Below are 130,360 nucleotides of genomic sequence, written 5' to 3'. Positions count from 1 at the left end.
ATTCGATTAAGTAACTTGGCACTGAAACTAACTTTTAAAGCGTCCTGCAGCGAACTACCTTCATTAAAATACTAAAAAACGCACCTTCGGGTCAGAGTGACGGCTGCCCAGGTTAAAGACCTGAGCACCAGTAGTGATGAAAGCCCTCTGTAATCTGTATTATAATCACTGACCAATCAGTATTTAATAGGCATGTTTGGAAAAGTAATAACCTGTGATTTTTGTGTATAAAAGAAGCGCCTGAGCCTGCTGTTGGATGTGCTTGATTTGTGGAAAATCCACCGAGTGCCCGGGCCTGAGTAAAATACAGGCTCTCTCCTGAGTGTGTTAAGATTGGCTTATTGCATGCCGGGCACAAATCCACTTTTTGGATAATAGGAGTAACAAGATGGACATTGGAAACCAAAAAAAAAAAAAAAAAAAAAAATTAAAAAAAAAAAAGTCAAGATAGTGCATAGTGCACACCCGAATGAAGAGCATGCCACACTTCTTTGTTTACTCATTCCCACCACAGCCCGAGCATTGTTCTAGTTTCCTGGGGGTGCTGTTTCCCCTGTGCTGCTTCAGCCTCCCCCTGCAAACGGCTGCAGGAGGGGAAGGACCCCGCTCCACTCGGGGTGCCAGGGTGAGGATTGTGAGTGGCAAGTTCCCCCACGGTGACCCGGGTCGGAAGGGTGACCCAGACAGGCAGAGGAGTGGTGGCAGAAAGCAGTTCGCTGTTCCCAGTGAGGCACTTCACCTGCCGTGGAGCACAAGAAGCAACACGGGGGGTTTAAGTCAGTAGGTGGGAAGCAGACTCTGTGTCCGGATAAAATGTTTGCCTGCGCTGTGTTTTGTTTGGTTTTGAATGTTTCTGGGAGGACAGGAGGAAAGGAAGGAGCGGCACAGGCCTGTCGGCAGCCCTCCACCCTGGCTGGGGCTGGCTCCACCATGTTTTATAGCCTGCAATGTCTTTCCCTTGCTGTGCCAGGACAGCAGAAGGGGGATATTTAACTTGCACTCTGCTTTCCTGCTCTGACTTCCTTTGGGTGCCCAAGGTCCACTGTTAGGCTAAGTCATCCTACTGATTTAATATGCAATACTCGCTTTCCTTTTAGGACTCTTTTAGGTCTCCTTTTAGGATTCCTTTTTATGATCTGGGGGGCAGGCAGGAGGGAGGACTTCATCCTTTAATGATTTTTCCATCTCTTAGTGCCTGAGAGCAGAAAGAAGCCACACTATGCTGTGGGTGACTCTTAGGCTTAATGGGAGAAAACTGCACAGCCCAAGCTCACATCTGCACGCTGTGGCTTGTGCACATTCACTGCCCCGAGTGTTTAGTGGAGGAAGGTTAGAGCTGGGGGCAGGTGAAAGAGGAGTGCTATCAGGCATTAAGGAAATACGGAGACCAGGGAGCACGTGTCTTTGGAAAGGCAGGATGAAAGCACTCATCCTGACTCGGCTTCTGCAGGCTATTAAAGCGTGGCACGGGATAGATGTTAGTCTTCTACGCTCACACGTAAGTGAGTGATGCTGAAACCTTGCAGCTGCCTTCCACAAAAATTCCTGCCACCCTGGCGAGTGGCAAACACACAAGGAAACTGCTGTACGAGATTTCCGACCAATTTGAGTGACTGATTGCACCCGTGAAGGCTATCTCTGCCACCAGTGTGCATTAGTCTGATGTTACCTTTGAAGGGAATACTCTAAGTTTCACAACCTACTTTTATCTCCAGTTCATAGCAATTTGTTTACACAGTAGCCGACACAGTACAGAAAGCCAGTGAACAAATATGACATGAAAAATGCTCTGTTGTGGCTGGATGTCCTCTGGGTGTGGGGAGTGCTGATGCGTGGGGTGACTCTGTCAGGTATCTTGTGTGAAGGAAAAGGCTTCATGCCCCTGTCCTGGCAAAGCCAGTCACATGCAGAAAAAGCTTGTCAAGTGCAGCAGCAAAACTGAATGGGGGACATCATCCTGTAGCCAGCCCACCTGGGAGCAGGGGGGTCCCTACTGCTGGTCCTGGTGGAGGAGCAGATGACGCCCAAGCCAGACCAGAATCACCCCTTGGAGACTGTTGTTGCACAGTGTCACTCCTCATGAGGAGCTCAGGGCTCCAGAAATCCCCTGGCCCCAGAAATCACCACTCAGGCAGCAGCGCTTCAGTGACAGTGTCAGCGTTTGTCCCCGGAGCACAGCAGTGGCTGTGGGCAGCAGCACATGTTGGGATGCAATGCTGTGAAAACAACTCCTCTCTTTTAAAAAGCCACCTGGCTATGTAGCTCATGATGTCGGGACTACATGCCACAGACAGAGATCTGGACTGCCAGGCTAAGATCTCGCTAGTACCCAGGGATGCAAAGAAAAGACTGCAAATCTGACTCCTAGTTTGCTTGGTAAAAAATATTATTGGAAAATATTCAGTAAGCCAGAATCGCCTAGAGAAGAAACCTGAGGAGCTACAACCAAAACAGCAATAAGCCCAAAAGAAGATTTTCTCAGTAAACACTCCAGGGTTCATAGTTTTAAAAGCTAAGGATGTGCAAGTCTGAAAAAAAAAAAAAAAAAATCTTGAGTGTAGCGATCTGGAAACTGCCTGGTTTTGTCTGCTGCACCTAATGGTGAAGGTGTAGTGACTGCAGACATGCCAGAAATGAGAAGTCAAGGCAATGTTTGGAGAGACAGGTTACAGCTTCCCTCTGCTCTGCACACCTTGCCTGTGCCAGCAATCCCAGCCGGACTTTCTGCTGTCGTGTGTGTCCATCTGCTCACTGAGTTTGGCCTCCTCTGCTGCAATGATGCCTTTTCTGTGCAGGTGAGAGAGGCATCTGACATTTAGCTGTGGTCCAGGTGACCTGTACGTAGCCCTCGGTGCTATCTTAAGAGCTAACTAGCTTCAAATTAGTCTCACTGTCTCAGCACAGCTCTTGCTCGATTCTCACTGATGGGTGAGAAGTCTGGGCCACGGGCTCAAATTTACTCACAGGCAGCGTGCAAGTGTGTGATTCCCCCAGAGACCGAGCATGCCTTTCTGAACCTGTCTGAAATGCTGCACCAGGCTGCTTAACAGATAGGCACGGGCTTCGAGTATTGCTTCGGCGCGCCCTGCAAATGAACACACATCCTCTTGCAGCCTCCCCAGTGAGAGAGGGCTCATCCGTCATCTCAGTGAGGTGAGAAATGATGCCCGTGACACGAATCTATGAATATCTCACTGGAAAATTCCTGCCGCTGATGGGGACAGGCGTCTCTGTGCCGCAAAGACGCTTCTGTCTTGCTGGGAGGAAAGAGGTTACGGGTAACTCCCTGCCAACACACCTGTGTGTCACATAGCCAGCGCATGAACAAAGGACAAAGACCTAAATCCTGTGGGGTTTCCTCTTCCGATTGAAAACATCGTGGACTTGCAGGGATCCAGCACTGCTGCTGGAGTTAGGCACTGCCCCACAGAGAACGCAGAGTTTTATTTGCAGAGGGTAGCACAGGGGGGAGCTACTTAAACCTGCGGCCGGCCCCTGCCTGTTGTGCTGTGCTCTACGTGGCAGTGCACCGGCAGGCAGCAGTGGCTGTTGGGGGGATGACTATCCCACCAAGCAGCCTTCCTGCCAAAGAACATGAAACCTGGAGTTTACCTAGAGTAAGTTATCTAGAAAGTTACTTGGAGTAAGAAACCCAGAGTTACCTAGAGTAAGTTGTCTTACTGAGTTGAGTTGAGCTGTGATGGTACTCTCAAGCTGAGGCTGCAAAGGGCTCGAAAGGCTTTGCAATGTCTTAGACAAAGAGTTTTACCATTTTTTTTTATCACAAAGGTTTAAAGAAACATAGCAAAACCTGAGCTCTAACACTGCATAGCTCCAGAGTTTACTTGTCCTTCCTTAGTTATTTGACCTGAGGGCATTACCCCTTTTGGCCTTCAGAAAGCTGCACACAGGAGTTCGGAGGGAGGCTCTTGCCAGAATTTGAGCGGCATGGCAGGGGGTGACAGGCAGACACACCAGCTCCCCTCCACCCCCAGCAGCTCCCAGTGCAGCACTGGCCTTGGCTCCTGATGGGCAACTGCTAGGGATGCGGGTCTGGGACCCAGGAGAGAGCAGCTCTGTCAGTGATAGTGGTACAAAGCACATTAGTCTGCTGTGCTAATTAATTGCTAACTGCACCTCCTAAGGCAAGTGAATCAGCAGAGAGTATATAATTAAACCCAAGATTGGTTTTGATATCTTTTAAACATTTTTCTGGAATCCTCCGCCTGGAAGAAAGAGGGCAGTGACAATGAAAGGTAGCAAATGGTTCAGGAGAACACAGTATCATTTTAATGCTACTGCTGCCTGCTACCGTCATTTCAGCGCAAAGCTACTTAAAATGTTGACAAGAGTGGCCTTTTTTTTCTTGTGTCTTGACATGAAAATGAAGTAATGACCCCAAAGCATTGGTCAAATGAAGGCTTTAAGTGGTAAAGAAGGAAACAAAGCCTAAAACATCAGAGGGACAAGAAATATGTGCTAAATGCTTATGTATTAAAGTGCTTCTTGTGTACCTGGCAAAGAAGTTGAGCAACAGGTTCCCAAGAAGATTCCCTTGTGCTGTCCAGGCAGGCATAGACCTGCGGGTGAGGTCAGCTCTAGTTGCCATTTTAGGGTGCACCCTAATAAATCCTCTCTTAATTTGACTCTCTTCTGGCTAACTTGCAGCTCTAAAGCTCATAGGAATTTTAATCCATTTCGCCTCTTTTGCATTAAATGCATCCGTACGTCCTGCCTGGCCATTTGGTGACGTATCTGTCTGATGTGCAGGTCTGGCAGAGCAAACATGGGAAGGACCAACTCGGCACACAGCAAGTCAGGGCTGAGAGATTTCTGCTGAGTTTCTCCGTTTGAGATTGGACACACTGAAACTGTTCGAGGTATCAGTACAGTATTTCTTACACTCCTCAGTATCCTCTGACAGTGGCCTTGACTCTTGTTCAAGGCTGAGCCACTCAGCTCAGCACCAGGCACCCTACTGGGATGCTCAGCAGCCCCTGCAGGGGAGGCAGAATCAGTCGGTGGCAGATGTTTGGCCACATAAAACTTGTTTTTCCCTTTAGCTTTGAGGCGTGCCTGGCTCTATACATGCTGCCCTGTCTTTGCAATGGATGCTTAATGTGGCTCTGAACAGTGAACCCTTATGGGTGCAGAGCCACACGGGATTGCGGGGAGGGGGGGGGCAGGGGAGGGAAGTATCTGCCCTAGGGACTCCTTTTTTTTCCCCTCAGGCATAACAGTCTCCAGCCAGGCTAACAACACAGGGGGGTCTGTGCTGCTGAAGCAAAGGACCAGCATGGTGGAGAGGGTGAGGACGGAGCTGAGGGGAGCCTGCAGGACTCTGGGCAGTGATGCCGCTGCTCTTCATGCTGTCTCTCCCATGCCTCCCAAAACACGCCCCCTCCCCTCCATAGTTTTGGGGGGAAAATCCAGAGCAGCACCCATTCCCTCCCAATAGCCCCATCAGCCAAGCATATGCTCCCTTCTGGGCAGAGAAAGCAGTTAAAAAAGGTAAACTCACATTCCCAATCTGTATGTCAGGGAACTATGTTATCCAAAAGGCACAACACAGAACAAATCGGACACAAACGTTGCACAGGCTAGAAATGCTGCAGTGATTAAAAGAGAATCTCTGACGTTCGTGTCTAATGCTGACCTTGGACTTCCGCCAGCAAAACCAAAGTAAATCCATTGCGGAGCTTTACAGGAAGAAAAAGGTTTTCGCTCAAGTACTTAGGGGTTCTGCCCGTAGCCTCTGCAGTACTGCCCCTGTTACGTCCCGCCTCGGCAGCAGGACTGCATTAATGCTGCCCTTTCCCACAAACTCGCCTACCGGTGCTTTTGCCTAGACGGCAATAGCTGCAGTAGCAAGAGCCCTCGCGTGTCAGCTGCCGTCGGACAACACCCACACTGCCACAGATTACAGTTTAGAATTTCCCTTCTATCCCTTTTTCTTATAATTCTGCAACCTCGGGGGGCCGCAAAAAGCAGTAGCTTCATTGGCGTTAATGCTGTGCTATAAATCCCTTCTCACTCAGTGAGATCAAAATTAGGCTATTTGGAGCCAAATTCTTTTACCAGGGCTTCTTTTGGCAGGGCTTAATTGCTTTCTGTAAACGAAGATGACCATTTGCATTTGTAAGATCAGATGGGTGGCTAATGGCTTGGCATTCCTTGAAGCTATGGACAGCAGCGTAACTGATTAACTATGATTACTCATCTCAGCTGCTCTCAGGAGAGAAGTAGCGGATTTTCACATCCACTCCTGTCATGTGCTTGGGTAGTGCAGCCTTCCAATCCTGAGCTCCTGAGGATGGCCAAGGCGGAGGACAGCTTTCCTTTCGGCAAGGAGAGCAAGATTACTCCCTTGTGACATACGGTGTCCAGGCTGGTGGTGCAACATCACAGTACCCAAAGGTACCATCACCTCAGAAACCCCCCGTGTTCCTCCCTGATGTGGTGGTCTCATCAGAGAGACGACCACTTCAGTTTCCACACCAAGCTTACTCATGGCCAGCTCATACCACATTTGTTCTCATGCTAACACTGCTTTGTAGTTCCAATGAACCCGATTCCCTTGTGCTCTTTACTAGGTGAACAAGCAAAGTTTATGTAGTCTTTTCCAGTGAAAGGAACTCTTCAGTCCCGGACATCTGTACGCCCCGCCGAGTCCCTTCTCACCCAGCATTCTCTTTTACATGGATGGAAGTCTCACAAAGGTTTGTGCAATGCTCATTAAACATTCCTTGGCTTTTACAAAGCCGCATCATACTGAGGAGCTCTTCCCAGCTAATCCTCTTGGGTCCTGCTGCTCCTCTTACTCCCAATTCACAAGCTTCCAATTTACAGCAATGCTTTTGCCTGCAAACCTGCACACTGCACCTACCAGAGCGCATCCCACTTCTGCCACCGCCGCCAGGCCACCCAAGTGTTACTGCAGGAAGCAGCCAGCTTCACAAACTGCAGACCAGCTGCACGCCCCTCACGGATGCTGCTTGCCACCACTCCTGCTTCTTGTCCAGTATTCCAAAAAACACCCAGAGAGAGCATATACCAGACCAGCTTCTGAATTCCCCTTCCAGCCTTCCCGCAGCACCTCCCATGTGCCAGTTTGCTCCTGAAGTACTGACATTCTCTTTTACATTCTTGTACCACAGAAACATCAGGCCAGCCCCACACACCCACTTCTCACCCTCCTGAGGTTTTTTTTTTTATTCCCATTTACCTCTGAATGTGTTCTTTCTTCTAAAATTCTTTCCCACCTTGAATCAAGACACAAGGGGCTGTGTTTCTCCGGGCAGGCCATGCCCAGTTTGCTCTGAGGGAGGCATTGTTGAGAAACTCAACAATGGTTAGCTTTGAATTTAACAAGGCCAATGAGTAATTAATGTGTACAGAGAAGATATCCTAACCTTGAGAATAGAAACATCCTACCAGGGTAGCTCAAACAAGGCTGATAAGGAAGAACAGCTTGGCTGGACAACAGAGTTGGGAAACATCCAAGAAAAAATTGTCCTCAGGAGACTCGTAACTATAAAAGGGAAAAAGGAGTGGGGGGCTGACTCCCCAGACAACCAGCCGGGACCCCCCCACATGCATAGTGTAATTTTGTAACACCAGCATTGTGTGAATGGAGTAGCTAGGCAGAGAAGTGGAGACTTTTTCAAAAATGTATGAATATAAACACCTTTAAGGTGTAGAAAGAATGGCCTTTTGTTTTAGGGCATGCACGTTGGGTGGAGCCATCCCCCGTGCAGCCAGCGCTGTAACGAAGAGAACGCCTGCTTCCTCCTGCTGTGCTGGCGCTAAGAGCTTTGGTCCCAATTTCGGTGACAGCATCGACACTGAAGTTCAGTGCAGCATTTCTTTCCACACGTGCAGAGATGCTGGGCTTCTAAGCTGTCCAAATTCTGCTTTCGCTGCAGCTGGCAACATTTCTGCCTCTGTGCAGCCCCTTTACTCCTGCCTTCCCCATTATCGGGGCCCCAGCATTTCATTCCAAACTTGCAGGCAGCAGTCCCAGGGGAGGAAAGGTTGAACACATGGAGCTGTTACCACTCTCATCTGCATGGGGAGGTGCTGCAAAATATTTACTGAGTAACAGGGTCCCAACAATCAGGAGTGGGGCTGGGGACGTGAACGTTTTTCCCACCAAAGCCGATATTGCTATTTCCTTATCAACAGTTTCTGGCAGTATTAACATACTTCACATTTTTAATGTGATTCTGCCAATACCAAAGCCTGCTGGGCAAGGAGTTTTTATTAAGGGCACTGATAAATAAAGAAGGATAGCTGCAAACTTTCTGAATGACAGGAGCAGAATACAATCTACTTACTACACTGCTTAGAAGCCTATAACCTAAATCAAGGGGAATAAAAATCACTCCACTTGTTTTTTAAACTCCTGAAACAAAGCAATTCCAAATTGATGCTTTATGGTCACCAATTATAAAAGCTTACGAGGTCAGAAAATGCTGGAAAGGAAATAAAATTAAGGCTCGTGGAAACATTTTACCTGACAAATCTGTAACTCGGTCACATAAATCAGCAATGATTTGCATTGTTAGTCTTGCAGTATGTATTGCCAAATCTACATTGCACAGGCAGCCTTTTTTTTTTTTTTCCTTTAAACCTGGACATGTATTCCAACTGCTGTTCTTCCTAGACATACTTGCTATTAATGGCACACTATTTCAAATTTTTAAAACTTAAAGCCAACTCCAACTGTGCCACAGGAAAAGACAGCAGGCTGTGAAACTCACCCAACCCAACTTGCTAATGGCCAGGAGAAGCATGCTTGCAGTTCCAGAGACAGCAATCTCCAGGTTCAGGAGACTTCAAGAAACAATTTGCACCTTGTTTACACACTAAATATCTGAGTCTCTATATGGGCAGCTTAAAGCACTCTGCCTTATTTCTGCTCTTAGCTTTTAAAACCACACACAGAGGTGTTCAGAATCCTTGCTAAACCTTTCCTTGAAATGTAAATCAGTAGAAATGTTAAACAGCTTTCAGTGATGAGCATGGAGAAAAAAATATCCTCACACCTAGGACACAACAGAAAGCCACCCCACTGTACCCTGCTAAGTTGCACTTCATAAAGACACGTTTTAATAAATTAACATTTATTTTTTTTGAAAAAAATCATATTAGCCTTTATTTTCCTCATTTGCCCCAGTGCAAAATTAAGCTATTTAACATGTAAATTGTAATAACAGAACTGCAAGCAGCTTCATAAAATGAACAGACCAAATACACTTATATGATCAGACTCTTTAATCTGGTGAATAAGGAATAGTGGGGTGGAAGGGAATAATCTGTTTTAGGGTCTGATATATAACCTATCTTGTTTTAACACATATATCTGTTATTAAAAGCCACTGTTTAGCAGTATAACATGCATCTAAAAATTGACAATATGGGGCATCATCCATTAAATAGACTATTTGTAGAGAAGAATAATTAGGGATGGGAAAAGGATTAAAATAAAAAGGTAAGCACCAGGGCTCCACGGCCCTCCTAGAACGAATTATTCGCAGGGAGAGTGTAATGCCATTTGTCAGTGCTCTACCGCGTGACATGCCGTCAGGACGAGCAGTCGGTCCGTTTCCCGCACGCTTGCTGTAGAAATGCACTTCTTTGGAAAAGCAACCGTCAAGGCGTTGCAAATGCAGGGTTACTTCAGACTCCCAGCTTATTGGCCTGGGTGAGGACAACTTTCAAAACAGGCATGAAAGCAGAGGTCTCGCTGAAGTTGCTGGTGCTGACTATGTGCGTGTGGATGTTCAGTCCTTCCTGGTAGTTGCGGGTTTCGATGCTCTTCACAATGTTGTGCAAACCGCTAACGATGGTTGGAGAGAGCTGCAAGGAAGCCAGACAAGGCAGGTCAGCAGAAAGAAAAAACAGCACATACACTGGTGCTAGAAAAACAGAAATCCTGAGCGTAACCTCTGACCCTCGAGAAGGTGCAGCAATTAGTTCCTTCCTTTACAGAAAGCCATCCTTGGAGCTGCACCGTGCTGGGAGCAGTCACCAGGAAGTCTGAACAGCAGACTTCAAACCAGAACGTACCTTCTCTGCAAACTACTGCAAAGCCTTGCAAGCCTTCCCTGCCAGCCCCCGGATGCACCTCCCTGAGGTGGGAGACGTGCTGTGACACGGTGGCACGTGAAAAACCTACTGAGCTTTCATGCCTTTGCGGTGAAGTTAATTGCTCAGCACATATGGCCTGACAATGACAGGTTTAGACCCTCTCATCCTGAGGTGCTATGAGAGCTAAGTCCAGTCCTTTATTCTGCCACAGATCTCCTGGAAGGCGTTGCAAAAATTAACAGATCTTCAAAAAGACTTGCACATTTGCCTTCCAGTGAAGTCAGCAAGCCTCCAGCATCTAAGTCTTCTGAGGTTTTTTTGACCCTAGGCTGTGTGTGTCTTGCTTCCTGCTGGGAGGAGGGAAGCTTGCTGTGTTGGCTCAGTGCAGTCCCTGAACAGCACCGTAATATTCATGACATGACCCCAAAACACTGTAAAGTCTGCACAGGCACTTGGGGCCAAGCACTCTCCTTATCCGCTTCTGGGAAATGCACAGAAACATACAATAAATGGATTTGAAGCACGCTTCCAAAGAACAAGCACCTGCTGTATATTGCAGAGGGGTCCACACTGCCGATGTTCTTGGCTGTATCTGCAATATTTGATGGGGGGGAAAGGGGAGGTAAAACAGAACTTACTGTCTGTTCCCTAAGTTTGTCATACAGAAACTCCAGGCGTTTATTTGCATCATCTAGTTTCCTCTTGGTTTGCTGCAAGACAAATGAACACATTAAAAGACAGTTATTTAAGAACACCGTACTGATCTCATATCATTGGAGAGGAGATCCACGCAGCACATGAAATTCCTTTCCTAATAACATTTTCCTAACACATCATTCGAATTCTTTGCTCTGTACTTTTCTCCCTGATTTTGCTAGGAAATACCACGTGATACGACTGTAGTTCTCCACATGTAGCCGCCCTAGTTAGCTACAGAGAATAGTAAACTGTAGAGCTGCACCCCAAAAGCCACTGGTCATCTGCAAAACCCACTGGTATAACTGATATGAAAAGTGACAGAATTCTGAGTTGCTGTACAGTTTTTTTTTTTTTTCTATGGGTCACTGGCAAAGCATACTAATAGCGGGATAAAGTTATTACTGGAATCAAATGTCCAGCAACATCAATGAGAGCTTAAGGGCACATGCAGTCACTGAAGTCCAAGTATGTACAACTCTGTCATCATTTATGGCAAACCCTAATGATAATTTTTCATGATGTCATTAGTAAAACCAGGAATTTGTAAGTTTTGACTATCAACAGAAAAACTAATAGCCTAACCCAAACTAGCCCTACAGATCCTTTGTGCTTCCATGATTTTATATAGAGTAAGCCACCTATTGCTGTGTCTGGAATTATTTTGCCACTGAAGGTTCTTAACCCCAGCATAATCCATCTGGAGTGTCCACAGCAGCTGCTGGAAAAATGCATTTTTATAATTTTTTTTTTTTTTAAGCAAACAGCTACAGAAATTGAAGATTTTAATCCAGAATAATAAACCAGTAATAAAGTATCAAGGTTACAATTATAGAAGCACAAACAAGGTGATGGTCAACAGCAGTAGAAATGGCATCAGTGCACAAGAGTGATGGAACTTCCTCCTAAATCAGTACGCACATCAATCCGTCTTCACTCAGGATAGTGCCATTTCCTCTGGCAGCTGGAAACGTTCCCCTGGATTAAATAATTGCCCAGAGAGAAAATAACAATGGGAGTGCTCTAGTTTAGGGGTAAAGACAGACTGGTGGCTGCCTGCTGTGCTAGAGATTAGGGAAAGCTGTTTGGATGACAAAGGGCATAAAGAAGAACACGGTCTGTGGATCTCAGGCCCCGTGTGGAAAACTCCTCAGCAGTAGTTATGTTGTCAAGGAACTGAGACAAGTGAGGAAAAAGTAGCCCAGGAGGGGCAGATAAAAATTGACTAATTCTTTTGAACTGGCTAACGCTTTCAGATATGTGACTTCAGAACATTTGTTTCAAAGCCTGTGAAAAGGTGTACACGCTGTTTTCATTTCACAGATGGCCAACTAGGGCAAAGAGGAATAAATTGTGTTTGGTAAACAGCAGGACATTGTCTCTTCAGCCAAAGGACATTAGGTGGAAGAAGTGCAGACTGGTACTCCTCACTCTTTGCTTCCTGTTCCCATTTTCCCCTTCAGAATTCAGTAACTGAGTGGTGTCTGCATTTGTTCTGACAATAACTGATGTATACAGCCAGGGTAGCGTCTCAGCACCGTGTGCTGGAAATACTTGCTCCACCTAAGAAAACCAGAGAGACTTAACAAGTAGTAAGCAAAATGTGTTGGCAGAGCAGAAGGCAATCCCTGGGTGCAGATGGGAGCTGAATGCTTTTGCTGTCTTTGTGTGTCTGGGAGGAGGGGCACTCAGAGGAAGAAAAGGTCAAAGGGTCTGTGCAGTATATGACTTCTATCCCTGCCCTCTACAGCATAACCTTTAAAGAAAGGATTTTGAGTAAACTGAACCTAATGAGGTCTGTTCAAAGAAAGGTCTATGGCCTCGAAAAGCTTCTGTAGAAGAGTGCACGGGTCAGTCCATCCTGAAACTGCCGGGCTGAGACCCACAGGGGGAAGGAATACGTACCCACAAGTGTCAAGTCTAAACTAGAGAGCCAGCTGAAACTGTACAGTGGACGCAGGACAGAAGTGGCACCGAATGCCCAGTATACTCCACAGCCACAGAGCCCTCAGGCAGCTCAGCTGTCACAAATCTGCGCTGCTGACCAAGCATGGCAAGAGCACCAAGCCCTCTGTACACCACCAGCCTGTCTTTCATCATCCACCTTTCAGGATGTGGCAGGCACGAGCTGAACAGTCAGCATCTGGGCTTTGGGGCAGCGTGTTATTTACTGACCACTGGAACGAAATGAGACGCTTTGAGGCAGATGGCTCACTTACAAACTACGGACTGCCTGTCGGGGTTGGAGCCCGGCCAGCAGGCAACCACCCCGCAGGCGCTCGCTCACCCTCCCCTGCCTGGGAACGGGGGAGGGAATTGGAGGGGCAAAGGGAGATTCGCAGGTTAAGACGAAAACAGTTTAATAATGGTAGTAAAATAAAACAGGAACAATAATAGAAAGTATAAACGGGCAATGTACAATGCAATTGCTGACCACCCGCTGACTGATACCCAGCCCGTTCCCGGCCAGCGATCCCGAAATACCAAGATCCCACAATCACAATCCTGGAAACAAGAGAGAACCCCCTTGTCCCGGCCACCCCTCCTTTGTATACTGAGCACGACGTTACATGAGAAGGAATATTTAATTGGCCAGTTTGGATCCAGCGATCTGCTCTGGCCGTGCTTCCTCCCTGCTTCTTGTGCGCCTGTGCACAGGCAGGACACGGGGAGTTGGAGAGACCTTGAAATCTCTGCAACAACTCTAACCATCAGTGTGCTACCAGCATTCTTCTCATACCAATATTCATCCCATACTGAATCCAAACATAGCGCTATCCTAGCTCCTATGAAGAAACATTAACTCTATTCCATCCCAAACCAGGACACTGCCACAGGAAATGTTTTTCCTGTCCAGCTCCGGTGGTCACATTAAAGCTCACAACCTTCCATTTCTCTGCTACTTGTTGTTTCCTTTTGACCTGAGTTCATAATCAGAAATCACAAATCAAAATCTGAGGCACCTACTCACGTATGTGAGCCCTGGCTCAGACCTGGCATAACACCAGCTGCTTCCTGCTCTGAATTATAAGCAGCAGTTCAGCAAGTGTACAGGGCATGCCTCCACAGTGGTCACCTGACAAAAGGACAGCCAGCCCTTTCTGAAGTTTTTGTTAAAAAAAATAAAATATTCCAATCAACATCAAAGCCTCAACTGTTACCAATTCCAACCCTCTTCCTTAGAGGAGAGCAGCAGAGGGCTGCAATGGGTTAATTCCCCGCCCACAAACACCACCATCACGCTGTGCCCACGCTGAGAGCTGCAAGGAGAAAAGTCAAAGTGCTGGGGCAGCTGGGCTGCGCTCCAGCCCCGGACTGCCACAGCCTGTGTGCATGTGGCTTTTCTACACATTGCTGCTCGCAGCAGCTTTTAGAAGGAAAAAAGCTACTTTGGGAGAGGGCGTGATGGCTAGCTGTGCTGCAGGTACCAGCGCATCCACCCCAACACAGCGGTACTCTGGAAGCACTGCAGAGACCTACCGGATCAGAGGCAGACAGCAGGCACCTTTGGATAAGAGCTTCAAATGTAGTCTTCAGAATAAGGTGCTCCTCAGGGATGGGTTTCTTGGTAATCTTCTCCGTTGGTAGTGCCTGCACATGCTGAAAAAGAGAGAGCAGGTGAGGCTTTTCCAGGTCACCGTGACCACGCTGCTTTCAACTAATCCAAGTAGCATTATTAGCCAGCTTGGCACAACTCCTATTTCTTTCCTGTGGGTGTGTGGAGGTGATGTTATCAGCATCTGCTGTCGCTCCCTCTGGAGAGCTGTGAAGTTGCAGAAGGAAGCAGCTTGTTGGTCCATACTGCCTAGAGTGTTAAGTTAGTGTTAAGTGTTATGCAAAGAGGTAGTGTCTGGGTAGGGACTACAGTAGCAAAATGCCAACATGATGCAAAGCTAGTGACTAAAAACTCTGCAGTACGCTCTGAAAGTACAAGGAATGTCTGGCCCACAGGATCCCATCCTGCAAGGCTCTGCCGATGGGCAAACCAAAACCGCACAACGCCAGGGCTGCGTTACCTGGATGGTATTGCAGATTGGGGCCCCAGGGGCCCCCTCTGTGCTGGGTTTGGAGACAGCGGGTGGCACGACGCAAGGCCCCAGGGGCTGGGGAGCAGGTGGGTAGCCAGCCTGCAGCACCGGCTGTCCCGCAGGGAGATGCGAAGGCTGGAAGCTGGGCCCGCCCGCGGGTGCTGCCGGAGCCAGCGGCGGCTGCAGCTGAGACTGCGGGTCTGCCAGCGGGTTCATGATGGGGGAGGTGATGGGAACCGGGGGCAGGAAGTTATCAGGGACCTGGGGAAAACCAAACAAAACAAAACAAAAAAAAACCAAACAATGCATTTATGCTGCAGTCGGTGCCGCAAGCAGAGCACAACACCCAGCTCCTACAGACGTCCCAAGCTGCAGCAATTGAGAGCTCTGCCAAGCGGAGCGCTGAGCCCCCAGGATATAGAAATAACAGGGGCAGGCAATATAGGATTTTACTCCAGCTAAACAAACCCATTCCTCTGGCTGCAGCTACACAGAGAAAAGTGCCCGGGAGCAGTAATATCCTCCAGCGTTTCCGGCCCTGCGCACTCTGCCCGTCCTCCTGCCTGCACAGGGCAGGAGCGGTCTGCCCTGCCTGCCCCTGCGCACGAGAGCTGAGCACAGCCACCTCAAACCAGAGCCACTCTCCCTCTGCTAAGAGCACAACACAGAGGTTTGTCAGACCAGCACTAACAGAAGAGTCACACTAATGAAAACTAAGCCACACCTGCATCTGTTCTTGCTATACTTATATTTAGATTTCTGTGTCTCACTTTCAAGTGCACATTTTCTTCCAATCAATACATAGGCCACAGATAGCAACATGCACCAATAAAGCTTCTGAAAGCCTTTCAAGCTTCTGTCAAACATGCTTGTACTACAACAGATTACGAGTGCATCTGAGATCCATCCCTAAGCATCTGCACAGGGGCGTTTCGGAAATATTTGGTAGAGAGAAGAAACAACAAAATGAGCTCCTGGCCTCTGCTACGCAACATACAGGAATCCAAACAAAAGAAAGAGCTCCCTTGGGAACGTGCACATTTCTTTGGGTGTGGATGATAAAAATAAAAAGACTGCAGAACCCTGAATGCTACCCTGCACGAATGATGCCAGAATTAAGCTAGTGGCTTGGGACAGCAAGAAAATACATTCCCAATCCAGTACCAAAGTCAGTTATAAAAGCAATGAATCACTGTGGTGCGTAAGGTCTTCGGTGGAAAACAGTTGCAAATTATGCTGTGGCTTGAAATGCCAGATGGTTCTTCTATTTTATAATAGCCCACGTGGTGAGTTATTTTATACCCTAAACCACCCCCTCATACAGCGGACATAAGGAAAACAAACATAGAAACATTTCTGACAGAGGTTTGTTAAATACCCAACAGGGAATGCAACAAACAGCTCCTCATTTAGAAGGGAGCCAACCCTCAAGGCCCTGGCTACAGCAGAAATCCTGGCTGTGACACACACACACACACACACAGAGCAGTAGCAAAAGCCCCGTCGGCAGAAGGCTGCTTCCTGAGCTCTCAGGTCCAGCGGTTTCTCTCACTGACAACTTTCCTCCTCCTACATAAGAGCCTGAAGCCCCAAAAGGCAGCATGCCAGCTGCTGTGTGACAAACATTGTGGCACTGGGGCAGTCAGGAACACACAACACATTCCCTATCCACCCTCCAAAAGCTTCTTAATCTTCAACTGCAGAGACCAAGCCCCAAAAGGTAAAGGGAGACTTCTGCCTTCACCTTCACCCAGATCTTCTCTTGCCTGCTCAAACTTTTTTTTTTTTTCCTCTTTTCTCCCCACACTTCACACACCCCAGACTGACTCTTGCCTCCCAAATGCACCAGGCTCAGAGAGCAGCAGATAACACTGACTGCTGTGGAGGTACACGAGGCTGCAACAAGGGTTGAAAAGGCTCGTTCTGCTCTGTGCCAAGGGTCCCCAGTTACTCTGTCCTGCTGCAATCTAAATCCATTTTTACAAAACTACATTGTCTCCATCATGAAAATTGTCTTCCTCTCGAGCAGATGTCTCAGGGTCAGACCCTTAATCAGGATAAATTGCTTTCAGCTCCAGCAAAGTCAGTAATCTACAACAACTTGCACAGCCTCATCATTTGTCTAAGTATCATCTCCTGTTTTACTGCAGATGAAAATGGTCCAAAGTATTTTCTTCTCTCAAACCAGGATCAACATTGTTATTAACAACCACAACTTTAGCAAGAAGTCACCATCTCTTTAGAGGCTTAAACATTTTGAGAGCGATAATGCATACTGGAGAGGCATAAGGGCCATTTCTGCTCACGAGGTGCAGCTTTTGTTTGCTGCTGGCCCTTCTTTTTCCATCTCCTGTCAACATGTTTCCCAGGAGCAGCTTAAGTTACTGCTTTTCAAGTGGTCAGCGCTCAATTGTGTCGAGACAGCATTTCCTCGAGTACCTTCTTCTTCTTGGCAGCTCTGTTCAGGGCAGGAGGGTCGTTCCAGCCATTCTGAGGCCCTGGGACAGAAAGAAAACAGACACTGTAAGTACCTCAGAGGAGGGCAGCGATGCCTTCTTGAGCTCAGCCGGGCCAGCTCCCCGCCACGGCTCTGCCGGCAGGAGTTGGCAGAGCCTGCCCTCACCCGCCTGCTCCTCTGCCCTTCCCTGGGGCCACAACAGCTCCTGTGCCAACCAGAGCCTCCCAGCACCCCAGCCATCAGGCCTTTTGGGCTCTGGGCCCACTGTCCAGGTTTGGAATCTTGACCAACTGTTCTTAAGTCTGACAAAAATTGATTTTTTTTTTTTTTTAAAAACAATTAACTTTTTCTGCTTGCACAGGAAAAAAAAAAACTTTGAGCAGACATGTCCTTTGAAAAGGCAGGCAGTTGCCTCCCATGCCCAAAACACAGCTTTGCTATACAGACTGTGTATGTGAAGACAGCTTCAGTTAACAGTGAGTTTCTCCCATCTGTATCATATAAGAAAAGAGAATTGGTTTTCAACTTTTTTTTTTCCCCCCACAATCACTGTAACATTATTATAAACAATCAGCAGCAGAGATGTGAGAAATCATGGGTAAATAAGAACACCATTAAGCTGCATCCATTTCCCAAGAGCTGCTGCTGCTGCTGCGATTGCATACTGTGATGGATTGATATGTGACAGTTAAGACACGTTCCCCAGCAACACAACACAGAAAGAAGAGGTGTAAGAGGCAACAGGAGCCTTAAACATTTCAGGCCAGATTCACCCAGCCACCCCGGAGACACAAGAGCCATAAAACCAAGTTTCCACTGCCAGCTAGGGCATGTTTTATGGATGCTTTGTCCCAAAAGCAGAGCAGAGCTGCTGAGGGAAGGTGGCAAAATCTAGCTTTCTGCACCAAAGGCGATTTGTTTGAAACTGGAAGCAGCACAGAAGACGTCTGAGCAGATTCACTGAGACCGGGGGTGGTGTTCTGCACCAAACCTTCTGCTCTTCCAAGAAAGCACGTTCCGTGCAGCTGCAAGATTTGTATACCAAAGCTCATGTTAGTGCATTAGAAATAATGCCCCATCTCATCATGAAGCACATGTAATCAGGACCACATCATTATATTTCAGCATTACTGCAGCCTCGCTGAGCAATCAGGATTTATTGCACAAAGCCACAGAAAGCCAGAAAAACCAAATCCCTGCTCAATGGACTTTTTCACCACAGTGTTTTTTTCACCACAGTGTTTTTTTCATTCAGCCGATGACAAATTCACCTTAGCCAGCAGAGCTTAACATTACTGCAGAATTTTCTTAGTTTATTTGAAGTTTCATTTGCTCCTGAGCTTTTGTGAAACAAATTCAACATCAAGAGCATGTTAAAGGGGTGAACAAAAAAATATTTAAAACCCCTTTCACATCTGCTTTCTCTTTAACCAAAGACAGTGCCGTTTCCCAACAGCCATCTGCCCCAGGGGCTCCTCTGTTCCTCCCCATCCAGAAAATCCCAGAGTATTTCTTATCTAGGCCATCTAACTTCTGCAGTGTTGATAGCGTTAACACATTAAGAAAATCTCCCAGACTGTTACTGCTGTTAATTTCCTGGAATAATTTGCTTTTAAAAAAGGAAAACTGGCATTTGTTACTGTGGTTAAAAACTCCAGATATTTAAGTCTAATTGGCAAACAGCACCACACTTAGTGCTCTCTGAAGAACATATGCATTATTGATGTCTGCTGAATTAATTTCATGTAGTGGCTGTAATTATTTTCAGGTTAGGTGGTATCTAGTTCACCTGTGAAGGGAAGGGCCTGGTCTTGACTTGGTAGGCTTTCTGCAGATAAAATGCAAAGAGAACTAAAAAAAAAATTTTCTTCAAAAATAATAAAACATTTGGTCTGTAATTTTTGATTAGCAATTTAGTTTCAATAAGCACAAGAAATTAGGAGGAAAAAACTGCCTAACCTAATTACAATGCCATCTTAGAGACCAGTCAGCTGTCCAAACCACCCTGTGGAATTGCTTTTGTCTATCTTCCCTGAAACCAAGCCTGTTGCTCTTTCTGTGCAGCAAACCAGTGTTTCTAGATGTTTTTAACAAATGTTGCAGAGTTCCGGCCCACTTTCTTATCTCTTCCAGTGTTCTAATTTTCTATTCCTACCAGCCAATGCAGTCAACAGACCATTACTCTTACCAACAATCTTCTCACCATCGTTTTACCATTCCAGAAAGCTTTTCAGGAGATGCTTAAAGTACTTGACTTCAAGGTGGACATCAAGTATTTTCCCAAATCAAGGTATGCTCTCAACTGCACCCAGCCCAAAAAAAAAAAAGTATGTTCACACAGCAGCTTTACACCTGTGTGAAAAGACATGTTGCTGCTCAGACTGAGCAACAAACCCAAATGGCAAAAGCCGGCCAATAAAGCCTGTGCCATTTCAAAAAGAGGAACATCAGGGATAACGCCTGTCCCTGGGGTTGGTCTGATGCAGTTGTAGTTCTGGTGCAAAGCCTTCCCTTAGCTCAAAATTGCTCTATCACAATTTCAAACAAGATGCAAGACTCTGAAAATTAAAACTCCCTCGAAAGCAGGTTCAAAGATCTATCACAAAACGAAGTGAGATAGGCTGAAAATTAAATGAAATGCGAGCTTTTCTTGCTTACTGGAGCTCCAAGCACAGCTTCACATACTGATGTTCCAGCATTTGAAAAAACAGAAGATATGCATAGAACTGTTTCTGTTTTAAGTGAATCTTTAAATCCAAGCCCGTTCAAAGGTCAGGTGCTTTTCAAGACTCCAAATTTGAGATCTTTTTTCCTTCTTCCCTTACTCCTGCCTTTAAATGAATCACATTTACGAAGTGAAACATGATGTTCCCGGATTAGATCATCACTGCACACAAAAGCACACCACTTCAAAGCCAGGATCAACATCACTATATGCTCTGCACTGGAACATTTGGAGTTACAGGTGAGATCTACTTCTGGCTACAGAAGAGATCTATGGGATGTCATGTCAAAGTGCTCTTCACTAAGCAAAGCAGCTACTCTGGAAAATATGTTAGTGATTAAGCATATTAAGCATGCCCACTGTCAATCATTCCTGCCTTTACAAAGCAAGTTTTATTTTTTTTTTTTCCTTATTATGTTTTCTGAATGGTATAATCTAAAAACTGGAAGAGGACAGAGTGTGCTCTCCAGATACCCCTCATCCTTTTTCCATAGTTCTCCAGCTGCAGGCAGCATTTGTGTGCCAGCAGCCCACGTGCATGAGCCACCCGGCCTCAGCACCTCGCTGTGCCCTGGATTCTACCTCTGCACTTCAGCCCAAGGCTGGCGCCTGTCAGCGATCGGAGGTGGTGCCCAAATACGGGTTCCTGAAGGTCTGACACTTTGTACTGGCTGCCTTCTCACCACAGCTGCTGGGAAAAACACAAGCTGCACCCATAGTTCTCGAAGTTTTATAAAAAGCCTAGTATTGACAACTTTTAATTCTGAAAAGAAACGTGGCAAAGCAATGCAGGTAACTTCTTCAATGCCCCTTACATTAAAATGACGTTAGACATGTTAAGACTACTGTCCATGTGGATTACACAATTTTACAAATTGACCAGTATTGTCATTAATGTCCTTAATTTCTATTGTCTGGAGTATCGAGCTTCACCCGCTCTGAGCCCACCACATGGACTATGACATTTCATCGTTAATGCAAGAAACTTAGCAAGTGACAGATCTGAAGTGCCTACCAGCGACACAAGTAGACTAGCAAATGAATGAGGAAGAACAATTCTCTTGTTCCTTGCACTTATTTGGAGGTGTAGAAGCTATCCTGCCTGTGGTATAATGTGCTGCTTCACATCTCAGGCCTAGAACCCTATCCAACACCTCTTCCTCTGTCCAATTTAATAATTCCTCAGGCTTGGAAACACAAGTTTGACACGCCCTGCAACAACACATCAGGAGAGGTCACGGTACAGCACCTCCAAGAACACAGAGGACACTGAACCTGGCTGCAGGATGGAGGGAAAAGGCCTCTTCTCCCCTTGCAGCCCTGGCGGCTGCCTTACATCAGTCCTCTCTCTTTTTTGACAGAGCAAAAGACCATTTCTTCCCAAAACACAAGTGTGTGTGTGTGAAGGCAATGCCACGAGAGGAGTGAGCTCCCAGCCTCACAGACATCAGGAGCACCTACTCATAGGACTGCTCCTGCCAAAACAAAGGCAATATTGTCTTCTCTGCGCTGCATCATCCTTAGCAGACTTAAAATAAGAGAGGGAGTCCCAGTGGGGTCCTTATGGCCTGTCAGCAGAGTCAGCATTCCTGGAACATCCCTCAACTCCTGTCTAATATTCCCTTCGCTCCCTACTTCCCAGATCTGGTCCTTGACTCTCCAGCTGGACCACCTGGATGTGATGTATGTTTATGGCCAGGTTTAGAAAAGGACTGCTCCTACTTCCTGCACAGTCTGATGTGTGCAAAGCTGCTAAGTGAAGAGACAGGTTTGTTATCACAAGAGAGGTCACTGTCCCACAGCAAACAGTTATGTCCATGCAGTCACAAGGAGACATTGAGCCCCACCTCAGTGCATGCTCTCTCACTCACCACCTGTGCTCAAACATGCTCCTATGTGTCAGCCACACACACATGCTTTTAGTTAACATTCAGGAAAGAGACATGTAAAAGCATTTCTAAATCACTTCCAATTATCTTTTAAGGTACTCACAGCAGTGAATACAGTAAATCCCATCACACTAAGTGCTTAGGAGAAAAATAATGGAAGCGAGCCAATGCCACAGGAAATGCTGTTTGAATTAAATATGCTGCCAATCCTGGGCTTGAAATGCCACTCAGAACCCAGGGACACAGGGACAAATTACATTTGTGAATTTGTTCTCTGAGGAGAATTGGGATCATCTTCTCTGCCGTGATTACGAAAACGAGCAGGTTTGCCTACTCTGCTCTCCAGCCACACAGCAGGTTTTGATGCCAGCCCCACGAGGTCAGAACTGTGCCGCCATCCATCCCCGGCACACGACAGCCTCACAAGCCAGTGCGGTAGCCCTGTCTTGGCCAAGCCAAAAGCTCTGTTTGTGGCAAGGGCTGCCTGGCAAGAGAAAGACGACTGCTCACGCTGCTCAGCAAGAGCTCGCTGCAGCAACGTATCACTGCCAGAGGCACAGGGAAGATGTGTTTTAGAAATGCTTTGAATTGACCTCTAAGCAACAGCAAACTTTGCGCGGAGCATTCACAAGGGAAAGGTGCATGCTTAACCAAGTAATAAAGCAGAACCCACCCCCTCCCCGCCTGCCCCCCCTCCAATCCAAGCGCAGACCTGTTCTCTGGGATGCAGGGAGGTCACTGGTTGCAGGCAGAGTACCTGTTGGTCCAGTAGATAACGCATAAGCCACAGAAGTTGCTGGAGGTCCTGGCCTGCCATGCTGAAAGGACGTGCCAGGAGGCAGAGGGAAGGAACAGACGGGATTCAGGCTTGTTGGGGAGGGTTGAGGCTGCCCGGGGTACAGCGGGGAGGGCAGGGAGTGGGGAGGGGCAGAGGGCAGGTAGGCAGGGTTGGTGTTAGGGGCAGGGTTTGGGTAGGAGCCTGAAGCAGGGACAGCGATAGGCTGCTGAAGCTGATGGAGAGCTGGTCCCCCTGTTCCACAAGAGTACTGCTGTGCGGCCTGATAAGCTACAAATGGGGAGAAAACACATTCAAGTCAGTGAGTTCACAACAGAGGAGCAGGGTTGATCTGCTTTCCTTCTTCATCTGACTCTCCTCTCTTCCTGCCCCCTCCCAGCCCAAATCCTGGCTCCCTCAACTCTGCCTGCACTTGCAGGACTGCTCAAAACCTCAGCCTGCCACTGCGAGTAGGTAGCCAGAGAAAGGACTCCCATTCTCCCCCCCAGACTCACCGTGCCACTTGGGGTGGAGCTGGGACACACAGATGCTGCTGCTCTGGCTGTTTTCTAGACCCCTGCAATCCTCACAGTGCCCCTCAGGGAAGGGAAAACCCTGCCCCATGTTTGCACAAAGGGAAAGCCTAACGCCAAGGAAAAGAACAGCAGTCTCTGGATGTGAATGCGAGCTCACAGCCTTTCACTGTGGGCCCAGCAGTTTAACTGCATTGCCTCTTCTCTGCTCATTTTTTCCCCTCTGTGGCGAAGTACAGGCACTGTACTTGGAGTCCCCTATTTCGAGTGTCAGTGCTCTGCCCCCTTCCTCACTCACCTCTACTACTGCCCTTGTCTCCTCATCCCCTTTCCCATCTTCATGGAGTCCCAATGAGAACTGGATGGTCCAGCTGCACACAGGTGAATCGGGTCCCTCTTTGCCCTCTTTGTGATGCTTCTCCAGGACTCACACCGGGGGGGTTTCTGACCCCAGCGTGCCCTTGGGAAGGGCCAGCTCAGGAGTGAGTCCAAGAGCTGTGGGCAGACACCTTCTCAGCAGAGGAGACAGTGTCTGACAGGGGGTGCCTCATGTCTGGACCCCACCAAGAAACGACAGCCCTCAGATGTCATCTCAGAAACGTGGGATTGGCTTGATCTGAACCCTCCCAACCCCAAGGAAGGGACTGGCTATCCCCAAGAAAACGTGGCCTCATCACCTGGCTGGCAGGGAGAGGGGAGCTGCTGCTACTCACTCTGTGGGTACGTTGGCCGGGTCCCTGCCTGTGAGTACATGCTGTAGTTGGATGGTGTGGCTTGCTGTGGTGGCATGTTGGGGTTAATGGCACCTGGCACGATAAACCCTGGAGGAGGTGGGTTGTCTCCCTGTAAAAAAACATCGCAGGAAAAAGGGTAGGGGGAGGTAGAATTTAGTCACCATCAGTAATGCAGTGCCGAAGCAGAACTGTAACAAAATGATCAAGTCACATTTCAAGGCCTGAAACTACATTCCCTGGAAGAGCCACCAGCACAGGGGCAAATGCCTCCAACCATCCCAGTGCCTTAAGATGCCCAGTATAACACTGAAAGCACAGACTGTATATGCAGTGACTTCAGCAGCAGCAGAGCAGGACATACCTTCCTGCACGAGGAAGAGGTACTTGCCAGCACTGCCTGATACTCAGGCAATCTGAGAGCACCCTACCATCCACAGCTTTCAACTAAACAAATGTTAACTCTGAAGCTTCTAATTTCCATGGGAAAGAGGGAAAAGGAAAAACATCATCACACTTCAAATATTCCAGTGGGGGGGCAAGGACTGGGGGGAGCTCGGGTCACGCTGAGCTCCTACTCAAGGCTTTCCAGAGCCACTCCGAGTGTTGGTGAAAAAAAAAAAAAACAAAAAACAAAAACCAAAAATGTAGCATGAGATATGGAGGAGCAAAACCAGAGCACATGTGGAAGGTGCTCCTTCTGTCTATCTGTACCAGACTGTGTCAAGCTCACAGACTACATCAGGGGACATACTGGGGTGGAGCAGGGGCTCAGAGAGGAATAATGAAGGTTATACCTGTGTGTCAGAGGGACAGCCTGCAGGAGGATGGCTGGGAAGGGCAGTAGGAGTTTTGTTACTCCAGGTAGTGACAGTAGGGGCAATTCTAACCTGAATCGAACAAAGAAATACCAATCATGGAAAACAAAACAATAAAAAAGTCTAAAGGGTTTCACAAAACGAGATGCAAAGAAGTGAACACAAAAGGGTTTGCATGCTGGCACTTGTAACACAGCCATAAAATCTCAGAGGAAGAAGGAAAAGTGCATTCCAGACAGATGAAATCACTGTGCACAGTAGCCAAAGTGAATTGCAGCAGAGTGAAGACGAAGCAGAGTGGAGGTGCAGCTACAACAGGCTGTGGAGCGAGTGCAGTGTTGTTACATGTGCCAGTGAGCCAGGTCTGCCCTTTCATCACATTTTCCCATTGCAGAACCTCCCCCAAGCTACTCCATGACACCGAGCATCACTAACCACAGCTGGAAGTCCCACGTTCCATGTTAAATTCAAACATACCACCTCACACAAAAGCAATCTGTTTAAATCAAGCTTAAGACGAATTAAAAAAGGTTAAAATCTGATATTCAGCTCTTGCACATGCACAAACATACACCTGCATGCTAACTGCTTCCTAGCCAGTTAGCATTCCACAGCTCCTTTCCTTTATTTTCCTCCTTTGCCGCTCCAAAGCCATTCAGTTCCATACAACCACTACTGCCTCTCTGACGGGACAGAAACCAAGAACCTCCTACGCCTACAATGTCCCTGAGGAAGAAGGTGCGGGCAGTGGGGTGCACAGGGGGTTCAGGAGCCTGACACCCCACCTGAGCCCAGACAGAGGGAAAGCTGTGGCCCTGAGGTCCTGGCCGGCTCAGCTGGCTTCACTCTATCCGTCTCTAACGCTGCGCTGTGCCAGGCTAACAGTGCAGTCAGCCGTACAACAACTACTGTTAGTGTCTGCACAGCCAATCACTGGAGTAATCTAAAAGACTCCTCCCCCCCCTTTCATGCCTGGTTTTTTTTTCATATGAAAAAGAAGGTTCAAAAATCTATGCTGAAAGAAAACCAAGCTTTAAAGTACATGTTTCTGTTTGGGACAGCAATTACACAGAGGCTGCCTCAAGCTTGAACAAGTCTGAAAAGGAAGTCAAACACAACAAGTATCCTAAGACCCAACTACGCAATTGCTTTCCCTTCTGGTTCAGCAGCATACTGCATGGCACCTTTCTGACAGGGCACCTGTCCCCTTCAAGCCCTTCCTGCCGAGCACGAGCTCCCTGGAAAGCCAAAACTACTGAGGGTAACTCGCTCTCAGTGTGCTTGTGGGGTTGTGATACGCCCAGGCTTTTATGAATGAGTGCAGCTTGCTTAAATATAGCTTGAGGTATTCCTGAAACTGTAGGAGAAGGAGGGAACTCAGGTTTAAAAAGCATTGCTAAGATCTCGCCATCTAGAGGACAGCTGCTATTTTCCACAGCCAGACAGGAAATACCCAGCACTGCTTCTCAAGGCAATTCATTGGTCACAAGGAAGAAGGTCAACGAGACAGGAAAGAATAGTAGAGTTAATTATTAACAATGATGCATTTAAAATGATATGTAATGGTGTTAGCAAGGTAATCTTGTATGAACAGGGTGAAGGCTTTGTCCCTTTTGAAATCTACTTTGTTAACACCCTGGAGAGGAGGCGAAGGCCCTCATGATTGTTGACATCAAGAAGGAGAGAACAAAGCCCAACTCCCCACCACTTCTCAGCCCTTCTTCCTTCCTGCCTCCGTTTTTCTGGCAGGCAGTGCTTGAAGGGCAGCACTGACAGAGACATGCCTCTGCTTGTGCTAATCTCCTCTGTGTATGGAGAGCACCCGCAGCACTAACACAGCTCCACTCTCAGAAAAGCCCAGCCCAGAGCCCCTGTGTAGAGCAGGGCCAGATGAGCTCCAGCCCCGTGCTGAGAGGGATTAGGGACTTGGTGATATTTTTTCACACAGCCAGGGCTGCCTACCACACTGCGCTCCAGTAACGGCCACTGTGGTCTGGTGCAGCATCATCCTCAGGCTAGAGGTAAAACCACCACATCTGCCTCCCCCTTTTCTTCTCTTCCTCCTTGCACACTCCCCAGATCCCTTATTAGTCCCATACTCACTGGGTCTGTCTTTCTTCTGGCACGGCTCACTCTCAGCCCAGGCCTGCCTCCCTGCTCCCATCCCACCCCCAACCACGCTGCCTGTGCCCCCTTCCGCCCTGCTGGGAAGGTGTTTTCATGTGTAGGCTGTACCCCCAACTGCCAAAACATGCCCTCAGTTTGCTATTGCCACTGCTCAGCAGCTTCTGCAGCCAACATTAGAGCTGGAGGGTGGAAACAACCAGCCCCAGAAGAGGCTAGTGACCAGCGTGAGCAAGCCCCATGGCCTGCAGGGATGGGACCACATCAGGGACTATGAGAGCAAGCACAGAAGAATCCTGCAGTGCTCTCCCACACAGTCATTCTTGGCGCTGAAGCACATTTTCAAAGGGGGAAAACACCTAATCTTCAGAAGCAGACTACTTGACAAGGTGTTTCACAGATGTTTCCAGATGAGGAGTAAAGGAGGCATCTATACGGACTGAAAAGCAGCACCAATGACTTTCACCACAAGGCTCTTGGGAGAGGTGTGTTACAGTCCCAGCTCAGATGAACAAAAAGGAAAAAACATTCCTCTATCCATTACTCTCCAGAACTTGAGCACCACGTCCCTCCCTGACTGACAAAACCCACTTACCTGTTGGTAATACTGCTGGGCTGGAGCCTGGGGCCCTTGCATCTGTCCAGCCACAGGACCAGCTCGTCCTTTGGGCATGGGCTGTCTCTCGTACGGTGCCTTGAGGGCCTCCTGTCCCACCGGGAGCTCCCCTTGGGCTCTGCAAAGCCTGTCCCGTAACAGCATGATGTTTGGCTGTAATCAGAAAAGGACAGCAAAGGAAGGTTAACTGCACTGCCAGTCACCCAGCTCATCACACCGAGAGGCAGACTGGCCACACATTGAAGAGCTCGCTCTCAGAAGCCTGCTCTGCTTTAACTGATTGGAGTAAGTCTTTTCTGCATGAGACATGGAGCTGTTGGAACTGCCTCGTGTGCCTGCCTCCCATCTTGGGCTGCAGCATTCCCAAGCCAGCCCGTCTACAAATACTAGCTGATGGAAGACGAGAAATCAAAAGAAAACAACCAAGTGTCAAGGTACACGTTTCACTGTGTCTGGCTTGCAGGAGGGACAGCCGGTGGCTGCAAGGGCAAGGGTGTCAAATGAAGAGGGAGAAGAACAAAGCCATGAACTCCCACCAGCTCAGTGAGGCCAAGGCAGGGAGAAAGGAAACAGCCTGTCACACCCCGAGGTGCATTTCAAGTGGCAGTCCTGCTGGCGAGCTGCACCATGCAAAGACCTCTGCTCGAAGTAGCCCTGTTCATACAGAGAGGGGGAGCAAAAAACCTGAAGGCCCTGTACCTGGTTGGTGTTCGCAGGGAGGAAGGTCAAAGCTGCAGCAATGCTGCCCTGGGCAGCCAGGAGGTTGGCGTACTGGCTCATCTTCTCGGCCAAAAGGGCCCCCACAGCATTAGGGTCCACAGCCTGGGTGAGCTGCACGGCTTTGCGCAGGATTACGACTTTCTCTATCAAATCCTGGAAGATCAGGAAAAAAAAAAAAAAAAAAGAAAACAAAAAAAGCCCACAAATGAGGGCAAGGGGTGAAGGAGACCCCAGTTTACGACTGTCACAGAGGGCTGTTCCTCAGGGCAGCCCTGCAGAACCCCTCTCACCCGATGGAAAGCCCAAGCCAAGTGCAGGTTTCCCAGCCAGCTAGAGCTGCACCAAAGGCACAACTTTACCAGCACACGAGAAGATAGAACAGCAACTGTGCACCAAGTGGCTTCTAACAGCAAAGCCAGCAGTGCATCAGGTGGAGTTCAAAGCCTAAAGAACTACTTTTATTAAACATGATTTCAGGGCCCCATCAGCACTGAGCATGTCCACCAAGAGTATGCTTTCATAAAAATATCTGGGGAGAACCACGAGAGCAAATGGAAAACATCATGCCCATCACCACTATTAGTGCTGGGGTGCCACACATTCATTTGCAGCATTTTAGTGTATCAGTTCTTAACCATCTTAATCAAAAGGGTCTAACTGCTTTGGGAAAGTTGTTCATGTTTTTTTGGCTGTTACTGCAAAGATGACATCACCAGGAATGTTCCGTATCTTGCCTTCCTTGCACATCCCCAAATACCAGAGCTGGTCTTGGTTGGGTTTCCTCCTAGTGCTAAGTTACAGGAAACATTTTCTGGACAGTTTTCTCATGTTTTTCTTACTCTCACTGTGTTATACTGGAAGACACTTCAAATATTCATTTGCCAATATTAACATGCAATCCCTCTTTAAAATCTTATATTTAATGAGGGTACCACGTACAGGATTTCAACCATACATCACTAATAAGGACTGTTTACTGACTGTTCAATAATACATTTTTGTTTTTCCCAAAAAATCAGAACTTTGAAAGAGGCCAACAGCTTCTACAAGTTTCATCAATTTCACATCATAGTAAACAAGCAGCCTAATTATGACTTCAACAATATTTTTCAACTTTAGTGTCTGAGAGCAAAGCCATGCAATCAAAATGCAAATTTAAACTGAAGGTAAATTTGTAAATGAAGCCCTCACAATCAAGAAACTGGAAAGTAATTTTAATAATTCAAAACTGGACAGAGCTAATAACGCAAAGTAAACCTCATATAATACTCCAGTTCCTTCAGTTAACTACACAGAGATTCACAGCACTGCCAGGTAACATTACTTTCAGTACTTTCTAAACCTGGTCGTGCAAAGGCCCTGAACAGATGGAAGAAACTAAGATTATACTATAAACCAAATTATTCCGTAATTGCTTCATCTCACTATCATCAATCCTATCACCCCCAAATGTTTGCTATATGCAATTTATTTCACTGCTGGAAACCGAACCCTGTGTGTGCAACCACCTAGACAAAACTCTCATGAGAACCTTCCCAGTTTTCTCTCCATATTTAACTCTAATTTATTAGATTTATTCCCCTGAACATCCAAGCCATCTCCTCCAAAAGCAAAACGTTCAAGTGTTCCCCTGCTGCAAAAGATAAAAGCAGTCAAGGCCCCTTCTTTACCAAAACACTCTAAGCCCTACAACTACCTTTTTACACAAGAAGCATATTAGCAGGACTACCCAAAGAACAGAGGAGACACGTGGGCCATCATACTTCACAACACACTTTCCAGTATCGTATTTCTGTGTTATTCCTATGGAAGCTGCCCCTTCCAGAAGGAAAAGGTTTGCATCCTGAGATACGCACAGCTGTCAGACAGCATCAAAGCTCTACACTAAATCATTTAAGTGCCAAATGATTGCAGTGTGTTACTTCTAAAATCTTTCTTAACAGAATTACCAACCTGAAGGGACAAGGGGCTGTTTCCATCCTGAGCTTTGGTCCAACAAGCAACGAGTTTTTCCACATTGCCGGCACAAATGTAACAGAGACAAGCCTGTGCCTGCAGAATGCTGTCCCCCTCGCTCTCCAGCCTGTTACCCAGGAGGTCTAAGGAAAAAGAGGAACAAAGAAGATGCTGATGAATCACTCTGGTGATCCCTCCATCACTGCTGGGGCTGGGGAAGCCCGAAACGCCTGTTGTGTGCCTGCTCAGCACAGTGAGAAGGGATATTGCCTCTGGGCTCCTTTGGTAAGGACATACTCTGGTGTCCAGCACAGATTATCTCACAGGAGCCCGAGGTGCTTCAGAGACTGTTAATCTCATGGCAGCCAGGACTTGTCAAATGCCTGCAAACCTGAGACACGTCAGAGGGGACGGCCCATCTGCCAACATGACGAAGGACAAGAAGCCAGGGTTCAATCCTCCCCTCCAACACCCACGTTTTGCAGTCCCTCATTTCAGGAGCACAACCCGAGTGTGCAACCAGCCAGGGAACTGCGAGCAACAAAGCTGTGATACTGCTCTGGGCTGACGTTTGCTGAAGTAAGTTGTATAGCTCCCCATGGCTGGCATCTGAGGGGCACAGGGGTGTCAGGCACACAGCTGTTGGCAATATAACTTCCCTATGGGGTAAACCCATCCAGTTCTCTGCCATGCAGCACACATGAGGGCAGGCAAGCTCACTGCCTGTGAAAGATATCAAAATTGCTCTTGGGAAAGACGAGTGAAGCACTTCCCTGAAATATTTCCACTCATGTCCCACACACAAACACTCCAAGACACTGGTCCCTTAGCTGAGACACCTGTCACATCAACATCACCATTACCCATCTAGAAACGGGTAAAAGACCAGCACTATACAGGCAATGCCAGGACACAGCTGCTCGCAGGGGTCTCAGTTTTGTGCTCAGAAAATCAAGGAACAAACCGGGAACACAGCACCCCAGAGGTTCCTCTCCTCATCTGCAACAGGACTGAAGAACTATATTAACCATCAAAGCAGCAAGTGAAGCATGACGATAGTTTAATGGAAGTAAAACAACTATGGCAAAGTGCAGTTTTGCTCTAAGTGGAATAAATGACATCCAGTCTGTAAAGTGTCCTTACCACAAAGGCCTGCAAACTCATCTGGCCCAGCGTACGTGAGCACAGCAGCCAAAGCCTCTCGCCAATTCTGCAGGTCGCATGACTGCACAATCTCTTTCCAGTTCTTTGTTACCACTGCAGTGATGAGCTAGACCAGAAGGAGAGAGACCACAGTTGAGATCTTGGTAGGATTTCCTTTGTTTTTTAGGACACAGCGTAATTTGTCTATTCTATACATGTATTCAAATGTACGCACCCCCACTGTATCCAGGGTCACAGCAGATACTGCACTGAAATTCAACAGCTGCACACGAGTACATTTTACTTCAAAAAGAGTTCAGTGAAAAAAAAAAAAAAATCACAAAACAAGCTCAGATAACACAGACAGCTCAATTATTTTTGCTACAAAATGTGCAAGAAAAGAAGGCACAAATCTCCACAAGCTGGGATTGCTGCAGATGGTTTTCAGCACTGCTTTTGCAGACAAAGATAACATACCAAGTATTTAGCTATAAAAATCTTCTGTAAAATGCCCAGCAAGGGCTATGAATTTTGTTTTGTCAAACTGTTTAATTTGGCTTTAAGCTCTCGGCCTCAGGGTGACTGGGGAGGGGCAGGTGAAAAGGCTGCTTGAAGGAAGAAGCAAATTGGCAGCAATATCAACCTGAGCTGGCCTGCAGTATCCCTACCCTGCACCCAGGCTGCCTGTCCACAAGCCCTCCAGTTTCTTCCATCTCAAACTCTGCCTCCAGTTATTTTCTTTAAGACAAAAGACAGACTTGGCAGCTTTGCTGATATTTAGGGAACAAAGCCCTTGTCACGCCAAGAGTTCAAGCTCAGAAACAGCTGAACAAGCAGTAAGTGTGCAGTTTGGGACCAGAAAAAAAAAAAAACAAAACCAAACCCACACCCAGACAACAAATGCAAGGCCCTAACAAGGTCAACACTCACTTGTTAGCACAGGTACAGATAACTGGTCAGCTCTCCATAAATATACTTTTTTCCCAAAGGATCAACTACAGTGAGGAAATTTTCCATGCACTACAAAATTCTCTCTTGTCTGATCAGGCCACAGGCAGGAGAGAAACTGGGGAAGAAATCCTGCTGAGTCTTAATACTTGACATTTTCCTCTTTTCACTTATCTACTACTAGAAAAGCAAGTTGTTTTTATCTCAAACTGGATCACTGGTGATGACCAGCAAAATCCCACTTACAGATCCCTAGCCTGTGGTGCTTGTGTGCCCTCATTCCCCGAGTGACTGTGCTCTGCAGCCTTCAGCCCTGCTCCAGGAAAGCACTTCAGCACATGCCCATTTAATAGGCTGCCTCCTGCTACTGTATAAAGCTCCCTTCTTTGAGCTAAAAAGTGACCATAAGCAACTTGCACCCCTTCCCTGAAAGCGGCCATCCTTGTCAAACCAATTGCCCTATGCTCTTTTAAGGCCGCTTCTCCTGTTTCATTCCCCTGTGCCTACTTTCTCTTGTCAGTAGTAAAGAAGAAAGATTTAAACGAGCAGCACCAACAATCCTTAGCATTGCAAAAAGCTGAAAAGAGTAATAACCAGCTGGCCATAACATGCTGTCTCCTAGACAAAGGGTGATTGATCTACCCTGGGTGTACTTAGCTCTCTTCTGTGCATGCAGTGAAACAAAGCATCAGCAAAATCTGTTAAGACTGATCACAGGTAGAAATCAACATAATGCTGCTGGCACTGAGCTCCAATCACGTGCACCTCTTGAAAAAAGTGACAAGGTAACAGACTGAAATGTGTGCTGCTTAGGATATTTATCAGTGACAATCTACTAGTACGTATGCAACTCAGAGACACTGGAGCCAAAGTAGAAAATACTCTTCTCATGTACTGATAGCCAGGTAGCGTGCTGCTTCTCTCCTTATCAATGCATTAAAAAGAATAACAGAAATCCTTCTGCTCTGAGACCTTCCGGATGACTTGAATATTTATTAGCTTCTCACAGAAATAAACCTATGAAATGGCAAGAAAACTTTTACAGTGAAAAAGCGAGTCGCCAAAGGCCTACATGCATGCTGTTGCTTAACTGAAAAAACATACCCTGGTAATTTTGCTCTGCATCTTAGCAAAGTACTTCTCCTGTGTCCTAGAAAGCAGCTCTTGTCCGCCTGAGATGGCCAAGATAATGGCATCAGCCATACGGTTATCGTGCAAGCAGAGATCTACCGCGCTCTCAAAGTTACCCGTCAGCAAAGCCTGGGTAATCAAACCATCCACATCTGCAACAAGAGAGAAGTGCATTTTCAAATGATGGCACAAAAGTCACTTAAATACGCAACAGCGGGTGATTCTGCCCAACTGTACAACACTGGGCAAAGCTCTCTGCAAAACAGCCTGCTCCAGGCAGGTACTTACAGGGGTGCTCAAGTTCACCTCCAGTCTCAAGCACACTGCCGTCACAGCTGCACCAGGTGGGGCACTATCAAGCATCACTTCCCTTGCTGCAGGGCAAGATGCTAGAGGTCTAAATGACCTCTGAAGCAACTACCCTGCACACAGTGCCAGAAACAAAATCAAACCCAGACAGGGGTCAGTGCCTTCTGTGTTATTTAAGATCCCCTGGGAATTTCTGTAGAAACAGTGACATGAGGACTTCATGCCTGATCAGGTGTGTTCTTGTATATCAGAAATCACTCAGAGCAGCTGCATTTCAGCAACGGGGTATACAAATGCTTCCCCCTAAAGCAGTTGTATTTTCAAGTGCCTCAAGACTGCTGTAAAATGAATGGAGAGGTCACAATAATCCTTCACAATCTGTGCAGAAATTGCCTTCTCATGGGGACAGCAGTACCAACATCAGTATTTATACATATCAGCACATACAGTGAAATCAGTATCAAGGTTACCTCCATTAACAGAGATGTTAAATGTCATCTTAGCAGATCCTAAATCTTCAGTTTCTTGCTTATGGTCCTTTACCCTCTAAGAGCAAGGAAAAACATAATTTTTGAGATTATGTAAACACTTGGAATATACACACACATTTAAAGAAAACATGACTCTTGCATTACAAGTTAAAGACAGACCTTCAGACTACCAGTCACCAAGCATAGGTCTGAGCACAGGGAGCATAGGTAGTTTTGAGCTAACTGCTCAAACTCTAACCCAAAAGAGAGACTGAGAAAATGGGAGAGAACGAAGCTGGCCTGTTCACACAGTGATACTAGCATTTTCAGTGCTATTAACCTCACATGGCAGAGGTTCTTAGTTTCTAATTATAGAACTGTCCCTGTATTTAAAACACAGGGCTGAAAACAGTGCTGCTCAAATGAATGGAAATGAAGAAAAATCCCAAAGGCAGATGTGGTGGAGCACAAACTGCCCGTGATAAATCTGGCTGAACTGTTGCAACAGACATTTGTAAGGCAGCTAGCTACCAAAGCCTTGACACTCGCTGTTTAGGTGCAAAGGAGATGGATGGCACTGTGGTGTTGGTGGGAGCAATGTAGAGAACAAACGTTCCCCCTCTCCCCCAGTACCACAGCTGCATCTCTGCAAAGGGTTACACCTTGACACAGGGTAGCAATAAGCTAACACCTTGGCGATAATCAACCAGAGAGAAGGAAGAAAGGAATGAGGAAAGGGATGAAGGGGAAGGGACGAAAAAAAAAAAAAGGAATGCATTAGAGTTGTGGCAGCAGATCATTTAGTACATGTTAGGGAAACAGAGTGAAAATTATGGCCAAATAACATCCCCAAGTCTGGTGCCAACTGGACTGTTACAAAACAAGCTTATTCTTCATTGCCACCAGAATCTAGCCATATGTCTGAGGCTGATGAGACAGTCTCAAGCAACTTAACCAGAGCCCACATTTTACTCATTCTAAGTAACTTCTATTTCCATACAACCTCAGCACTAGGAAAAGGCAACAGAATGAAAAGCTCTTAATAGTAACAAAGTAAATATGCAGTAGGTCAACAGGGTTAGTCTAGAGGGCAACAGATACCTCTCTCAAGATCTGCTCCTCTGTAGCCTGGCCTTCATCCTCCTCGTTTGGCACAGATTCATCAGATTCTGCAAGAGTCTTCAGCAGAGAGAAGATGCCGTAAAAAAACAAAGCCATCAAAAGAGGAAGAAATACTATGCAATGCAGAGCCCCCTCTCCACCTCTCCACCAATAGCCTGAATCAGACTGCAAATCACAGAAATGCATTGGCAACATACGCTCGAGTACAACAAACACGGCAGAGGCCCTCTGTTTCCTTGTTCTTTGTTTGCATCTCAGCTGCCTCAAAACATGCAGCAAAACTTCACTTCCCCATTAGGCAACTACTGGTGACATCCAAAATGACTATGGCAGAAAAAGAAATGCAGTCCCCCTCATTGTAGACTCAGGCCATCGCAATTACAAGGGGCAATGCCTGAACTGTATCACCCTTGCAGGGAAGTGTTGTGGAACCACAATCAGACCTGCTTTTTTTTTTTTAAAGCCTGGGGAAGGTGCTGCTCTTGAAACCAGCTGCCAGGCAGCAAGGCTCTGCCCTACCTCAAAGCGTCACAGCGGGGCAAGACACAGGCAGCAAAAAGGAAAGGTGGAGGGACATCACTGAGAACCTGAACTAAAAACCTGTGACTGAGAGCCCTCCCCTGGGAAAGAGGGAGATATGTGAGTGGAAAAAAGTAGCTGCTTTTTTTAAAAAGTGCCTTCATCCTACTGAATGTAGGAACTTGTCATATGCTGGGTTATTTGTGACTTACTGTGGGACAGCTACCAAGTGGAAAGAAAAATTATTCCTACTTTGCACATTACCATGGCATTATAAAACTAGACAGAGTTGTACACATGTGTTTGCTTACCCCTCCTGAGTCACCGTCTGGACGACCCTCTTTATTCAGAGCAAACGCAATCTAGAAAGCAACCGAGATTTAAGTGCGTGCCTTTTTATTCTGGAGAGGCAGACCTCTCACTGATCTCTCAGACTGCAGAACTAGCACACGTAGCTAATATGTTGCTTGCAGAACAGTTAACATGAAACTAAAGCCATTTCCATTCCCAGCCTGGCAATGGATTTACTGCTAAGCCCCCTGCACCCCAAGCTCTGATGGAAACAATAGCTCCTCTATGCCTTTAAACCTTTAACTGTTGACTCAAGAGCCTCAAACCTCACTAGCACTGCTGGAAACCACAGTAATAAAAAATATTATCAGAGCATGCAGGATAAAACCCTCTGTCTGCTCCGGTTAGAGAAAATGAAGCAGTGACAATCCTTGTGAAGCAGCGAGCCTGTCATGAAGCTGTGGTTTCAAGCACAGCAGGCATATGGCTGTAGGCTCGGATTTTCCAGGGTATGGAAGAGTTAAAATACCTAGCTTTTACTGCTTTACAATGTGAATCTGGAGTCATGATTTAATTAGAACCTCCAAACCTACCAATTTAATGTACAGAGTTTAGAATGCATGTAGAGAATATATTAGTTGGGCATCGAGGAGCCTGGGTTTCCCAATGCTGCTAAAGTTATCTATTGCTTTTAGTATTGCAAGCTTTATTTTATCCTTGCAGGCAGGTTTTCACAAAAAGCTGAGCTCAAATTGCTGGAGATCGTTTTCTCTTTCTTTTTTAACCATTAGTTTACAATAGAAAGGAGAAATCCAGGATTTGACTTGCACATGAGAATCACAGGTTTTAAGAAGACAAAAATAAATCACCATGTTCTTAACAGCTTATCCCAAGAAGCTAAAAGCTGTGACCATTTTTTTACGTTCCTTACCCTACCAGTAACACAAAAAACACGTTGTGATTTAGTGAGTTTATCATCTGGGTATCACGACTTGCCAGACGAGCTGTCCTCTATTGTTTCCTGACTCTAAAAAGCATGGATTCAACTTCAACATGGAATGCTTTGTTGAAAAACAGCTACATAAAAACATGACCTTGCAGCTCCCCTCATCCGTTCCTCAAATGCTGAAATAATGGGGTAGGTCCAGCATTTCAGGCCACTCAGGACACTCAATTCAGCTAGGCCCACTTCCCCAGCTTCTCCCCATCTACAGGGCATATCAAACCCAGAGCAACAGTGGAAGTGGGCTCCAGTCTGCATGAGGCTGCTCTGCAGGATCACTACTAAATTTTAACTGGATTTTTCTAATTGCTATCTGCTTTTCAAAAACAGGATTTCCCTTGCTGTGTTTGCCTTTGACTCATGTAACAAAAATTTAGAAGCTGAGGACAGACTTAGCAAAAACATTACTTTTTCTGTAATCGTAACAGGCTTGCCCTGGAGACCATTTAAATTGTAATGATAATGGTATTTTTCTGGAGCCAATCTTTGAAAATAAAACATTAATTTGATACAATGAAAATGAGTCAAACATTCAAATCTACTGAATCAGAACTAAAGAAATACTAGAGAGTTCCTGGGTACAGCACTGACAGCAACAGAGAGCCAACATGCACAGCAGATATCACCCTGTAACACCAAGATAAGAATCTTCTTCCAACTTGGAAGAACGCTCTATAACACATCTTAAGAGATGTGCAAGTTGCTTCCTCAGAATCCAAATTTTGCCTTTCCAAATGTAAACAAGTTTGATCTTCGCTTTTTTTTTTGTGTAAAAATGAATGATGTTCCACACAAAAATCAAGGACTAGTCTAGCTTTTCCAAGGTAGTCAATGAAACCCTGAAAATAGCTTTTATGTTCCTCAACCAGAAAGCATAAAAACATATCAGATTCCACGATGCTACAGTAGTAGGATGTCACATGAAGTTACACGAACAGCTCGAACCAACGAGTATCAAAGCTTCTCGAGGGGTAAGAATTTCAGATCAACACTGAACAGTCAGATGCAGGCACGCCTCTGAAGTCTGTTTTGAAATTTTAATTGAACATCCATATTTCAAGATGATGATGTAGCTAATAAAAAATCGTGACAAAGCAAACTGCTTGCTCTACGAATAATGAAGTTACTCACGAGTTGTTTATCTAGACAAAATTTAAAGAGCAGAGGGAGATTTCTAGTGTCCTTTGGAACAAAGGAATTCCTTAAATAACACAGCTATTCAAGTCAGTCATGCTCCAACAGCGGCCCCAGCACCATGGGTAACAGTTGTATTATGGATATTAAGAGAGCTGCAGCACTAACAAATACTATCTGCTGGGAAACGCACCAAAAACAATGTTGTATAAAAATGTTTATTGTATCGAATAGCCTGGGGATACTGGCAATTGTTATTCCAGTCCCACAGGTAAATGAGTACTTCAACCATTGTAAGGAACTAATGCCTCAAACATTCACCAACACAGAAAACTTTGACAAGCTGTGGCCTTTGTGATTAGTCTAAGGAATGCCACCCAAGGAAGTGCAGAGTGTATCGAAGGATGCACGGCTTCACTCCCTTGAGGCTCTATTGCCAAACTCCTTAGATAAGCCTCAGAGGAGGGAAACGTGGATGGAGTGAAACCATATGTTCATGTTAAAGGACTGGTAAGAGATAAATAACCAGCACCAGATGGACCTCAGCAAAAACTGAGGAAAAAATAAGGGGGAGGGCAAGCACGACCACTGACTCAGTTGAACAAGGGTGTTGGTGCACCCCATTCCCCCTCAATGCATGTGCAGAACCCATGCTCCACCTTTTCCTCGTCTCTCATGGAAATGGGTTCAAGGGATGCCTGCCTCTCTTGGTCTAGTATGCTAACCAGCTGATAAAGATGAACTTAAAAGGCAACAGAAAACTTTTCAGGGTGTGTACGCACCACCCATGATTTCCAGACCTGAGACAACGCTGGAACCTGAGGTGGTGACCAAACTCTTTTCTCCTTTCCTTTCATTTTCTTTCTTATAGATTTATCAGTAAGCAACCACACTGCCTACTATCCTTTTCCAAGTTTAAGTTGTTTCTACTGCAAGTAAAACATTTTAACCAGTCATTTGGTGTCGTTTCACCTTAATTTAACCCGAGGGGATCACAGAACCTTTACAACTCCCTGGGCTCCCAGTCCTTATTGTAACAACCATACATGCCATCGTCAACATTTTAGGGTGTACTCTGTGGATACATCCATCAGGAAAGCATTTAACACATGCACAGCTTCCAGGCACATTTACCTTCTTCCTCAGATCATCCTTCCTGTATCCCAAGAGCTCTAGGTATTTAACACGTGAATCTTCTTCAAAGTTCACCTTTAAAAAACGAAAGTTAAAAAAATACATTGCAATTCACAATTTTTCATTTTCTCCCTTACTGGCTTTTTACTTGACTGGCACAAATTTCCCCGTGACAGCTGGTGACTGTGGAGATCGAGTGTAATATAAAAGAGAACTGAAAAAGCTTTCAGTGACTTGGGCACCCAAGCAGGTAGGCAAGGCTTCAATCTGGTTATTATAGGTGACCAACCTGCTCATCTGCTTTACTTGGAAAGCTCTAAATGATCATAGCACGCAGCAAAAAGCACATCTAGAGCTATCTCAAAGCTTTATCCCTTCTCACCAGTTCCCTATGCAAAGATATACTGATGGGGGATGTTACAAAAAAAACACAGGATACCTTCCTACAAGCCTTGGCTTCTGCTGATTCTCACAAACCCCAAACACCCCTGGCCCCTAAGACCCTCTCTCTTCTGGTGGGCCACCTCCAACACCGGCTTACGGGCACTATTCCCACAGCCTACACTTTTGGTTCCCAGCATCTCTTCTGCTGAAGCACCATAATGCGCAGAGGAAACCATTTCTGTACTGGCTTTCTGAGTCAGTGGGGAATTCCTGAACTGCCGTTATCCTGTTACCTTTAAGAAGGCCCACACGTTTTTCTCAAAGTCAGCCTGGGCCACGTCGATCTTCTTCTGGCAGTAGCTGACAAAGCCTTCAGACTGCACAGCCTCCTGCAGCTGGTTCGAGCGGGCCAGGAGCTCCTTCTCTGTAACAACCTGGCTCACGTAGACCTGGTGATGCTGCTGCTGCTCAGACTTGGCATTCTCAAACGTAACCAGCTTGCCTCCAAACTGGAATTGAGGCACACATGCAGCATGTAAAAATAGAAGTATACAATGGAAAACCATGCACTTGATTTTATACAGTGTATAGACGCTTACTGTCCAAAGGACAAACATTCTTGACATCAACTCACTGATTTTTTTTTTTTTTTTTTTTTTTCCACACCCCATATTTCTAAGCGTGTAAGGAGCTTGCTGGATAAGTGGGTGCACTTTTAATACGATTAATGAGCACAGTTACTCCTGCGCCTGTTTTTTCTCAGGTAGAAGACTGACTAGAAACTGAGAATTCTGAGAATTAGAGCTGTTGGTCTGTACAGCATCCAGCACAAACAGAGTCTCTCATGATATTGCAATGTAATTACCAAAGAAATCTATGCATCATTAAATAAATGGTCAAGCATGATGTTTGCCCTGCTCTTGGCAGGGTGTTTACCAGTTAAAAGCCTACCAAGAGATGGGCAGTAAGCTGTGTCATCATTTGGAGAGAAGTGAAATCAAGAGAAAAAAACAATTAGAAGGGGCTTATAATATTTCATTCTATAGCTCAAAGTTAATTTACACAGGCCAGTCTGATAAATGACAATGTCTACATTACAAAAAGCAAAAAGCCTAGCCAATAAAAGGACTGATAGCTTGCTCCTGGAAAGCCAGGACAAATATGGGAATAAGCACCATTATAAAATGAAACACCAGCCAGTGGCTAGGCAACTTCTCTTTGATGGAAGAAAACTGCATTTAATTTGTGTATCGCATCATGAATAAGCAGACAATAAGATGCTGAAAACTGAGCAGTATTTTGGCAATGAAATTCATTTCAAGTGGACAGGCTAAGATCTTCAGGAGATGCTTAAGAAATGGCCTGTGGATCTAGAAAATAAGCCAAAGGAGCCAAAAAGCAGACGACTTTGCTCTGACATAAAGCAGGGCCTTGACATCCTCTCACCCGACTCCTCTGCAAATCAACCAGCCATGGAGAAGCCTAGTCCTGGGCTGCTACAGCAACTCATGCTACCTTGACCAGAGCTAACCTGAGTATTCTCCACCTCACTGACTCACCTAATAGCTTCAAACTGCACTCAAGTCTCAGATACCTGCCCAGTTTGGTCCCATTCCCCGCTTCCCAATGTATATTTGTTTATTCCAAAGCAAGTATTGAACAGAAATAAAAGCAAATCTCTAATCCCAAATCAGAAAGAAACAAGTGCCTGTTTCTTCAGAAACTTTCAACAGAAGAAAGTACCTGTTGGCAACACAACACCTCCTTGTTTCTTTTTCCCCAATCATTTCTGTCACGCTTTTGCTGTCTTGCTGTCCCCAAGCGCCCAGTCTGGAAGCTGCTGCAAGCATCTCCCACCACGACAACAAACAGGGGAAGTTCTCCCAATGTGGAGCGCAACACTGAACTCTCCTCTTCCTAAAGTGTTTTTCAGGTGCCACACCATCTCCCCCCAAGCCTGGCCATCCATGCCCAGTCTTATCTCCTGCTTACCGAGAATGATGCTCCCACCGGTCGTCGGATCCATTTGGGTGGTTTCTTTAAGGGCAAAATGACACTCTGTGGGGTGGTCTGCTGGGGAAGCTGCAAGGGTGGGAGGGGCTGTCCTGTACCAAACGGATCAAGGTTCCCAAAAGACGATGAAAGCTTTGATAACAAAAGGGGGAAAATAACAACAGAAGTGACATATCTCCAACAAACTAAACACCAGCATTTATTTGCATCAGATTGGTACTCATGTAAGCAGGGCTGCACACAGCCACTGAAAACTTCCTGTGAGCCCATGTTTTTTTCCCCCCCCTCTTTCTGTCCGTATTCTTTGCTGAACATTTTTCAATACCTGATCAACTTGCTTCTGCCTCAAGCCATCTGTGCTTCCTCCCATGATGGAGTAAACACTGATCCGCCCGTCGAATGAAGCCGCAGACAAGACAGCAGGGTTTCTGGGACACCACTGGATATCAAAGCACCACTGTGTATTTGTGGGCAACTCATATAGCACCTGGGCAGCAAAAACAAGTCCAACAAATCAGAGCTTTTACAGAGCACCATATCCAACAGCAACAATTCTCCTGCCTGCCCTGAGACTGGTATGCTCTTTTTGCTCCCCAGCAGCCTCCATTACTGTACACACTAACAGTGGGCAAACCCTGACATTCACCAAACGGGAGATTATCACACACAGCTGCTTAATTTCCTTCTCCTCCCTTTCTATCTTCTGTTTAATCCACACAGGACAAACTACGCAGGCAGAGCATGTCTGTGCTGTCCCACTGCAAGCTATGAGCTGCTGCTGATATTCATGTTAGCTCATCCAGAGCTAATCTGAGTATCTCTACACACTACATGGAGACATATCCAGGCTCCAAAGTAAGTCTGTTTTCACAGGAAAATTGGAAAAGTTCAAATCTGCACTCTGGGCAGACAGTCTCTCCTGCCCTGGAACAGACAAGACCACCACTGCAGCAGACATTTAACCATAAGCTAGGAAAAACTCAAAGAGCAAAATGATAACTGCCTTGCTGTCTTCCAGGAAACTGTTTTTTATTTTTAATAAAAACATGTATGATTCATCCACATGTAAGGTCTTCTTAACAGCACAGGATCCAGCTCAGATAACTCATTTACCACCCCACAGCTTTTGCACTTTTGGGCCAACATCTGAATTCTAGAAACACTTCTCACTCTGTCCTCCAAGATTATTGCCCACTGTAGGCAAGGAGCCCTCCCTATGGTCCAGGGGCAAACACTCAAGTTGTCTGAAAAAAGGATCTGCATCCTCTCCGAAAGGTATCCCCAGGCCCAAAAGTGCAGGGTGGGAACAGATTCAAGTGGCTCTTACTGATCTGCCCCTATTGTAGCAACCTACAAAATCTCTCTGGTCTAGATAAAAGTTCTTACACTTACAGAAGCAGAAAGGCAATTGCAACAGTAATTCAGCTACACTGAGCCCAGACCAAGACAGTAGGAAGCAAATACTTAAGTACACCTGCTTTGCATGTGACACTGCGCCACCTCTGAACAGAGATTTTAAGTGGTGTGCATATAATACCTCGCCCGTGTTAGGGTTGGAGCAGAGAATTTTAGCATCCTTCCCACAGCTTAGCAGCAGCTCTGAATCCGCCATACTCCAAGCAATGGCCAATATACCCCTGGGTGAAAAGACACAACCAAAAAAAGTTTAATGTAAACACAAACTGGTGATAAATACAGCATATTTATAGGTTGAGTTTCTACATTAGCTGAGCATTCCACCTCAAAATGCCCTCTCCACTTCTTTCTCTTACAAGAGGAGAAATTTTTCAATGTTATCAGCACTTTATTTGTTGACATAGATGCTATTTTCTGCATGAAAAGCATAAAGGTGAAGTCATCATTGTATCTGAAAATTAAATGCAAGAGCCATGTGGGAGAACCTGAACACTGCTGTAAAGAAATGGTTTGTTTGCCTGCAGCATCACTAACATACAGTGTGCAAACCTGTAGGTAGGGTTGGTGACTATGAAGTTTGTCAGCTTCCTTTTATTAGTAGGAGATTCACGTCAGCAGAACCACTAGCAACAGTTTTGGTAGAAGCCACAAGACAGACTTATTGCTCTTCTGTCCTCCCTTAAACCAAGTGCTGGTTTGGGACAATAAGGAGAGTTTCACTAACAACTGAGGAGGAGCAAAGATTTAACAAACTCCTTCCTTGCACCCAAATTTAAGGCATTTAGGCAATAGAGGGGCAGAGAGACTGTGCATGTCCACATGTGAGGATGTGCCCAGGTGCACCTTCAGTCCATTATTCACACCAAATTAACTACCACTAACTCTTTGCAGCTCAGCTCTCTCTTCCCAAAAAGTACATAAACAATTTAGCAACTTCAGTGTTTCAGCAGGATGGTGTGGTTTTTTTTTTTTTTTTTTTTTTTTTTTTTTTTTTTTTTATTTTGGGGCCTGTTCCCCTCAAACCAGACCCTAAAAAAGAAAAGCCTTTCAGGACACAGGGTTGGCCAATCAGCAAGCCAGCATATAACAGTGCCTGCCGCTGGAATCCAGCGTCCTCCAACTAAGTGAGCCTTCACAGGGAACTAAGCAAGGAGTGAGATGTACAAACTGGCAGGCAGTCACCAACAGTGCAAACACCGTGGAGCAGCAGGCTATGCAAGACTCATACCTTGTATGGCTTTCTAGAACGCGAAGTGGCGAGGAGGCAAATCTTAGGTCCCACATCTGAATCACAGGCAACCTGTCATCCTCCGAGGCCAGAACCATCTGGGTAGCAACATCAGGGTGCCATGCCAGGCCTGAGCAGTGCATCTGAGGGACAGCAACATTGTGCCACAACACAAAATAACTTAGCAGCACAAAAGGACAAAAACCAACTAGCTTAAATATGTCTACATGCATGATAAAACGCAGCTGTGAGGGAATTTGCAGCTGTGTTTCTGGTCATTATTTCTAACTGCATTCAGATTGGAATGCTCTCTTCATTTTTGTGAGTGAAGAGAGTTTCTCAAGGTCCTCTCAAAGAGATGACTTCGTACTATCTTGCTCACAGTCCTATGTTTTAATGTAAGAAAACTGTAAAGGCCTCTGTACAAACCTCTTTAGTATTTTTATTGATATTTTAATAAAAGCCATCATTAGGCAGAGGTCATTGTCATGTGAACACTGCATAACTAGACTACAATCACATAATGAAGACAGCCTACAGTGCTGCTGTTATGTTAGGCAACAAATACCTGAAACACTGAGTTATACAGTTTATCAGAGTAAGAGTGCAGTGACCAAGCAGCTACTTCAGGAGCACCCATCTGTAAATTTCTTTTTGAACTCCTGCTACATCTTCGAAGTTCATTATAGCAATACTCCATTTAAAATATACAGAATTATACAAATATGTCACTCTCCACAAGTTCAACAGGCTCTTTTTTACATTTACATTGCCTGAGGAGCAGGTGTGGTTGTTGGAATTATACAAGGCAGCGCCTCCTGTAATCCACTCAACAGCAACACTCTGCAGCCCTCACCACCAGAGCCTGCCCTCCCCAAGCTCAGCTCCAGCCTGCTCCCATACCCACCTCCAGACCAGCAGAAGCACCTGCCCCAGCTCCATCAGTCACCAGTGTCCTGCCAGGGATCAGCCCTTGTGCTCATCCCACCTGTGGTGCCAAGGAGGAAGCCCTCTCTGCCTGAGCACTAAGTTACCAAGTCACCTGCTCTGAGAAACTAAATGTGCTCACCTGGAGCACATCAGCATCAACCTCATCCCTCCAGCACACAAAACGTAATTTCTGACTAGCTGAACAAAAATCTTCCTGTGGCAGCCCCAAACAGATCAATAACAGCTTTCTCCAAGCTAACTTATCACTCCAATAGGAAACCTGAGTGCCTTGCCTTGCTTCAATCCACATCTGCCTATTTTAGTTTAAAATGCTGACAATCCATCTGCATATACACAGACTTTTAAGAGAAAGCATTAGATATTTAGCACGTTGTAGAAAACTGGGCCAGGCACCCATATCTTTATGCCACGGAAGAAGGGGTGCTATGACCTGTCCCCACACCTCTCCACAAGTGCTCGTGCAGCCACGCAAGGGCTAACTCACCCGGTTGTTGTGGTCACTGACTTTGATGATGGGCTCGTTCTTCCTGAGATCCCACACAGTAGCTCGGCCGCTGGGGCTGGCGGACGCCAAGATGTGCTGGACTTGCCTGTTCCATGCAATGCAGCTGATGTCCTCGAGAGGCTGTCATGCACACAGAACAGCCTGTCACAACCTTTCCAAATAGAAGACTCAAAACCTGTCATTTTCAGGGCTTGCTAAATGACAAATCTGCAAGGAGACACATCCCAGGTACTGTGTGTCTTCCGGTTCCCTATGTACAGGGGTAGCCTGAAAACCCCAACTTATAAGCTGCTAGTATTTCTCTGTAAAATTTGCATTTTCTGCTTTACAATACGATACATTCATCGCTTAAAGACTAAGCACATCTGTCTTCAGGAACAGACAATTACTCCATGAAAGTACATCCGGGTATATGAACAGCCCTTTTGCCATAGATTATTAGGTTTTGACTTAAAAAAAGTCTGCTTGAAGGAATTCCGTGGGGTTTTTTTTATTCCCCCCAACTGCTTATTTTTAGCCTGAGACTTAAAAGCAATGTTAACCCAGTCCCTGTTGCATTATTATTTCCAGCTGTCATTAACCATATGGACTAAAACATTTCCTAGCCAAAAAAATTACTGTTAGACATAAAAAAATCCTCTACAGGGATCTTTAAGGTGAGTTAGTTAAAGCCCACATGGTAATAGCTGACTCAGACTAAGCAAAGTATCTAAACCCACAGAGTTTAAACTAAAAATCTTGAAACTGAAGATTACTTCTCACCCTATTTCCTCACTTTGTTGTCTCCAAATTATCGTGCAGCAAAAAAGCCCTCTTCCAGTAACCACACACTTCTTGTACAATTTTAACAGCTACAGAAACCTTCATCCTATTCTTCTATCTCCTTCACAAGGTACAAAAGGCTATTGCTCTTCCCCATAGATCTTCTTTACAAGACACAGGCTAAACGCTAGCCCTTAAGTACAGTAATTAAACACTCCCTGAAACCCATGAAGGTAACTGCCAAACCTACTGCTTCATCTTGTGAGTCCTCAGTAGCTGCTTTTTATCTTCCTCCTATTTTCCTCAATCTGTACCTTCACGATCTTCAGATTCATGCATGCAGCAGAAGACTAGAAGATGTCAATGGTTACGGATATTTAAAAGAGGTGTAATTTGAGAGACTTGGCTTATTATTACTTGTTGCTTGATAAAATGTAGCCTTTCTCAAAGACTAAGGGGACACTTCAGCTTTCCCTGGACAAACACAATTTTTTAAAAACTAAAATCCCACCATATGAGAACATGAATCAACTGCTTGTGCACCCAGCCACAACCGCAGGTCTGTTGTGGATAAACAGGACTGCACATCCAGGGTTGCTGCATGGGCAGCAGAGCAAACCGCCTAGCCCATGGACCTGTGCATGCTTGCACTTAAAGGCACAGCCAGGAAACCACACTCCAGGGGCTAGAAAAGCAGCATCATCCAATCACCCTTGGATGGAGCTGGGAAAAAAAAGTAAAAAAAGAAATCACAGCTAGACACAAAGTCTGGCAAAATAATGCTGTCACGACTGACTTCCTTCCAAAAGCATTCATTGAAAGCTACCTACACTGTCGGTCAGACAGTACTGTCCTTAAGGACATGGGCTCCTGCCATATGCTTTCAGTCACAGGCATGGCACAAAGAGGAAAATCTCAAACCCTAATGGGGTAACATGTTACAAAAATTAAGTACCAATAGAAAACCTATTTTTGTTGGCCTTCAAGAAAGCCATTGGAGAACAACACGCAGAAAGATATTTTTATTTATTTTGATATGGAGAGATCCGTTGTACCACCCCTTAAGGACTGTATCTAACATTGCCAGAAGCGTACCTCATGGTTAACTACGATTAACTGCTACCCAAGTTAGACTTCAAAAGGCTTTTTTTCCTGCCCTCCCCTTGAGACAGCTTTAAATCTATAGGTTTCAATGAGCTCTCAACTTAGGTGGCATGTATATTTTTTGTTAGTCTGCTCTGCAGTATTTAAAATACAAATCTGGTACCTGTGTCTTCACTCCTGGTGTCATTGGTGTGGCAAAATTGTTCAAGTCCCAGATATAGATTTCAGACTCATTAGCACCAGAGGCCACCAGATTAGTCTGTAAGACACGTTAATAAACGTTAAGAGTATTTTCAGCATCAGCTTTCAGTCTTAGTTGTTGGGAGGCATCACATCCGCAGAACTGTGCCAATTTCTCCTATCACCTCAGAATATAGACTTTGGCTCACACAGAGCAGCTTAGAGAAAAAAAGTTGTGTTTTTTTTTTTTTTATTTGAGATTGAAACTAAGTTAATTAAAAATATCCATACAGTGCACCAGACTGGCATGTCAAGACCATAATTCCTGTTTTGTGGAGTGCTCCTCCACTGCACGGCAAATACCCATGAGGAGGCTGCCGGTGAGTGGAAAGCAGCAACACCTCCAGGAGGAAGAAGTGGTGCTGCAGCTACTGCCAGCAGAGAGAGCACTGCAGGGCAGACCACGACCCATGGGGCTGGCTGGAAGGAGTGTGGCATTTGTGCCTCCTGCAGCACAGAGAGCACCCTGCACAGAAGGAGTGCCATCATCCAGAGCAATCCTGCTTCTGGGATGCAAAAGGCCAGGCAGGGCAACATGAGCTGAGCGCAGAGCACCCTTTGATCACATCCCACAGCTGGTGACAAGCAAGTCCCCACTTCATGTTGGGCAGAAAGGGAAAGGAAGCGATTCAGAGAGGACACAATGAACACAGGGTGGCCTTGCTGAAAGCAAGTGTGCAGGGACAGAAGAGCTATTTAGGAAACAAGTTCAACTGAATTCTCACACAGCTGGTGGGGACAAGGAAAAACCAACCCACTGTATCTATAAGGAAGTAAATGCTCATTAGTGACAGAGGAAAGCTTGTCAGTTTTGAGTGCTCTTCTGCTAAAGAGGCCACGAAGTAATTTTTCCTATTCTGTCTCCCCTTTGCAAGTAACAACACTTACAGGTCTCAAACATGGATCCTACCCAATCTCCAAAGGACACACCCAATACTCCCTGTGTGATGAGAATTATATTGGCACAGTACACAGGAGCTAGAAAAGGAGATTGGGAAAAAAAAAAAAAAAAAAATCACAGAAGACCACTTCTACTTTGCACGTAAACTGCACAAAAAAGACCCACTAAATTGACAACGAAAACTGATAAGGGGAAGGAATGAACCAGACACCTTAAACTCTTTTATTTCTCATCTGGAAATGCCAGTAACAGGACAGGTTTTTTTCTACTAAATATGAACAGACATTCAAATACCAAATGTAGTTCATGATTTTCAGGGGAGAGGAAAAGGACAGAAACATTTAAGGTTACAAGTTACGACAAGCCACTCATCTGTGGCAGCGTGTGATAAAGAACAGCAGGAAACCAACCTGGAACATGTTGACATCGAGTGCTCGTACTGGTCCCGTGTGCTTGTCTTTCTGGGCAATTATTACTTCAGCATCTCCAGCTATGATCTTAGCTGGGTCGTACAGAATGACATTTCCATTTTCACCCCCAGCAATCAGGACTCCAGAGACTCTCTCACCTGAGGTCATGCTGTGCGGCCCCCAGATCAGCTTGTGGTACCTGTAAAGACACAGAGGTCCCAACCAGTCTACAACCATCTGCTACCAGTTCCATGTACACCGATGCATCCCATTTTGCTCACCACATATAAAGCCTCCAGCCTTCTGCTAACAAAGCAGGCACCTCAGAGAAAAGCACGGCCTGCATTTCTCCTTAAGAATGAGTCTCTGCATCTACAACACCTTCTGTCAAACAGTGTGTCCCAATTCTGCTCATTATTGAGATGCTGGGTCACCACATGCATAACCAATAACTTGGTAACTGATAACATCTCTCATCTCCTGACTGCAAAATCAGGTAACTGCTCCCAGCTGCACCTGATTTTGAGCTAACCTTTGCAAAACAATAGGAGTAATCAAAGTGAGGACTGTAAGCCCACCCAACCACAGCCTGGAAGTAAACCTCTGCTATTTGTGAGCAACTCTTCATACGAGAGGACAAAAAGGAGGAACTAGAAACATTCCAAATCCTTTCCCATATCTGTGCTTCTGGATGTGCAACCATTTCATCTGGTGTACTGGAGGCTCAGCAAGTAGTTTATTCACATCAGACACGTGTCTCTTGTACCACAATCTATTTTCCAAGCTAAATCAAGAGGAATTAAACATACTTCCAGAAATGAAGTATTTTCACACCACTGTGTTCATGTGTAAATATACCAATTTCCTTCAACTCAATGAACTTGCTGCATAAGCAAAACAGCATTCCTGTGTATTCAGCCAAGCAAAGAATTCATTTCTTCTACATAAAACGACATGTTGTCATGTGTCAGCTCTTACGCAAGCAGAAAGCAAACCCACATTGACTGGAAGGTGGCAAGGAGTTACTTAAGCATTCACTGTGTTATCTTTCTGTTATCTCTGGACAACCTTCGAGTAACTTCTTTAAATCACAGCAACTTCAGCATGATAAAATACCTATTGCAGAAAGCTAGACGAAGAGCACACACGGGGTGAGAAATACTGTAAAAGCCAAGCGCTCTGTCTCCTAGAGCAGTGTTTGGATTACAGTGGGGGATCACCGAAGAACAATGCTACAAACAGAAAGTGGTCTGCGACATCAGACAGACCCTTTCCCTGGGTATGATGTTTATTTATACTTCTACACCTAACTATGCAAGGTTATGAGAAATGGAGTGACTGACAAGGCTGTCCAGACACCCGCATTACAACTCCAGCAAGATTCAACAGGATGTAAGATAATCCAAAATGAAGGCACAAAATGGTCAGGAACAAAAACCAGAGCTAGCTGTGCAATAACTTTCCTCTTGCCCTTTTCTTCTTCCAAGAAAAAAATACGGCTTTGTAAATTCACTGCAAACCTTACCCTGGAGGACAATTAACAAGGCTTGTTGCAGGATTTATCTTTTCTGGGCTTAATCACCCAGACATTTTTACTTGTCACAAATCAAAATAAAGCCTGACCTATATACATTGCTAGTTGTGGCACTTCTTGTTAGCTTTAATAAAAAACAAACAAACTCACTCAACCTCCTTTGTAATGCATTTTCTGGGTCAAATTCTTGTGTTGCTCACGAAGGAAGTACTTTCAAAGGAGCACTGCATCCTGGCTCTAACTAGTGTTTTTTGAAATTCAGTAAGCAAATGTCACTTGGCAAGCCTTGAAAAACCTTGCAGTCAGAACAAGGTAAAACAAGAAAATTGTAAAAGATCCAGCACCTCATCCTGCTCTCAGCAGGTCAGGAGAACGTGTTAACATCACCTTTGCCCACAGGTCAGGGCACTGAACAGGCCGTGGCTGTTTCTTACAAGCCTCACGTACTGGAACGCAGACAACCGCAGGGTGCAGATCGCGAGCTGCCTGCCAGCACAACTACTCTGCCAGCCCTACAAATCATTACAACAAAACTGACATGGCACAGAGCCAGCAGCTTAACACCTTGGACTTCTTCCTGCTGAAGCTACCACAACAATTACTTACCTAAATCAGAAAAGAAACTCTAAGCAGGGTCACAATCCTATTGTGCTCAAACGCACACAATTTCAACCCCTGGGAATTCATTTATAAGCAACACTTAACCTCTAGGAATCCAGCAAACTGCATTTGGTAAAGAACTTTAAGAAACAGTTAGAGGTTCTTAGGTCTTAAGTTACAGCTGTAGAACAGATAACGAAGACTCAAGTCCAAATGATTTCTACTCCTGTCAGAAATAGTGGTGATGGCAATTAGTTCTCTAGAAGTATCAGATTCTCACTGGAACATACTGGCAAACCACTGTAATTGCCTGCACCTCCAATCATGTCATTAGCAGGTCACCAGGGGAAAGAGTGGTTATGCTGACACTGTAGCTGTTATGAAAAAGCCCTGAATCCAATCCAATGGCAGTGAAAGTTTTCACCACCTCCTCCACCCACAGAAACATCCTTCACTTCCATTCACGTTGTTTCAGCTCACCCATGATGAGTGGCAGCCACTGGACTAAACACCAGAGAGCTGCTACAAGTGCTGCTGAGATGGAAACTGGCTGCTCTGATGTTAACGATATTTCTTTGGACAAGTGCATGGTCAGGAATTAAGAGCTAAGTGGAGTGGTTGGGAACTTGGCTTCCCAGCTGCGGGGTGAGGTGTGATACTACACACATAACATGGCCCAGCTTTGCTATGTTACAGGAGTCTCCCTGAAATACCTAAATGCAAACAGGGTAGGGCAATGTGAAAAGTTGCAACTGCATTTTCATAATTACCCATTTCCTCCTGTTCTCTGGAGAATTCCAGATGCTCCCCAAGATAAACGGCCTGTATACATATACAAACTTACCAGCCAATGACAGATTTTTTAGGTTTGTATCAGAACATGAGCTGCTTGCAACTCCTCGGAGTCCAAGCTCACTGCCTTCACAATGACACTTCACTGTCCCACAACACCAACACCACCTCCGCCTTCATCCTTCTGCGCTGAACTCCTGCTCCTCTCCTTAACAACTGCACATAAACCTCATGAAGTCGCCTTTCCACACACACGCCACATGTAACAGTTCCACAACCATTACTTTTCCCTCACAACCTCACTGCTTACCTGTGAGACGAGGCGAAGGTGGCACAAGACTTCATATCCAGCGAAGGGTCTGATAAATCCAACTTAAATATTTCTAGAGAAGCACTTGTACTGAAGGTTGCATCCAGCTGCTGAGCTGATGTACCTACAAAGAAGCATGCTTGGCAGTGAGAAAGCCATGATGTACAAAGAACAACTGCAAAAGCCGCACAAAGAGGGCATAAAACCATCACCCTTGCAAAAAGGACCCTAAGATGGGGTCAAGTTTCTGTTATTTAGATGTAGTTCGATATAACTCTCCTCCCCATGGTTCCTCCTTTGGGGCTTTCTTAACCAATATGAACAGGAAAAGCCCTGGGCAAGCACCCCTCTCCCTGACAATACACAGAAAACAATCCAAGTTACAAATGAGCTGAAAGGGAAAGTGAATTAGCAGTTAGGATTGCTGTCACCCTACCCTGGCAGAAAGAAGAGGATGCTTGCTGTCACTTGCAGAACCCAAAGCACGTTTTCATGCACGGCACAAGTGGCAAACTCCACTAAAGGCACTGCACCACATACCCTGCTGCAGCCTTCAGGACATGAAGTAACTCCAACAACTTTCAATTATGACCACTTCGTGGCAGCCACCACATGTAGCCCGAGGCCTGATAGCACACACTTCCCAGAAACTCACCTGTGGCCAGGTAAATGGGGTGCTGCTGGGCAGGGCTCCATGCCTGCATGGCAGTACGACTAATTTCCTTCAGCTTCATCTCACTAAAAAATAAACCCAAAAAACGTAACGATTAAACGGGGCATGGGGATGTTGCACTGCCACGGATTCAGCAGCTGCATTCGGACTTGGTAAAAGCAGCGAGGGTGATTGTTTCCCTAAAGAAATCCCACAGACCGACACCTAAGCTATCCCTTCCAGAGCAGAGCCAGGGGGAAGGGGAGGAATAACTCTCTGCTGGCAGAACATCGGCGCTTGAGGAAACAGACGGCTGCTGAACAGACTGTAACACAGGAAAACGTGAGCAAAGCTTCACCTGTTCTGAAAAAAACACCTTCTAGCAGCATCAAAGCACACATCGGGCACCCCACGGCAGCTTTCAGCCTCAACCCACCCTCGAAAAAACCCTCACTTAGACCCTCGTCGCCAAACACCTTCAGCAGCCAGCCGGATCAGAGAGTGAAAAACGGTTTTAAAAGCCCCCACTGCCTCATTTTTGGTTATTTCTTCCCATACCTTGAGGTTCTCCCCCGGCTCGGAACCACCGTGCGCGGTCAGGGCGCGACGGAGCCCACGAACCGCCTCGCCGAGCGGGCGGCCGCTACGCCCCGCTTCCCGCGGGGGCTAAAGGGGGGAAAAAAAAAAAAAAAAAGGTGGAAAACTGAAAGTTTCCCTCCCCTCTTCCTCCCTTACCTCCGCATCCCCGGCGCTCCCCCGTCCCGTTCCAACGTGGCAGCCGCGGCACCGCCTCCGGTTTCCGGGCGCGCCCCGCGCCTTCCGGGCGGCGGAAAACGGGGCTCCACCTTTCCCTGCGTGGGACACGAGTGGGTGGTCGGTGGTGGGGGGTGCAGCCTCCTCCTTCGTCAGGGTCTCCCCACTGGGTTCCTCGGGGCAGGAGCAGCGATCGGCTCTAAGGAAGAGGAAGAGGGGCGTTAGGGGCGGCGGACCCTCCCCTCCGCGGCTGGGGTGCGTGTGGGAGGAACGGCGAGGGGGGGGAAAAAGCGCTCGGTTGTCGCCTGTCCTCAGCTCAACGGCTGAAATCACGGCGCTGTCATGATGTGAACAGCAGTGAGGCTCATCATCGGACAGGGCCCACGAAGGGCGGGGGGGGGGTGGGGGAAGAGTTGGAAATAGTACCGACACGCGTTGAGTGAACGACCCAGCGGCTTCCACTCGCGGGCTCGGGTCGCTTCCAGCCCCCGACCCACCTTATAGGGACAGCCGGGACTCAGCCCCGCTCCCGCCGCTCGGCGGGGCGGGCGCCGTGCCCGGGACGAAGCGCTGCCTCAGCGCCATGGCGGGGCTGCGGCTCCCGCCTCAGAACCGCCGGGAGGCGGCCCGGCCGCCGGGCATCCCTCAGCCCGGGCCCCCGCCGCGCGCTCCCCTCACGCAGGGGACGGGCAGACAGACGGCGGGAAAGGTGGCGCGGCACCCCGCTATATATTGGCGGATGGAAGCGCTGCTCCCATTGGCTGCGAGCGTCGCCCTTTGTCATTGGCTGCTGCTTCCCTCCTCCCCGGTTGGCTGGGTTCGCTTTCCGGTTCCCATCATCCGTTTCCCGGCTGACGTCAGCCGAGGCGGAAGCGCCGCGCTGCCGCGAGGAGGCTGGTAACGGCGCGCCGTGACCAATGGAGGGGCGGCAGCTCCCGCCCCCCCCGCCCGAGGGGAGCCAATGGGCAGGGGAAACCGGTGGAGGGCGGGCGGGTGGCAGCCAATGGGCGGGGCGCGGCGGTGGCGGGGCGGCCATGACGCGGAGCTGCTCGGCCCTGGGCTGCACCGCCCGCGACAACGGGCGGAGCCGCGAGCGCGGCATATCCTTCCACCAGTGAGTGATGCGAATCGCAACCCCCCCCCCCCCTCCCCGGTGTATCCTTCTGCCGGCGAATACGGCCGACCCCCCCGGTCCCCTGCTCGCCCTCCCGCGTCTTTCTCTCCACCCCTCCCTCCCCCCCCCCGCAGATTCCCGGTGGACGCCGCGCAGCGCCGCGAGTGGATCCGCGCCGTGAACCGCGTGGACCCGCGGAGCCGCCAAGCGTGGCGGCCCGGCCCCGGCGCCATCCTCTGCTCGCGGCATTTCGCCGAGGCCGACTTCGAGCGCTACGGGCTGCGGCGGAAGCTCAGGCGGGGGGCCGTGCCCTCTCGCTTCCCCACCCCGGTTCGTGTCTGCGGGGTGGGTGTGTGTGTGGGGGGGAACCCCGCGCTGGCAGGCGGTGACCTCCCCTCTCCCCCCCGCCAGGAGCCGCCGGGCCCCGCTCTGAGGGGGCCCCTCCCCAGCCCCCCCGCCGGCGACCACAACTACAGCCTGCAGGGCCAGCGGGCAGCCGGGGGGGGGGCACAGCCGCAGCCCCCCGCCCCCCCGAGGCCCTCCCCGCCACGGCGGCTCGCAACGGTGGCAAACATCCTGCGGGAGCTGGTGGAGAAGCGGCACCTGCCCGAGGAAACCGTGGGTTTGCTGCGAGCCCAGTTTCCAGGTAGTGCTGGGGGCTGGCGGGGGGGGGGGAATGCTGGGGAAGGGAGAGCGCTTAGGGGGTGTGCGCGCTCCCTCACCCCCTTTTATGTTGTTGACTTCATGGCTTTGGTAATCCCTGAGCGTTAGACGGCGAGGTCCGGCGGTGCTGTTTGTAGGTCTGTAATGCCACGGCCGATCGTGGGAAGAATTAAAGTTTCCCTGAAAAATGCAATGACTTGAGCCCGGCGACAGTGCTCAGGTCAGACCTGTAACCAAGGCTGTTAAATCAAACCGTGCCACCCTTCAGCTGACAGGTGACCCAAGAATAGAGCTTATTTAACTAGGCAAACCTCACCTTTTGTGCTGTCCAGAAGTAAGCTTTGTTAATAATACAACTCGAAGAAGCCATTTCAAATTGTAGACTCAACCGTTAGTGGCGTCTCTCTGGTTACAACAATTTTTAAGTAGCACCCACATGTAAGACACAGCCTTTCTTCAGAAGTGTAGAATGACATTAGATAGAAAAAAAAATGGGTTTGTATTATGCATCTGTTAAGTCACCAGCTATTTATTGCTTTGCTAAAGCTGACCTATTTTTTTGTTTTAAGCAGATTTGCCTTGTGAGTTGCACAGCTGGAGGCAGATGACAGACTACTCACCAGAAATGAGGCAATTTGCTTGTATTCTCCACCTCTACCATATTAAGGCCTATGATTATCTACGGAAGATTTTTCCCCTCCCTCATCCTTACAGCCTGACAAAGCAAGTTTTATATTCATTCATTAAAAATGTATTCCCAGGTACTCATGTAGGTGTAACATGTTCTGAAAACATTCAGCGGTAGTAGTTTTGCCCTGCTTTGTTTTAGTAACAGAAGCAGAGAGGGAAGCAAATGTCAAGAAATACTGATACCGCTCACCTCAGAGAGCTTCTGTGTGTTCATGCATGTGGGTCACGGCCTGAGAACAATACACTCCTCACAGTGATAATTTTAGAGTATGTGTGGAGTTTGCCAGGTATTGCTGGCTGGGTATGGGTGTGAAAAAAGCTGCATTTTGGGGCCTCAGCTGCTGTAGGTTTTATATGTTTTACTGGCGCGGCAGGAAGAATAATAAAAAAAAAAAGCAGAAGTGCTTTAATCCATTGGCACATGTTCTTGCCCTGTGATGTGCAGTGCAGATGTGCGAGAGGAGAGGGAGGAGTCAAATAGTGGAAGGAAAGGCAAATACGAGTAAGGGCATCTAAAAAGAAGCAGGAGGAGGCAGTGTTAAAGGAGCACTTGCAGTACTCCACCAGCAGCCAAAACCAAAGGAGAGATGGACATGCACAAGAGTCAGTAGAGGAAATCAAAACCAATAGCATATTCTGGAAAAGGGAGAATTCAAGAACAGAACATGAAAGTGAAAGACAGCTTTGTTTTTTCTCACCTTGCCCTACAGGGAATCTTGGCAGGTATCTGTTTCAAAGTTATAGAAGGGAGATACTTTTGTATCACCTAACTCAGTTGCGTAACCCAGTGCAAGTAGGTAGGCTCAGAATTTACCTGAAGTGCTGTCAGACCCATTAACAAGGAGTGATGATGTAATAGCACACAAAAATTGAAGAAACTGTCCCTCTACAGGTTTCGAGTCTTGAACTCCCGTAGTGTAGGTGTAGGATGCCCAACAGAGACAAGCATTGTCCACACCAGGCTGTGGGAGTTTCACACAGCTTCTTCCAAAGAACCTGCTTGAGGGAGTGCTGGGAGGTTGTGGATGGAGAGTTTATTGAGGAGAGTAGCGTTCCCCAGGGGCTGCCAAGGCTTTCACATCATCTAAACTGGACTACAAAGTACAGTGCAGAGAAAGCCAGTTGGGAAGGAGAGCAATCTGGTGTTGCTGACCCTCTGCACAGCCTGATTTGCACTTGTGTGTTTAGTTTAACTTTTTTTTTTTTTTTCCCCCCTGTTGTCCTGATCTGTACGTGGGAGAGGCAGGAAGCTGCTTTGTTACTTCTCACCACGGTCGGTACTTTTGCTTGTCTTCCCATCACTAGGGTGTGAGAAAAGAGACTCAGACTATGCATTATGGAAGTCAGGGCTGGTTGCTTTATGCTCTGCAGCTCCAGCCATGGCTGACCACATGCTAAAAGTAGTAAAAGGTGCTGACTGCTGCTTCAGTTTTCGCAGAATCAAGTCTCCTAACTGCATCCTCCCTTTTTTTCCCCAGTTGGCTGTCTAATAACGATGCCGCTGCAGGCTTCAGCAACGACATTTTTCTCCGCCTTCAGGAAAAGGTGGAGAGAGGGGAAGAGGCCTACCGCTACTGCGCCCTGATGGTACAAGACGTGTCCCTGCAGAAGGGGCAGGAGTGGGACCCGCAGACCCAGCGCCTCACAGGCTTTGTTGACTTGGGAGCAGGTGTTCTTGATGCAGACGAAACTCCGCTGGCCTCCGAAGCGATAATCCTCATGGCAGTTGGCATCTCAAGTCCCTGGACAGCTCCACTGGGCTACTTCTTCGTGAACAGCACAACCGGCCACTTACTTGCTCAGCTGCTTCGTCATACCATCAGCAAGCTGAACAACAGCGGCATCCTGGTGCTGGCTGTGACATCAGGCGCCACTGCGCGCGGTGCTGAGACTGCCAGAGCTCTGGGGATCAGGATGGATCCTGAAAGGATTCAGTGCACTTTCCAGCATCCGCCCGGCTCTGCTCACAGCATCCCATACTTCTTTGACGTTTGGCATGCACTCCAGCTGATAAGGAACGCTTTGCAGTGCTTCCAGAAGATAGAGTGGCTCAGTGACACTGTGGAGTGGCAGCACGTGGTGGAGCTGGTGGCTTTGCAGGAGTGGAGGGTGTTAGAGCCACGCAGCCCCAAGTCAGGCGGACCTGGGAATAAGGAGAGTTACCACCTGAAGGTCAACCTTGCTACCCTGTTGTTCAGCGAGGGTGTTGCTGATGCACTGGAACACCTCCAGAAGCTGGGCCTGGCCTCATTCCAGAACTGCAATGGTACTGTCAAGTTTGTGCGTTTGATGAGCCGCCTGTGTGACGTATTCCATGGCAGAGGTTCCTATAGAAGGGGACTGAAGGAGCTTTTGCTAGCTGGAAATTACAGCAACATCAGCCACCTCTTTGATGAAGCCAAGAGCTTCTTTGTCACCCTAACGGACTCTATGGGGAGATACATTATCAAGAGCAAACGCAAACTAGGATTTCTGAGTTTCTTACTCAATGCTGAAAGCCTCAAGTGTCTTTACACCAACATGTGTCCGGACGGCGCTCCTTCCCACCACCTCCTGGCCTGCATCTTCAGCCTCGACCCGCTGGAGCTGTTTCTCAGGGCCCTCTGGCAAGCCTGCGGCAGCAGCGGGAGCCCTACCTGCTCTGGGTTCCAGGCTGCTTATCGCAAACTGCTGGCCAGCTGCAGTCTGGCACCGGGCTCTCCACCCAGTGGTGCCTCAGGCAGTGCAAGCTCCTTGGACATAGCTCTGTCTCGGAGGAGAGATCTGACCCTCGGCAGCATTCGTGCTCAGTATAAGCCAGCTCGCGGCGGGACGCTGGCAGAGTACCCCGGTTGTGCAGGGCTTTTTTTGCACAGCTCGGCCCTGAGTAATGCGCTGACCGACCTGTCGCTGCATGCACAGAGCATCACCTGCACTGCAGGCTTCGTTGCTGAGCAGTTAGCCTCTGACTTGCAATGCGAGGCTTGTCTGGCTTCCCTTTTTGAGTCAGATGAGAGCAGGCTAAGATACAGGTCAGTGCTCTACATAAAAAAGTTAGGTGGAGTGAGTCTGCCCTCAGCCAGTGTGTACCACGTAGCAAGCGTTTTGGAACGAATCCTAAACCGATATGACAAGGTAGGAGATACCAACCAAAACCCCAAGCGATGGCATTTGTCTCTAGAACAGAAAGTCTTCCAGGAGCTTCTGGGAGCAAGTCCCCTCTTCCCCACCCTCACAAACCATTTATTTGAGGGGGAGCTGTGTATCAACAATCACTACACAATCTTAGTAAAGGAAATAACACGGTGTTACCTAAATATCAGAACAAACCATGCCACACACCTGAACTTGACATACCATTGTGGAAGGCACAGATTGAAGAGACTGAAGGGAAAACATTTGTTTCCATCACCGCTGGGTAGCTGTCAAGTCAAACCCCCATGGGGTCAGGAGTACTCGCTGCTATTCCAAGGATGACTGGCCCCTAGTGGGGTTCACTGATGGCCAGATCTAGGTAACGCACGCGAGGAAATGATGTGGTGTCTTCCCAGGATTTGGCCAGCAACACTGGTGTTGATAAGCGATGATGTGTTGGGCCATTGCAAACAATCTGATCAGAGTTTGAGCAAAGCAGGGAGGTTGATCTGATCCCGTGTTCCATCTAGCAGTCCTGCAGAGCAGCCACATATTTCGTGAGACTCACATGTAAGGTCAGAAGGAGTAAAGGTTGCTCAGGATGTCTGGGGAAGTGGTAGGGGACACTGCAGAGTATCTGCTGGAGGTGCTGGTTGGCTCAGTGCTGTGAGTGCTCCTGCCAGGAGAAAACGAATGCATCGCCCACATCATTGGGAGGCATGCATGTGTGCTGGCAATTTGTTTTCACCAAAGCAGATACGCTTTAAAAAAGCTGGAGGTAAGAAAGCTCGCCAAACTTTTACTTAAAAAAGGAAAATAAAGACATGAAAAGCAAATGGCACTCAAGTTGTATACAAGCTCTAATCTCCACTCCTACACGTTTCATCAAGCAGCTAAACCTGTTTCAGTCTAGATCCCTTGGAGGGGGGAGTATAGTATCAAACCGCACCCCTGAAGGCCCATGTTTTACAAGTGAGCTGGTGGCTATGAAGCAGAGAGGCTGTTGTCTGTGAAGGTGAGTGCAGTGCTGAGGCTGGGCCCAGGCTGTTGTGCCCAGCAGCACCCAGGGGCGCCGACACCCTCCTCTCGGGGCAGGGGCCCCAGTGCTGCAGCCCAGGGAGCCTTTCAGGTCCCATTGTATGGGGTCACCCATTCAGCTGTGCCACACGGTGCCATCCTCCCAGAGCTGGCGTGTCCCCTGCAGCCCAGGGCGCGAGGCAGTCTCCTCTTCAGATGTTTCCACTGATTACTGGAATCACACATTTGATGCCGCTTCTTCAGTCCGTTCACTTCCATGGCAAGGAAGCTGCCCTGGTATGCAGTGCTTTACCTGGAAAACCAAAGTTTGGCGTAATTGCTGCTCCATGGCTTCCTTCTGCCATGCAGAACAGCAGTTGTGTCTATCGAGTGGGAAGGCAAAGTATCTCTCACAAAACTCTGGCTGCTCAGTTACTTTCAAGCTGTATGTTGGAGATGGGATGAGAAATGGTGATTGACCATACCCCAGGGCAGGGATAATACCCAAAGTACCAGTGCCTTTACAAAATCAATCCCGGTCAGTTTGGGTTCTTTCTCTTCCCCTTAGTTCTTACTCATGGTGGGAGCAGAGCTGCTGCACTCAATTCCTCAAGCTCTGCTTTGAACGCAGCAGCACCACAGAACTTGTGTTCTTTGCTGAGAGTAGCAAACCAAAAACCTCTAGACTTTTTTTTTTTTTTTTTTCAGTCCAATTACCTATGTAGAAAGGCATGTTGATTGAAGCTGTCACTGCAATGGAGCCATTCCATCTACAAGAGACTCTGCAGGAAACTGTTTCCCTCCTATATACATGCAATTTTGAGGACAACTGGCAAAACGTTGCTGAAATCCCAGGGGTAGATTGGTTGCACTCCCATAACGTTATAACGTTTGTGTTCCCTGAACCTCCAGCCCCAATATGAGCTGAGCCATCGGGAACAGGCACTTCTTCCCTCTGCATTTTTATCAGCTGCTCATAAGCCTGCTGCAACTTCTTGTTGACGTCTGAGGGATCTTGTCTGGCTCGATTCATACCAAGCTTCCTACCGAGCAGGAAGCTATTGCATGAGGATGCACATGAGCTCCTGGCTGCTGGGGTGAAGTTAGGCACAGGGCAGGCGTGCTGTGCACAGGGCTCCCCCATCTGAACTTCTCATGGGTTTTGTGCGCTTGCTGCTGCTGAGTGAATTGAGCTGGAGACAGCTGTGCAGCCAGGCTGATGTCAGGCTCTGGGCGTTGCCATGGCTGACCTGCCTGTACCCGTGACCACCACATACCCTTCTGTAATTCACAGAAATACTGATGACAGAGGTTTTCAAGAGATGCTGAGGAAATTTTACAGGCCTTGGCAGGATGATGTCTGAGCAAAAAATGTGGCAATTACGTGATTAACAAAGCCATCCAATACTATAAGAAAGCTTGATGGTTACAGGAACCCTGTACCAATTGTCATTATTTTCCAAAAATACAGACCTGCTGTTGCCCACCACAAATACTGCTGGCTGTACTGGCACTGCAGGAACAGTCAGGTATCCGTGGAACTTGTTGGCATTCATAACTCCACAATTACAACCAAGTTCTTCTCTGCACCACTCATTTTCCCACTATGTCTTCTGGACACTGCTTTCTCTTCCCAGCAACTCCTCGCTCAGACATTGACCATTTCTCCAAAACACACTCACTCTTGCCCTCCATGAGGTTCATACAAAACCACCCCTAAGTCACTCTGAGCACCTCACTCCCTCTCTCAGTCCTCTACTGCAGTCTAAGGTAACCAACAGCCTTCTCTCCCAGCAGATGTTGTACTGGGGGAAAAAGCTCAGTCCAGTAACATCTTTTGTTCGCTCAACATCCTACCAATGCTCGCAAGACTCCCTGAGCATTGATCGTACACTACCTTTACCAAGCTGCTAAAAAAAGCTGAACATAGAAATTGGATGCACAAAAACAAAACCAGGTTTTACTTCGTAGAAACAAACGACAAACTCTCTTAACTGACTTGTATTCCTTAATGCAACTGAGTAATACAGGTGTGCAAGGGCTGCTCACAAACCTCCTCCCCAGGAGACAAATAAAAAGACACAAGTGCCACAAGAAAACAGTGCATTGCATCCTGCTAACAAGCAGCCTACAGCTCTCAGCAAAGCTCTGCCTCAAGGTTTAGCCCAGGGTCCTCATTCAGCTGTGTAGCACCCTGCTGTCTGTCTTCAGGCATGCTGCAGAATGGCCTTGTGTGTCCTGCTTGGCCTAACGCTTGACTAGCCAGTGCACATGAAAAAAAAATAGGCTTTCTCGTTAAAGAATTTAAAAGAAATTAAGAAAGTATCGTGTGGGCTCAACTACCTGGTGGTGGCTCGGTTGACACATTTTGGCCCTTCAGGAACCGTGCCACAATAGGCCATGAGCTGCTATGCGTGACAGCATGCCAGTAACCAAGGTTTATCTCTGGTAGGAGTCAATCTCATAATGGAAATCCAAGCCAGTACTTGCATCAGAAGTAAGCCTAGTTTTAAGAGATTTATTCTGGTATTTCAGTCAAAATCTGTGTCTATTTTTCACTGCTGAAGGAAAGGAGTGCAAAAAAAAAAAAAATCATATTTACAGAATAGTATAAATGTTTATTTGTCTTTGTGATTTATCTGACTGTTTTATTTGTACAATATAGAAAAGTGTATTCTTTGAATAGGTCTAGTAAATATAAATTTAATTTTCCTACTTTCTGATGTAGACAGAACTAGAAAATGAACCCTTGCCCCATTCCCAATTATTTTTATGTAACTGGATGAACTTGACTGTAAATCTTGTGCAGCAGTTTGATGCAAATGGCTAAGGAAGTACAAAAAACAAATTCACACATTCTGCACCAGGGAGAAGGGAGAGAGGAACTCAAGCTTAATATTTGAGAAAGCTTGTTCGAAACAAAATAGAAGAACTAAGAGCATTTGATTGCACCTTCAAAGTCTTTACAAGCAAAATATTCTCAAGCAATGCCATCATACATAATTACAACTGTAATCTAAATTTCACAAGTGTTTTTGCACACTGTATATAAATACACATCACAAAAGGTGCAATTTAGAGTAAGACACAGATTATATACAAAATTAACAGATTGGAGTCTAAACAAAAGAAGGCATATTGCAATCTGTTTGAAAAATAACGTAAGTAGGTATTACTTTATTCACTTACGCTAATTTACATTTATACAAATCTTACTGGACGTACTATGGTCACTAGAAGTAAACTGAATATCTGCACTATCTACATGTAAAGTTACCGCACTGATTTTTTTTTAGTAAATCCAAGTCTTAATTATGAAAAAAATGGCATTTACTTACACAAGAGGTGGATTCCCTTTTCAGAGATTTGCAAAGATACACTTGCTATTTATGCTCAAGGAGATGTTACTAGCAGACAGGGCCCTTCAGACGGTGACTGGCAAGTCAAACCTTGTCTGCGATGGCCACTCGCCAGGCCTGCCACTGCAGCTGGCCGCCCCCCCGGGACCTTCGGGCCCCCGAGGCATTTCAAGGAGGCACCAGAGAAGGGGCAGGGAGAACGGGCATCCTGCTCAGTGCACAGGACCATGGGGTGAAGACGAGTGGAAGCGTCCTCCCATCCTGTCGCCATCACACACGTAGGCACTTAGCTCTGCTGCTGGTTTGCCTAGCCCCTACCTTTCCCCAGCCTGGCTCAGCTAGAAAAGCTGGAGGAAGAGCTCTGCTGCATTACTCCGTATTTACAGCTTTACACGAGGAATATAAAATCCGTTTTGGAAAAAACCTAGCTAGTTCAGGCTGCAGTGAGACAGGTAATAAAAACGCCTGTGATTAAACACGGGTATTGATGTTCACGGTAGTAAGTAACCTACCAGGTTAATTTTGCAAACGTGTTACACTATCAAAAATGTGATCTGAGATTGCCTGTAACAAATACTGAGAAAATCCCCTGCCCTAGTCTATACACAGCTATAGTTAATTCCCCCGCCTCCTGGCTTTGCATAAAAGGATCCATGCATCTGTTTTGGTAGCAATCCTGATTCTGTGCTAGCATCATCTCAGATCACAGCTCTCACAGTCATTCTATAAAAATACTAAAAAACCTTACGCCAAGTAAATTGCCAATATACAGAGAAGCAGCATCCTGAAGACCCACAGCCAGGCTGAACATGATCCCTACCTGTGTTTGCAAGTCGATTTGGATGCAGATTGTCTCAAGTCCTCATTAAGACAACTGTGGTTCCACCATCTCCCATGACCTCAGCTTCACAGACTTTTCCAGGGTGATAGCTCAATCCTAGAAAACACAATGGACTGCACAGCCCTAGCTCTAGTGAGGGGTGAGGCTGCTGCAGACCTCTGAAAAAGCAAACTTCACCTAAGCAATGCAACAGCATCCGTCTGCTGCACGCTTCGGTAATGCTGTATGCTGGGCAGACTTCGGCATTGTGGCATGGCTGCTCTTCCTCACTCCTGAAAACACCACTGTTTTAGCCTTCGAGTTCCAGCTTAAGAGACATCTGAGCTCTCAGCCACATTCCTACAAGAAAATTCCCACTACCTCCATTCACCTCTAAACTCCTTGGGCCCCGTTCCAGCGAGATTCTCCACCGCTTGCCCAATACTAAATCTGCAAGCAACCCCTCTGTATTATTGCCTGTGTATGTCACAGTGCTCTGTGCACCAAAGGAACATGCTGTGTGTGGTCCTAAATACAAGTCCTACCTTCCATTTAGATGCTCATTTTTACACAATTCCTTTCAGAACTATCTTAGATACACCGATACTTCCTTATTACAGGCCTGTGACCAAAAGCATCACCTGGCTGTTGACACCACCTGTGTTTTTCTGCATGCACAACGTGATGCAACTCCATACACTGTAAATAATATATATTATAATAATTTATATATGCCCTTCAGGCAATTATTCTGGGGGAAAGGGGAGAACACATCTAGTTTTTAAGAAACCCAACGTAAAAGCTGTACATCGGGAAGATTTGACCTTTAGGCATTGTCTTAAGTAGAAGAGGATTTCGTTAAGATTTAAAAAGCTCTACATCTTGTTATAAAAGATTTTTTTGTTTCAATCTTATGCAGGTCCATTTACAACAAGCACCAAATTAACAGGTATTATTAAATCCTCTATGCCAAACCAAAGTGTCCCTGTGCCTTAAGTGTTCTGTTCAGTCCGCTTCGTTGTGGCTCATGTGCACGAGTCAGCAGTTCATGGCACAAGGGTCACTTTTGGATTTCCCTGCAGAGCTAATAACTCTCATCAAACAGCGTCCAAACTCCTCCAGGATCATGCGCTCTGCTGCAGCTTTTGACTTGCCCATCTTCTCTGCTTGCTCTGCCTGTGCAAGAAGGCATTCACAGGTTGCATCAGCTACCTCCTTGGTTACAAACGTGAAGGGCAGCCTGAAACAAAGATAGATCCACTTATTTTCAGCAAAAACACACAACACACCTAACTCCAGGACTGGGCAGCTTTTTAGTACAAGGACTGATGAGATTTCATCTGTCCTATTGCTTCCAAGAGCCTTTAGACAATCAACAGGGAGTGAATAAGCCACAGGTGCAGTCACATGAACTGGTGAGCCGCTGTGCTTTGAAGCCTGCCTCCACTGATGTACATTTTTAAATAGCCTTTGAAATGCCCATGTACATAAAACAATTCTCCAGTTTTCATTATAAGGGCAGCTTGAGGATTCCATCCTCTTAGTAAATGGGACAGTTGTACTTCATGCTTTCTGTGAGCACACGGGCAGCCATGAGAAGACAACGCTTATGTTGAACACAGCTAAGCTTGGCATACATACCCTAGGTTCCACAGAAAGCACAGGTGCATGAACAAAAAACTCCATTCACCTGAGTGCTCCTGCTTCTACAGCTTACACAGGTCATGTTCAAAGATGACAGGGACATACCTGTCACATACATCAGAAAAAACATGTTAGAAGCAATTGGAATAGGGTACTGCATTAACTTACTTCCCACCACCACTGCTGAGTGCTGGTGTTGGCCTTGTCAGCAGATCTGAGATCTGGGAAGATAACTTGGTCTTTGCAGCAGTCTGCTGCTGGACCCTAACTTCTGCAGCATCTGCTAAATGCATCAATGTCTTGCGCTCTGGGCTTTCTTCAAAATTTTTACAGCCAATGCATTTGCATATGGAAGAACACATGATTTTTGCCTGAAAGAAACAAACAAAACATGAGAAATCTGTTGCAACCCTTACTCCCTTTACGACAAGCAACAATGAAAGGGAGATCTTGTTTTAATCCCTTATCAATTAGCCACTAGAAGAAACCCCCAAGTCATAGTTTTCTCTGTATAATCTCACCTCAAACTGAGAGGCCTTCCCAGAATGTATACTGGAATCAAATGCAAATCAGTGGTTTCCCACGCATCCCTTTCTTCACCAACCTACTATTTCTGGTGGAATTTAGATGGTTCAGCTATAAGAGAGGCCAGTCCACCCCTGTCTTTACATCCAGACTGATCAGCTAGCTGACGCAACAACAACTTTTGCTTTTGTCTTTCACTGACATGTTCTATCCCAGAGCATCCGTGGGATGCTGCTTCAACTCCTCCCGGGGACTTGGTGTAGTAAATTTCTTTAGGAAATACTGCTCTTCAGTAAAGGACAAATCGAAGTCTGAGTTCAAAGTTGCTACATGGTTTAAAATTAAACTTATACAACAGAAACGATCAATTTTGCCATACACACGGCTTTCTACATGCAAACTGCTGGAAGGAGAGATAACATTATAGCAGTAGAAAAGAAGAGAAAACATTATAGTAATACAGAGAAAAGACAAAGCGCATCAGAGAAGTTGCAGCACTAAAAGGGAGAGAGCCAGTATCTTTAAGATGAGATAATGCTTCGTACCTCGTAACATTCGCAGTAGTTTTTGAGACATCCCGAGCGTTTACAGTTACACCCTTTGCTGTGTCTCCGATCCGACTCTCCTTCCTTTCCTTTCCCTATTTTGGGCTTGAAGGCTTCAGGGTTTCTGTCAAGGCAGGCCTGTCAATGCAGACCCAAAGGGTCAGTCACTGCATGCAGGGACCAGAATTTAGAGGTGCAGTAAAAGAACTTAAGCCTTGTACATATTGGAGGAGATCAGGGCAACATACACCCACTCTGCCCCACACCGTAGCTTCAGAAGACAAGCCAAATGGCTTTCATCCCAGGGGCAGGGGAAGAGGCCCCTCACCTTTATTGCTTTTTGCCTATCATTTTCATGGTCCAGGTTGTTATAACAATTTGTACAGTTGCAGTTATTGCAGAATTCACCATTTGCAAAACAATCACAATACCTGAAACAGAAGATGCAGAAGGCATTTGTAAACATGACCATTACATTGGTGTTAGTACTGATGGTAGTAGCAGAGGTTCCTAGTCTGGTGATAGGCACATGCACCAATAAATGTAAGGGTTACCCTATGCTCACCTCCACGTATACAAGTGGTATCAGCCTCACTCATGGCCTAAATCCTCTAGCGCAGGTCTAGTTGCTGTCTGAAGACACAGGTATAGCTCAAGGGTGTCCGTCTGAGCTGATGTTCACATAGTATAGGTCTCAATAGCAGCAAGAGAAGCTAATGAGATTTGTTTCTAGGGTGACTCCGGGGTGGCTGACCCACATAGAGGGCCATCCTGCTACAGCCACCTCATAGCCAGTTCCTGACCTCGTCACTTCAAGTCAGCCTTCAGGACCTCTCATACAGCTGAAACAAAAGGCAAGCGATTGGAGTGCCAATCAACAGGCAAACTAACACAGCAAGGAGCCTTTTTTTGTTAGTTTTGTCCATAAGCTGTTTACAACTCTGAGCTGAGGCAGAGTTTGCCACAGCAGGGATGAAAGAACAGAAATGGAATAACAAGTGGTACACCTCATAAGCTTTGAAGCACAGGTAACTAGGGAAAGAATCCAAATGAGGATAAAGCTGTAGTTATCAGAGACTTTTTAAAGGGACAAGTATGTGAATGAAAAGCAGCAAAACATTGACAGGAAAAGCTAATCACATTACCATGCCTCTTACGTACCTCTGCTACCCTCCCACTGAAACCAAGATCTAACCATCCCACAGATCCGATCCATGGAATCTCCATGTTCATCACCAGCTTAAATGTGGCTTTTGGCCACAACAAACTCTGGCGTGTTTCAATATTTCCAGTACCACCTCCAGCTATAACTGATGGAAATAGCTGATACTCTTCAGTTGCTTTTCAAATCCTGCTGGGAGCATATTTTCACCTTTAGGAATCTAAACCCCTTGCAAAACTGGCTTCCTGTGGCTTGCTCAGGGTTACACTATAAGAACCAGATTAGGGTTGGCCTGGAGTCTGCTACAGCCTTTCAGCTGGTTGAACTGTAATTTGGTGATTTTTAGCATCCTGAATCATCCCAGGGACAAACTACATGAAAAGCTTTTACAATCTGTAATAGCCCTCTTTTCTGTCCTGTATAAATTCTGTAGTGGAATGGTCCTGGTTTCCAAAACAGCGCCAGCATCAACCCAGAGCATCAGTGAGCAAATAACTTCTCCAAGTTTTCGTCTTTTAGAATAGGCTACGTGCCTACCTTCAACATTCATTTGGGAAAAAGCAACTCCCCTTTCAGATGGGAAAAAGTTTTATGAGGGAGAAAGCATCTTTGCCAGAGTGTATTAGCCATTTGCTCTGCACCAATGCCTAGCCACTTAAAGATATAACAACAGTAATTTACAACAGCATTCTGAAGGTGCAAAGCATCAGCAGAGATACCACTGTTCTCCTAGAATTTCTAAAGCATTCAGGTGCCAAACACTAACATAAGTGGAAAACCCCAAGCAGCTAACGTACATTTGGCACTAGGAAGTCAGTCATGTATGTTGTAAAATATCTGAAAAAACAGCTACACATCCTCCTGTTTACCATGTCTTCTGTGCAACCATTTTGAGGATAGGAAGCACAGGACACAGCTCCCCACAGAGAGGTGGGGTGTATTATCAAAAAGAAACCCAAGCTGAAAAGTTTAAACACACTTCTTAACTTGGGTTCAGATACTGTTGCATCACCTTCCCTTCTGAGTAGCACACCACCTCTTCATTGTCCAGGATTCAGGGAAGCACAGATTAATTCCAGTATCCTCCTGTTATTGTCCCAAAACTGCCAAACTGACTTTGCCTCAAGTTAAAAAAACTTAGCACCTTCACAGCTTTAAATGCTTTTACACACAGTCTAATTTTTCTGAAGTACTTGATACAGCAGGGTATCACCAAAGTATAGTAGGTGACCACTGATGATATCATGACATGTCATTTCACTCATAGCAGCAACACAACTACAGCTGCTGAGTGGGATCGGCTCCACCGCTCAACAGAGCTGAGAAGTTAGAAATTTATACAATGTTAGGGTCCATGTAGCTCACAGGTATTGTACAACTACACAGGCACTGCAACATCTCCACCAATATCGACAGCAACCTTAAATTAGCACCTGGACATAACATTTCAGACATACTTAAAAACATTATACTCTGATGGCTTTACTTACAATTTCAGACATAGAGACTTAGTACAATTGCAGGGCTTCCTGGGGCGGTTTGCTGATTCGGAAGGAATTATTCTGGGGAGGAGGGAAAAAGTGCATTTATGTAAACACACACTGTTTTATCAGTTTCTTCCTATTTTAAATTCAAGTAAATCACTCATCATAAAAATCTCAGAAAAAAATTTTTATATTCCCCTTACATTAGGTTTTTGGTTGACAGCGTTTAAATAACTTTTATCTATAATGCCTTTATACAGTGCCTTTCCAACCCAGAAAGAGCTGGGTTATTTGCTGCAAATCCGGCTGCATGCCTAAAGTAGAAAAGAGGCTTAAAGCTAGAGGAAGCGTTGTAACTGAAAACTGGAATCAGGGGAAACCTCCTCAGAAACCTTTTACATGCAGCAGGACTAGATCCAACCAAGGTTCACGCAACATGACACTGCCTTTCCTTACCTTCTAGTTGAAATTTAAAAAAACAACAAAAACACCCCAACAAAAACAAACAAAGTAACAAAAAAGCAGTAGTTGTGGAATAAGAGAAAAGCAAGCCGAAACTTAGTATTCAATTTATAGATACTTTTTTTTTTTTATCAGACACAGTCTTTAACTGCTCTTAAAACTCAGATTTTGTGTCACTAATTGCTTTTGATGAGATTCATTCCATCCCTATCCAGCACTTTCTGCATGTAATACCAAGGAGATTAAATCAAACCCATTCATTTGAACAGCTGCATCTAGGTTTTGGATTAGTTTGTATCAGCTGAGGTTGCAGCAAAAAAAAGCACCTTGGCTTTCTGGCAAACAATAACACAAAAGGACTGTGCAGAACAGCTAAGCCTGCTGGGTTGGCAAAGGGAAGATGATACACTTTAGAGGTTATTTTTATCCTTAAAGGAAAAATACAAGACTGAAAAAACCCCAAACCTTCTATCAGGATTCATTTTGGGCTCTAGTTCCATTTTGCTGTTTGGATAGATTTCTGCATCTAGCTCCTATATTGTCCAGCATCTCTTTCCAGCAATGTCAAGAAATAATTGAGGCCTGTAGCTCCCAGGTGCCGATGCAAAATGAAGAATGAGCAACAGGAAGCTTTCAGGTCAACTTCCTGCTACCGAACTTTAAAAAACAAAGGAAAACACAGCTTTGATGAAGAGACCAGCGCAATTGTCAGATCCGTTTTCTTTAGCCAGAGGTACCAACCACACCACAGTATACGAGATTTTCTTGGAAAATCCCCCAAACCAAACTAACACCTCAGCTTTCACCCCTCCTTATAGTGGGACTGAAAGATGATGCACATTCAGCAGCCCATACTGCTGTGTTTTTTTTTTTGTTGTTTTTGTTTTGTTTGTTTTTTTCTTGCAAAACACTCACCCATTGAATGGAAGTCGTGCTTGGGACTGGATACTAGATGTCCCTGTAAAGCCAGTGTTGCTTGCTATAGATACATATGATGATTGTTGTAGCTAAGAAAACAAAAAGGTTAATGTGTAACATAAAAGAGATTAAAGTATACACAAGAGGATGTGTAGCTAGGTTCTTAATTAGCGTCCAGATATTGTTATAAAAATAATATGCTTGCACAGTTTTAGACATTTATAGAACTTACACCAGGCAGCAACCTCCTGCCTCCATAGTTAGCATAAAAACATTATTCTAGATATTTTTGTTCTCTATTACAGTGCCTAGAACTATTCAGATAAGACAGAGACTACACACATAAACGTTCAGAACACAAACAGTTCCAACTCCTAAAAACATGCTCATTTTCCCCTCTTCTTTTCCTAAGCAACCCTGCCCCTAATAGAGCAGGATCACTTCCTGCAGAAATTACTTTAGTAGCTTAATATATAAGCCACTTAATATGGAATTAAATAAAAGCAACTGAAATGATTTGCATTCCAACTTCTCTGCATACCTGGACCCACATTTTGTTTTTCACATTAAAAAACCAAAACCTCATAAGAACCTGCCAACTGACACTGTTGTGGGCTGCCTTCTTTTGTATAACCTACACACAGCCATTTTCTTCTGCTGGGACAGGTTCTGAAGACAGACTGGTACATAACAAGATATGGACCTACTGGGGCCAGGCCAAAGCAGGCAGATTTTGTCTGGAACAAAACCTCTGAGGAGAGGTCCAACAAATGGTATTATTTAGGTTAAGGTAAGATTTGTGGAAGTGGACTACAAGGACACACTAAGAGCCTTTAGGGTCAAAGGGCTGCTGTGACAAAGCCAGAAGGGAACCAGAAATGAGGCTGGTACAAGTAATGCCATGAGCTGACAGTCTTTGTACAGATTGGCTGGTCAGCCTTCAGCAAAATATTTCATTTATTCTCCTTTTCATTCTGAATGTTGGTCAGATTTTTGCAAAGAACAAAAAACCTAATCCCTAGACCTGTGCTGATGTGACCTGTACCCTCTCCTCCTGACCCCTAGATTTAAGATCTAAGTGATGAGAAGTTGTAAGTTAAGTTGTATTAGAAATTTTGTACTGTGCTACTTATAAAATTGTACTGCACTGATTCTGCTTATAGAAACCCTGTGCTATTCTGATTATAAATTCTATTCTATGCTAATCAAAAATTCCTGTTAAGAAAATAAAGCTTTGATTGTAACTACAACTTAGTGCAGTCATCATTCTGCCGAGTATCCCTAAAAGAAACTGTCTGTCCCCCCCATGTCAGGTGATATCTGGGGAGCAAGAACCTTTAAAAGGCAGGCAGTACTTTCCACAACAGCTCTACTTCCTTATTTTTCTCTCACACATACCTGTGTGACGTACTGAGCTGGAAGGACTGCATACCCAACGTTTCCTGTACCAGGTGCTGGTGCCAGTACAGTGCCCGGTGGGAGGCTGGTGAGGTTGGGCTGTATCTGTGGCAGTGGAGTGGCTGGCATAATAAGTCTTTGTTGGGGCTGACTAGTAGTAACTATCTGGGATGTTGAGTTGATCGGTTTGGGCACCACCTGGAGAGAAGAGAGGCTTTTATGAAATCATTGTGTTTTTTGATTCAGAATGCAGTTTTATTAATCGAACATTTAATTACACTGATGAAACCAGACTCTTCTTTCCACCCAGCCAAAATAAGCCAGGAATATGCATTTTACATTTAGCTCACCTGTTTCACAGTCTGTGCTGGCACTATGGGAACAGACATCCGCACTGGGGTCGCGTTCACCACCACCGGCTTCGCTAATATCAAGAAACAACATTGCAACAACACACATTATTCACTCAAAGCCCACAGTTCAGTCCTCCAGACTTTCACATGCACATAATGCAAAGGTACTTAATACTGTATGCGCTGAGATTAACTGACTGAACTCATGGCACATAACACATGTCTGAAGAACACCGTTGTAAAGAGGTAACTGGCACAAGAGTGTGTGCACAAGTTTCACAGAAAAGGCTTAAAAAACATCTCTGGTACAGAGCTCCTCTGGATGCTGGATTTCCCTTGACAAGAATACAGAAACCACAGCTTGGTTTGAAATCTTTTATTCCATCACGGCTTTGGAAAGCATGGACAGAAACCAGCAGAAACATCTGGTGCTCCCAAAGCATTTTACACAGAAGGATCTTGATGTTGCAGGAGTTTCTGCAATATGTTTGGGGGCTGTCCTGGCTTCACACTTTTCATACAGAGGATCTGGGACTTGCCATAAGTCACCCACAAAGCTAGTAAACTACGGAAAAACAACCTCAAATGTTCCAAGGATTCAGACCCAACTACAGAGCAATTTGACACAGAGGAGTGTTTCCACATACAAACCAGAAGTAACAATAGAATATGAAATTTGTAGTCATCTACCACAAAACCAAGTACATCTGGCAGTCTTGATAGATCTCTATTATGTACCCATTTTAAGCCTTACAAATCAAAACCGTGAAAAAAAAACAAGAACTTATTTCAGACAAGACAATAGCACTAGCACTTACCCTGCTGAAGAGGCTGTGTATTCGTACTGGGATTTTGACTGGCCGATTGGGTTGAACTATTGGCTGTTGTGGCAGTAACGAGTCTGACATAATGGAACTTGCTTCCAGGTACCTGAATCTGCTGAACATTGGGTGCAGTTGCCAAGGGAATAATTGTCTTAAATTGAGATGTACCCACTCCTCCTACAGTAATGGTCTGCACTGCTGATTTCACAGCCTGTTAAGCCAACATAGACAGCACAAAGTTACTTGTACAAAGACAGAAAGAACATCAGTGTGTTTATTCCTCAATTGGTTTGTGAACAACTCTTTAATCCATTTGTATCCTTGAGAAGCAAATAAGTTATCCCCAGTTTTGCTTTCAAAAGTAAAACAGATGTGAAGAGATTAAATGCCTCTCAACAGCTCAGAGCAAAATCAGTTGTTTTTAATGCTCTATACCAAACACTAGAGTTAACTAATATTTACATGAGTAGGGTGACTCAGTTCACTTTCCCAGAAACAATGTCTGCCAAAACCACTTCAGGTGACTACAGAGAGCATTGCTCAATTTGTATTCAAAAATTAAGCAACAAACAACCCTAGAAATATTCCTACTAATAAAACACACGGTAAGAACTTGCAGAACCATTTGTGCTGGACTACGGCATGATTTATCTCTGGGTGTACAGATACGTCCTGTTAAGACAGTTTGCAATTAATACACAGAAATCACTGTGCAGCCCTTGATAAGGAAACGGAACAGAGTCCATAAACTGATAGCTGAAGACATAAGAAAGAGGGCACAAGCTGAGAAACAAAAGAAGCAAAACCAATGAAGAATAGCAAAACAAATTTATCAGGAAAAAAATGCAAAAAGGGGAAAGAAAGGGAGCTAGGCAAATCTCACAGCTGGAATAACGGTACGTCTGGAATTTGCAAGGCTTCATCTTTCCAATTTATCTCAAACTACAAACTGATAACAAGCAAGCATTTATACACATTCATAAATCTACCAGTTTGATGGCGACCTCTTTTTTCCAGCCTTGATGACAACCTCAAACCTTGATTTATTCCTCCTTTTTCTCCTTCTATCTAACTTCTTCTTTTGGAGCTCAGCTTTCTATTCTCAGTATTTGTAATATCAGTACGAAATGTATCACTGTCCTTTGCATTACGTTTTAGTATTAAATTTGGTTGATAGTATGATGTGGCTTCTTAAAAGATCTTCCCACCTCCCTAGCTTTCAGCAACTACACAAATGAAATCTCAATTTGCACGACATATTTCACTGGAAATAAGTCCAGTCTTTTAAAATAACGTGTTTTCTTGAGTTGTTTGTTGGTTTTTTTTTTTTTTTTTTAAACAAACTGAGACCTCAGCAACCCAGACCAATTCCAAATAAGCGCTATCTGCAAGCACAGCCATAGTCTAAGTGTTATCACAGCGAGACCAGCATGGGCAAACTTCCCTCTAGCACACAAATTAGTGGCTGCCATCCAAGGACAACTGGGAAAACTGTAAAATTCAGATGACAGTTCTTCTAAGGGCATGTTGTTGAGCCCAGTGAAGACAGGTGAAACCTTTGCGTTGTGTCAGATTGCCTTGGATCAGAACTCAGCCATCTCTGTTTTGTCACTTAGGGTGATTGGCATTAGAGTGACTTGACCTTTAAACAGCTACTTAAAAAAGACAATTTTGCCAGTTTTACTCTGAAAAAAAAAAATTCAAATCATGCTCGTGTCCACATCCCCATATCAGCACTTCAGTTATCACCTGTATGAGTAAGATGAGACTGGCAAAATCTGTCCGAGTCTCTGGTCTCCTGCTGTACATGAAACTGTGTCCACTCCCTGCTTTACCCTCTCTGGTTATTTACACTCATACACATCCATTCATGTTTACCAAAACAGACATTGAGATAGAAAATGATTCACTCAAGATCACAATAGAAAAAAAAAAGAACTGTAGTTTATTAAGAACAGTCAGTTTTGTCTTGCTATTCATTAATGCAAATTTATCAAAGTTATTATGGAACCCCCTGATTTTTTCTAGAGATGAGACAGAGGAAAGCAATAGTTTCTAATTCTGTAGGCCTCAGACTGTGGTGCTTTGCTTTATGCAGACCTCTACCACAAGAACATGACCTCCACTACTGTAAACCTCTGATTGAAAGCAGCCCTAGTCAGTGGCATAGCAACACTGGTAGAAGACACAGAACAACCCAAAGAACTCTTCCTTGTGTCATAGGGAGCCTTTCAGATGATTTGGGAGATTCTGTATACAGAGGCAAGAATTTGCACCAAGTGAGACTTTCCAGGTTGGAAAGCTTCTTTCTGACAGCATGCCCTTGTACAGGCTTGCAATGGTTTGCACCCTTCGTCTGAAGAAGCTCATGCTCCCCAGGGCAATGCTTTTGTCAATCCTTAAGCCAACACTATTACAAGAACACCCTGGAACTGACCACTGCCGATTTGCAGTTCAACACTCCAGTTTCCCTCAAGCTATGAGACAGAGACATGCTATAAGACAAAGGAAAGTCAGTCTGTACCTGGGCAGTTGTGTGGTTGACTATAGCCTTCCCAGGGGAGGAGGGTGCTGACTGCTGCACTGTGAGGATCTGCTGTCCTAACGCTACATTCAGTGGGACACTCACCGTCTTCTGGGGTGAGTTGGGAGGCTGGGAGGCCACTGACACCACTGTTAGCTGCTTGGCGAAACAAAGAAGCAGTTTAAATCTCTGTGCAGGCTAGAAGACCCTGTACATATACATTCTCCTCCTCATGAAAGAACAGTCCTCTGCCAGTACAAAGAGTTCTTTCTGTGAACAGGGTGCTGTATTTAATCACAACTCGCATGGGTCTGACTGTGCAACAGCAGCACATACACACATTAGAAACTTCTCGCACTTTCCGTGTCTTTTTTTTTTTTTTTTAAATGGAAACTAGCCCACTGAAGCCTAAGCATTGTCAGGATTGATTTGCTGAGTAACAGCTTTGTAAATCGGTACCATGACTATTTCATCATAAATGGAAATTTTAAAGGTCAGCTGTGGAAAGCCAGAAAAAAGTAAATCTCACCTTTTACTACAGATTCAGCCAAATTATAAGAACATCCGTGTTTTCAAATCTACTTTCCAGATTCCTGTAGAGATCCAGTCTTCTGACCATATTTCTGCAAAGTGTGGTGTTTCAATACTCTATTCTATACCGCCAAATCCTTTCCAAGGTTGGTTTTCTACTTTTCCTTCTAAACTTCCTTCTCTATGTTTTGAGAAAAATCCCAATTTTTGAAACCAGTTGCTTTTAAGAGACTTGGAATTACTTATTTACAGTAAATTCAAGATGTCTAAGGAATCTCTACTTCCACTCATTGTTAGCTTTGATGCTAGATTAATCTTTCTTTTACTTTTTCCTCATGTTGCTTCCCTCACTAATAATTCTCAAACACAAATCCTTCACTCCATTTGTATAACATTACATAGCTAAAGCACAGCCAAACTAGGAAAATTCTTTATTCTTATGCTAGTTTTTATAAATGATACTTAGTTTGTATGCACTATACATCTTGCCCCTTCTCCGATTCTTCCTTTCTCCAGCAATATTCCTCTTCTCAAGAAAATGTTACTAAGTCTAAAATACAAGTGTCAACATGACACTTGTCTGTAACACAGCTTATGCTGGGTGAGTTACCTCTTCTATCTATTGCCCAACGGTGCCAATCTCCAGCTCTGTACTTGTCAAGGGCCATTGCAAATCTCATTTACTTCAGACACAATTAGGGAAGACTAAATTATCTATGAAGTATCAGACAATGGTTAATAAGTGCTGACCTATTAATATTATTGAGGTCTTCTCTTAAACAACCCGTTAACATTTTATGAAGGTATTAAAAAAAAAAAAAGATACTGTTGGAGCACTTGGCTAAGAGAGAACAGTTGCTCTTGGAATGGATGATTAGGGAATGGCAAGAAATGGCAGGAATGGGAAACTAATGCAGTAATGCATATTTACTTAAAACCACAGTAAGAGAGCAAATGACACAAAAGTCTAGCTTAAGCCATTACAGCAGAGCATCTGGATGCGCAATGGAGACTCTGGAGTGGCAGGATGATAAACAGCTTGCAGCAAAGACACTGAGAGCACCATTTAAACCAGTGTGTATGAGGGATAGAAGACTGCAGCTAGAATCAGGTCCTTACCTTATTAGGGGATTTAAGTGGTGAGATAGCTATTTTATTTGGTGTCTGTTGTGTTGTTGTACTCAAAGATGATCCAATGACTCCACTCTCGGAGATCGTTATTGTCTTTGGTGGTGTTCCTGGAGCAGACTGTGAAAGAACTCTACCTATAAACAATGAAAATACCATCAGCTGAAGTCATCCCTGTTTATATTAACTTTTAAAGCAACATTTTCTCTGCATATCCTGCAACTGACCCCTATTTCTGAGCATGCATTACTTGGTAGGAAGGACATCAGTATTCTTTAAATTAGATTTAGCAACAAAGAAGAAAATAAATGGCGTTATTGCAAATAAAAAGACAGTTCACTTGGGCTTAATAAAGCCAAAACGCACATTGAGCTTTCTGTGACATTCAGCTGAAAATTCTTTTAAGCTAGGACAGCATCCTGAGGCATACAGTCCTCCAGTACACCTGCACTGAGCACAAACACACAGCTGGCAGCTTCCTAGAACTCCCTGGGCTGCTGCCAATGTACAGAGAAACTGAGCATCTGTGGGGGCTACTTCCTTTTAAAACCTCAGCCATCAGAAAAAGGTGTTTGCTCTGTCTATGCTCATAAGTTGTGGGTTTGTTTTTTTTTTTTTTTTTTTTGTTCCCCCCCCCTCCCCCCCCCCTGTGTTGGTGGTTGTTTTTTTCACTGCCTAACAATATATAACACCCCTGTGAAAACATGGATGGTGTAGCTCTACTAACTATCTGCTTTTACAATAGCAAAAGAAGTCAAACATCAAAACCAGCAGCTCCAAATCATGAAACCCTTATTCTTACGAATATTGCAAAACTCCTGGAGTAGAAAACAGATTTTTTTTTTTTCCATACGTCTATGTTTCTTTCCAAAGTGTGCTTGACCATTGAGCTTTCCTCTGATGCACTTTGGCTCAGACTCATTTCTCTCAGTTTGTCACCCATTCTCTTGTACTACATTTATCAAAATAAGAAACACACACACACCAGCATAACTTTTCCATTCAAAACCAACCAGTAGTGTGAGGAGTTAACTGAAACAAGAAAAAGCATCATCCTCATTAAAACGTGCCTTCCTTACATGCTCTAGAATAACCTTCACTTTTGTAAAGCCTAAGTAACAGCCAGTAGCTGCTAAAGCCACATGCCACCTGAAAAATGTCAGTCTCTGAGAATTTTACCATCTACAGTATTCAGTGCTATGAGTTTGCTTTTTTTCCTGGTCACAGCTTTCCCTTTCTCACTACAACTCCTCTGCGCCCCTTGGCATCAGCTTCCTAAACAGAACCTGGCTGCTTATATTGACAAGTCTTTCAACGTTATAACTTCCACCTCAGTTTGAAGAAATTTCCAAGCAATTAAAAATACTTATCAGATTCATAAAAACAGGCATACAAGGATCAAAAGAAAACACACAAATGTTACACCTTCCGCAAAGAGATGCCAGCCTCTCCAAGCCGGCAAGAAGAAAAAGGCAGATGTTTAAAGAGTTCCCTCCCTATTACAGAAGCATCTTCACCTCTCAGTGATGCTTCTCTCACGGACTTAGGGACAGGTACTCTTGTTTTTTCAACAGAATAATTTAAAAGCTGGAAGTTTATTTTGTAATATATCTGCTTATCAATATTATGTAGGTATGTTTTGATTCAGATACTTCCCTTCATTCTGGAGGCAGCAAACTTAACAACATGCTCTATTATTTTTCTGGGACTCCTTACTGTTCATTAGTTTTCATGTATTGCCAGATGAAAATGTTACACAGCTTCAAGTGGCTCATACTGGGGTTTTCTGGGGTTTTTAACGTTTCTGTGTTTGTTTTTTTTTTTGTGTGTGTGTAAGTGTGTTTTTTTTTTAATACACAAAGAGCTTAATTCAAATATTTATAAACAAAACATAGTGAAGCAATCTTCTTATTCACAGGTCTGTACATTTGGTAGGGAAATGTTTGAGAAGCGAAAAAACTGGGGAGTGCAACAGGGAATCCCTCTTTCTCCTGAAACACAAGTCAGGCTTCAGGGTGCAGGCAGCCTGACAACTCAAGGAAAATACTATGTTTCAGTGATGTGCCATTCACTTGTATCAATCAAAGTTTTGAATACAGGAGACAATTGCATCCTTTTTAAAACTAGCTCAAGTCCCAGTTCTATATAGGCTTAACAAATTCGTATAAATATGTGGAATATGAATATGTGGCCTACTCGGATTAGTCAATCTGGAAGCAGTTGAAGACATCCTTCAAAGCTCTGAAGATGACTCTGGCTTCCTACATTTGTCCTTTTGAGATAGTTTACATGTCTCAGATGTTACTTGCATACATGCAATAATATATTTAGCAAGGGACACATCAGTCCCACTTCCGTAATAAACAAATGATTACACTGTGGGTTTCTCCTTTAATTTGGGTTGTTTTATTTCTTTAAAGGACACAAACATAGATTTGTTTTCCAAAGAGACGAATCATTTCTTATTTATCCTAATTACTTTCTTAGACTCTTGTGTGATGTTTATTTTTGAAGTAGGTGAGCAACTTAACAGAAACAACACAGCTTTATTTGCTTTTTTTTTTTTTCCAACTCAAACATTTTTCCTGTTATTTATATGTATTACATTTAATTCTAACTATCATCAGATTGAAGGAATACAAGAACATGTGCCGCATTTTCACCCTGTGTACTTAATGTATCTGCAGATACTTTCTGTTTATTGAGTAGCCTTTCCTCTGGCTGTGATGTATTTTTCTTCTTCTCCCCAAAATCCAGACAGCGAAAGCATCTTATAGCAAAAGAAAAATGACCAAACTCTACAAGCCTGAAGAAAATGCTAAATGAGCAAAGTGTAAAGGTACCAACAACTGCATTTATCTGCTTCTACCCACAAAATTATCTGACTTTTTTTTTTCAGTTGCTTGAGGTACTTCAAAAGAAACTACAGTAAAATCGAGAGAGAAAAATTTTTTACCATCACCATCTCTTTGAACAACCTTTAAGAAATGGTAAAGCAGAACAAGTCAAAGTAGTACAACCTGCAATGACTGGTGACACTTGAGTGGTCTGCCCTGTAACAGCTTTGCTATTGATTGGTTTTGCAAAGATCAGCTTGGTGATCACTGGGCCTGAAGTTGGTGTTCGGGTCTTCTTCGCAATCTGAAAGATGAAAGAAAAAAGATCTAATGTAACTTGAGCATTTGAGATCTGAATTATTGTATTAAGTGCTGTAGAAATTAAAAAGGGTGATACTCACACACATAATTAGAAGAATAATTGCTTATCTTGCATTTCATCTCCATTTCTCACTATGGAGAAAACTAGGATATCACCCGTGCCACTTTAGAAAACCAGTCAGCAAAGCATGATACCCAAATCCTTTATAGCTTTTTCATAAGATATTGCTCTGTGCAAACATACTTCAAGTTGCTAAAATTATTTCTTACATGCCATTGGTCTATATAAAAAAGTTAAAATTAAAGGCACAACTCTCAACACTTGAAGCTTTAAAAAAGTTACTAGTTTTTCAGCCAACCATGACAAAACTGATTCCTCAAATGATTTAAATATGACAACTACTGCTCTGAAACATCTCTTGACCTATTCTGACATAATAGCACACTTTTATCCTGCAAATGGGAAAACAGACTTCTGCAACAGTTCTCAAAAAGTACGTGGATCATCAGTCCCTGAAAGTTTTGAGTACTCACTAGCCACGAACCAGTTAGCTACATCCAGGTACAACGGGGTCTTTTTTCCTCCCGTAATCCAGTCTCCTGAAACACAACTGGACCACGAACATGTACATGCAATTCAAGGAGACAGATCACTTGAACTTGAAATCTTTATAAGCAGGGTTTTATAGTCTTAAAAGTCTTAAGACTTTTTCCCCTTTCCCGCACTGACAGAAGTTAACTACCTGATGCATTTATCCTAACAGTTTCTATAGCTAGCATTCTGCTGGTGAATAGTTCAATTAAGAGGTTGACTTCTTTCAAAAAATGTTTTAACCTGTTGACTGCAGAGGCTGCCTGAAGATGTGGACTATCGCTAGGATCTTCTCCAAGTCCAGGTAAGCACACTGGAAGGCACTACTCAAGCCCTTACACTTACCCACCCAACAGCCAGATGGTGGGCACCAGCCACCAACTCCATCAATATCAGAGAGGCATGACATGGGCATCCATTCGGGGAGCCACCTCTCAAAGGCACAGACCGCCTTCGTTACTCAAGTAGCTAACTGGAGAAATCTCACTGACATGCAAAGATACAGAGATGACAGCTACTTTTAACAGTCTGGCAAAGCTGTGAGTGCTTAAAAGAAGCAATTGAGTAGGCTGGATGTTATGGTTTCCTACACAAAACTCTATTTATAGAATTTGCTGACTGAAAACATCTCCTTTACAGTAGAATAATGCCAAAATATTCTAAGTGTTCAGCAGCACATGATAAATTCCGCAGCTGCCCCACAAAGATCACGCGTGAGGCTGTTGCAGTTCCCAACAGCACACTCGTGGCACGGCCGGGGAAGCTGGAGCTTCCCCTTGCTATGGCACTGGAGCTCTCTAGCCTCCCGTGGAGAGAAAATGCCATCTCTGTGTGTCAGAGCTGTGCCCAGCCAAGGGAAGCCAGCAATGAGCAGCTCTGACACCAGGCAGTGCCAGAGAACAGACCTCATTTAAAGGAAGCCACATGCTGCTCCACAGCTACAGTACAAGTGGTTCCTCAGAGACCTCCACCTCAGACCGTTGGCAAGTGAAGGCAATATGCCCAAATACGCTGCACCCTGATCACATTAGCTGCTTTATAGGTGGCATACAATAGTCAAGGCTTAAAATGAAACTGAGAAGAAAAAAAAAAACACTCTTTTTGCAGATATATTAACTAAAACCTTGAAACGTAAGTTGTTTGCAGAAGGAAGCTTCATTCAAAGCCCCATTTATAAATTTAACTGAAAGCCACTTTAACATTTCAAGGATTCAGTTCTCTTAGCACACACATGGCCAATAGATGAGCATGCCTTTTATCAGTATTTTTTTTTGTAAATTTGCACACATTTTGATTTCTGATAAATTCCCCACATTTCATCTGTTTGATTTGAGTATTTTGCGGAAATTAATTTTAGCCTGCCATAAGGTATTATTGTAACTCAGGTGCTATTGCTTTTACTCTCTGAAGTGAGGGCAAAGTCTGGATCAACATGATCAACATCCAGTATGAACAGACAGCTCTGGACAATAGCAGTTGTTTCCCAGTAACAGCCTAAATGTGCTTGAATGACTTACATGAATGTATGTAAAATACTAGCTGCCTGTTAACATGAAGTATGTCAGAAAAAAACTAAAAATCCTGAAACAAGAGCTGGTCAACACAAGTAGCCCTGCTTCCCTCCGGTTCAATTTGCAGTATCCTCCTCATATAAATTCCATTCTCCCTCCACCCCAGATTTTGGGTGAACTGTCTACAAAGAAGGAGGTCTAACAAACAAATGCATCCCCTCAAGGCTTAAGAAACATGGCAAAACTCAAGGAGCCCTTGGCCCCTAAGTGCAGGCAGTCTATTCCTGCCCTTACTTGCTGCAAAGCAAGCCTTTCTGAAGTTTTTGACATTGGAGCTGATAACCCCAGCCATCTGTGAGAGCCTTCTAGTCAACAGTGGGAAACTTGCTACTTATTTCGGTAGTGACTGGAAAAGCCGGAGGAAACAATCAAGATGACAAACTGCCCCTTTGATGCTTCAGAAGGAGGAAGTCCTCTGGAGCCCTCTGCCATTGCCTGTACTAATCACAAGAAGCTTAACATTATTCCTCTGCCTATGTAAGCTAAGCATGCTCTCTGCAAGTTAATTTGAATTAGACTACAAAAATACTTCCTGGGACAATAAGCTCTTCCACCTAAGCACTCTCCACTAAACAAGATGAACTAGCAAGTTTCTACGGCCTGACTTCATTTTTCTATTCATACAGAAAAAGGCACATGCTTACTTCACATTTACTGCCGGATTGAATACCCAGAGTCAGATACCACAAAGGAGCTAGCATACTATAAATCCACTCCCTAGATGACCTCATGGGAGCTTGTCCATGTAGCCACACCTTATATAATTTATACTTGGCATAATATGAAAAATCAGGGACTCCAGAAATAGAAGAGAACAGTGTACTCCAGAGAAGACAAAGAAACTGAACTAGGAATGGGAGTTTGCTCTGAGGTTAGAGAGTGCACAAGGTCACTTTTCCACTACGAGAGGAAGACACAGTGATGGCTTAGCAGTTGTGTTGCCATGTTAGCAAGGATGCTATGGACAGGTAGATTTAACTGCTGAAATGCAGAACCAGTTACCACATCAAGACAAGTTCAAGATAGACTAGCTTAGCGACTGCAACGGTGATGGTTCTGGACATTTGGATGTCATCTGCAAGGCCAAACTCTGGCTTAATGCACTTGGACTAAAGCAGTACACCAGCTGGCACATCATCGTTTTTTAGCCTGTTCAGCCTGTGGCTCCTGCTTGCATAAGCATATGCACTTGTCCAGTAGCTTTGTCCACACATCCAGGACAATAGTTTCAACTAAATCAGGACAAGCTACCAACAGACAGTAAGAAACCTCTGGATATAGACGAAGCCCAAGGTCCCGTCACATTTTACAACTCACAGCCTCATTCCTCTAAAACCATAATCAGAGAAGGAGACAGATTCCAAGGAACATTTTGTTCAACTCTATCAATTATGCCTTTTCTCAAGTGCTGAGATTTCAAATGCCACAATTGGATTACAGCAAGGCTCAGTTTCTCTAATGACCTGCAAAGCACCTATTACAGTGAGAATTAAGGAGAACTGAAGAGAGCTCTTTGTCATCTAATCTTTAACCAATTCGCTTTTCAGCATCCAGTCAAACTGCTGCGACACCTTGCATCTGAAATATCTCTTGTGACTTTGAATCAGGTAAATTACACAAGACTGCTGGGAAGCAGGTAGGCATTCACAGCTTCCTCTTCCACTCACTGAAAGGTTAAGAGGTTTGATCAGAATGATGGGGTAATAACTTCATTTTCTAAGCCAGGGACTCGAGGCATGTGTTCCCTCCCCTGCCATTCACGATAGGGTATACCACGAATGTCTCACCTGGCCTAATGTATCCCTCTGACACTTTAATAACTTCCTACAGGGAAAAAACTATGTCTGGAAAGTGCTAATGTAATCATCTTCCCTGCAGTATCAGGTGCTTATAACCACTGAACTTTGCCTTCTTGCTTTTCGTTTCTACTTCCTCCTCTCCTTATAGGAAGAAAGGAATGCCAAGTGTTAACAAATCCATCTGTTTTGTAAATTAAAACAAAGGTTTAATAAAAAGAGAGCACAACAAAACAGATTTGCTCAAACTGCAACTAACTAGATTTACAAATGTATGCAAGTCCACTTGTGACACCTTCTATTAAGGAACCTCTATAATTCCTAATGGCAAACAGCAGAGATCAATCACCAAATCACTGTATTTCAGGCACCAAAGGCACTCATACAAGCCAGAGCACATCACAGCTAAGTAATTATCCTCAGTTTCCTGTATCTGTCACTTGGCAGTGATTGACTGAAGCCAATTAATTGGAACTGATCCACTGTTAAACATTCCTATGCCTAGTCAAGAGCAGAGACTTTTTTGAAAGATGTAATGACAACCATATCATTAATAATCAAGGTACAAAAATAAAAGTCACTTAAGAAAACTGGTATGTTTCAAACAGGTGTGACTAAACATGTTTTTCAAAGGTATGATGTAGCAACAAAAAAAGAAAAAACCAAAGTCGGTGCAGGGATCACCTGCATCTTTAAAACAAATCAGCTTGAGAGTTGGTTACATTTGCTTGCCATGAAATACTAGTCAGGGAACTTATAAATCAGCTAAGTTTGTAATTTTTAATGTGCAGCAAATCAGCTTTTATTACCATACTTAGTTTAATTTCTAATTTTGTTTAGACTGCAAAGTCAGTATTTTTTTTCCCCCTCATACCTTGTTATCAAGTTCTACTTTTCCTTCACTTTCATGAGGTCTTATTTCTGCCTCACTGCCAACCAGAACAAAGTCAATCACATTGAGTTCTGCTGCATACCAGATGAAAATCAGACCCTTTGGGTCATAACCCAAGTCTTTTTAACACATTTTCAGATCCCAGCAGATTCTCTGTGGTTTCAAATATCTTTAAGATCCACGCCAGTGATTGGGAACAAGACCTTCAAGTGTCCAGTTTACGATAGTGCCTGGTCTATCAGTATCTATTAACAAGCCTAATTAGATTTGAAACACACAAGATAGATCTTTCTGGTTTTTTTTGAAATGCTGGAAGGTTTTTTTTAGAGAATTTATTTAAACAAACTAAATGTAATAGGCAGAAGCTAGTATTTCATAAAGGATTAAAGCAGCATACCTTCTGAATAAAGAATAAGCATACAGAGTTCAATTCAGTCTTCCTGAAATCACGCATAATTAATTTTTATAAAATGAAAATGGGAAAATTCCCTTCAACTTACTGAATTTTAATAGCTAACTTTCTCTGAGGCAAATCCTAAATTTGAAGACAGTAGCTAGAGGTAAAGGGCATAAAATGGTAAATGCATCCACAGATGAAAGCATGGGCTAAGAGCAGCACTGCATTTTTTAATACAAGGAATAAACGCAAAGGCTGAAAGCAACTGTGCGTCAACCAGTGAAGGAAATGGACAACAGCTGCAACTACAAAATTGTTTTTAAGATGTTTAATCAGCATAATTCAGTTTACCTGTACTGTTTTTAATTGCTGGGTCTGCAAAACAGAAGGCTGGGCTGCAGTGTTTATCAGCTGACTTCCTTGCGTCAAAGCTGAGACACCAACAACAGGTTTCACTTCTGACCGACCTCCAATAACAACTTTGATCTGCTGGCCTTGTACCTTGGAGTCTCCACCTTGGGCTTGGGATGTGGCCTTCTGCACCTGCGGGAGTTGGCTGTGGGGTAATGCTAAAACAATGGGCTGGCCAGACTTGCCCAAAGTTGTTACAATTAGCTTTTGCCCATCTGGTTTAATACTCTGATTGCCTATTTTAATATCAGCAGTCTTGTTCAGAATAATCTGATTGGCTGATATAGTGACAGGAGTCTGAGCAACAAGTTTATGGAGGCCACTCTGAAAGGTAGGCTTTACTACTGCATTCACATCAGTTTTTGGGGTTGTGGTGTTCACTGTTGTGTCTCCTGAGTGGTTGCTGGGTGCAGTTACCAATTCTGTGGTGACTGTGGCTGTAGTTGTAGCTGAGGAGTCGCTGGTGGAGCTTATGTTCACTATTTCTTCCAGTTCTGTTTCCATGGGAATAGAATCTCCAATCGGCGACGACACGATAACTGCCTCGATGCTGTCGTCTTCCACCAGAGTTATACCAGTGTCCATTATTTCCTCAGGGAGCAAGCTGTTGACTTCTGCTGAAACCACCTCCATTTTAGCAGTTGTGGCAGTGATGACCGGGGCAGATACTGCAACAATATTTTAAAAAGTTATTGGCTTCAAAAAAACATACATTTTCAAAACTTTATGAATAATATTACCAAATAATAAAACAGCAGCAGAAAAATTTTCAGACTGAAGGTATTGCACATGCACAGGAGGGATATAATGAAAAAAAAAAAATTAGCAAAACCTACCACATTAATGTAAATTTATTCTCAGTAAGAACTTATGCCAAACCTCTTCAACGTCATCTGTTGAAGTCAAATCAAGGCACTGACTTGCTGTGGATTACCAGTCCACTCATAACAACACAGTACACAAAGTAGTAATGCTCCCTCTCCAAGCTACAGGCACCTTGCTCATACACATTTTAGCTTACTGAAATATAAAGCAAGGAGTTAAACAGCTTTAAAAATTCAACAGATGATAATGGCTTTTCTCATACATGTCAACATTGATTAGCAGGTTATCTTGCCTCAAGAGACTTGTTATCCATACCAGATGGGAACAGGAGTTCATTTTTGCCAAATCCTCAGTTTAAGAATCTTAGAGAAACAAATAGCTGTTTAGTAACAGGCAGCTCATAGTTAACCCCACAAACTCAATCAGCAGCCATGGACCAAGTCAAAGCCCTGCCCTTCCAAGATGAACAGATAATTCCTCTATGCAGGCCATGAAAAGGACAGTTCAATATTTTTTCCCCTCAATAATCACCAAAAAATATGCCTAAATTCATGATTAATTTGAAACCTGTTCTAAACACAAAACAAAGAACATGTCATTTGAAAGAAAACAAAAAATTTTAAGCTGATTAGTAAGAGTGACCAATTTATACACACACACACATATATATACATATATATATATGAAAAAAATCTACAGTGAGATTCAAAAGCCAGTCACTTGCCACTTGAGAAACCCTAAAGACACTGCTGGAAATGGTCACATACACCATTCCTACTAAAACCGTGTCACTGTCAGAGGCTGAAACCAGATTAGCTTAATAAGGCTTTGTTCCCACTTCCTGACCGCATCAGCATGCTTGGGCACTGGATGGGCAGCACACTGCATGGGTATGTGTACACACTCTCAAGTACTCATAAGCTCAAGCAGACAGGATCCTCAGAAATTCAGTTTACTACTTTCTAGGAAAAGCAGAGTGGAGTTATTTGTACTACGTGACATTCATAATGAAGGGATTGTGCCACTAAGAACACTGACTAAATGCCAATGTGACATTGATTCCTTTGGAGTCATTGTGGTTCCATTTTGCACAGCAGCTAACTACAGAAAAGCTGCATTTCACCCATAAGGTAGAAGGATGGGATAAAAACGCTCTGCTGTAATCTACCTAGATTTCATGCCAAACTCAGGAGACTGTGCTGGAGCAGTCGTGGCCTTCCCGATCATGAAGGGTGCCATCCTGATTCCCCTCACCTTCAGGGTACAAGCCATCTCAAACTGCCATGATACTCAAGAAGTTTGAGCTGTGAAAGTACTTGTTGAGATGACCAATGGTCAAACTCACACACAGCTCACTTATGGTCAGGCATTTAAAGAGACAAAGTTATCTGGTGTCACTGCCAGAAATACCTCCTCTGGAAAGCATTTCTTCCTTAGTAATGCCAGTACAGTTTGCAGTGATGCCAGCCCTGGTAACTAGTGCTAGACAAAACAGTTTACTCCTAGGGACACGTTAGTAATAGTACCACATTGCTGTTTTAAAGTCAAATTGGTTAACTGCATATGAAACTACACAAAAATAGGATTAGTAAAAGCAGACTGATTCAGCATATGTTAAAGCCACTAACTGTCCCCTCCTGAGCTATGTCACTTCATCATCTCCTCAACCACCTGCATGGGCTTGTGTTTTAGATTTTACAACTTTGAACTGTTTTGGACAAGAAACCCCAAACATCATCCTGTTCTATACTGACAAGTACAAGGGGCTTGGATCCAAAAGCTAAGCTCCTAGGGTCAAACTGCAATCCAAATAATGACTGCCTCCATGTTTGAAAAGGAGGTAGTCATCCAAGTCAGACAGTGGAAGAATCACCAGATCCAGTAATGACAAATACTTCACTTGCTTTCGGTTTGCAATTGTACGTGTTATTCCCTAAAAGAAAGTTAGTTCTTAGTATCTTTTACCAGTATTTACATATATTTTAGTAGTTTTACAGTTCAATGTTATTTATATTCTTCATTCACACCATTTGGTTATGCTACAAAGTAGTAAATGGTTATTAAATACCTATACCTAGTTGAAAGGATATTTGTATTAAAATGCAGAGAGTCAGTGTTTCAAACAGCATTCCGACTTCAAACAAACCACTTCCAAATCAGAATGCGTAAGTTACAGAAATAATTACATCAAGTCTGGAATCAGCAATCAGCAAGTTACATTACATGGTTACTGGATTAACAGTTTCTGGCCATCACAGTGGAAGATTTTACAATTAGGTCTCATCATTTTACAGTATTCAGGCAAGCATCATCAACAGCAAGAACCACAACACAACACACTTACTCTGTTTCTTCACTGCTTATCAAATATGACTGAAGTAGATACTGAAATGCAACAATCAAAGTCTCATCCTAGCTGCTGTCGTCAAAGGCAGGTTCAAAACCCCAGCAGATTTTACTTCTGGGTATTTAGCCAGGATTTCTCAACTGTTCAGCTGTTCATTTTTTTCTAATGCTTTTACACCAAACATACACTGTTTCTATTTTTCCAGCTACTCTACTAAAGTGATTTCCAACAATAAAAGCATGCCAACATCTTTTAAAATTTTAACAGCTTTGAGATCTTCAAGACAGGGTAGTAAATTATTTTAACTATTTAAAAATAGGTGAAAATTTCCTTTGCTTCAGCAATTACGCTTTGAGTCACTCGATAATGCAAGAGCTGTACCTACAATCTCCAAAAAAGATGCATCAGTAAGCGTTTACACTTATTTAGCTCAAAACCTCAAGAAAAAGATTATCTAAACCAAGAAAGTAGATAAGCACACTATCAGACCGGGGAACTCCACAAAAATTCTAGGATCAGATTACTAAATAGGTAATTTTAGCCTACAAAGTAATGACCAGACAACTAAATTAAAAGCTCAAGAAGAAATTAACGTAAAGAAGATTTCTTTAGAAAAAGATTGTCCCAGCATAGCTCAGGACACCCAGCCAGCCAAACTGATATAAAACACTTCGGGGACTAAAGTGTATTGTCAGCAAAGCCTTGGAGCAACAACTTCGAAAGAACCTGAGTACTGTTAGGAGGACAGGGACAAAAGCTCAGCTTGAGTGAACCACCTCTCATCATCTTACCCATAACACAGATCTTAATACTTGATATTCACAAAGAAGAATATAAATGTCATAAAGCGTAAAGAGGATTTATTTAGAAGAGGATAAAGAACACCTTTATCGGCAAAAATAATTGTCGGCAAAAATATAGAATAGTGTCTGACAGACACCTGTTAACTTTGATCTATTTTTTCATTTTCTGTCATAAGTATGTCAGTGCAGAATCTTGAAGAAACTAATACCATTGAAGTGTTGAGATTGATTCTATCAACACCTTTGTTGACAAAATATGCAAAGGATCCACACTAAACAGGAAAATCTAAAGAAGCAAAAAAAGTATGTTGAGCTGCAAACAAGTAAACAAAATGCAAGATATAACAAAGCCTGTATTTTACAGTAACTAACTGCATCTTACCACATCTCCAGAAATGCCCCCATTTCACTAAGATAAGAATAACTAACCTTCCAGTCTGGAACCATGAGCAGTTTGGGTGGGGCACTTACGTGAGGATATGTTACAGAACCATCAGTGAGGCTGTCCTGCAAGGAAAACTGCTCAGAAATTCAGATGACTCAGAAATAAGGCTGCTGAGACCAACTTTACAGGATGTTTTGGGATAGTACTGCATGTTAGCAAGGCCATTACAATGAAGCTGCAGACCAAAGGACTCATCACCATTTGTGGCCCCATTAGCGGTCCCCTTCCCATTCTCTTCTCAGTACAGCACAGGCCTGGCGGTGCTCAGCCATGGGAGGACCGTCACATAACTTGACAGGTTTAAGAACATTGGCCAGACCTGCCTTAAGTTATTAGCAATGTTCATTTTAAACTAAATTCTGAAGCGTCGCTTTCAACAGAAAATAGGGAAATCAAATCAGTAATAGCTTTTCTATAAGCACCTATCTTGAAGTACAGAAAAACCCACCCCAAAATCAAAAGCTTTGTAAATGCACTAAGTCCAATGTAGCCTCTAAAATAGCAGGGATTCTCTTGGGATGAGTAAAACTGTTGCTGCATGCTAAACAAATGCTACCCGAAACCAAGTATCTTTGCCAGACACAGCAACTAGTAGTTCTTTAAAGCTAGGATAGATGCACACATTTAAGTGTAGCATTATTAAGAGCCAGAAAGGGCAAATACTTTCAACTTCCTGAGCTAGGAACTGCAAAATCTCTTAAGAAGAAGTATGAAGAGAAGTGCTGAAACACCACAAAACCCCCGTACTTGATGGAGGTCACCAGTGGGGTGACTGTCCAGGAGACAAATCACATGGACATGTCTAGGATACATGAAACTAGTTACTACATCACTAAGCACGAGAAGATGGAAATGTGACCATATATTCATTATTACAATTTCCTTCCTGAGGGATATAATGCAGGATAGTTTTGCAGCTTCCAAAACCCAGAAAATCAGAATCTGTGCATCAAGGGATTTATGAGTGTCTCCACACACCCGTGGTGCTGCAAAAGGCCAAGTCTTTTCTGAAGATCAGTAAAGTTAAGATGACATTACTAGCTTTTAAGACAGTCAAGGCATATGCCTAATAATCTGTGAAGTGTAAGGGAGAACACCAATAGTTGCAGCATATTTCAAGGGATTTATTAAGCCAGGTGGGGGGGGGGAATATGGTTGGAAATTAGGGTCAGATGAACGGCAGAGAAGTAACAGTGGACAACCTAACAAGTAATTGTTCACTGCAAGTACAATGGACTCTAAATACAAAGGTGGGGGGAAAACCCAAAAGAACACACTATCACCAGTTAGACAGTACAAAAGGGGTAACATTTGGCATTTTCTTTGCAGAAACAAAAATGTGACACCACCATCACTTCTCTTTCAAATAAACGTGGAGCTGGGGACTGCTGGCAGGCCATGACTCAGATTTGAAGATTTTAACTCAAAAATTACACAATATTTGCATGACGTTATATTCATAAAGTTGTAGTATTTCTCTTGACTATTAAAGGTTTGGAACCAATTTATTTCATTCCTAAATCGATTCATTAGAACAAAAGCAAGAGCAGGAAGAAGTATGGGAAATACAGAATGGATCCTTGATGATTTATCTGAGAAGCATGAGATACTGTGAGCCAGATGCAATCCAAGTTTAGGTGCTTACATGTTTTTGAAGTTTTTTAGCTTCTTCTTATCTGCCCTCTCCAACAGTGGCGATATGTAAACTCCATAAGGCTGCTGAGTTGAAAAAAAAAAATCTGTTTTTTTTTTTTTTGTATCTTAATACTTAGAGATTAAAATTATCAGGCTTCAAGCAGTTGGAAGCTGTGACAAAAGAGAGATGCTGGTATGATCCAGTGGGAACACTGCAGTAGCAATTCATTCACCTGTTCCCATCCTAATCTTTCAGCTCTTGGGATAGAGGGAAAAAAGCACAAACATCTTGCAATTATTCAACCACAGTACAGTTACTAAGCTCTCCATGCTGCTGTCATTGAGATGTAACACTACAAAATATCGACAAGACCAGTTAAAACACTGAGCCAAAAAAAAATCAGAGGAACAAATCGAAGATGCTTTGTAGATATACTGTAAAAATATTTAAGTTTTCAGAAATTTGTGTCCCATTGTCTTCAAAACAGAAATGTTTCACCAACATATTGATATGACATATACTGTCTTCACCACAAAAATCTTTAGCTGATCATACCCAAGGCTTTAGAAGTCATGCACACAACATGACCATATCTTTTTCCTTGACCACAACTACTGTTACAAATATACTTTAAGACTCAGCTATCCTGTGACGTGTAACTGTTTTTTTTTCACATTAAAATTAATGATCGCATACAAGGAATCACAGCATGCTACCACCGAAATTAGATTACACACATCGTGTACAAAAGCAATTCTTACAAGCAAACTAACAAAGACGTTAGATATGGTACATAATCAAAAAATCTCCATGAGTCACAGAGAGCCTTTGAGGCAAAACAGAAGCTAGAGAGAAAGAGAAAAAAATGCCACAACTAAGTTTTTGATGACAGCAGCATGTCATACAAATCATAAATGGTTGAATTATATTACACATACATGTGAGTGCATTGCTTGCTAGAAAACCAGCATTTTAGGCCACTCGGATATCTAACTCCAGGCTGGACAAGCCCCTTTTCAGTACAAGAAGAAAATATTACATTGCCCAAATGTACCATGAAGTACAAAACAAAATTAGTAAGAAAGACCATTCTAGTTATTGTGAGGTATTGAGTAGTGTTAATGAAAAAAACCACAAAAAGAAACTCCAAGCACTTACCTAGAATCATTAGTATCTAGAAAACTAAACCACTTAAAGATCAAATTGCTTTCCCATTCATGGCTCACAGCTCTTACCTAGCTCACATGCTAGTTCAATGTCCATTAAGAAGAGGGCAAAACCTACAATTTTACTAATATTATTCTGTATTTCAAGCCAAGTGTACATTTTAAATTTGCATAGACATCTATCTATCTATCTCATAATCATCAGTCCACACTTCAGCATTTGCTATTTGTGCCTCTCAGCAAGCTGAAAACTTAGACTTCCATGTTGTTCTGAAGATGGACCAGGATTAGCAAGCTGATGATAAATTTGCCTCTTGAGAACTATTTAGTGCCCTTTAAGGGTTTAATCCTCACCAATGCTAATTAAATTCCAGAGTGCACTGAAGAGCAAAGGCATTAATATTATGTGAACACTGCCCACCGGTCTAACAGTGCAATGTTCTGTAGAAGTAGAAGAACATCAAGTATATTTTTCAAATGGCTGGCATGTCCAGGTTAAGAAGACAGAAATAGAGAAGTAATTAGGATAGCCATTTATGCTTTGATTAACAACAAATGCATACTGTTGACCCCAGAAAGAGATTTCATACACACCTGTACATCCTTCTTTTCTCTTAAAAAGCAGTGCTGTAGGTCACTTTATCATGATAAGGATAAAAATCTTAAACACTGCTTATTTAGCACACATCTTACTTACAGCAACTTTCCAGGAAATAACTGGTAATAACACTCATTGCAGCAAGATACTACAAAGAAGTTCAGTTTGCTTTCTGTAACTGGAAACAATGTTCTACTTTCAAGCAAAGTTTCATACAAACTAAAAATAAAATAGAAATCAAAAATCAGAACATTTCCCTTGACCATTCCCTTGGTTTACATGCCAGTTTCAGTCATTTTCACAACATACAGTAGCACAACAGCTGAAAATCAAACTGCACAGGTGTTATGATCATTAAACACATTCTGAATGTGTTCACTGCCATGAACAATCCAATATTTGGGTTTGTAGATTCCAGGGCCTTTACATTAAATGAAGCATTTCGAACCTTATGCTCTATGCAAACTTTGTGTTAACACCAAAAGAAATACCCCCCGAAATAACTTGAAATTATTTTATTCTCTGCAGTGTTCAGGAAGAAAAAATTAAAGCATTAAGAGCTCAAAGTTAAAATGAATAAAGATGTATTTAACTTAGGTTGACTGAAAAAAACACCTTAACAAATGTGAAGAGTATTTATTGCTAAGCCCAAGAAACACAGGTTTCAATCTTCTAAATATAGCTTGAAATAAAGGTCTTGCTTTCTAAATTCTGGATGCCTCTTGAATGTGGGGCTGCAGAAGAATTCAGAACACATGGTGATATCACACCAAGAATACTCTTAAAAACAAGCATGAAAACTGCCATCATAGGCTTGATACCAAGTTCCCCACAGACTTTCAAAAGGTGTTATCATATTGGGCACCTTTTAAGAATAGGCATGCTGCCAGCAATTTCAGCAAGTGCACATTTTAGCACTGTATTTATGATCTAGGGTTCATAACAACAAAATTGTAACCTACCAATTTTATTGCAACTTTGCAAATCAGGAAGCACGATGATTATGTGGTGCATTACACGTATAGTTCAGCAGCGCTGCCCAATCAGAAGGTACAATACATGAATGTAATTCTAACTGAAACGAAAACATACGCATCACTGACTTCAGTGGGGTATTTAATTTCCAAAAATATGTTAACATGGTACAGAAAAGCATTTTGTCCTAAAAACTTTATTCCTTATGTGTCTTATGGAATCATATGATTCTTTTCAAAGTTCAAAGAACACAGAGATGAAAACCATATAAGAATCTACGACCATAAACTGCAATGTTTTCAGGGTAGTTCTGTCAAGATTTGGATAGCAGCAAAAGCTGTTATTGCTTTTTAAGCTTATCCTAGAAATTTAAGTTGACATCCTTCATTTTTTAGTCCACTGGAGAATTGAAAGAAAAGCAAAAATAGCTCAACAGTTATATTGCAGTGATTCACCGGAAAACATGCTTCTAGCTGCAGATCTCACCAGCTTTACTAGCCTTAAACACGACAACACTGAACAAGTACAGAATATATGTAATTGCAGAAAGACTGGACTTTTACTAACTGTCAATTTACAATTTTGGGGATTGGAGATTTAGTGTTAGTTTATGAGGGGACATCGAAGCTGACCTGTAGCCTTGGCAGGTTATCTGCTGTGACTCGGCTGCGGAAGTCGATCACTACACTGTGTTAAAGCACCGCATACCCACAAGGAGCAAGACGCACCTGATTCAGAAGGTGTCTCAGCACCTCAGTAAATTTCCCAAGAATCCAGCTCAGGACATGCACCCAAACAGCTCTGTCAAGCTGTACCGTCTATCAAAACCAACTGAGCGGCAGCAATATAATTTATAAGTGATGATGGGATGAGTTTGTACAAAATTATATAGCATCTGCATTGTTGAGGGCAGTCTAGGTTCTTACCATCTGAACAACTAAGAGATAACTCTCTTCCAAGGACAAAGTGTATTTTGCAGCTGTAGACAAACACTAGAAGCAGAAGCAAATATAACAACTTACGATAACAATGTCATCAAGAATTTTTGTTAAGAATCCAGCTTATAACCAGCTTAACAAAGCTTTTTATTCAACCTATGTCTTTTTGCCGATGTAACACCAAAACTCACCTTCCCATTCAACAGAGACAACGAGCCCTTATTCTCCCCAGTCATTCAAGTAGTAATGATAAAATTTCACTGGTAACCTCCCTCCATGTTTTCTGCTTCTCTCCTGGGAGAATCCATTGTTCATATGCAATTGTTAATTTTTTCTTCACACGAAACAGAAGTGACAACCTTTAATACCATTGTAGGGGCTAAATTGACAACAGACATGTTGATCCCTCTGCTGCAACCCGTTCTCAGAGCTGGCACCACAACTATTCTTTGCAAGCAGAAAAAACCCCACTCTTCATTTAACATTCCGGACATTAACACAGCAAACAGAAGAAACTTATTTCAAGAAAAGATTGAATACACTACATAAACACACAAGGCTTGTAGTTCCCACAGATTCATGACTGCTTTCTTGTGCAAGTGATGTAGAACACCTACCTATTCAAAGCAGAAACAAGCTACAGTTGAGAAAGTGAAGGTCACTTCTTTGTCCAAGTCAATTTCAAATGAAAATAAATCTTAGAGAAACAAGTAATTTTACTGGATCATTTAATATCCAAAACAAAATAAAGAACATGCTCGTTCACTTCCTTGTTTGCAGCATTCTCCCATCCATTTTTGCCAAATACATACAAGCATGCATCAACTACTCCAGGCAACCGAAATTCACAAATATCAATGGCACAAAAAGATAGGAAACACCATTTTTAAGAAGCTTGACACTGGACATGTTTTCTCTCATTTGGTAGAAAAACCTTCACAGAAGCATATGTATACCCAAGATTCGTCCCATACTGCTGGCATACTATCAAATGACAGACCATGACTACACGTAGGTGATCTTACTGTACTACAATTCTAATAAATTGCCATTATTCAATATTGCTACCATTTCAATAATGGGTAAAATAGTGTCATTAATTTTATGCATTCCTCCTTGTCATACTCTTTGTGATGCTCTACGTTCTGTCTCTAAAATGGAAAGGTTTGTTTTGTCGTAAAGTATTACAGAATCACTCAGCACTGCATTTTTTCAGCAGGCTTTTATTTAAGCTTGCAGAGCTAGAGATTGCCTTAAGAAATACATGTCATGAAACCAAAAAAAAAGATTAATCTGTAAGAAAGCTACGAACAACACAAGTAAGTGAAAAAATTAATTATCTAAGACTGCAAACTTACCATGTTTGCATATGTAACAGCAGAGTGAAAGCAAATAGGTTTAACACAGTAACAAAATATGCATGTGGAACACAGACAAAATAATTTCCATTCTCTTTTCCATTCTCTACAGAAGACAAGATATGGAGGCACTTTGTCTGCATGCTTCCCAGAGGATCGTGGTTCTAGTTTTATCAAATATAATACCGATGGCAAACTATAGCAAGGAAAACACCCCAACCTTACTCCTCATCAAATGCTGAATATGAAACTAGTGTAAGTACCCAGTCTTTTTTCATCAGTTACAAGGAATACTGAGAAAATATCAGGTGTTCTTCACCACAAATTTAACCATCTATAGTTTCAAAATTCAAAATAATAGTTCCCAAGGCAACCATAATTCACACAACCAAAACACAGTTTCCTTGCTATTACTCTACATTCTGTTAAGTGAACGCTCCCTCTACGACACACCATACATACAACTGTGTGCAGCATATCAGAGGAACAGGCAAAGTACACAAATTAGCTACTCCTATGTGTTTAAAGCAACAGTTATCAAGTGATACGGACATTATATTACACAGTTAAGGTTTTTTTGTTTTGGCTTGGGTTTTTGTTTGTTTGTTTTGTTTTCAGGTTTGTTTGGTATTTTTTTTTCATGAGAAGAAAGATTAAGCTCATGTCACCACTGCCATGTTTATAATAGAGGTGTTAGTTGCTTCCTTTTTAAGAATGGCTGGAGGAAAAAAAAAACTCAAACAAACCAACCACTTGCCCACATACCAGTTATAAGGAGATCCTTCTTCCCTTGGCAAGTTCTGGGTAATTTAAGCTTCCATTATAATTTAAAAAAGAAAAACAACAGCTAAAAAATCTTATCTGTCAACAAATTGGTAATTACGTAGTAATAAAACAAGCACCTACTACAATGTTTTAGGATTTACTGTGAAAAACATCCTAACAATATCCTTATTGCACTAGTATTTCCAAGAGCATTCTTTGCTACTTTGACCACTGCACGGACATGATCAGCAGCATTACTTTCCTTGTACTCCAATTCCCTGGACATATTAAGCCTGCACTACTGCTAAAGCTCTTCTGTCCTCCTTTGGCATCTGCCAATTCATTTCCATACAAATAACAAACCTTTTCTATCCTCCTTGTGCTAGCAAACAGTTATGTAGCTGCAAGAGCAGCCCAAATCAAGGAACCAAGTTCAGTTCAAGTTAGACATCCAAAAGTGTGGGCTGTCCCAGTCCCCTTTTGTACACTCTGCTGACACTGATGTTCAACTCAGGAAGAAAAATACTCCACCAAGTAGTGAACAAATTCTGGTGGGTCTGTGTGCTGAGATAGCTCAGTTAAAAGTCTGTGAGAACCAGAACAGAACCAAGGAATTGCACTACAACCAACAATCCAGCCGGGTCAGGAAGCTGGGGAAACCCAGGAACCTCCCTCCCCTCCCAGCTTGGCATTTATACTCCCTGCACAGAGGGAAGGGAAAAAGTATAACCAACTCATTCAGTGATGGCAGAACACTAGACTACATCAGGCTGTGTAGCTGCTTAGGTGCTTACAAAGCACAAGAGAAGGGGAAAGCATGGAAGAGGAAGAAGCTGACACGGAAGAGCAGAGCCATCTTCCTCGCCAGCAAAGCAACAACGAGCACTCATACGATTATAGCAGTGCACAGCCACATCTCCTCCCAAAGAAATGGTAGAGTAACACTTAGAAAAACAACACTGAAAGCAAGTACAAAACTGTAAAAGCTGTCAGGAAAGCTGTGCCCAGACGCTGCAATATTAATAATTAACTAGATATTTAAAGCAGAAAGCTTGAATTTGTTTGCAGATTGCATCTCCCTGTTTCATTCAAATATTTGGGGGGAAGAGTAGATTGAACAGTGTAAGCAGACCTGAGGCCACTGGAAACTTTTTGATAAAAATAATATAAAAAAAAGCAACATACCCCCAAAAAACTTTTCACGGGAACAGCAGGTTCATCTAAAGAGCATTCTTCAGATAGGCTTCATAGCAGAAACTGCTGTTACCCCAAAGAAATAAAAAAACCCAACACAAGAGCCAGACCATGGAGATGGGGATTGGATATGTACCTGGGAGCCGTATGACAGATCAGAGGAGAGACCAAAACTAAGGACAACCCCCATGTGGGTAGCAGCATGTTTGATTGCAGAAGTATGGCTTGTGAAGTGGAACAACACATAAATTGGAAGAGTTAAGGAGCCACTAATCTACCTCCGGATCTGGAGCATGAGAAACCTGAATCTCTCGCATCATGTAGCTATGTGCCCCCATCACTGCTCAAGGGATTATTCCAGCAGTCTTATTCTCATGCACAAAAAACTTTTATGTTTTCTAATGTTGTCAAGTGAGCAAGCCTAGTCACAGGCTGTACTGAAAGCCACATGCTGCTTACCGTTTTTCTAAGCAACTGAGAGAGCCAAGCTACTCAAATGTATGGCCTGACAAAACACAAACCCTTGAATCAAGAGCTCAAGAAACATTTTCCACTTCTTACCGGGAGCTCCTGCAGGTAAGAACAAAAATAACCCAAACCAACCATGACTTTGTCTCCTAGGTACTTGTCATCAATCCCACCACTGTAGTATACAAATTCTGTAGGACACTGAGAAGTGCTTCTGACAGCATGTGAAGTAAGAAAGCAGTACCTCTATAGCACAGGAAGGGAACACAAGCACAAGCAGACCGAGTGACAGATAAAGAAGCAGAGTCTGTTGCTGAAGCAGAAGTCAAACACTCCCCCGCCTCAATCTACCTTACTTTCCCCCTCCCCGAAATATTTTTCAAACACGTGTAAGGGAAAAGAATCTAAGGGGCTTTGACTGCTTTTCAAAACCTAAAATAAAAGATATCTCAACATATAACAGTGTCCCTAAGGCAAAAATCTGACAGCACTCTTCGTTGACACACTTCAAATTTACTTGTGGTTAGCAGATACTCAATCTGAAACCACTCGAGCTTTTTGAGAATTCTAGATGAACAAACTTTTGAAACTTACAGCATTACAAGAAGCATTAAATACCTTTTTAATCCATCAGAGAAGCTGGGCTGTATTTTCTAACATACTCTACAAGCTAGCCTTTAAGAGTGCTTGGCCCAAAGAGCAACACAGCTGTACATCTCCCTGTAGGTTGATACACGTCTGTACAAGGCATGTACCCAAGTTACCACTTGTGGACACATATGTAAACTGGACATCTCGAGGAATAAAAAAATAGAAGTCTAATGCATTTTATTTTACAAAAGGATACCCCTGACAGAAGAAATATTGTCACCTGATAACTGCTAATCTTCTTGCATCCAATAAGCTACTGTGAATAAGCTAACCACACACACAAGGTATCACCTGTTATCGCCAGCTTTATGTAAACATTGCAAAGAATATTCCAAGTATTTTTCTATATTCAGTATTTTCTACAATAACTAATGTATTTCAAGCAACTGTTCAGAAGGATGAACCTAATGAAAGATCATTGAAACATCTGTTCTTTCTTCACTTGAAATCTTAAGTCTGAGAGCTTTCCTTCTGTTCACACTATGTTCCAGTAGACAGTTTCACATGCTCCCAACGCCGCAGTGCTTTCCAGAACTCAAAATCTCCATACCAAACGTTACGTAATTAGTACACGATGTGCTTCAAAGTCAAGGCCACAAATAATTAATAACACAGTCCGACTGCCAATATCCCTCGGGACGAGCAAGAGCGATGATGAGAGAAGCTGGGGCTAGACCAGAAGCCGGTCCAGCTAAATTCACGTCCAACTCGGGAGGCCGGCCGCGGCCCCGCAGCAGCACGCTGAAGGCACAGGTACACCCTCGCACTTCGGGGAGCGAAATAAGCGTGGAAAACACCCCCCGCTGTTCCCACCGCAGCCCGCTCCGCGGGGCAGAGCATCCCCGCAGACAAAAGCGGGACGTCCTCAAGCCAAACCAAGCCGCGGTAGCTCCTCAGGGAGCAGCCCAGTCCCCTCCGGTAGCGCCCACGCCAATAAGTTCGCCCAGAAAAGCGTCTCCGGGCCTAAACCACCCGCCACCAACACCACCAGGCGCCCGGGAATCGCCCGGCCCCGGGGACTCCCCCCTCCCCGCCGCCCGGAGGAGCCGGGCCCCGCCGGCGGCTGCAGGCCCACCCGGGGAGCCGAGCCCGAGCGGCCGCGACCGTCGGGCACCGCGAAACGCCGGCAACGACGGCGTCCCGCGTCCCCCCCTCCCCATCGCCATCCCGGGGCCTCACCTTATAGGCGGGCGGCGCGGGGGCGGCCAGGCTCCGTCAGCAGCCGCCACCGTATTTCGAAAGATCCGCCATTTTCACCCCGTCACCCTCCTCCCTCCTCCCGCGGCCCGCCCCCGCCGCACCTGCCCCCCCCCCCCCCCCCCCCCCCCCCCCCAAACCCCAACCGCTTCCGGACCGGCGGGGAAGGGGGCGGCGGCGGGTCCCGCACAGACCGAGGAGGAAGCCTCCGCCGCCGGCCCTCCCGACTCCGCTTTAACCCTGCCGCCGCAGCTGATCGCAGCGACAGACCGCGACAAGCCCCGCCGGGAAGACAGGAGGACATCCCCCCACCATGAACGGCGGCGGAGAGGCGGCGGGGGCGGCTGTCCCCGCCAGCCCCGGGAAGGGAGGCTTGGGGGGAGGTCGGCGGGGAGCCCGTCCGGCGGGGCCGGGCCTATGCCACCCCGGCAGGAGGCGGCTGTCAGCGTCCCGCCGCTCCCTCCCCGCCAGCGGGGCCGTGCCCGCGCCTCCCCCTTCACCCTCCCGGCGCCGCTTTCCCGCCCCTCGCACTTACCGGGCGGGCGGGCACTCTCACTCTCACTCTTCTTCCTCCTCCTCCTCCTCCTCCGCCGCCGTCACCGCGCAGCCCTCCGCGCCCCGCGCCGCCGCCGGCCCCCCACCTCCCGCCCCTCCGCTGCCGCGCGCGGCGGCGTTGGCGGCGGCGGCGCTCGCGACGAAGCCGCCGTGTTTGTTCAAAATCACGCGCCCCGCGCCATTCCCCCGCCGCATCCCATAATACTGCGCCGCGCCGCCCTGGCAACCGCCGCCGCGGCCTGCCTCTTCGCGCGCGCGCGCGCCGCCCCGCCCCGCCCCGCGCTTCCGGGGCCCGCCCTACCGCCCACCGGCGCTTCCGGAGGGTGGGGGGCCGTTCGGGGAGGACCCAGCCCTTTGCGTTGAGGCCGTCCGACACGTGCGCACGCTCCACGTGTGGTTCTATACGTATATATTTCTATACGTCCCGCCCCGGGAGGGGAGGGTGGGGTAGGGGTGGAGATGAGGCGTGCGCGGGGCCCGCCTGAGCTTTCTTCCCGCGCGGGCGCTCGCCGCCACGTGACCCCGCCGCCCGGCCGCCCCTCTAGCCCGCCGGGCGGCTCGGCTCTATGGTAGGAGGGCCGCCGCGCTCGCGGGGTGGCGGTGGGGGGGAGGAACGGCGAAGATGGCGGCGGCGGTGAGGCAGGACCTGGCGCAGCTGATGAACTCCAGCGGCTCTCACAAGGACCTGGCGGGCAAGTGAGTGTGGGCGCCGGCCTCCCACCCCTCCCACCCACCCCCCCAAGGCGGGCTGAGGCGGGCGAGAGGCCGTTGGGGCGGAGAGAACGGGGGGGGCTGCCGGCTCTAGGCAGGGGAGGCGCCTCTTCTTCAGCGGCCATGCTTCTTTAGATTAAAAAGAAGAAAGAGTTCATCTCATGATTCTGCTCCCCTCCTCTTTTTTTTTTTTTTTTTTTTTTTTTTTTTTTTTTTCCGTTTCTACCGACGGCTTGCTCTGTGACGGTGCTCTTCGCGTAGCCCGCCCCGTGTCTGTCTGCCTGTCAGCTGAGCGAAATTTATAGGTCGGGAAATTAATTTTCCTCGACTGCTATAGACATGTCACTAACTCCATTATGATTGTTTTCCTTCGGTGGGTATTTTGGATGCCAAATCTTCGGGTTTGAGCTACTCCAAACGCAACGTGTTACGTAGATTTTTCTCCCCGAGGGTTCAGGCAGATGTCGATCAGTTAAAGGAAATGTTTTGAGACCCAGTAGAGTTGCTTATTTTCTAGGGGGATTGCTTCACTGTTAGGAGTTTCGTGTAAAACTTGGAAATGTTCCCCTTCAAATGTGGCTTCAACGTGAATGTGGTACTTCATCAGTATTACACACACTGAGGTTATGGCCCAGGCAAATTTTAATTACCTTTAGGAAATATAAAACCCAGAGTTTCTGTTTTTGCAGGAGCAGACGCTTAAAAACCCATAGTCAGTGCCGGTGCCCATGTCAAGTGGCCTTAACATACTATTTACCTCCTACTCCCAACACTGTTTTTTTATTCTCACTGAATATGGCATTTTGAACATTTGATTAAATTTATTCCTCTTAATCCATGAGTGATAGTTTTCATTACTTTTTCTGTGATTTTTTTTTTTTTTTTTTGTTGACCTTCACAATTGCACATATATTCACAGATAACAAAATAGTGAGCTATATTATATCAGAGATTCTAGTCCTGGGCTTTAAAAAGTCAGATACTAATTCCAGGTGAGTGTTCCTGACATTTGAGCACACTTTGGAAAATTGTCACCTCAAAGGTATAGAAAATATAAGCAAACCTATGTCTCTGGCATCAAAAATAAGCAGAGAAACAGAACATGCTAGTGAAAAAATGTGCCCTATGAGTGATCTGTAATCTAATTTATTTTTTTGATCTGTGAACAGATATCGTCAAATACTGGAAAAAGCAATTCAGCTGACGGGTGTAGAACAACTTGAAGCTTTGAAAGCTTTTGTAGAAGCAAGTAAGTGCATCTGGTATAATCGGTTGCACACTGAGTGAAGGCCAGAGGTCTGTGGGATTGCATATTAGTTAGGTCTGTGTGAGGCTATGTAAATACATGATGTTATGGTCCTACTGGAACTCAAACACAGCTAGCAGAGGAACCATCATCACCACATTGAGAAGTAAAGGGATAATGGATCTGTAACCTTTGTAAGTTGTAACTTTACAGCCTTTCAGTGTGACAGTGTGGGAAGGTGAAAAGATAAAGTAGTCTCTGTTGAATGCTAAAATTGATGCTGGATGCCAAGTGGTATTCAGACTAACAACCCCCTTCTTCCCTTGTCTCAACTTAGTCTGAAAAACTATCAAGAATAAATGGTTAGGGTTTTTTTTTTGTGTTGTATTGGATGTTTGGCATATTGAATACCTCTGTAAATTCCACCTGTTGTAATTTTTTTAAGTTGAGAATAAACTTAGGAAAATTTAGCCTAAAGGTTTACTTTGTCCAAAATATTGCAGCAACTGAGATCAGTGATTCATAATGAAACATCTCTCTAAACTATAAATCCAAGTGAGAAATTCATCGTCTGTCAAGGGTTAGAACTCTTATGACCTCTCATGTTAAACTGATTCTGAGAGAAAAAAATCACCTTTTAGAAACAAAAAAAAACAACCTTCAGTCAGATACAGCTTTAAAAACTTGAAATACTCAAATGTAATATAAAAGCAAATTATCACTTGCAGTGAAGGCACTTCATGGCATTGCATCCATCTTGTGTTTTTCTTCCATGTGTCTCTGAACCAGTGGTGAATGAGAATGTCAGTCTAGTGATCTCACGTCAGCTACTGACAGATTTCTGTACCCACCTTCCAAGTCTTCCTGACAGCACGGCCAAAGAAATATACCACTTCACATTGGAAAAGATACAGCCTAGAGTTATTTCATTTGAAGAGCAGGTGAGTGAGCAATGATGAAGGGGTTCTGGTTTGCAGGCTTGATTTTGGTTTTTTTTTTTTTTTTTTTTCCACTTATCTGCTGAGTATTTTAAGTCTTTTAAAAAGCTGTTCAAAACAGATATTCCTACTTAGAGTCCAGTTTTGCATTCCTGTATGTGCAAAACCTGAGCTAAATGCAGAGGGTTTTTAGGACCATGCAAAGAATACAGACTCTGTCTCTTCATCAGGATGCTGGGCATGTAATTCCTCCACTACCAGAAAATGGCTTCTTACAATGAAACAATACTTGAGCTACTGGAGGTACTGTTGAGAGACAGACTGGTACTCATTGTATTCCATTTTACCCAATTACTGAAACAGGCAGGTGATGTGAAGAGAGAAGCATCTTGACAAATAGCTTTTGTTTCAGAATGAATGTCTGTCTGTGTGTGTATTTTAGCCACAATTATTTTACCAGAAAAAAAAAAAAAAAGTTTTCTTGAAATCCCAATTCTAGTTCATTACTGAATATGCTGCAGTTCTTTTTCAATCCAGTTCTTGGTTTGGTTTTGTTGTATGAATATTCACCATTATCTAAGAGTTCTTGCAGAAGATGTTTATATAAAAAGCCTTTAGGATCTAGTATCTGAGAAGAAAAGCAAGGCAGTTTCTATTGTGATTTGTATTTGCTTCTCTTTACCTTGTTGTCTTTTTAAGCAGCTTTTACTCTTTTTTCAACTGAGCATGCTTGCCTGTGTATTGTTATAATTATGCATAAATTAAATCCAAGACATCACATAATTATTTTTTTTTTTTACCCATACTTTTGCTTATGAAACCCAGATTGTAAGCAGGAATGTTTTACCTGCTGACAGCCGCTCTACAAAGCAATTTCTGCATTAGGCTGTAATCATAGTTCACTTATGTCTTGCAGGCATGATATGAGGTATAACTGCAAGAAATGGCTTAGTGAATCTTGGTGCTCCAGTTCTTGAAAGCCTCATTTCATTTTTTTAAAAGCTTTATAAAAGGTTACTGCTTACCGCTCCCAAGATAAACTCCTTTTATCTTGTCACAAGCTTAAGTGGAAATGCTTCAAGTCAGCACTCATATTTAAAAGGCTTGGAATTAAAACTTGATCTAGGAGTCCCACACAGGACTCCTTGCACAGGAAGAGCTGCATGCACGCAGGTCGCTGTGTCTGTGAAGCTGAGGTATTGGTTGAGGGGATTCGTGAACAAGTACTGTGAAAGTTAATGCAGAACTGCTCCACTTCTGTAGCGTTTGCTGCTGATTGTATTATTGTTTAGGTCGCTTCGATAAGGCAACATCTTGCCTCAATCTATGAGAAAGAAGAAGACTGGAGAAATGCAGCGCAAGTATTGGTGGGGATCCCTTTGGAAACAGGGCAAAAGTAAGTACTGTGCTAGATACAGTTCTCTGTTGTTAAATATACTCGTTCCCTTTGTATTTAACTAGATCAGTGAGTGAGAATTTTGGGGTTGCATATGTTCCCAGAGGTTCAGTAGTTCAGGCCAGAACTACAGCCAGATGACAGAAGTGTAGTTTGATGACTGTAGTAAACAGTTTGGTGGGTCAAAATGCCGCACCAGAGGTTTTGCACTATTTATTAGTCTTGGTGATAAAACAGCCTTTTGGGTAGTGTTTTACAGAAGTGCTCCTAAGATTATTGGAAGGTTCTTGAAGGGTGGCAGTTCTTCTACACGTTCACCTTTACAGTTCAAAACGAAGATGTGGTTTGAAATTGGATATTGACAAATACAGTTGAGGTTTTTTGTGTGTTTTGTTTGTGATTTTGTGTTTTATTTTTCTTTTAAGTCTAGAACCCATGCCATTACTTCTCTCTGGCTGTCCTTTCTGTCCTCTTTGGTAGAAGGAATTGCTGTAGGTTTTGCCTATTTAGCATCTGTTTTTTCTACTGCAGGTTTGCTTCTTAACTCAGGTGGCTCACCACTTATGGCAAACTTCCAGTCCACTAAAACCAGATTATTAGAGTGTACATTTGTGTCTTGGTGGACAGCATTATTTCTACTGGTGTTTGTAGGAGCCAGTTCTATATTAGCATTCATCTCAAATTTCCTTGCCTTGAACAGAGACTAATTTTGGTGTAGGGAAAAAAAAAAAGCAGGGTAAAGCAAACATTGCCAAGTGCTTGAAAATCATAATATGTGTTTGGAACTGCTAAGAGCAAGGGTAGTTGTGGAGCAACTCAGCACTTGCTTTTCTGTTTCTTTACAGACAATACAATGTAGATTATAAACTGGAGACCTACCTGAAAATTGCCAGGCTATATCTGGAGGATGATGACCCAGTTCAAGCAGAAGCTTATATTAATCGAGCTTCCCTGCTTCAGAATGAATCAACTAATGAACAGCTGCAAATCCATTACAAGGTTGTCTAACTTGCCTTATTGCTTTCTCTTTCTAAAGGGAGATGATTCCACACTGAGATGTTTTTATGCTATGCTACTAAAACTTTCAGAATGAGAAAAGAGATAAAGGGAAAAGCTTTAAATGGTTTGGGGAGCTTGAGAGCCACATCTTAGCAATAATTAAACAGCTCATTCCTTATGATTTGGAAATAAGTCTGTAAGTGCCAGTTTTTCTGAATGAAAATAAAATGTGAGCTTCAAAACAGCTGAAATATTGAAAATGTTGCTTCCACCTTTGTCTGTAAATTGAACAGGGGGAAAAAAATCACGTCCAGTATTAGGCACAATGGAAGATCTCCCCACCAACAGTAATTAAATAGTAAGTCCCATCCATAAAAGTAGCTTTAAGTCTCAAGTAGTAAAGTAACTACCGACCTTTCTGCTTATTTGTGGGTTTATTGTGTACGTAGTTCATACACTAATTACTCAAACCATTGTAATAATTGGGATGAGCAATGATATCTACAGTGTGACAGTACCAATCAAGTGTGGTGGTGTTTAAAATTCTACGACACAAAGCAGATGTGCCATGAACTGTAACTCAGGGTGTGGTGGTTTTGGTTTGCTGTTTTTCCCTCCTCTTTTTCTCTCCGCCTCATGCGATGTTTTAAAATGTGCACTCAGTTGGAAGTGCAAATATTTTCTGCAAGCATTAGAAAAGCACAAAGAAAGGGAGAGAAGAAATATCAGATGGTTGCAACGCTGAAAGGGAAAAGCAAACACTTGAAATTTAGAAATTGCTACCTAAGTGCTAGCTGTCAGTGTCAGTAGTGAAGGGGAAGCTGATGTACAGTATCAGCTGTACAATATGTCATTTACTTAGTTTCTGACCATTAGACATTTGTAATGCTTAACATGTGAATAGTGCTGCGAAATGCCCTTTCAGTTGCTTTCCACTATACTTTAGCAAGGGCTTTACAAGTGAAGGTAATCCTTCGAAGACATGGATTTCTGTAGGATGCAGTAGAGCAATATTTGTGGGAGCTGTCACTCGATAACGTGGCAATTTATATACACCTTTATTATACAGCCACCCTAGTTAGTTTTCTTTTTCTGAGACACACTTTCTTTCTAGGTTTGCTACGCTCGAGTTCTTGATTACAGAAGAAAGTTCATTGAGGCTGCCCAAAGATACAACGAGCTCTCCTATAAGAGCATAGTCCATGAAACTGAGCGACTGGAGGCATTGAAGCATGCTTTGCATTGTACTATTTTAGCATCAGCAGGTAAAATACATGTTACGTTTTTCTGTAAAAGACCCAACATAGGTATTTTATATCCCCGAAATCAAGTCAGCTTGTGCATTACTTGCGGGGAGGGATGCAAAATTGTGAACAGTGTCAAAATTACCTGTTGGCATACTGTTAACTCAGAGTTGGATTGCTTCTGTGTCTTTGCCAGTGATAAGCTGACATCTTGGCCAAAGATGCAAATGATAGTTTGTGGCAAACAGTGCTTTGGAACTGAACACAACCACAATCCTTTAGTAGAGCTTTGTTGGTTAATTGCATTTATTGAGAAAGAGATAACTTTCTGTTGTTTACCTCTAAATACTCAATGTTTTGATGATCATTTATGAGGATTCTTGACTCTCCTAGGACAACAGCGTTCTCGCATGCTTGCTACACTCTTCAAGGATGAGAGATGCCAGCAGCTTGCAGCCTATGGGATCTTGGAGAAAATGTATCTCGACAGAATTATCCGTGGAAATCAACTGCAGGAGTTTGCAGCTATGCTAATGCCTCACCAGAAAGCAACTACAGCCGATGGTACGTATTTCTCTAAACCTTTGTAATGCTAGGTGTTCATCCACAGCAGTTAGACTTGCCCAGTGCAGTCAAGAAGTGTGATGGAAGAGAATTTAGTATTTCTTATATGATTATTTTAAAATTATTTCCTAGCATGCTACCCTCATGAGTATAGTTTAATAGTAAAGCTTCTTAGCCATAGTTCATCTTTCTGATTGGCTATTAAAGTTTTAAAATATTCTTCTAAAAGATCACTTGTAAAAATCTTGTTTCTCTGTCTGTGCACAGTCCTTTTGCACTGACAACCTCCCAGCATTTCTAATCTTGTCTCGTATTTTGAGTCTCTGTCCTTTTGAACTTCTCCAGTTCTAAGGCACTGTTATAAATAGGATGCCTGGAAATACATAGTGACATGCATGTAGGCTGTAAATGGTCTGTGTGGATGATAAATTTATTTGAACTGCTTCTTGACTTGACAGGAAGATGACAGATAGTGAGGGGATGACTTGGACCTCACACTGTCTCCAAATTGTTTTCTGATCCATCTCACTGGCATCTTATTAACTCGGTTCTTCCTGGAACCTCTGAACAGTGAGAAATAATGTGAAGTAATGACTTCACTGGAGTCCTAAATACACTGGTCTCAGTTTTCTAGATTAGAAGAATATTGAAGTGGAAAAATATATAAGCATGAAATGCCTCTTAATCAGAAAAACCTTCCTTCCTAGTGAACAGTACTCGTTGAATACGGACAAATAAAAAACTGTGTAATTGCAGAAGTGAAAACTGGTTAAAGGTACTTGCTAACAATAAGCTGCGGTCCTTTCTTTGGGCCAATTTGTTGTTTATTTATAACCTGTACTATTTGTCTGTGTAGGTTAAAGAATGCAGGTTAGTTGGTATTTAATAATGTGCTTATCTTCATCTAGAGGTTAAGGGGCAAATGAGTTAAATTGTTAAATCAAAAAGAGAGAAATTAGATCAGGGTTTATTACTCTACAGGCACAGTAGGAAAGAGGTTAATTGTATCCCTAAACGCTGTAATGAATAATAAAAAAAAAAAAAAAAAGCAGTGGTCTTTCCATTTGGCAAGCTAGTAACTGATTGCAGGAGGTCAGACTCCCTCAGTTCATATGTTGAGTCTTGTAGCCAAATGAAAGGCTCCACTTGATTATTCTAGAAATTAAATAAAAGGGCTTAAGCTACCTGTCTTAAAATCAACCACATGCCATGAATTTCTTTCTGTTCACTTTCTTCTGTGTAGCGTAACACTGAAGCATGGCAGTTGCATCTGGACTTTGCACACGTAACCATGGGAAAAAAAGCATTTTCTATCTGCTCTACAATATAAACCAAGTATTCCAATCTTACAGTAACGGATTCTTTTTTTTTTTCTTATCTAACCCCTAAGGTTCCAGTATCCTGGACAGAGCTGTTATTGAACACAACTTACTATCTGCGAGCAAACTTTACAACAACATTACTTTTGAAGAGCTTGGAGCATTACTAGAGATCCCTGCAGCTAAGGTATCAGTTTACATCTTTTGTAAAAACAAGGAGCATCAGAGACATGAGGAAAATAGCTGTGGTAAATATTAGGAAAAATAAGTCAATATTAGGAAATAATTAAATATTCCATATTATGGGGAAGGTTAAATATCTAGCATATCTTACGAGAAGGAAAGATACACAGTGTGGAATGAACAATAGTGGAATTAGATGCTACTGATAGTATGTCTAATCATTTGATAATTCGTGTTCTCTGTAGGTTACCCCCCGCAACGGGTGGAAATACTGAAAAACCCATAAGGAGTATAAAGTCTCCTTTCAGAACGGAAGAAGTTTTTAACATCTTTGTCTCTTCATTATTCCAGGCAGAAAAGATAGCTTCTCAGATGATAACCGAGGGTCGCATGAATGGATTCATTGATCAGATTGATGGAATTGTTCATTTTGAAAGTAAGTTTGACCACAGTAACTTCTTTTTTTTACCACCATTCAAAGTGAGATTTTTGTTTTGCTGCCTTACAGGATAAGGAAATGAAGTTTCTTCTTATCTTGTCTGAAGTGAGCTTGCTGCTTCTTTCCGTGTCCAGGAGGTGGCACAGTTTGCTTTAATGGAGGACCACATTTCACCAACCCTCCCTGATACTGACAGAATTTATTCCGTCAGTCTCCTTGTTAGGAACAGGTTTACCAGGAAGTTTTCTGTTCAATTCTGCTTTGCAATGGAGGTGTTAGGCTTGTAACAGACTGCCAAAATCCCTGTAGCTTTTGAATACAGAAATGACCATGATGTAGCTGCAAGGAAGGCTTCCTCTGTGAGGCTGGTGAGGGCAGTGGCAGAAGAAAAGCTTACAGTTGAAAAGGCAAGAGAATTGCTAAGACTTGCTTTGTGTTATGTGTTTGTAGTGGTTTTTTTTTTTTTTTTTTTTTTTTTTTTTTTCTGCAGCTCGTGAAGCTTTGCCAACTTGGGACAAGCAGATTCAGTCACTGTGTTTCCAGGTTAACAACCTGCTGGAGAAGATAAGTCAGACAGCCCCAGAATGGACAGCACAGGCAATGGAGGCCCAGATGGCTCAGTAACTGTGCAGCCGTTGTCTGAATGGAGACAATCAACTGCCTGCTGTGCTGGAAGAAAGGAACTGAGTAGAACTGTGAGCCAAATGAATAACCCACCTTCATTTCCCCAACTTCTGTTTCCCCTGTCTTAGGATACAATTAGGTGAATCACTTTGGTGTGACAGCCCCCCCGTTGTCTGAGAATAGAATGATGCTGTTGCTGCCTTTGCGTTGCACTCTGTTGTCCTGAAAGTTGTGGTTTCTATGTAGAAGAAGGTGTAATGTCTGCAGCAAGCTTTGCTTTGCTTATTTATTTTTTTTCCACTGTACTGCTATAGCTTTGTAGCCCGTTACTTCCTATGATGCTTGCCTTGCTGTGAAGAAATAAGTGCCATGTTTCTTTTAGTTGTAATTATTCTAATAAAGGCTGGAATGAGCCACTTGGTTTAAGTGTTGCAGAGACCTGTTTGGTTTTTTTCTTGGGCAGTAACTTGGAATAATTTGAATTTTTGGAATTGTCATTTTCAGCCCCTGAAAATGTTAAATGAAAAGCACTTTTTTTTTTTTCCTCGGTTTGTAAAACACAAATCACAAATCTTAACTGAAGGAAATACCGCCCCTTCTCCTGCATTGGTACAAGGTGCACACTTATCTGTGCTGAGAGACAGTGGTAAAGACCAGTGTTCCCAAGAGAGCTTGTTGCAGTGGTATGCTAAGTGATGAGAACAGTGCATGCCAAGTAAGTTAAGTCAAATGTGGTCTTTTATTTTCTAGGTCAGCATGAATTGGTAATTTTTCAAAAGTATCCATAGTGTTTTTTTGGAACTGGAGATGTAACAAGACACTCTGACAGGTAGGGATTCTGTACTACAAAAGTTTAAATATCTTCTGAAAAGAGTGGCTGGAGAATACTGTGCAAATTACTTATATAATAAGATACAATGACTAGGTAAAGGTGTCATGTGGTAAGCAGGACTAACTTGAAATGCTTATGCACAGCAATGAAGTATCAAAGCGGCCCTTCTGATGTATATCTGTCTGGAGTTGTGCACTCTTTACCTGTACTTATGGTCTGCCAGATATAGAAGTTTTTTGCGATTTGCTGGAGAGGTCTTCACAGAGGGGTCTTTTGGTAATGGAGAGCAAAGGCAGAGTTTAATCAATAGCTGTTTCTGTCCAGAGATTATGTTTTAGTTAGAGATGATCTAGTTCAGGTTGTAGTTCTAGCTTTGATGTGAATTACCTTAGCTCCTTTTTCATTTCAGTCAAGTAATAATACTATAAATGAGTTTTCAGTCTATGTTCATCCTAGTCTTTTTGTCTCAAAAAATCTGGAGGATGCTAATGTCAAAGGTTTTGACTCAATCTACATCTCTAAAGCCTTGAAATTTTGTGGTGTGGTGGTTTTTTTTTTTTTTTTTTTTTTTTTTAAATACATCTTTATGCATTTAGATTTGTAGTGCTGTAAGAATTTTAGAAAAGCCAGGAGCCTAGTGAAGGGTGGCTCATCTATAAATACAATGGACTTCTGTCAACCTGGCAGATGAAGTTTCTTAGTCACAAAACAACTAGCCAAGTTAGTTATGATGGCTCCCAGCTGGTAGCATCCTTTAGTTTCCCTGGGAGGGGGAGTGGTGACAGAGCAGCTGTGGAAACAGGAAGGAGCTGCCCACCACTTGACAAGTTTACTCTAAAAGAGCAATAGTGGAAGATTTTGCAGATCCTTGTAACAGAGGTTGTCCTTCAGTGTGGGCTGCCGTAGTCGAGTATAAGGGTCTCTGTCGACCAAGGTTGGTGTCTGCCACACTGGACACTCACCTCAATTATCCACAAGGGTCATCTGTCTTACTAAATAGCCCCCTGCTATTACTCTCGTTGTAATTTACATTACACAGCAGATGTAAATAATTTATTAGCTACAGGAGAGATGCTGGTATTTCACTAGATGTCAGTAAAAGCCAAGCTGACCATGAGCAAATCCTGAGTGCGCTGTATATATCCTTGCTGTACTGCTTTTCCAAGTCAACAGTGTCAGAGCTGGATTTGGCTATTCATCGGATAGCTGCTTTTATTTCCAGATGACCTTTTTTTTTCCTCAACTCTCCCAATTACTTTCAAGGCAACCAAAAAATCTGTGTAGACAGTGTAAGACACGTACACAGTATCAAGAAAGTAATTACTTGAGCAGTACTTTAGTTTCAGCAGAAAAAAAAACATTCAAAAATCTGTGATAAGGCTTCTGATCAGTTCATTGAAGTGCAGGGATTTAATTCATAATTATTATAGAAACTTCAAGCCATGGGTTAAATGTACTCCCTTAACTAGTCATACCATTACAGCTTGAGATTTGCAGTGTAGCCTTGGTTAGCAGCTATTCTACAGAGGATCAGATATCTTGTCTCATTTCTTTAGCACAGGTTCACTGTTTGCCTGGATTAGCCAGAAATTATCACTCATGTTTTGACTTCATTTATATTCTCTCTTGCCGTGGAAAACTTCAGTGACCCATGAAACTTATGTTACTTAGGGATTTGGGGTTAAGTTGGGTGCACAAGCTCTTATCTGTTGAGTCCTACAAGGAGTTGAATTCGTGGTTCTGCAATAACAAAACTTTAGCCCTATTGCAAGAAAATATTAATTACGAAGATTTTGCTTATTTCACTGTTGCAATCTGGGAGAAAAATCAATTTCAGAACCATCAAAATACGAAACCAACAGTTGTAGAGGAAGCCACCATTTTCCAGACAAAACAACAAGGGTTTGCCTAGTACTGGATCTGACATAAGCAAGATAGCAACATGAAAACTTTTTATTTGCTACTAGTAAATATGTAACTTTGTTTAAAAAAAAAAAAAAATAAAATTAACATTTGGTAGTATTGGCCTTCACAAAATTTTAATAGAATAGCTACTCTTTTTCCATTTCTGCTGTTAATGTTTAAAAAGATGACAAACATAAGTCCTCAAAGGCTTTTACTCTGTTATCTCCGTTCTATTGGAAACTCCATTCATTCAATTGCATATCTAGCTGCATACCTAGGATCCCAGCAACTCCATAGTTTTCAATTCTGTAACTGCTTACAGAAGCAAAGAGTTGGATGACAAGGTAAACATCCCCCAAAGCAATTCACAAGGCTTCAGGTTGTCAAGATCTGGGTGACAGCACATCACTGCTCTGTCAAATAATCTTACAGCAGCAAGTACTTGCTATCAAATCAAATTATTTAATAGAGGAAAGAACATAGAGAGCATGCACACTTGCTATACTTACTACACTTTTCTAGGTTCATAAAGAGGTGTCTTGTTTCAAGGCACCTTGCCACTACTTGTAAGAGACTGTCAAGTGAGTTTAGGCCCAGTTATAATGTTATTCTTCACTATGCAAGTATTCATGCACATCTTAGTCCAACAGCATCAGAAAAAGAAGAGCAAATTGATGACATAAATAGTGCTCCTTTTCAAGGCTGAGGAATATTTTGACCACGTTTTCAAGTTAAATTACTTTTAACTCGTTCAAAGTGGCTGAGGCTTTTCTTTCCCTTCAAGAGAAATGCAGACAGTCGCTAATAGGCTGGAGCCTGTTGGTTTTCTTCTCTTCCAGATTTTTTTAATATTGAAAAGCAAGACGCTGCACACAGCTTTTTTTTGGGAGCATGCCCTCTGCAGCTGGGGGTGTGCTATGTATGCCATTCGTATACATCCCAATTGAGGGCATTTGCTGCTTCACACGGCTATATGAGGGAGAAGACGGTTCTAAAAAGCTGTAACGAGGTGTGTTCACAGCTGCTCTGTGGAATATCTTTTCTCCCTGTGGGCTGGAAAGCAATAAATGGATCTACTGAACCATTTCTGAGAGGAGAAACCCAAGTGGCCAACTGTTGCATCAAAACCGAGGTGATCTTTGGTGATCAGCTAACAGAACACGTGAACCGGGCAGTGCTAACCCTTCTGTGCCCACGCCTGTGCTGGGTTTGTGTGGTGGGGTTTTTGGTAGCAGGGGAGAGGGTACAGCGGTGGCCCCTGTGAGAAGCTTCTTCAGGCTCCCCAAGCTCCAAGTCAGACATGCTTCTGGTCAAGGCCGAGCCTGTTACCAACAGTGGCTTCACCTCTGCGATGACATATTTAAGAAGGGGAACCCGAGAGGAGGAGTGGGAGTTGAGAGAAGCTGGGAGAAGGATACCTATGCCAACGCTGAGGTCAGTGGAAGAAAAGAAGAGGAAGTGGGGGAGGTGTGCCAGAGCAGGAACGCCCTGTATCCTGTGGTGGGACGGCAGGGCCACCCCACTGCAACCCATGAAGATCCACAGTGGAGCAGAGATCTGTCTGCAGCCCATGGAGGACCCCACACTGGAGCAGGTGGCTGCGCCTGAAGAAGGCCAGGACTCAGAGGTTAGAAGCGGCCCCCTCTGTAGTTCAGTGCTGGGAGAACTGCATCATGCCAGGGTGAGTCACGGCCATAGCAGCTTGGGAAGAGCTGTAGCTCGTGGGAGTGGTCGTGACTGATGTCAGAGAAAGTTTGTGGAGGACTGTCTCCTGTGAGAGGGGAACCACGCTTCATCAGAGGAAGAATGTGAGAAGATTCACCCTTGAGGAGGAAGAACTGGCAGGACTGACTGCACCCCCCCATTCCCTGCCCCCTGTGCTGCTGGCAGGGAGGATGTGGAGAGATCAGGAACAAAACTGAGTAGGGGAAGAAGGGAGGGTGTTTTTAAGATGTGGTAACGCTTTTCTCCATCTTTTGCCCAGGACCATAAAGGGTGAGTCACTCGTCCCTGTCCTTATCACAATTCCAGAGCCTTTATTTTCTCCTTCCCAGTGCTGGGAGGGAAGGCCTGTGTTAACAGCTGCGTGGCACTCAGCTGTGCTTTTACTTTATTTTCTCCTTCCCATTCCCGAGGGGCAAGGGGTGAGTGAAGGGTATCGTGGTGCTCAGTTGCCTTCTGGGCTCAAGCTGCGACAATGCCCCACTGCTGGCCTGGGTGTCCTGCAGCCGGTGCCTGTCCTCATGTGGGAGCCAAAACCAGAAGTTCCCACTAGATGGAGAGCTAAGCACGCGTAACAAATCTAGAGGTATCAGCTCTTGTGGAAGATTCCCAGCACACTCCCAGTTTTATTTTGTGATTAAGCTATGTTCATCTGTAGCAAGCGCAGAAGAACAAATTAATCAGCCTCTGAGATTTTTAGATTTCTGAGCCTTTACCTGTACTCAAAGCATGTTACAAAGCTTGCTTACCCCATGCATGGCTTAGGCTGTACTTCTACTAACAGGTTGCTTAGTAGCAGAAAGTTTTCCCTCCACAAGAAGAAAAAAATGACAATAGGACTTAACTCAGAATAAGGGAGTAAACACTACCTGTAGTCCGATTCAAAACAATATATAATATGTTCTCAAGTATAGTGTGGGACTAAACTTGGGATTTATGCGGTCTTGCTTGGTGCTTTTACAATTTTTCTCAATAAGAAGTTAATACCCTGATTTGCATTTATCTACTGAAGAGGACTTCTGTGAAGAAACCTCAAAACAATGTAAGTCATCATTAGGGAGACAACACCCATGCGAAACCGCCTCCATTTCTTTCTTAAAGCTTAGAGACTGCTTTGCACATGTTAAATGACTTCTCTATGAAATAATGTTTTTATTTTTTGCAGTGGTTACTGCTCAAAATTTGTTATTCATTGCAAAACGTAATCCAAAAGCAAAGTAAAAAAAATGTATCCAACTAAGAATATTAAACTAAAAAACAGGTCGTCAGCCTTGATTGATTCTCAGTAAGTATACAGCATTCATTTTATTACAACAGTATAAACCTGAAATTATGAATGTTTATTTAAGAAAAACCAGGACCAAAACACTTCCATAAACCAGCTTTTTTTTAACACGTTAAAACCCAAACTGGACAGCTAATGTAAGAGTAAGGCTCTCTGTGCTGTTTTGCTAATAAGTTTTTATTGCCTGAATAACTAAGTGTATTCCCGTCACACGTTAAAAAAATTTACTCAATAGAAGAATAAAAAGATACGTTCAAATAGCCTAGAGTTTCACTGCCAGCTGTGAATGCTTTTTTGTTGTTTCAGATCTTAATATTTTCAAGACTTTTAATAAAAAATTAAAATATATAAACTGAGAAAAAAAGGTGAATATTTACCTAGAACATGCTACTTTTCTGTGCTACATACTAACAAAACAACAATATTCATATTTACATTATTTCTCCCCATTCTACTATTTATCAGTTTAAATCAAATACCTGTAAATGAACTCTTCCTCTTACAACAAGACCTGAGTTTTTATCAACCATTTAATACTATCATTAAACCCAACTTCACACATAGTAACAACCTTAGCAATAGTTCACTATTTGAAAAAACTAACTTCATTAAATTTTTACCACATGTTAAACTATAACAATATATCACGCACCTCTTTAAAACCTGTAAAATCATAACATCACCTAAACATTTGCTTTTCAAACAACTTATTTGGGTCTTTCTCCAGCTGCTTTTAATGAATGTGCCCCTCCTGTTAATAAGTGCCTTGGCTTTGGGCCAAATTACTCTAAGTTTAAGTAAGCTTGTAGTGTAGCTGCGGTAGAGGTTTTTTTATATGGGTTAGTGTATTGTTCTTTTTTTTTCTATTTCAGAAAGAGGATTATCAGGTATTTTTTGAAGTATCTTTTTCATTATTTTCTTAGGGTTTTCTGTATCACCCTAAGCTACTTAGTTATTTTCAATAAAACTCTAGGAAGAGAATTTTTTTCCTAGTGCTCTGTGTATGTTGTTTCCTATATTGTTAAATGTTGTTTTTTTTTAAGGAGGGGAATTTCTGAATCTGGAGCTTTTTATAGTGGGCCTTCATTGGAGAGTAGTTGCTGAATAGCTTTAGGCTTGCTTATAATTACATGCATCTTTATTAGTGTGTTCATTATGTTTGTTGGGGAACTGATAACATGTCACTGATGTATTTGTACATGGTAAGAGGAGGTCTGAAAGATGAGTTTGCACATAATGAGGGAAGGTCTAAAGTATTCAACCTAGTTAACTTTTCTTTTTAAAGGAATAGTTTAGATTATTAACTGTGCTAAGATGAGTCAAGTGCACTTTAATTACATTGTTTGCCTGAAATGATGCAGGAAGCTAACTGACCATGTGTGTCACAAGCTTGGTGGCTTCTGTTAAACTTTGATGTTAAAGAGCAAAGAAAGTTGTGCTTTATATGTATATATATATATATATATATGTATGTATTCAGCATTTACTGTTTTTTTGCTTTCATTAATGCAAAATTTTGCTTAGTTTCATTTTTTTTTTTGTTAAATGGGGAGACAAAATCCTTGCTCTAATATTACTATTACAGCAGTCTTAATTCCCATTTTTCAGTGATTATGAGGCTGCCAGTGTATTTTTTCTTGGCTAAATCAGAAGCGCTTCATAAGTTTCTTTGTGCTTGTTACCATGCTATGAAGCAAGCAAATGACAAAGTATTTTCACAGCATAGCATGTGTGGAATGTTTTTGGGAATGGTTGAGGAAAACATGTATTAACAGATAGCACATAATTCAGGGTGAGACCTGGCATGGTCATCTTTTTGTTGACTTTCAAATGCTGCAGTCACCCTTGCAACTTCTACACCTGAGGGTACATGCATGCTTCCATTTTTGTCTGTATGGGACTTCAGAGAATGATGTTTGAGTACCTGATCATTTTTGGATACAAAACACTGCCCAGCTGCTGTGACTGCTTTTAAAACATGCACCGTGGTTACACACCTGAGAGGCATTAAAGCATTATGTAATGATTTGCAGTAATTGTTACTAAGTGTTTTCAAAAGCCAGGAAGCATGAAGGCTGCATTCTCTATCATATTCTGCTTAGGCGGATTCCACCACATATGGACAGTGCCAAGTTCGTGCATGAACTATAAAATTAGAAGAAGATGGAAAGGTGTAGTATTCTGTAATGGTTTCACATGGTCAAAATCCACTACCAGATAGAAATTCTCTGCTCTGAAGAATGGGGAATAGTCACTTTATGTAGTCACTACTGCTTTGTTTAGCTATGCTGGGTATGGCATTTTGTTGCAATTCCTCATAGCCTCTAGCACTGAAGTCAATAATATGATTGGGCCTTTGTTATTTGGATTAGTGCATTTATTATCTGGAAATAGATAATTGTGGTTATGTATTTCTGTTTTACAGTAATGGATGAAAATAGGGAGGAACAATCGGAGCTTATTTTAATGTACCACAACCTTTGTAAGATGTCTTGTCGCCTGAATGTGCTTCAGACCTGCACTCTTTCCTTTTTTGTCATGTCCTTTTTGAAACTGAAGTATATCCTAAGATACAAGTCCCATCATTCCCCAGGTGAGATGCTAGGCCTCATGCAAAGCCTATACTTATGAAAGTATATACACTGAGTAATAATAGACTCAAAATAAGATTTAGAAAAATTGTGGATTAAAAATGGAAAAAGTTAGTGCTTGTCTGTTCTCAGCTGTGTTGTGCTACTCTGTTCACATCCATTTTGCAGTACTGTGGGGACTTCAAGCACTGATACGGTACAATACAGTTTTAGGTTTAAATGGAAGCAAGTATAGAAATAAAGGAGTCAAAACCATTCAAGAGTATGTTGTAGTGGGAGGCTGGATGCTGAAACACGATTCAAAGACTTCCATACAAAGAAAATTTTGGAGCTGTTTTCAAAAGCTTGAGTTCAGGTTATTTCTGTGCTAAAAACATTTAAAATCTTCAAAACCAAACATAAGCAAACTTAATTACTGTTAATAGGTCTTGTTTTGTACAGAGAAAAGATGATAATGAAAGGGTGTGTGTATAGAATAAGGAGTTGCTGATTGTAACCCTCTACTAAAGGCTTTTTCACAAAATTTTAAGAACAAAAGCTATATATAACTAATCTGTAGCTTGATATAAGACATTGCATTTTGCTTAAAGCAGTGCTGAGAGATGGGGCTGGAAATCTAGACCTACCTTTGTAAGCCTTTTTTACCAGCTACTGCCTGATAGCTTTGACCTATGGGGTTTTACTAATGGAGCTCAGTACCTGTTCCCCTGACCTGAGGCCATCGTCTCTGATCAGATACTTTTTCCTTCTATGCAGAATAAAGATTAACAGACAGGGGAGGATTAGCAAAGAAGGGAAGATTGATTTCTGTGGAATCTCTGTGAGGACAGAGGCTGGTTGGGAATACAGGATGCACATCCAGCCAGCACGTCCATATAACATGCATGACCTGAGAAGGTACATTTGTGCTGAAGGGGTAACTGAAGACCCAAGACAGAATCAGGACACTTGCTGGTCTGTGCAAAAGGTGTTACAACTTCTACAGCAAAAAAAGCTCCAGGTTTAATTTGATTTTTTAAGTATTGTTTTTAGCTGAAATTTGCCTTTGGATCATAAGTGATATTTTGTTTCTCCTCTTTGTAGCATGTGTGAAAAGCGAAACAGAAGGGAATTGATCACCGGACTAAGAACTCATATTAGTTTAGGGCTCATCAGTAGGCTTGCTATCCTGTCAGTAGTCCCAGGGAAAGTATATCAAAAGTGAAATAAGATTCACTCAAAGAATTACAGGATGGGAATGTGTTAGTGTAAGTATGGCTTAAAGGGAAACAGATGCTAGCAAACAAGCCGTGTGGTGTTTCTTAAGTAGAAGCACTAGGATTGGAAAAAGTAATTGTGCAGGTGTAGTAGATTTTGCAGGACAAGAGGTACTCAGCTACACAGGAGTTTGTTATTTGCAAGAATTAGCTGCTGAGAGCTGATAGGATAAGATTTAGGGAACTGATCTCATTCTAGCTATTGATTAAAGAATCCTTATCTGCTGAGGGCTTTTGTTAGGAAGAGCCACAACATTTCTGTTTACAGTCTGCAGGTAAGTAGATGATAGAATGATATTTGTGGATGCTGCATTATGGGTGAGGACAGACTGGTAAGCTAAGATTTCTGGATGGAGGGGAGTTATTAATGCAAAATAGACCTTGAAATGGCTGCATGTACATTAGACATGGGTATGTTAGTATTTCATTGCTTCTTAGCTTGCCTGTTGTCATTGACAAAACCATTAAGGGAAATAAGTCTGAAATTTTGATGCGTGTGTTTTAAAAAAAGTTAAAACATTGGGGTAATACAGTGAAGTGTTGTCAGAGTGATTTTTTTAAAAAGGCAAATGCCATGCTGCAGGTTTTAAATATTTTTATTCTTGTATTTGGGGCAGAGCAGTATCTGAAAGTTATGGTTAGACAGCAAAGCAAGCAAGCCCATTAAATAATATCTACATTAATTTCTGGGTTTGAGTGGAAGGTTACATTCCATTTTCCACTAAGGTAATCATAAGGTAATCTGAAAGCTTGAATTTAGCTAATGAAACACCTTTAACATTCCTTGATCAAAAGGTGAGCTGCTAGAGTATGTATTGCCACATGTGAAACTTTTTTTTTTCTGTTGTAGTTTGCCATAGTAGAGTCAAGAAAATGTTTTCCACCTTTTGGATACCTTTATCCCACATTCTTGCTTAGAAATGATCTTACAGTTTCTAGTTTTTCACTAGTCGAGGAAGTCTGTGGGCCTGGGAGAAAAGAGCTACTTGGCTTCTCAGTGGGTGCTCAGCTGAAGGAGATGATGTTATGCTTTTCTGTGGGAGGATACGGGCTATCCTGAGCACATGGGGCATTGCAAGCAATGTGGAGGTTAGGTTTTCTGGAAAGAAGCTATTCTTACCTTGCGAAGAACAAATATAGTTTCAAGCACTGGTGTTGCAAGGAGTTAAGCGGCCTTGGCAAACACAGGTCTGGGGCATTCAGTTTGGAGCTGCTGCTGGTAGGAAGAGGTCTGGCTTGTGTTGAAGGGTTATTACAAGCCTACCTGTCCATCCTGTTCTCACACCAGGCATTGGGGATGTTTAGATGCGTTTATGCATGTGGGAGCTGGGAGGAAAGTAAGGGCATAGGCAGAATTGCAGGTGATTAAAGTTGGGTTTGCTTTGCATATGTACTCTATATAATGGTTTTGGGTAAGGCTGTTGAGGACAGATTCTGTACTTCAGTGTGCACAGAGTAAATGGCTTGATTCCTACAGATGGCAGTTTCTGGGTCTTTCTTTCACTAAGATACTGTAATTGCTGTGTTGGTTTCTGATTACTAGTTTTTACTCAAATGTCTCACTAGGAAAGTGATACCAAGCAGCTGCTACCCATTCCTGAGGGTCTAAAACAATTATGATAGTTAAAGGAGAAGATGGTCGAAGATGTTCTGTTTGCTTCTCCAAGCTAGTTATTTTGTTTTGTGTGCTTAGAGAGTTGGCAGGCATTCTTTTCCTTTGTTGGCACATTGCAGTTGCTTCTAGCCACTATCAGTAGCGATTGTGGTATTATCTTCTATTACAGTAGGAGAGAAGCTATGCAAATGGTTAGCTCTTCCTTCTCAGCAGTACATAACAATCAATTCCTAAGATGTTGGGGCTAGCAGAACAAGTTATTGCATTCTCACAAGATGAGATATATTCTGTTTTGGTGGGAAGTCCCTTGCACTCAGCTGGATTGATTTTCCCGAGAGCACCACGAAGTCAACTTAGGATTTCTGCAAGGTAGATGCGGTACATGGGAAGAGAATCTGTTGCCTCACATTTTATGGGCTTCAGAAATTAAACATTGGTTCTGTCTTACATCAAATATAACTAGGTTGTAGTGGGTGTACGGGCTTTCTGTTAGCACCTGCACATCTCATGAAGGTAACTAGTTTTACTGTTCTATGCTAAGCATGGACACAATGCAATTTGAAGTCAGTGTTGTTCAGTAAATTTCATACAAGTCATAATTGTTTTCTGAGTAGCTGTTGTAGACTTTGCCCTTTAAGAATTGTGTCTGGGGGAGCTGAAGAGTGAGCCTCATCTTCTAGCTGAAAGTTAATCTTTCAAGCTAAATCTTTGATATACTTTCCAAAGTTGACAATTGATTAAAAAAAACCCCTGAGAACAATGAAAATGAGGTCATCTGGGATAAAGAAGATGAGACTGTACAGGGCAAGAGTTTTCCTGTAATTGACTATTTGTTCTCATGGTGGTGACCAGAGTTTTTCACAAAGGGTAGCCCTGCTTCACAGGCAGTTTGATCTTCCGTGCTGGCCTTGTGACAGACAGAAAACTGGTTGAGGTCCATTGGTGCTGGACACAGGTGACAATTGCTGTACTCAGACTCTCAGCCAGGTGAACAGCCTTTTGTGAAAACAGTAAATTCTCAGTTGTTAGTTTTGGGTGTTCACCAACCATTTTGTATGTTAGGTACAGTTATAAACCTTGTCCTCTGTCCTTCCTATTAATCAGAGTCTGGTGAGCTGCATATGCCTGGAACTTGTACCCTGAATGGGCTGGAGTTACAGCTCCGGCAGCTCTGTGTGCTGTCTTTTCCCCAGTAGTAGTCACAGAATTGTAAAGATGTCCCAAAGTGCTACAGGTGTGCAAGAGTAACTTGGCCTTTGTTTCCAAGGGGTAGCCCATGAGGAGAGAGCCCAGCTTGAGTTATCAGAACTGTACTTCTGAAAGGTGGTGTTGCCTGAAAAGGGGTCATATTTTGGCACTATTTCCACAGGAGTATGTTGGCATGGACCTAATTCTGAGCAAGTGAATAATCTCTGAATTAAATGGATCACAAGATTAAAGCATGTGCAGCAGAAGCTAGTTAGGAAACCAAGTGAAAATATTACTTAGTAGTATAAATGGCTGCTGTAAAATGGCATTGGTTTTAGTACCTAAAATATTCTCTGATCTACATCCCATTAAAAACTTACTCTTTAAACCAATCAGTTGTTTTGGGGCGTGTTTTAAAGAATCAGTCATACAGTATTGTTTTGGCTTGTGATAAAGGCTTTTGTTTACTGCTGTGCACAGGGTATGTTTTATTCATGTTTTCCATGCAGTTGGCTTTTTGTTCCCTGGAAATGGCTGCTATGCATGGTGGCTGGAAGAACCACCTAATGTCTAAACAGCATCTCCGCACCTGCCAGGATGAAATAACTGGTTAGTTTTCCTTAATGAGCATCTGAGTCCCACAGTGGAAGATTCCACTGCAAGGTGAAAGGCTATGTCTGCAGGATGCAGCAAGCTGCTCTTGTGCCTTCTGTCCATCAGGCAGTGATTCCTGTGGGACCTGTGAGCGGAGGAACGAGAGAGGAAGCTGCACCAACCCTTGCTCCAAAGTACTTTTTTGGGGTTTTGCCTTATGACAGTCAGGTGGCAGAATGTGGATTTCTGTTTCAAGATTATGTTCACCTGCTGTGTCCATGCTGCAAAGGGCGTTGTACTATAGACACATCCAAGCTACTCGGTGAAGACAAGCAGGAAAAATCAGACTGTGCTGATTTCCGAGCTTTTTGTACCTAACCTCTTGTAGGCTCTTGGTTCAGCTCAGTTAAGGCTCACCTTCATATTTCTAGATTGTACTATGTCATAATTAGTTTGTACATGGCTAATAGGGGCTTTGGTTGCTTTGAAACATATGAGCTACCTTGTCCAAGGATAGTTGTGGCCTTATGGTGTTTGGCTGGTAAAGGCCTGAATCAGAGCAACACAAGTGCTTCTAAAAGCAACATGAAAAGCCCACAGCATAGGGGAATATGCTGAAGAGCATATGAAATTTTTTCTAGAGAATATCCTGTGGTTATGAGCTTTTAAAAATTGCCTTCAGACTCTCACATGACTGCATTGCTTTCTTCTACCAGCAGTTTGTGTGCTTCGCAGGAGCTGAAATCCTTTCTCATTAGTGGCAGCAGGAATCTGCTCAAGGGAAGGTTCTCTGCAGGCCATCCCTCCTTTTGAAATCTCTTCTGTGTTCCTACAGCACTGAACAACTTATCTCCTGCCATAAAACCTGAGTGCTAGCCATTATAATACTTGCTTAATTCTCAGACACTCGCCACTTTGTCACATGTATCACTCCCGGCGCACTCTGCAGCTGGTCTCCTTTGCTGCTCCTAATCTCTGCTGAAATATTTTAAGCTCCTAAGGACACACAGCATCATCTCACTGAACCCAAGAGCTTCCAGGCTAGTGCATTAGGGAGTCTCAGGAAAACCCTAAAGATTCCTGAGCCGAGACTACAAAAATCCTTTCTTAATCATAGTAAGAACCTTTCTTAAAAATCTGACTTCTCCTCTATCAGAGGTCTTGCTGGAGGTTTGTGCAAACATCTGCATATAGCATGTTAGCCAGGGATTTATTTTTGTTAGGTAAAAAAATCCCTTACAGGGATTTCTCTAGCACTGGAGGGCAAGCTGTTGAATTATGCTGGTCCCTGGTGGCACTTTCTGGGTATAAAATTCCTCAAAAGAAGGCTTGAGAGAAGGCTCAGCCAGCCTGTTTTTGTTCCAATACCTGGAGGCATAAATTAGCCTTTGCTCTTTCATTGGCTATTCTTTAGGAAAGGATAAACAGCAGTGTATTTCTAAGATCTGTTTAGACAAGGAAAATTACAAAACGCAGCCAAGAGTTATGTAAAAGTTTAGGATCCCTTGGGAGTTCAAATTTTCCAGGTTTGCTAGCTTTGGAGATGAATCTTGCAAGAAGTAGCCTGAAGCTGTGATGGGAGGCCACAGAAAGCCCTCGTGTCTGGGCAAATGAGTCCCATAGTATTTCTCAGATGGAAAATGCAACCCCATCCAAAACTCCTCTTATGCCAGTGGTTCAGATAAGGGAGGACATGGACCCTTGTCCTGTACCTTTAATCTACAAACAAGCTAATACTAGCCCACCTGAATTAGGGTTCCTGAGTACCAGAGGACAGTTAAATGTGAGTAGTCCCAAACTTCCTTAGTGTGGCCAGGGCGTAAAGGACACTTCTCATGCAGCATTATCTGTTTCACTGTGTGGATAACTCATCATCCTGTCTCCTGTACTTGAGAGACACCAGAGAAGAGCGGTTCACCTTTTAAGATATATGGGACACATCATGCCCAGGAGAGTGCTGTTCTTCCTACTTGCTTATGTAGGGACCCAACATGCCTTGGATATTACTTGCTTACACCACCTTCAGACAGCATACATGGGGCAGGACAAATGGTTTTCAGAGCACTCTCCTTGTTACCATGATTGTTTAGCTGCATGATCCCAAGGGTTCATGCTCCTCTGAGAATTATATTCAGATCACCCCAATTGGTTAACCTCTTCTGTAGAGATTGAAATGAGCCACGGAAAACATGCTTGTGTTGATGGTAACACAATATGTGTAGCTAATGTGATGGTATGTTAGTGTTGTCACTTCAAACTGAAAGGGGAAAAAAGCTAGTTTATACATGTCAGGGCAGAGACAGTGGGACAAAGTTATTTATTCTCTTGTCTGAGCATGTTTCTGTGTATGATTTTTCTGGGCTTGCCCTAATAGTTCCTTCAAATTGAGAGTAATAACAATTTTCTTGACAATGCTTCTCTTGTTATCAGAGCTTGCAATCTGATGGATGGATGGAAAACTGCTATTTCATAGCCAGTTGACTTACTGAAATAAATGCACTTTAGCCAATTAGTAATGGTGGTTTTTTTCCTCTTTTTAATTGAGATGGCTGGTTCTATGGTGCGGTCTTCCTTTCTACAATGCCATGTGATTAGTAAAAGCAGTTGAATGTTACTGATAGCATTTGGTGCTATCAGTCTTCTAAGAAAGAATACAGCAAGGGAAGCTAGCTTCTGTATGCCTGTTGATGTGTATATGCCCTCTTGACTGCACAGATGTGCAAGCAGCCGTGTTGCAAGATGATGATTCTCAAACTGGGATTGCTTCATGTTCAGTCCCTACTTCTCAGTTAGTTTCCTGTGTCTGCATGAGTATCGGGTAGATTGTTCAGGAAGCAGTGGAAGAAATGCCTTCTCTTCAATGCATACAATCTCATAAATCACATGTACAATAACTTCATGTTCATCTAGATAGAAGTTCCTTTAGCTCCTGTCTGCAATAAACACTTTACTGAGGAAGCAGAACCACTGGTGCTCAATGATTCCCAGGACCGTGCTTTAGTGCAAGTAAGTTTTGCTAAGGTCCTTCCAGATGACATAAATATCCTTCTTCCCCTCACATGTTGAATGATAGAACTTGACAAGAACACTGACAGTGTCAGAGCTGAGAAGTCTCACTTTAGGGAGATCTTTGAGATAGTGATATAGAAAACCTACAAAATCTAGCCTGAAGCAGGTGCTCATTTTTAGCTGAAATCTTCCCAGTAGCTCTTTGTTGAAGGGAAGATGGAAGATAGATATATATATATATATATATAAAACAGGCTGTGATCCCTGGCTCTGAGCTGAGCTGTCTTGGGTATGTGGGTGCAGCATTAATACAAATACTGTCACACAGTAACTTTAGGAAAATATCTTCTTTAATTATCGTAATACAGACTTTCCTTGAGTCATGGAGTATCAGGTAATAGGTAGTGCTGAGGGCAGCTGTAATTAAGATAGTGAGTGGATATTTTGGGATGAAGGTTTTGATTTTTTCTGCAGAAACTCTCTCTAATGCTTGTAGCTGGAGAAATGGTTGTGTTATTTCAGAATGTGTCCTGATTAGCATCACCTATGGTTGAGGAAAATAAACAGAGTTGTCCTGGCTATGGTGGGATAGGAGCTGCAAAAAAGGGATAAAGATGTGTGGAAACTATTCCCCTTCCTCTTGCATTTTCCAACAAGTGCACAAGCTTAATTATATAGCTATAGGGTAATGGATGGAATTGTCACTGCTAGAGTTCAGGTTGTACAGAATGATTCAGTGTGCCTTCAACACTTATGCTGTCTAAATGGGATGGGTAGAGCAAGGAGATAAACTCACAGGGGGAGTAGAAAGTGAGCCAGATAGAGTAGTGATGTGTCTGAAATTCTGTGAGTTTGAGGGGAGGATTTGTGTTGGTGGGGTGCATGATTGCATGTACATGCTTGAGACACATATCAGAAACTCTATTGGTATGTCTGGTAATCCCACTCAGTACAAACCCCTGTGCTTACAAGGGTCAGGGGTATTTGGCTTCTCATTTAGCTGTTAACCATGAAACTTGCTCTGTTAATACCGTATTGATCCTGAGCACAAGGGTCTTGCAGCCACAGGTTGGAATAGAGGAACTTGAACACTGTAAGAGACTGTTTCTTAATGAGTTGGTACTAATCAAGTGTCCTGATGGTCTCTATGACTATTCTGTTTACCCACATGCCGTTTGCTATTATGTTTTCTCAACTTGACTGCATGAAAGTTGAGTAGGGGCTGTCTCTGCCCCTTAAAACTGCTACAGATCTGTTAGACTGTACACATGATGGATCTAAATATACATTTAGGTAAAATATATAACACAGCTGCTAGGCAATTTATTTTCACCAATGGAAAGACTATATTTCAAGACAGTGGTGACATGTCAAGTGAATTATGGGGTTTGCCCTCTTACTTGTGAAAATAAATTGTTTATTTTATAATCTGAACCAGACTAGTTTTTAATTATGTGCTGTTTTGCTTTGATTTACTAGGCAGGTTATCTAGAGGCCAAAACTCTAGCAGATTTACCGTAGTTAGTCTGGAATGACTTAAAGGGCAAACATTAGACCAAGTATTTCATTTTTAACAAGCTACCATAATTTTCTGCTAGACTTTCTTTCATCTTTTGCCTACAAGATTAACTCTTTTGTGGATTAGTATCAGCTTCTCCTTTCTGTTTTTTTTTTTTTGTCTTGACTATCAATTATCAACCCTGAAGATTCTGTATATAGCTTCTGTCCACAGGTTTGTGGAGAAATAGATGTGACTTGAACTTCTCT

General features: G+C 43.7%; 4 protein-coding genes across 20 annotated transcripts; 2 read left to right on the top strand and 2 right to left on the bottom strand.

The window, feature by feature from the left end:
• Positions 1 to 9,261: 9,261 nt before the first annotated feature.
• SEC31A (SEC31 homolog A, COPII coat complex component) lies at positions 9,262 to 54,671 on the bottom strand. Of its 9 annotated transcripts, none has more exons than XM_042796435.1 (30): positions 54,418 to 54,671; positions 53,903 to 54,119; positions 53,171 to 53,253; positions 52,516 to 52,639; positions 49,280 to 49,478; positions 47,892 to 47,987; positions 45,842 to 45,982; positions 44,407 to 44,549; positions 43,300 to 43,399; positions 42,088 to 42,249; positions 41,742 to 41,894; positions 40,043 to 40,258; positions 39,366 to 39,440; positions 36,115 to 36,165; positions 35,264 to 35,341; positions 34,163 to 34,238; positions 33,357 to 33,535; positions 31,305 to 31,431; positions 30,159 to 30,304; positions 28,185 to 28,358; positions 27,465 to 27,638; positions 24,725 to 24,817; positions 23,910 to 24,039; positions 22,601 to 22,954; positions 19,064 to 19,102; positions 17,256 to 17,314; positions 14,805 to 15,077; positions 14,269 to 14,388; positions 10,731 to 10,802; positions 9,262 to 9,861 (listed from the first exon to the last, which is right to left on the bottom strand). In XM_042796435.1, exons 2-30 carry the CDS (start codon positions 53,908 to 53,910, stop codon positions 9,682 to 9,684), a joined length of 3,825 nt encoding a protein of 1,274 aa, XP_042652369.1. In that variant the 5' UTR covers positions 53,911 to 54,119; positions 54,418 to 54,671; the 3' UTR covers positions 9,262 to 9,681. The 9 variants fall into 9 exon arrangements, with proteins under 9 accessions (XP_042652369.1, XP_042652371.1, XP_042652372.1 ...); XM_042796437.1 differs by having other exon boundaries at positions 22,646 to 22,954; XM_042796438.1 differs by lacking the exon at positions 19,064 to 19,102 and having other exon boundaries at positions 22,646 to 22,954.
• Positions 54,672 to 54,941: 270 nt separating this feature from the next.
• On the top strand, positions 54,942 to 60,342 carry THAP9 (THAP domain containing 9). Of its 3 annotated transcripts, XM_042797038.1 has the most exons (5): positions 54,942 to 55,034; positions 55,169 to 55,364; positions 55,446 to 55,680; positions 56,267 to 56,420; positions 57,866 to 60,342. In XM_042797038.1, the coding sequence occupies exons 1-5, from the start codon at positions 54,955 to 54,957 to the stop codon at positions 59,841 to 59,843; spliced, it is 2,643 nt and encodes an 880-aa protein (XP_042652972.1). In that variant the 5' UTR covers positions 54,942 to 54,954; the 3' UTR covers positions 59,844 to 60,342. The 3 variants fall into 3 exon arrangements, with proteins under 3 accessions (XP_042652972.1, XP_042652971.1, XP_042652970.1); XM_042797037.1 differs by having other exon boundaries at positions 55,169 to 55,680; positions 56,270 to 56,420; XM_042797036.1 differs by having other exon boundaries at positions 55,169 to 55,680.
• Positions 60,343 to 65,577: 5,235 nt separating this feature from the next.
• On the bottom strand, positions 65,578 to 102,968 carry LIN54 (lin-54 DREAM MuvB core complex component). 7 transcript variants are annotated; one of them, XM_042797040.1, is made up of 14 exons: positions 102,914 to 102,968; positions 86,953 to 87,680; positions 81,216 to 81,336; positions 78,187 to 78,332; positions 76,537 to 76,695; positions 74,007 to 74,223; positions 73,186 to 73,259; positions 72,836 to 73,033; positions 71,435 to 71,526; positions 70,064 to 70,135; positions 67,740 to 67,842; positions 67,412 to 67,549; positions 66,510 to 66,712; positions 65,578 to 65,937 (listed from the first exon to the last, which is right to left on the bottom strand). In XM_042797040.1, exons 2-14 carry the CDS (start codon positions 87,643 to 87,645, stop codon positions 65,736 to 65,738), a joined length of 2,418 nt encoding a protein of 805 aa, XP_042652974.1. In that variant the 5' UTR covers positions 87,646 to 87,680; positions 102,914 to 102,968; the 3' UTR covers positions 65,578 to 65,735. The 7 variants fall into 7 exon arrangements, with proteins under 7 accessions (XP_042652974.1, XP_042652973.1, XP_032853841.1 ...); XM_042797039.1 differs by lacking the exon at positions 102,914 to 102,968 and adding an exon at positions 102,361 to 102,464; XM_032997950.2 differs by lacking the exon at positions 102,914 to 102,968 and adding an exon at positions 102,361 to 102,464 and having other exon boundaries at positions 76,537 to 76,692.
• A 454-nt stretch (positions 102,969 to 103,422) lies between these two features.
• COPS4 (COP9 signalosome subunit 4) lies at positions 103,423 to 113,027 on the top strand. The gene is made up of 10 exons (XM_032997984.2): positions 103,423 to 103,629; positions 104,814 to 104,893; positions 105,680 to 105,831; positions 107,121 to 107,224; positions 108,070 to 108,223; positions 109,338 to 109,488; positions 109,861 to 110,031; positions 111,422 to 111,537; positions 111,885 to 111,969; positions 112,463 to 113,027. The coding sequence occupies exons 1-10, from the start codon at positions 103,556 to 103,558 to the stop codon at positions 112,594 to 112,596; spliced, it is 1,221 nt and encodes a 406-aa protein (XP_032853875.2). The 5' UTR covers positions 103,423 to 103,555; the 3' UTR covers positions 112,597 to 113,027.
• Positions 113,028 to 130,360: the final 17,333 nt, after the last annotated feature.

The sequence above is a fragment of the Tyto alba genome, unplaced genomic scaffold (genome assembly GCF_018691265.1).
Source record: "Tyto alba isolate M040663 unplaced genomic scaffold, T.alba_DEE_v4.0 Super-Scaffold_23, whole genome shotgun sequence".
Lineage (NCBI taxonomy): Eukaryota > Metazoa > Chordata > Aves > Strigiformes > Tytonidae > Tyto > Tyto alba.
The sequence above is the reverse complement of the archived record's forward strand: the minus strand, read 5'-3'. Positions and strand labels throughout refer to the sequence as shown.

What these genes read in the sequence shown, in the direction of transcription:
- SEC31A (XM_042796435.1), bottom strand. An exon ending in GGCAGAAGCAAGTTGATCAG is followed by an intron (nt 41,895 to 42,087) that starts GTATTGAAAAAT and finishes TTGTTATCAAAG; the next exon opens with CTTTCATCGTCTTTTGGGAA. An exon ending in CGGTGGGAGCATCATTCTCG is followed by an intron (nt 40,259 to 41,741) that starts GTAAGCAGGAGA and finishes CCTCAATTCCAG; the next exon opens with TTTGGAGGCAAGCTGGTTAC.
- THAP9 (XM_042797036.1), top strand. Translation starts at nt 54,955, where the DNA reads ATGACGCGGAGCTGCTCGGCCCTGGGCTGCACCGCCCGCGACAACGGG. An exon ending in GCTGCGAGCCCAGTTTCCAG is followed by an intron (nt 55,681 to 56,266) that starts GTAGTGCTGGGG and finishes TTTTGTTTTAAG; the next exon opens with CAGATTTGCCTTGTGAGTTG. An exon ending in CATCCTTACAGCCTGACAAA is followed by an intron (nt 56,421 to 57,865) that starts GCAAGTTTTATA and finishes TTTTTTCCCCAG; the next exon opens with TTGGCTGTCTAATAACGATG.
- LIN54 (XM_042797040.1), bottom strand. Translation starts at nt 87,645, where the DNA reads ATGGAGGTGGTTTCAGCAGAAGTCAACAGCTTGCTCCCTGAGGAAATA. An exon ending in CAGCTCAGTACGTCACACAG is followed by an intron (nt 71,527 to 72,835) that starts GTATGTGTGAGA and finishes TTGTTTTCTTAG; the next exon opens with CTACAACAATCATCATATGT. An exon ending in AAGTCTCTATGTCTGAAATT is followed by an intron (nt 67,843 to 70,063) that starts GTAAGTAAAGCC and finishes CTTCTGTTTCAG; the next exon opens with GTATTGTGATTGTTTTGCAA.
- COPS4 (XM_032997984.2), top strand. Translation starts at nt 103,556, where the DNA reads ATGGCGGCGGCGGTGAGGCAGGACCTGGCGCAGCTGATGAACTCCAGC. An exon ending in GAAAGCTTTTGTAGAAGCAA is followed by an intron (nt 104,894 to 105,679) that starts GTAAGTGCATCT and finishes TCTCTGAACCAG; the next exon opens with TGGTGAATGAGAATGTCAGT. An exon ending in TGGAATTGTTCATTTTGAAA is followed by an intron (nt 111,970 to 112,462) that starts GTAAGTTTGACC and finishes TTTTTTCTGCAG; the next exon opens with CTCGTGAAGCTTTGCCAACT.